Genomic DNA, 144,179 nt, shown 5'->3' on the forward strand with positions numbered 1-144,179 from the left:
ACTTGCTTGATAGCTGTTATTGTACGCAAACTCCGCCGATGGTAAGTAGTCCTCCCAACTTCCACAAAAATCGATGATACAACCTCTCAACATATCTTCCAGAACCTGAATAACCCTTTCTGACTGTCCATCTATCTGTGGGTGAAAAGCGGTGCTAAAATCCAATCGTGTTCCCAACGCTTCTTGCAACTTCCGCCAAAACCGAGACGTAAACCTAGGGTCTCGATCGAGATTATTGACACGGCACCCCATGCAACGACTACCTCCGCCACATATAGCTTAGCCAACTTTTGTAGTGAGTAGTCGGCACGAACAGTATGAAATGAGCGATTTTGTTAACCTATCCACAACTACCCACACCGAATCTTTCTTGGTGGGTGTCAAAGGTAACCCACTCACAAAGTCCATTGTTACTCTTTCCCACTTCCATAGTGGAATTTTCACTTGGTTGTAGTAATCCCGACGGTAGTTGGTGCTCACCTTAACTCGCTGGCACGCCGACATTTCCCAACAAATTCGGTCACCTCTCGTTTTAATCTGGGCCACCAAGACACCTCTCGCAAGTCTCGGTATAACTTATTCCCTCCAGGATGCATGGCAGAGTCCACCATGAGCCTCTTTTAGAATTAATCGCCTCAATTCGGGATCCTTTGGAATACAAACCCTTCCACGAAAACACGTAACTCCTTCACTGTTCAACCCAAAATCCTCGTTCTCATCACTCTTAACTTGTCGGAACCAAGAGCTAATGAATCGTCCTTAAACTATTTTTCCTTAATCTGTTTCGGTCCAAGTAGGCCTTACTTGCGATTCGCCAACAAGCTTCCATCATCGAATAGACTTAATCGTATGCGAACAAGGCTCTCAAATCCGTAACAACCCTTCGACTCAATGCATCCGCCACCACATTAGCCTTTCTCTGGGTGGTACTCTATCGATCAATCGTAGTCTTTAAGCAACTCCACCCACCTTCGTTGCCTAAGGTTCAACTCCTTCGAGTCAACAAATACTTTAAGCTCTTATGATCTGTGTATATGATGCACTTCTCCCCATATAAGTAATGTCTCCAAATTTTAACGCAAAAATCACCGCGCTAGCTCGAAATCATGCGTAGGGTAATTCACCTCATGAGCCTTAAGTCGTCGTGATGCATAGCGACCACCTTGCCCTCTTGCATCAAGACGCAACCTAACCCCACATGCGACGATCGCTATATACGGTGAAGTCCTTCCCGCACACCGTTGAATCAACACGGCGCTTGGTCAATACCTTTTCAATTGATCAAAAGCTTTTGTTGTTTCTCGTCCGCACAAATGGTACTCCTTTCCTTATGAGTTTTGTCAAGGCGCCGCCATCACCGAGAAACCCTCCACAAACCTTCAGTAGTAACACGCCAACCCTAGGAAACTCCGAATTTCGACATCGACCTAGGTGGCTTCCATTCCGTAATAGCTTCAATTTTACGAGGATCCACCTTAATCCTCGGCGAGACCACATGCCCTAGGAAGGTTACCTCTTTCAACCGTAATTCACACTTGCTAAATTTCGCGATAGAGCTCCTTCTCCTTAACACTTGCAAAGACAATACGGAGATGCTCATCATGCTTCACCTCGCTTTGAGTATACCAAGATATCGTCGATAAAGACGACTACAAACCGATCCAAGTAAGGTTGGAATACTCGATTCATCGATCCATAAAAGCTGCAGTGCGTTCGTTAGCCCAAACGGCATGACCACAAACTCATAATGTCCATATCGAGTTCAAATGTTGTCTTATGAATATCCCTTCTTTACCCTTAGTGATAGTATCCGAATGAAGATCGATTTTGGAGAATACCGAAGCTCCCTAAATTGATCGAACAGTCATCAATCCTTGGTAGTGGATACTTATTCTTAATCGTCAATTTGTTCAATCTGGCGATAATCGATGCACATGCGCATCGTTCCGTCCTTCTTCTTTACAACAGACCGGTGCTCCCAAGGAGACACACTAGGCCTAATGAAGCCTCTATCTAATAGCTCTTGAATTTGAGCCTTCGCCCACCAACTCCTTCTTGCCATCCTATAGGGTGCAATAGAGACTGGAGCTGTCCCTCGTAACAAATCGATTCCAAACTCAACTTCCCGATTGGGAGGTAATCCAGGAAGCTCTTCCAGGAAAACATCCCGGAATTCCCTAACAGTTCTGATGGTCTCCACAGTCAGATCCTCAGTTTCAGCTTGACTTACCAAAGCCAGATATGCCTCGCATCCCTTGCGCATCAGTTTCTTAGCCCTCCACGCCGATACTACATTGGATAAATAATCCCTTCGTTCTCCAATGATCATAACCTCTTCATCATTGACAGTTCTTAACACCATCCTCTTAGCTGCACAATCCAAAGTTGCCTTATGCTTGGTCAACCAATCCATCCCTAGGATCAGATCGAATTCTTCAAACGGTAACTCCATCAAATCCCCACAGAAAACCTTGCCTTGAATCTCCGAGGCACCTCCTTGAAGAGTTTCTCTACCTTAACCGAATGACCTAAAGGACTTATCACGGACACCCCACATACGGTCTCCTCAAGTGCACGCCCGATGCCCGAAATGTTATATGCCACATACGAATGGGTTGATCCCACATCAATCGAGAAAAGTATAAGGTACACCATAGATAAAAACGTATCAGTTATGACATCAAAAGCGTCACCCTCCTTGCGGCGACGAGCGAAAGATACACCAAAGTCGGCCGACGAGCATCCGCGTTACCAATACCCCGCCGGTGCCCCACGTCCATGGCCATTACCTCGCGACCTTGTCTCACGACCTCTTGGCGCGGTGGTCCATCCTCATGAGTTGAGCTGGTCGCTCGGCCCCTTGTTCGACCACTTGAGTGGAGTGGCCCTCCTAGACAATCCTTAATCCTATGCTCCTTAGACCCACAACAAAAACAAGCCCGAACGCTTCCAAAGACTCTCCTTGATGCATTCTCGCGCAATCTCCACAAGCTTGCGGTCTACTGTGTTCACCGGAATCGCTCGAACCGGTTCCCCATCCTAGCTCTCTTAACATTTCGATTCAAAGACCATTGGTCCAAAGATCCCTCTGAACCAATTTCGGTCCTTATCACGATTCTTTCGTTCGGTTTGTTGCACTTCCTCGGCTATCTTAGCCTTCTACTACAGTAAATAAATCTCGCTCCCTCTGCGGAGCTATGAGCACCCTTAACTCATCTCTAAGGCCATCCTCAAACGTCTGTTGTGCTCATATTCAAGTGGAAACGATGCTATTAGCATACCGACTCAATCGTAGAAACTCGCCTCATATTCAGAATGGTCTTATTTCCCGAGTCGATTCAGAACTCCTTTCTGCGTGCATCTACATAGCTAGCTCCAACATATTTCGCCTTAAAGGTCATTTGAACAGCTCCCATGTTACCCTCTCGGTGGGGTACCTTCTCTCACAAGAATCCACCATCGACACGCTTCATCCCGCAAAGAACGACATCGCCCTTTCAACTTCGCTCTCTGAGCGGTCCGTGTCGTCCATGATCCGCTCTGTGGCTTCCAACCAAGATTTACCACATTTGGGGCCACTCCAGACACGCCCTAAAAATCTCAAATCCGTTGGTTCAAGTCGTTCGAAATGGACCCCTATTCATGGGCCCGACGTTAGCTCGGCCACCCTTTCCAAAACCCTCAACATGGCACGAGACAAAGCGTCATCCCTGCTGCCCGGTCATACGGCCCATTTTCATTAATCGGTGGTGGACGCGTACGCCACCGGCACGTGTTGGATGATGCCGATCCAGCTTGAGTGCTACCTCGGCCTCGACCACGGCCTCTTCCTCGAGTAGCCCTTGTACTCATAACGATTTATCTGATTACGAATTTTATGACATTAGTTTACTGGTTTCACTGTTTAATACCGAATGTCTTATGAACAGATAAAGTTTTAAAGTTATTTCGCGCAATCATAATTTAGCTATGGTTCCAGTCTTGTAGTCCTAATACTACATCATCAATAGCTCTATCTCTAAGGCTCAGTACTATCTACAGTATTATTTACTGATGACAAGACAATTATATATATAGAGCGAAAGATACTTACAGACTTGGTGCCGGGGATTCAGTGTGCCACTCATTTATCAGTCTATTTAAAATTTCAAATACCATGTTTTTGTTTACCGAAAATAAAAAGATTTTATTTGAAAACACTTTTATTTTAAAACTATTGATTTAACCCCGTTTAACAAATAGAAAAAAAACTTGAACATCTTCGAAAAACTTACCATTTCTAAAAAATACCCTTCTTAGGCCCAAGTTTTTGAAAAGATTTTCGGACCCGATCCACAGCCGAGTTGTTGCAACCAGGCTCTGATACCACTAAATGTAACACCCCAAACCCGGCCTGGACGTTATGACCGGATCGATGCACCACATTGATGCGTTCAAAACACTCCGTATTACTTAGTTTGGAAAAATTGAGTTGGTGTTGTAAAGACACTTTTAAAGGTAGGTTAAAGTGAATAGAAAGCGTGCACCGGTAGGAAACCAGAAAAAGAGGAGGTGAGTCCGCTTGATTCGCTTAAGTACCAAGCTCTTCCGGATCCAATCCTAGACATGCACACCACCATTGCCACACTCTAACATCTCGTATAATTTTGAGAAAATCGTTTGATTATGTCCGTCTTAAGAAAATGTTTAAGTTGAAAATGTTTGTTTAAAATATTTATTTCCTTGGAAAAACATTTACTTTATGGAAACTTTAAGCGTCATCGTGATCTTTTAAAAATCAAGTAGTTTTATAAAACGAACCCTAGTGCTAACCAATTTAATAATCCCCAAAATAAAAATAATTAAAAAGAGCGGCCTTATTACAACTTTAAACATAATAAAAATAAAATAATCCAAATTAAATGCTAAACTTATTTAAAATTGGCAATCCATCTTCATGGCCACTCTGAATCTCGCCCAGCTCCAAGTCCACCAACTAGGGCTCACCTGCAAGGAGGGAAGAGGAAGGGGGTGAGTTTGGAAAACTCAGTGTATACAGAAACCCATCCAAAGCCCAATTCAGCTCGAGCCCATTGGGCCTAAGCCCTATTCAGATAACAGTACACAGTAGGCCGAAGCCCTTTTCAGAATACAGTAGGAAGGCCTTAGCCCCTTTTACATAACAGTGTGGCCCATAGGCCCAGTTTAGTAACATGAGTATCAATGAAATAATGAATGCAAGCCCATCTGGGAGACTACTCAACCCACCAACCGCTACACCGCCTGCATCAGCCCTACACACCATGTGGGAATATCTCAACCCACCCAAATTTACACACCACAGTTAAAGAACGCTGCTCAAATTTCAATCAGTTGAGGCAAAGCCTCCAGTACGTGGATGAACCACTTTCAGTACTTCCTCCATTAATACCCCAACTGTAATATCCTGATTTTGGGCCTAGTCGGAATAGTGGTTTCGTGACCACAAAATCCGATATAGAAATAATTATTTTATGATTATTTTAAGGTCTATGATATGATTGCATGATTGTGTGAAAATTTCGTGAAGAAATTTTATGCATAAAGTGCTTAATTTGAAATTTGGGACTAAATTGAATAAATTGCAAAACTTGTGTTCTAGAAGTATTTTGCATAAAATTGAATTAGATTATTAATTAGAGGTCCTTAAAGAGTAATTTTACCAATTTCTAAGTCTATGGACAAAAATTAGGACATGGAAGGAATTTTTGGAAAGTTTAGTAGTAAGGGCATTTTGGTCATTTAGGGGTAAAATGAATTAAAATACAAAATTAAAAGCCAATTTTGCTCATCTTCAACCCCATGGCCGAATATAGCAAGGAGAAACCATGGCTAGGGTTTTTCAAGCTTCCAAGCTCGATTGTAAGTCCGTTCTAGCCTCGTTTTTAATGATTTTTACGTTTTTGGAGTCCCGGTAGCTCGATTTAGCTTATGCTAGCAATAATTTAACCTAGGGTTTATATTTGGAAAAATACCCATAGGTGAAATTTGTGTATTTTGGTGTTTTATGATAGAATATGAGGTTTTAAATTATGTTAGACAACTTGTGCTACTCGGTTTTAAGTGAAAACGAGCAAAGGGCTTAATCGGTAAAAATACCTAATAGTCATAAGTACATGTTAGAGTGAGAATTTGATGTTGCCATAGAAGGAAAAATGATCAGCATGTCATAAAACATAAGAAAATAGGCTGAATTTTAATTTACGAGCTTTGGGGCAAAAGTGTAAATATGCAAAAGTTTAGGGGCAAAATTGTAATTTTTCCAAAATATGATTTTGGGTCAATTTGAATAATGTGAGTCCTAATTAGACTATATTTTAAATGATAGAGCAAGGAAAACTGAAATTCGGGCTAAAATGGGGAAAATACCAAGTGGTGGACGAAATGGTAAAATAGCCATTTTAGCATACGAGGTAAGTTCATATGTAAATGTTGGTAACATAGTTATTATTTTAAATGTTTTAATGTTTTTAAATGATATGATAATTATTATGAAATATTATACTTGTGATAATTGTTTGATAATATGTCAAATTATGTGATATACTTGGAAAATGTGAAATACTACCGAGTATCGATATCGGCATTCCGTAGAAGATGGTTGAGACACATGATTGGGAAAAAGGTCCCGTTGAACCTCAGGAATGGATTAGGATACAAGTGACATGTCACTAGGATGGTTGAGCATCCGAACTCGTTGAGTTGAGTCCGAGTTCACTTATGGATGCGAATGTCCGAACTCGTTGAGTTGAGTCCGAGTTCATGAGATGTAACTAGGCATCCGAACTCGTTGAGTTGAGTCCGAGTTCACTTATGGGCGGGTTACATGGTAGCTTGGCTACATATGTGGCACTTATGTGCAAACTTTCCATGTATCCGAATTATATTCCGATGTGTTCAACGGGTAAAGTTCTACTCAAATGGAGGAATACTCAAGATGAAAGGGACGATTGGTAAGTGTTGTGAAATGGATACTTTGAACAGGTATGTACTTAACCCTCGGGTTGAAAACTCGATATAACAACAATATGGTAAGATGTTAAATGAAAAGGTGATATGAATGTCTTGGTGATGATTATGCAAATGATGTTTTATGTTTGCTTATATGGTTATGTTACTTGCTATTTGCATGTGAGCTTACTAAGCATTTATGCTTACTCCTCCTTTTCATTCCTTGTAGTGTTGACAAGCCAGCTCGGAAATCGGAAGCGGTCGGAGGCACGCCACACTATCCGTATACCATCTTGGCATAATGGCTTGTATATTTTGAGTATGGCATGTATAGCATTATAATCATTTTATATGTATGGTCTTATGATATGGTTATTGAGTGGTATGGAAATAGAAATGCTTGGTAATGATTAGCCATTGGAATGGCTAATCATGATCATATTTGGTATTATGTATGTCAAATTGCTAGCTAATCCATGGAAACCATGAAATAGGTAAAATTTACCATAAAATAGATTCAGACAGCAGCAGTGACGTGAGTTTGAAAATCACTAAAAATAGTAGAAATGGAATTAAATAATGAATAAGTTATGGAATCGAAGCTTGATGAGTCTATTTTCATATGGAATAAGCGAAACAGGTATATGAGCTATATTTTATGAGATGTTTAAATTTTTGTGAAACAGGGCCAGAGCGATTTCTGGATCCCCTGTTCTGACTTTGGAAATTCACCATAAATTTTACAAAGATAATTAGAAGTCATGCTTTATATGTACAGATTCCTTATTGAGTCTAGTTTTATTAGAGACAAACGGCATAGTCATTGAAGGTCTGTATAGGGAGATATCTGATTCGTAATACACAGAGGTCAGAGTAGTTGAACCCTGAAATAGGGGAGATTTTAACTAATAAACTGTACTAATTGGCCCAACAAAAACTTCTAGAAAAAAATTAGTAGATATATATATGAGTCTAGTTTCAGGAAAAATTTACGGAATTGGATTTCGAGTTTTGTAACTCGAGATATGATTTTTAAAGTGACTGTGATGCAGTTAGCCAGCTTGTCTGGAAATTTTAAAATGAATTGTATGAGCTGTTTAATTAATGAATTAAGTCCGTTAACACCTCGTGTTCGACTCAAAACAACGGTCTTGGGTACGGGTGTTACATTTAGTGGTATCGAGCAGGTTTAGTCGGTTCTCGGACTAACCTAGCATGTGTAAAAGTTTAGCTATACATGCCACCGATGCGTGATAGTGTGATGTCTTCCGACGCGTATAAGTACCGTCTTATTTAGACAGGTACTCTCCAACCGAGCTGCGCCAACCATGTTCAATGTTAAGTAAAGGTATTTGAGTAAAATTATGATTATGATAAGTCTCGGTTCAGAAAAGTATGAATAAAGGTTTATGATACATATGTGATAATATGTGAGATGAAAGTTCATGTTGTGATAAATATTCATATTTGCTTAATGCTCATATGATGTAGTGTATGTGGCTTACTTGATAAGATGAACGGAATAAATAGAAAGTAGTAGAGGTATGAATAAAGGTCATAATATTATGATACTGAATGAAAATGTCCTTGTCTTGATTGGATGTCGAATGTTGATGAATGTTAATGGTATATAATTTTATGAGGTAAAGGATTATAATGAAATGAACTTATCTATGTTAAATTGTTGTTGAATTGTATGATTGTAATGATATGTACATGATGATGCACGAAACGAAAGTTGTGATTGTGATGCAAATATCTATGTTTGTTTGGCCTTATATAATGTCATGAGCATGAATTAATTTAAATAAATGAATGGATAAGTAAAGCTGTCTAGAAAACATAGAATGTATGCATAAGTATATTGTCTAAATGGGACAATAGGAAAATTGGTGTAAGGCAACATGAATGAATGACATGATTTTGATGATGTTACTATGATGATGGAAGTTGTGTCATATGTGTATGTATAAGAAAGTTGAGTCAGAGGTCCTACAACCCTCCCCCTTACCAAAGTGGTACTTATAATGGAATTTCATGAGATTTGTATTGAATAAGTTTTCGGTTGAGAACCCAAAGAGTTCAAATGATAGAATAATTATAAGTATGATCCGAGATTGAAAATGAGCTGATAAGTAAAGTCGAGCAGAAAGTATCGATTGATATAAAGATTATTGGAATTATGCATCGTCCAGTTAGAGAAGGAATTCTCTTTGGTAAATCAAAATTTATTCAGAATCGACATTCTTTAGTGAATGATTTAATATGAAATTTGTGACGGCAGAACTAGTTGGGGAAATGATATTTCAAATGTGAATTATCCGAGTGTGTGAGTTATGACCGGACAGATTTAGCAATCTCTTTTGAGATGTTCTATGTGTTCACCCGTTCTCGTAAATATTTCTATGGCTATTGATCTTCGAAGAAATTCTTGTTATATGGGAATGTCTTCTAATTAGGTGTTGGATGAAAGCATTGGTAGTCTGATTGGTTTATAATTTATATTGCTCTATTTCATCGGGTATTCTATTTCATTTAAATCGATAAGAATTGATGAGAGAATTCATATGATATTATGATTATGTTTCTTCTACTTGATGCTTCATCGATATATATGTATGGGAAGATATATTGATCTTGTTATATTTGATTTGATGGGATTAAATGATGTTTTCTTTTGGACTTTCTTTCTTTGAAGAATTATCGGTATTCGTATTTTCTCTATGAATTTGGTTTTCGATTCTCGGCATAGTATCGTATCTTGGGTTTCTTAATCCGGATCTCTTTATTCGGATTTCTTTATTCGGTTTTCTATCTTGGATTTCCTTATTCGGTTTTCTTGTTATCTTTGTTCCATAATTTGTCAATTATGACTCATGTTCAAGTCGTTCTTCACTCGTGATAATCATGTCAAATATGACTATACTTCTAATTTGATCTTGGTAATGTGGTGATTTTAGTATTGGGATTTTTCTAATTTATGTGTAAGGATTTGACATCGTAAAGGCATAGGTGATAAAAGCGCGAGTTTGATCGGTATGGTAAATTATTTATTTGAAAGATTTCATGTGACAATTATGTCAGGATTATTTTTCCCAAGTTTGATAATAGAATTTCATTTTGTACGGATCAAAGAGTAAATAGTTTGAACGAGAAGTGTATATTTAATAGAAAGAGTTGAATATTAGTTTAAGTCACTACGAATGATAAGGTTTCCATCTTGTAAAAGCTGAAAAGTTTATTACATGTTGACAGAGTTCGGATAGATGAGAATATTGGTAACCGAAGCGTCTGAACTAGACTAGTCTACATTGAGCAAAGACTTCCTGACTTTCAGTAATGTATTGTTGTATGAATTGTGATGTGTTTCAAGACAGTGAGGTAATGTGATAGTTTAGAGCATCCGATGTTACATAAAATCGGAGTTGTTAAAGGGGTTAAAGCCGAGCATTGGGATCTATCAAAATTATCCTTGTCAATGTTGATATTGGGATGGAAATGAGAAGGATTATTCTTGAGGCCATATCAGAATTATTTCTATGGCGGAAAGAGGAAAATGTGATGTATCCTATTGTTAAATGTTTGGCGAGATCTATAAATCACATCTGTATTGAATGAATTCCTACTCATCAGATTCATGGAATTTCAGGTCTCTTTGATTGTTGGATTTCTTGGAATTCCGGTCTCCATTAAATCAAGTTGAGATCCGGTTTTATGTCATGATATCATGGGAAATTGAGAAGGGTTGAAAATTTAAGAACAGTTGAGAGTTGAGGCGTAAGCTTTTAGATCATATGAGAAATTGAAGAGATGTATTGGAGGTATAGTCTAAGTGCAAGTTCTTGGCACCAAATATGAGATTAAAAGTGAAGACCACTTTTTCGGTAAGATTTTCGGGACGAAAATCCTCGAAGGGGAGAGTTGTAATATCGATTTTGGGCCTAGTCGGAATAGTGGTTTCGTGACCACAAAATCCGATATAGAAATAATTATTTTATGATTATTTTAAGGTCTATGATATGATTGCATGATTGTGTGAAAATTTCGTGAAGAAATTTTATGCATAAAGTGCTTAATTTGAAATTTGGGACTAAATTGAATAAATTGCAAAACTTGTGTTCTAGAAGTATTTTGCATAAAATTGAATTAGATTATTAATTAGAGGTCCTTAAAGAGTAATTTTACCAATTTCTAAGTCTATGGACAAAAATTAGGACATGGAAGGAATTTTTGGAAAGTTTAGTAGTAAGGGCATTTTGGTCATTTAGGGGTAAAATGAATTAAAATACAAAATTAAAAGCCAAATTTGCTCATCTTCAACCCCATGGCCGAATATAGCAAGGAGAAACCATGGCTAGGGTTTTCAAGCTTCCAAGCTCGATTGTAAGTCCGTTCTAGCCTCGTTTTTAATGATTTTTACGTTTTGGAGTCCCCTAGCTCGATTTAGCTTATGCTAGCAATAATTTAACCTAGGGTTTATATTTGGAAAAATACCCATAGGTGAAATTTGTGTATTTTGGTGTTTTATGATAGAATATGAGGTTTTAAATTATGTTAGACAACTTGTGCTACTCGGTTTTAAGTGAAAACGAGCAAAAGGGCTTAATCGGTAAAAATACCTAATAGTCATAAGTACATGTTAGAGTGAGAATTTGATGTTGCCATAGAAGGAAAAATGATCAGCATGTCATAAAACATAAGAAAATAGGCTGAATTTTAATTTACGAGCTTTGGGGCAAAAGTGTAAATATGCAAAAGTTTAGGGGCAAAATTGTAATTTTTCCAAAATATGATTTTGGGTCAATTTGAATAATGTGAGTCCTAATTAGACTATATTTTAAATGATAGAGCAAGGAAAACTGAAATTGGGCTAAAATGGGGAAAATACCAAGTGGTGGACGAAATGGTAAAATAGCCATTTTAGCATACGAGGTAAGTTCATATGTAAATGTTGGTAACATAGTTATTATTTTAAATGTTTTAATGTTTTTAAATGATATGATAATTATTATGAAATATTATACTTGTGATAATTGTTTGATAATATGTCAAATTATGTGATATACTTGGAAAATGTGAAATACTACCGAGTATCGGTATCGGCATTCCGTAGAAGATGGTTGAGACACATGATTGGGAAAAAGGTCCCGTTGAACCTCAGGAATGGATTAGGATACAAGTGACATGTCACTAGGATGGTTGAGCATCCGAACTCGTTGAGTTGAGTCCGAGTTCACTTATGGATGCGAATGTCCGAACTCGTTGAGTTGAGTCCGAGTTCATGAGATGTAACTAGGCATCCGAACTCGTTGAGTTGAGTCCGAGTTCACTTATGGATGCGAACCCGAGCTCGTTGAGTTGAGTCCGAGTTCACTTATGGGCGGGTTACATGGTAGCTTGGCTACATATGTGGCACTTATGTGCAAACTTTCCATGTATCCGAATTATATTCCGATGTGTTCAACGGGTAAAGTTCTACTCAAATGGAGGAATACTCAAGATGAAAGGGACGTATTGGTAAGTGTTGTGAAATGGATACTTTGAACAGGTATGTACTTAACCCTCGGGTTGAAAACTCGATATAACAACAATATGGTAAGATGTTAAATGAAAAGGTGATATGAATGTCTTGGTGATGATTATGCAAATGATGTTTTATGTTTGCTTATATGGTTATGTTACTTGCTATTTGCATGTGAGCTTACTAAGCATTTATGCTTACTCCTCCTTTTCATTCCTTGTAGTGTTGACAAGCCAGCTCGGAAATCGGAAGCGGTCGGAGGCACGCTCACACTATCCGTATACCATCTTGGCATAATGGCTTGTATATTTTGAGTATGGCATGTATAGCATTATAATCATTTTATATGTATGGTCTTATGATATGGTTATTGAGTGGTATGGAAATAGAAATGCTTGGTAATGATTAGCCATTGGAATGGCTAATCATGATCATATTTGGTATTATGTATGTCAAATTGCTAGCTAATCCATGGAAACCATGAAATAGGTAAAATTTACCATAAAATAGATTCAGACAGCAGCAGTGACGTGAGTTTGAAAAATCACTAAAAATAGTAGAAATGGAATTAAATAATGAATAAGTTATGGAATCGAAGCTTGATGAGTCTATTTTCATATGGAATAAGCGAAACAGGTATATGAGCTATATTTTATGAGATGTTTAAATTTTTGTGAAACAGGGCCAGAGCGATTTCTGGATCCCCTGTTCTGACTTTGGAAATTCACCATAAATTTTACAAAGATAATTAGAAGTCATGCTTTATATGTACAGATTCCTTATTGAGTCTAGTTTTATTAGAGACAAACGGCATAGTCATTGAAGGTCTGTATAGGGAGATATCTGATTCGTAATACACAGAGGTCAGAGTAGTTGAACCCTGAAATAGGGGAGATTTTAACTAATAAACTGTACTAATTGGCCCAACAAAAACTTCTAGAAAAAAATTAGTAGATATATATATGAGTCTAGTTTCAGGAAAAATTTACGGAATTGGATTTGAGTTTTGTAACTCGAGATATGATTTTAAAGTGACTGTGATGCAGTTAGCCAGCTTGTCGGAAATTTTAAAATGAATTGTATGAGTTGTTTAATTAATGAATTAAGTCCGTTAACACCTCGTGTTCGACTCCGGCAACGGTCTTGGGTACGGGGTGTTACACCAACCCCATGCAACAGATATTAATAAAAGCATATCATGTAAAATACAACATTGATCAATCATGCAGTTCAGCCAATTTAAAACCCTAGGGGTATATCGGTAATTTTGCTCTTTAGGGTAATTTGGTAATTTTGCTCTTTAGGGTAATTTCGGTATCTCACGCTCCTGCACAAGCTAATTCAGTAATTTTATCAGTTTTATGCAATTTGATTCCACCATCTACCTAATGAGCTAATTTGCCCATCTCTTACCCATATTGGTCCAGTAAGCCCATTGGGCCCAGTTTTGGCCCATCAAGCCCCTATTTCAAATACGCTAAAGCATCACGCTGAACGTGCTTACCACCTTGCAGTGCCAGATCTAACAATTCCTCTATGACTTGAGAGCATTCACATACTTACATGACCATGAAATGCCTAATTTGGCATTTCACTTTTCTTAATTGAACTAAGAAAGGGTGTTGAGACACACCGATTCATGACGATCGCTTCGAGATCCCTTCGATGTCCTACAATTTATTAGCACAGTTCTTATTTACAAACCATAATCACTAAACCCCAAAACTTACTTATCCATGATCGAACCATATCCCTAAAAACCTTTGAAACCTTACCTTTTGCCAAAATCGATAGTTAGCTCGAATCGATTGCTCCAATGAACCACGCCTTAGATTCAACGCTTAAGAAGACTCTAGTCACCGAAAGAAAACATCGAGTTAAAGACTCTTAGAGCCATATGCCCAAATCGACAGCCTCCCTAATTTTAGGGACTTGCTTTTCTTAACTTTGCAAAATAAGAACAGATCCGAGATGATACGTACTTACCCTTACTCCCACTTGATTTCCACGCAATCTAGTGTAGATTTATCTATCAAACGACGGTAGAACTCGATTCCCCAAAGTCTTGAAGTTTCACTATAAGCCCCCAAATCTATGGTTTTCGGCTTTGTGTGATGAAGAAGATGATAATGTGGGGCTACAACCTTGAAATAGAATTGCGGTCAAAGATCTAGGATTAAGAAAAGATAATTGCAAATTAATAAAAACAAAAGAACATAGGAGAACCTGGCTTTGAAGAAATCGGCACAAGCAATGATCACAGGATTTCGGCTTTCATGGATTCGGCAAAGTATTGATGAATAGCAGATATGATGAATAGTTTTGAAGAAGAAGAAAGAAAAATAGAAGAAGAGGAATAGGGAGGTGGTAGTTTGGCTAGAGAGGAAAAAGAGAGGAAAAACAACCCTAAGGTGTTAAAGCAGAAGAAAACGGCACCACTCAATACCCTAAGTGCGAAATACTAACAACATAGCCCCTGCCGATTTTTCCCTCTTCAATTCCCATAATTCGGCCAACTCCTAGCCTCATCCAAATCCTTAAATCTCTCCCTTATCCCTCCTTAATCCAAGCATTTAAACTGATCCAACTCTCCTTTAGCAGAATCGACCTGAACTCCAACACTTACCCCTCCTGCACTAAAAAAATAAATGCATCTATTTGCCAACACAGGGAATCGATCCCTTGCCTTCCCAAGGCTCCACACGCCACTTTTCTAGGAGCCTAGTGGCGTCACCCTTGCCACTTAACCAAGGCTCTTTTTGTGATGCAATTTACCCATCACTCCACTTAAGGCCACTTAGCCAGAACCCCTAACTCCTAAGTCTAAAATTCCAAAAATTCAACTGGGTTTTGGCCAACTCATGGGCCTTCTATAAGCCCATTTACCTACTCAAAATACTAATTCCACATCCAAATACAAAATTTTAAAAATCTTTACAAAATATTGAAAATTGCGAATAAACCCGAAAATCAGGATGTTACAACCACACTCCAAACTATTTCATCTCCAAACCAACCCTATACATGCCATACAAACCAAAATTTACATTGCACGAACTACCGAATTAAACTGGATAGTGTAGCTTAATGTGTTGATCCAATCTCCCGACTACACGTTAATTTACAAGAACATTAAAAAACACGAGTAAGCTTAATAAAGCTTAGTAAGTTCAATAGGTTAAACATTGATCTTACTAAAATTAATTAATAAATTAATTTGTAAATAAATCATACATTTTTCCCCATCAAATGCAATATAAATCAATAAACACACTTCCTTCATATCAATACCAATAATAATCTATAAATCTTTCAATTCAATTACATAAGTCTTTTACCATTTCTTACTAAATTGAAGAACAGCTTATGGATATGAGTACATTGCTTTCTTTGTGCCATAGTCCAACTATGGTCTTACATATGCATTGCCATGGCCCCGCCATGGTTTTACATTCGTAGTGCCATAACCCAGTTATGATCTTATTACCAAAATGCCATAGCCTAGCTACGGTATTACATATAAACACTGTCATGGTCCAACCATGGTCTTACATTCATAGTGCCATAACCCAGTTATGGTCTTATCCGTCAATTCATCCGTTACATTAATGTCATAGCCCAGCTATGGTCTTATATATAAATACTGCCATGGTCCAGCCGTTGTCTTATCTGTCAATTCATTCTTTGCCACGGAACGATCATACTCAATCCTGTGTTCTACTCATTTAAAACATTCAATTCAATTTTCATACTTTTACCATAATCTTAATTTTAACAACAAAATATGAATAAATACATTATACCATTCTTACATTAACAAATAATTATGAAAGTCTAACCATATGAACATACTTGGGGTAGATTTGTAGAATTTGTAGTGGTTCAGAGACTATTCTGTTAATTTCAATTCTAATTCACTTCACAATTTATAGCCCTCAATTTTTGAAATTACACAATTATCCCAACTTTTACAATTTTTACAATTTATTCCCTTACCAATTAACCCATCAAATGAGCTAATTTTTCTCAATTAACAATTTACCTAATTATTCTAAGCTATTACACAGCCTTTAATAAACAGAATTTAATACCAAACCCTAAGATTTAATATTTTTCTCAATTTGATCGTAAAATCAATTTCTATTGAAATTACTTGATAAAATCATCATATAACAAAATTAAAGCGTCAAATCCATGTTAATTCATCATAAACATTCAACACTCATCAATGGTAACTTTTAAAATTACCCATAAAATCAAAAACTAATGAAATAGACAATTGGACCTAATTGTAAAAATCTTTAAAACACAAAAATTTCAAGAAAAGAGCAAGAATTGAACTCACTTATAGCAAAATAGAAAAACTAGCTTCTTAAGGGTTCTTCAATGGTATTTCTTTGGCTTAGAATTATGAAGAGATTCTCTAGAACTCTCTTTTTATTTTAATTTGTAAGTTAAAATTTTCCATTTTCTAGTTTTGCCCTTATTTCACCTGATTCTTTGATTTTTCTCTGCCTATGCCACCCAAGCCATCATCTTTGGGCTAATTTGCCTTTTAAGTCCTCCGACATTTAACACTTGAGCTATTTAGTCATTTTAGCAAAAGTTTCACCTTTTTCAATTTAGTCCTTTTTAATTAATTAACTATCAAAACTTTAAAATTTTCTAACGAAACTTTAACACTAACTCAATGACACTCCATAAATATTTATAAAAATATTTACAGCACATTTTATGAAATCGAGGTCTCAATCCCTCGTTTTCAAAACCATTTTACCTAATAAATTCTTCTAAATCAAAAATTACTAATTCAAAAGTCTTCTAAAATGATACTTGACTCACAAATAATAATTAAATAATAAAATTTTTGAACTCACTCGTCAGATTTAGTGATCTCGAATCATTGTTTCCGACACCACTGAAAATTGGGTTGTTACAGATTTTATGTGAAATTATTGCAAATGTGGGTTGTTTTGTGTACCATGAATATTTTTCTAATGATAATTGACATTAATAATGGTTAATTTGCATATTTTAGGCTCAGGCACTTAATTGAATAAAAGTATTAATGTTAGGGGCAATTTTGTAAAAATGACTAAATTGCATAAATACATTATTTTACTGTCTAAATTAATAGATTGAATAGAATTATTAAATTAGATCAAGACCGAGTGGAAAATCGTTAAGAATGAAAAATTACCAAAATGCCCCTAAACTTTGTCATTTCTGTAATTTAGCTAGGTAAGCTCGTAACTTGGTTAGTTCAATTAATTATTATTTCGATAAATTATTGTTTATTTGTGTATATATGTGAATCAAATTTGTCAGCTTGAAGGAAATGAATAAGACCATGGTTGAAAGACACTATTGCAATACAACATAAAAATGTACAAGACCATGGTTGGTCCATGGCAATGTTTATGTAAGACCACAGCGAGGCTATGGCAATTTTTTAGACGAAGGACAATGGTTCGACCATGGTAGTGTATATATATATGTAAAACCTAGCTAGGCTATGAAATTCTAATGATAAGACCATAACCAGGTTATGGCAATGCATATGTAAGGCCATAGTTGGACTATGGCACGATATGAAATATGTACCAAGGTTTTAATCGTCTTTATAGTGTTCATCGAATATGAAAAGGGATGGCTTCTACCTTCGTTTAGCACACTTGTGTGAGCTCCGATAAGGGTTCCGATTGACTTCATTACGACAAATATAGAAAGGTATGATGTACCAATGATCAAAGTATGAATATTCATGATTATGAAATGTATGATTTAAGTGATGTTATGCTTATGTACCATATCTTAACATGTGATGATATTGTTAAGCTATGTTTAATCACTAGCTTGTGACTGTGGTAAATTTTATGTTTATGTCTTTTGTGTTATGCAAATGAAATGGCAAGTGTTCAATATGAACCAAGACATGTATGTATGAAACTTATTGAAATGGTGATACATGGAAAACATGATATGTTATGAAGGATGGTAAATCCAATTGGATCATGCTCAAGTATAATGGCTATCTATGTTAAGTTCACATGAAATATATTCAATTATGCTAACATGTGTTGTTGTTGGTTCTTAGGCTTGTGTTAAGTTTATGATTGAATTATATCATGTTTAATCTTAATGAAATACATTGAAATGGTAAGTGCTCAATTGGTAACGTGCTTATGTCCATGAAAAGGTTGAATAAATCAAAGTATGTAATTTCTTATGTAATGGTTGATTATGTAGTTGATTCCAAAAGAGCTATGTTTAAATGCACTAGCTTGTATGGTTGATGTTATGCTTATAACTTGTGTGTTATGCATATGAAATGGGTGAGGAATGTAACAGTCCAGTTTTGACCCTAGTTAGAATAGTGGTTTTGGGACCACAAATTTGAGTCTGAAAAATATTTTAATATTAATTTCTGTGTCTATGATACGTAAATTGATATGTGTGAAAGTTTTGTGTGAAAATTTAAGTGTTTATGTGCTTAATTTGCAAAAAGGACGTAATCGCATAAAATATAAAAGTTGTGTGCTAGATGTTTAAGTGCTTATTTGAGTTGGCTTTCTAGAGTAAAGGTCCTTATGTGGTTATTTGACCATTGGAAGTTTGAATGGACATAAAAGGACATGTGTTACGTGAAATTATAATGGTTTAATAAAGGTTATAATGGTCAAATGTTTAATAAAGTAATATATGTTATAACAAAACATGAAAATAGGCATTATATACCTTGTTTGTACCGAAAATCAAAGAAGAAAAAGAAAAGATCAAGAGTTCTATGGTTCGACTAGTTGAAAGCTTAAATCGGGTATGTTTTTGCTTCAGTTTTTGATAATTTCTATGTTTTTGTGATAGTTGTTAAATGTACTATAAAGCCCATGTCTCAATTTCTGATTTTTTTTTATGATTTAAAAATGTGTCATGGATGAATTCATGAGTTTTGTGTTGTTAAATGGTGAAATATGAAAGCTTGATGTTGAGTTTACATGTTTTGTCTTTGGATTTTAGTTGGATTTGAGCAAATTTGGGCTAATTTGTGAAAATTTTATTTTGAGAGACTAAAATGTGAAATAAATGAAATGTGTGGACTAGTATGAGTACTAGGAGAATTCGGCCAAGCATAAGTATATGCAAATTATATGTATTTTGTGATTTTGTAAATTAGGGACTAAAGTGTCAAAATGTGAAAATATGAAGGTTAAATTGTAAAATGCCCTAAACATGTGTTTGTAGATTGAATTGTATTAATTGATGAATAAAAGGGTTAATTTTGAAAACCTATAGATCAAGAAAGGAGGAATTCAGACTTAGATCGAGGAAAGTCGAAGGTTATCGAGTAGATAGTCCGAGTAGACAAATTTCGAGTACTAGGTAAGTTCGTACTTAAAATGTGATGTTAATTAAGTTTTGATGCCTTTTATTCTACATGAGTTATATATAATTGAATTGGAAATATGGTGATGAATCGGAAGCTTTGGAAGTAAGTGTGCCATTTAAACTAGCTCCGGCACTAAGTGTGCGGTTTATCTAGCTTTGACTACTTGAGGCACTAAGTGTGCAATACGAACTTAGTCTTGGTTATTTGAGATGGCACTAAGTGTGCGAAATATTTAGCTTCGGCTAACCTTATAGCACTAAGTGTGCTGATGTGTAAAACACGAATAACTTATAGAAAGTCTTATAACATTCATCATGAGGTAAGTACAAAAGTGAATAAGTATGGGAAGTTTCAGGTATGTATAATACCTAAGTGATAGATGATGTTATGTATATGAATCATTGAGTTGATATAGTTATATGGATTGAAATTGTGCAAATACTCATAGGTTATCATATTATGTTTATATGCTATGAATGTTTTGTGTATGAGCTTACTAAGCTTTTCAAAGCTTACTCTGTGTGATTACTATCTGTTTTACAGTTACCGTAGCTACTGAAGGCTCAGGGATAGTCGAGGATCCTCACCATACTATCGATCTCATTTTGGTACTTTTGAAAATGTAAATATTTGAAATATGGCATGTATAGGCTAGTAGTTGTGAAGTATGTTTTGTGATGTATATAGTTAGCCATGAGATTTGGCTAATTTGTGTTTGAACTCATATTTGATAATAGCTTATGATATGTGATGTTAATTTGCAACTATGGTATGTCTTAATTAGATAAAGAAGAAGGTAAGTTTGATGAGTTCTTGGTATGAGAATGAATGACGTATGTTTTAGAATAAAGAATGGTTGATTGGGTTGTACATATATGTTTGTTTCCTTGTTGTAGGTTGACCCATAATGGGTGGCAAGATGGCTTAAACCAAGCCTGCATTGTGCCACACGATCATGGGACACGGGCGTGGCTTGTGGCTGTGTAAGAAAAATAGTATTCTATTAAGAATCACACGGCCTTGACACATGGGCATGTCATATGCCCGTGGGCTAAAGTCAGTAGCTAGCTAAATATCACACGACCTTAGCACATGGGCGTGCCTATTGGTCATGGGTGAAAGTCGGTATGGTTACCCTGATTTGGCACGGCTGGTTCACATGGGTGTGTCTGATACCCGTGTAAGGCACACGGTCTAGTCACACGGGCGTGTTACCTTAACAAAATAGAAAAATTTCCTTGGTGTTGAAAGTTGTGAACATGTTCGGTTTAGTCCCGACCTCTTCCTAATGCATGTTTAAGGTCTCATTGACCTAAGAAAGGGACTTATGTTGATGTTTGACTATGATGCTATGATGTTTTTGAAATGAATGCGAAGTGTTTTGATATGTTTGGTAATGCCACTTAACCATATTCCGACGATGGATATGAGTTAGGGGTGTTTCATTTGATTGGCATCAGAGCCATGGTTTAGTCGGTTCTAGGACTATCACAGCGTATGTGAATCTAGCTATACATGCCATATATCTGAACCTGTGATACTGTGATGACTCCTGACATTAAAATGTGCTTTTATATAGCAAATGGATACGGGTTAGGGGTGTTTTGAGGAAAGGTAATGAAATGGTAAATTCATAGTTGAAATTAAATTTGAAGAAAAGAGAGTAATGAATTTGAAAGATGTATTATATGTGAGAAATTTACATATGCTATGGAAGAATATACCTATATCATGGATAAATACACTAAGTCGGGAATTGATAATGTGGTTTCGGCTTATGATAAGCATTGGGAACAGAATGAAAAGAGAGTAAATTGAAAAGTGTATAATCTTATAGAAAGGTTGTTGATTATCTATTAAGTCCCATAAAATCCTATCATGTTATGAATGATAAATATATGCGACATTAATGAACTTACTCATTTGTGAATTGTGATCATATCGACTTATGAATCGTATGACATTGGCATAGATTTATGTTTATTCTATAAAGTTTATTATTGAAATGGAATACTATGCTTAACCTTTATACGAACTTACTAATCATACATTGCTTACATAGTTATTTTCCTTTACTTTACAGATTATTGGAAGCTCGATCGGGTTGGAAGCTAGTTGGAGATCCATCACACTATCCATCGATATTATCAATAGATTTTTATGCATTGTTCGCGGTTATAATTGCATTTATAGGTGTTTTGTGCTTGATGATATGGCCACTATATTTGGCTTGTAAATATGGTTTTATGATTGATGACATTTTGGCATTTTTAGGCTTGATGGCTAATGCTGTAATGGTTTAGTAATGATATATTTGGAATTGCCAAATTGGTATCCTTGTGTGTGATATTGGCATGAAATTCTATTTTGAATTTGTGAAACTTATGTTGTTTTGATGCCTTGATTATTGGTGTTTATAAGATTAAATTGATGTACGATTTGTGGCCAATTTGATAATTTGTGGCATGGTTGCAAAATGATCATTTATGGCCTGTCTTGATATAGATTTTAAATCAAATATGTTTAGTTGAATTATGACCATTTGTATATTAATTTGGTATGACTGATATGTATCAATTGTGATATGTTTCGGCATGGAAACAAAATTCTTGAAAAATGGTAAATGTGCACATGCTGAGGTTGATTTGATGATTATGTTTGAGGTGCCTTTTGGCATATCAGTTTTATTGATAAATGACCTATTGAATTGGTCTTAATATGCATACATTGGCATGTTTGAAAGCTTGATTGTATGTGCAAATGTCTTGTAGGTGTGAGCTTGAAATGGGTGGAAGGAATGGCTTGAAATTGGCTTATTCCTTGTCCACACTGTAACACCCATCACCCGTATTCAATGTCGGAATGGGGTTATAGAGCATTACCGGACATTTAAAACAATTAAACATTCCATTCAAATACATTTCCAAATTCCATGAAATCATCATTCAAACTCAATCACATTCTCCCTAATACGAGCCTACGAGGCCCTAAACATGCTTTAGGAATGGCTCGGGACTAAATCAATAGCATAAGAAATTTTTGAAACACTTAGAAAACTTTTCGAAATACAGAGGACACACGCCCGTGTGGCTTGGCCGTGTGGACATTTGAAATGGAAGCACATAGCCGTGTCCTAGCCCGTGTCCTACCCCGTGTAACTCCTTAACTTGGGTCACACAGCCAACCACACGCCCGTGTCACCAGCCCGTGTACCCTTTCGAATTGGCTTCACACGCCCGTGTGCCAAGCTGCCTACTAGGCCGCACCAAACCTATAGGGTATACTGACATAGCCCACACGGCCAAGTCACACACCCGTGTGCTTGGCCATGTAGAGCATACTGACTTGATTTTTAAATCAACACCAGGGGACACATGGCTGTGTAATATGACCATGTGTCGCACATGGCTGAGACACACACCCGTGTGGACAAAAATAGGCTATTTACCAAGCCAATTTTCCACCCAAACTTTGCACATACTTAAACCAACCAATTGGCACAAAAACATGGTATAATTAGGCATTCAACTAACCTCAATCAAGCATAATTCCTACTATTTCATTACCAACCAATACAAATCATATCAATACCAAAATGTACCATTCAATTCATACCAAAAACTCATAATCTCAAATCAACAATACTATCACTTTCAACCTTGCATCATTTAGCCTAATCTCATAAACATACCAAATTCAATTTACAACCATTTAGTTCCCCTAATTACCAAATACCAACTAGCATCACATATCCATAATCAAGCACATAATAAGAGCCATATACACAAATATATACACAACCAAACCAACCAAGTTAAGCCAATTTTCATGGCTATATATACAAAACCAAAATCTCAATATTTACAAGCCATTTCAAATGACTAAATTCATTAGCAACATATATACTAAAATGACCAACTCCTATACATGCCATACACTCAAAATACTTAAGTTCAAAAATACCAACATGATAGTAGGATAGTGTGATGAAATCTCTGATGGTCCCCGAATCCGAGCTAGCTTGGTTTCACTATAAAACACGAAAAAATAAACAATTTAAGCTATAAAGCTTAGTAAGCTCATATGAAAATAATAAGCAAAACTCACCATTCAATTTACCATTCAAAATATGTATACAACATACCATAAAGTAATTAACCACAATGTTAATATGTATTCAATCACCTATATAACCATGAGCTCAATTCTTTCATATATTCGATGCATATACAATTTCCGTACATACCTGTACTGATATGTATCTATTCCCACCATTTCATATCTTCGATATACCCGTTGAACCTTTTGGAATAATACAAGATACTCAGGAATCTCGCACCCTAAGTACCGATATATATATAGCCAAAGTTATCTCAATATCATATCTCAATAATGCTCACTCTCGAGCTATCAACAGGTCTACTCACACAAGCTGACGGTCATGATGTATCTACATGCTGCTACTCACACAAGCTAACTAGAATTTACAACACATGTTGGATAACTCAGCCACCGGTAGGACGTACGGACCAGCACCCAGAACAATAATAACCCCTAATGACATGTCATTCATATCCTAATCTATTACTAAGGTTCAATCGTGATTTCTCATTGCCAAATTCTCGTCGAACATATCCACAAGTTCGTTTTTACAATTTATGAAACGTCAAAGCATTTAAAATGAAATTATAACAATGCTTATTACATACGAACTAACCTCAGTTGTAAAAATGGCAAGTTAAGTCAATTAATTCGTAACCTTATTCTTTCCCCGATCTAAATCTGTATTTTGCCTTTCTTGATCTAATTGAGCATAAATGGCATGGCCGAATGAAACCCTAAAAAAATAGCTTTTCTTTTCTTCAAAATTCGACAATAAAGATGATAGCACCAAAAAATTTGTTTGTTTTATTTAATTAATCTTTAATAACCAATTTACAATTTTAACTTTAATGATAAAACATTAAAATCATCTAAATAATGTCCATCTTTGTCCACTCAATTTAACAATGGGCTAATTACAACATAAGGACCTCCACTTTAGTATTCCAAAGCTATTAGACACCTTTAACTAATAGAACACAAGTTTTACATTTTACACGATTTAGTCCTTTTTATCAAATTAAACACTCAAACGATAAAATTTCTTAACGAAAATTTCACACAATCATATTATCATGCTATAAACATTAAAATAATAATAAAATAATTATTTTGACTTCAAATTTGTGGTCCTAAAACCACTATTCTGATTTGAATAAAAACAGGCTGTTACAACTCTCCCTCTTAGGAATTTTCGTCCTCAAAAATATTTCCAGAAAAGAGGTTAGGGTACTCTTTTCTCATAGCTTCCTCAGGTTCCCACGTAGCCTCTTCAACCCTGTGACGTTGCCACAACACTTGTAACACCCCAAACCCGAGACCATCGCCGGTGTCGGACACGAGGGGTTAACAAGCCAAGATCACATGTTTTGCCCACCAATTTGACATTTCCAGTCAGGCTGGAAGACTGCGTCACCTTCGCCTTAAAAATCATATCTCGAGTTTCAAAACTCGGAAACTGGTTTCGTAAATTTTCCCTGAATTTAGACTCATATATCCATCCATGGATTTATTTCTAGAATTTTTGGTTGGGCCAATTGGTACAGTTTATTAGTTAAAGTCACCCATGTTACAGGGATCGACTGCTCTGACCTTTACGCGGTATAACTTGAATATCTCTCTGTACAGGGATTTAATGCTGGTACCGTTTGCTTCTAATGAAACTAGACTCAAAATGGAATCTGTACATATAAGGTATGTCTCCTAATTCATTCTGGATAATTTATAGTAAATTTTTAAAGTTGCAACAGGGGACCCAGAAACCGTTCTGGCCCTGTTTCACAATAGCTTCAATATCTCTTAACATGTAACTCCTATGACCATTTCGTTTCTTCCATATGAAAATAGACTCATCAAGGTTCATTTACATAGCTTATTCACTATTTAATACCATTCCTACGAATTTTGGTTATTTTTCACATTCACGTCACTGCAGCTGGCAGCATCTGTTTTTAAGGTAGGTCTTACCTATTTGGTAGTCTCCATGAACCAACTAGTCTTGCCATACATAGGTTCATATATGATAATTTTAACCATGCCAATGGCTGATCATGTGACCAACATTCCCATTTCCAATCCATAGCCACATCATGACACCAAATATATACATACAAACCACAAATAGTCTAAGTTCATGCTTCCTTTTTACGAGCCATTTTCGCATGGCCGTATACATATACATCACCACATTTTTAAACTAACAGGGTAGTCCTATACATGCCATTTCAAAGTTCAAACAAAATTTATACCAAAAAGAGGAGTTGATAGTGTGGATGACTTGACTTTATTGATCCCGAATCCGATTGCTATCGGCGAAATCTATAAAACGGAGAGCCAAAGTAACGGGTAAGCATTTTTATGCTTAGTAAGTCTCAAGGAATATAATCAACTCTAATTACAGCAATACATTCACATAGCCAAATGCATCATTTCATTAATACACATTCTTACTTCACACTTCATCATTATATACTTTCACAAAGTATCAATCAAGTCAATAACTGAAATTCATTAGTCGATTGAGCGAATGTTGCTCAAATGTGTCGACTTTCCAATGCACATATAAACGTACCTTATTCTTTGGGCTTTTCGGTGTACTAATTGAATTTATTACAGCAACCAACACTCACCTCCAGCCCAAGATTCTTGAATATAACCGGATATAACCATGTGCACAAATGCCTTGGTCTTAGCCGGATAGAATGACTCGCATACGAATGCATTCGGTCTTAGCCGGATATAGCCACTTGCACAATTGCCTTTGGTCTTAACCCGGATATAATTTCCAGCATAATTGTCTTGGCTTAGCCCGGATATCATTCAATTTCTCATGTACACATACATCAATAATCATTGGACATACATATTTCATTTTCGTTACTAAGGCTCAAACGCAAATATAATCACAAGCATATTCGCCTTGGGACTTAGCCGGGTAGAATTCAAATACTCATACACACATAATCAATAATCAATACACATCCATACTTTATTTCACATAATTCAAGTAGGGTCACTTCTTGAGGACTTACCTCGGATGTTGTCGAACGGCTTTTTCGGCTATTCGATCACTTTCTCCTTCCCCTTGTCCAATTGTGGCCCTCTAAGCTCTTGAGCTAATTCAAACAAATTCAATTTATTAAAACCTCATTGTGCTAGCTTATGGCCGAATATGACAAGGAGTTTAAATGGTCATATGGCCACCCTTTAGCTTGAATACACAATGGTCATGCACATTTTATACTACATCAAGCAATTCAATACAATTTATTCGAGCATCAAGGAAATGCTAAGGCCTTTAATAGGCTACCCAAGGCGAATATTCATGTACATGTTGAGGCCAATTATGCACTTAATACCTCACAAAAACAGCATGCATTTTACTAGTTAATGCTTTGCATATTGTGGCTCAAAACTTATAATATAGCATCAAGCACTTATATGTGTGCTAGGCAATTGTGCTTGCAATTTCACAATTATTCTTCAACATCTTCTTCTTTAAACAAACTTATTCATCACTTCCTTCATAACCAAAACATCATGTGCAAACATATATATACATATATGAGCATGGCCAATTTCAAGGTGTCCATAGCCATCCAAAACACAAATTTTAACTAACATGCAAGAAGCATGAACCATGCTCATGAATGCATCATGGCGAATATGACAATCATGCTCCTTTTCAACTTCAATCATGATAAAACAAAAGAAAGCTCAAAATCTTACTCAAGAGTAGACAATCCATCATTGCATGCATCATCATCAAGCTTCACACTTAGCATGCAATGGCTTTATCACCATAACAACTTTGGCCAAATACCATTTCCATGGCTTAACAAAGATTTGAGCCATGGCTAACATGCACATCAAGTTAGCAACCAAAACATGCATGAAACTCCTAACACAACCTCATACATACCTTAATCTTGATGCAAACTTAGCCAAATCTCCTTCTAGATCTCTTCCAACCCAAGCATGAAGCAAAAATCCTCCCCTTTTCCTTAGTATTTTCGCCAAGAAGTGAAAATAGATGAACAAATTTTTTTGTTTCTCATCCTACTAACATTAATTTTTTTTCCATACTCTTATTTTATTATTTCTAACATCATCCATTAGTAAAACATGTTGGGAACATGTTTCCCTTGCCCATAATTTGTCATGGCGGCCATCCACCTTAGGAAATGGGATAATTGACATGCAACTCCATTTATTTCACTTCATGCATTATAAGGCCACTTAAAAATACACCTATCACATTTTCAAGTCCTAGCACATGGGTCCTTTCTTATAAATTTGCACCTAATTAATAAAAATCGAGACACGAAATATTTACGCATACAAATTCCACATACAATAAGCACGGAATATAACACCTAATTATTCTTGTGACTCGGTTTCGTGGTCCCGAAACCACTCTCCGACTAGGGTCACATTAGGGGTGTCACAACACTTTTACCAAAGCTATGTGTTTATCTCTCAGCTCTTCAACCTCTCACGCTAAAATTATGATCGGTTCTTCGTTATACATCATATCAGGTTGAATTTCTATCTCAGTTAGACAAATTACATGTGATGGATCTAATCTACATTAGCGCAACATTAGCACATAAAACATGTTGTAAATCTCTTCTAATTCTGACGGCAACGCTAGCTGATATGCTACTGGCCCTATTCTTTTAATGATCTCATACGACCCGATAAACCACAGGCTCAATTTGCCTCTGTGACTAAATCGAAGAATTTTCTTCCACGGAGATACTTTTAGAAATACTTTGTCACCAATCTAAAATTCAATGTCTTTTCGTTTCAAATCCACGTACGATTTCTGTCGATCTGAAGCTGCTTTCAAACTATCGCGAATAACTTTTACTTTCTCTTCAGTCTCTCTGATAAAATCAACCCCGTGAATCCTTTTTTCACTAAGCTCGGTCCAGTACAATGGATTTATGTATTTACGACCCTACAAAGCTTCGTACGGTGCCATCTTTATGCTCGATTAAAAGTTGTTATTATATGCGAATTTAACCAATGACAAATATTTCTCTCAGTTACCTTCAAACTCTAATATACAACAATGAAGCATATCTTTGGGAATCTGAATTACTTTCTCAGACTGAACATTAGTTTGCGGATGGAATGCAGTACTAAAATTAACCTTGTACCCAGAACTTCTTGCAATTTCTTCCAAAATCACGACGTAAACCTCGGATCTCTATCTGAAATAATCAAAATTGACACCCCATGCAATCTAACGATCTTAGAGATGTATAATTCAACCAATCTATCAAGTGAATAATCTGTACGTATCGGAATGAAATGTGTCAATTTTGATAGTCGATCAACGACAACCCAAATAGCATCTTTCTTCTTCGGAGACAAGGGTAACCCCGATACAAAATCCATCGTAACTCTATCCCATTTCCAGTCTGGTATCATCACCGGCTGTAGTAATCTCGAAGACACTTGATGTTCAGCTTTAACTTGCTGACAAACCAAACATCTCGACACAAACTCTAAAATTTCTTGTTTTATGCCCGACCACCAATATAACTGTTTTAAATCATTTTACATTTTAGTACTCCCTAGGTGAACAGATAAACAACCATTGTGTGCTTCATGCAGAATTTTTTGAATGAGCTTGAAATTATTTGGTACGCAAATCCTATCTCAGAAGATTAAACAATCGTAAGATCCAATCTGATAGTCTGAATCACTAGTCGACTCACATTGCACCCTTTTGGCTTGCAATTCATTATCATACTTCTGAGCTTCACAAATTTACAAAAGAAATATTGGTTTAGCTTTCAACTCTGCTAGAATTGAACCATCATCAGATAAGGTTAGTTGAGTATTCATTGCCAGCAAAGTAAATAATGACTTTCTACTCAAGGCATCTGCAACTACATTTGTTTTCCCTGAATGATAATCGATCACTAACTCGTAGTCTTTCAGCAACTCGGGCCATCTTCGTTGTCACAAATTCAAATCTTTTTGAGTCATTATTTCAAACTCTTATGATCGATAAAGATATGGCACTTTTCACCATACAAATGATGTTGCCAATGGGAAAACAATAGGGCTAACTCTAAATTGTGCGTCGGATAATTCTTTTCATGTGGCTTCAACTATCTAGAAGCATAAGATATCACTTTACCCTCTTGCATCAAAACACAACCCAAACAGTTCAATGATGCGTCACTAAAAATCACGAATTCTTTACCTGACTTAGGTTGAACCAATATTGGTGCCTCAGTTAACAATGCTTTCAACTGTTCAAAACTCTATTGACACTTCTCGGACCACTCAAATTTTACATCTTTTTGTAGCAACCTAGTCATCGGTGTAGCATTCATCGAGAATCCTTTTACAAAAACGGATAATAACCAGCTAACCCTAGAAAGCTTATGACTTCGAATACATTTCTTGGTGGTTTCCAGTCAACAACGGCTGATATCTTGCTCAAATCAACCTGTATGCCTTCCGCTGAAATAATATGTGCCAAAAATCCAACCTCTTAGAGCCAAAACTCGCATTTGCTGAATTTAGCGAATAGTTGCTTATCTCTCAAGATTTGAAACACAATTCACATACTACTGGTACTGATTCAGTCTTTGATTCAAACAGTTTTCTATCTAGTACATAAGCAAGGTAAGCTTTGCAACCTTTTCTCACACATCTTTGAGATGACATAGACAAAATCACAATAGGTAATTCATCAACTCATCTGATTCAATTCGAATGATTTCACTATTTTGACATTTCAATTCAATAATCTTTTGTCAAGAATTTACAATAGCATCATGCAGTGTCAACCAATCCATACCCAGAATTACATCGAATTCATCAAATGGTAGTAGCATCAAATTAGTTAGAAAATAATAACCCTGAATCATCAAAGGATAGTTCATGCAAACTTTATCAACTAGAACATATTTGCCTAAAGGGTCTGACACTTTGACCACAAACTTAATAAACTCAACTGACAAAGTCTTACTAGACACTAAATTCATACAGGTATATGAATGAGTCGATCCAGGATAAATCAAAGCAATTACACTCGTGTGATAAAAAGAAAATGTACCAGTGATAACATCTGGTGATGACACCTCTTCGCGAGCGCGAATAGCGTAGGGTTTTGTTGGTGCTATAACACCCCTAACCCGTATCCGTCACTAAAACAGGGTTTCTGAGCATTACTAAAACTTTCAGAATATTTTACAAATAATTTATGTAAATTACTAATCATTTACCGAGATTATTCAAAACGTCCCTTAATTGGGCCCTCGAGGTCCAATACGAGCATTAGAATCGAGTTGGGACATAATCAGAACCTCTAAGAATTTTTCACGAAATTTTAAAAATTTTCCACAGTGCAGGGCTCACACGCCCGTGTGGTCTAAGGGACACGCCCGTGTGACCCTAGGACACGTCCGTACTACAAGCCATGTTCGACCCCGTGTAACTCTCTAACTTGTGCATACGACCATGCCACGCCCGTGTGCTAGGCCGTGTGGTCAATTAATTCATTTTAGAATTAGGTGCAGGTTTCACATGGCCAAGACACACGCTCCTGCTCTAGGCTGTGTAGCACACACGGCTGAGACACACGCTCATGTTTCTGCCCGTGTGCTCAATTTTGACCATTATGTTTTTCAAAATTAAGGTGCAAGGGACACACGGCCTAACTACACGCCCATGTACCCAGTCGTATGCCATACACGGTCTAGTCACACGCCCGTGTGTCTACCCATGTGGACGAAATAAAGCTGTTTCTAGCTTCATTTCTCACCCAAAATCACACCCATAACTTGCACTTGAAATACACATCCAATACCAACCATACCAAGCATTCAAATTAAACAAACTTTATTATTCAACAAGGCATATCATTATATGCATATGTGTTTATAAACTTACTTTGGATTAACTTAGGCATTAACATCATTTAAACACATATACTTAACATAACACTTATGAATATATCATAATAACCTACTTAATCATATCAAAATAAGCCATTACTAGCCATTCCAATAGCTAGGTTACAAAACATCATTTTCAAGCCACTATTGGTCAAATTGTCCTATACATGCCATTATACCAAAATGATTTTACTAAGTATACCCAAAATAAGCTAGTTGATAGTGTGACGGTGCTCCAGTGATCTCCAAACTTTGTGACCTTCCGAGCACTATAAAACAAAGGAAATATAAAACGGAGTAAGCAGTACATGATTAGTAAGTTCGTATAATAGAAACTAAACTTACCAATCTCGTTTATTAAATCAAAGCTTACAATAACAAGTTTTCCAGCCATTTGGCAAAATTGCCTAAACACATGCATCCAATCAAACATGTTCGTCACAAAATTTACATATACATCAAGTAAGGATAGATAAGCTCATCATGCATTACTCTTTCAAGACATTATCATTTTATCTCATAATTCTAATGCCATGTTAAGAGTTTTATGTTTGTTGAATCATTGAAATTTGGATGAATACTCAGGTGGTACACTCGTGGTGTACGATTAAAAAATTCGTCAATTCTTATTCGAGGGTACCCCTTAGGGCACTTAACCGAGGAACATGCTCTCGTGTCATATATCATATAACAGGATTACCAGTCCAGGCTAAATCATTTATATAACGTATGCTCAAAAGAGCTCAATTAGGATTACCAGTCTAGGCTAAACCCTAGTCGTAACATATACTCAAGAGGTCTTATATCAGGATTACCCGTCCGGGCTAAATCCTTTCTTTGACAGGGTCAATAGTATTACTCGTTCGAGCTAAATCTCATCCGCAATAAATGCAAGACCTTAATCATTTTGGGAAAGTGTATATATTCATCGGAATTCAATATTCAATTGAGACTTAACCCTTTTTCACCATCTCAAGTATGTATTAAATTTTTCATTATAACATTCAAATAATGTACATCAATGTAAGTCACATTCCATGCAAACACAACATTCAATTAAACATATTTACATCCTTAATGAGGTGACACGAACTTACCTCGACACTTGTTCGCGTAAATAATAAACTAATCCGAAACCTTTTCTTTTCCTCGATCTAGCCTCGAATTTGAGTTATCTGAATCTATATAAATGAATTTAACAATCAATTTATCTCATTTCATATTTATTACGTCCTAGGAAAAATTACCATTTTACCCCTAACTTTTCCATAAATTCTAATTTCGTCCCTAGGCCTAGAAAATGAAACTTGTGCAATTTACTCCCTATTTCAAGCCTAACCAAAATCCCATTACAAAATTCATAGCACATGTATTCATACAAATTCATAATTTTTCATCAAACTTCACAACTTTACATTTATTCATTAAATCATGTTTTCATCAAAAATCACTTTGTAAAAGTTGTTTATATCAACAACTTTCATTTTCTACCATAAATTTCAAATTTTCAGCATATACATCTATGACTCATTTTTCATACTTTGATAACTTTTCAAATTAATCCCCCAAATAGATAGATTAGACTATCCAGGTTTTAAAAATACCAAAATTACTAAAAACGGGACAAGAAAACTTACCCAATTAAGCCTTGAAAGTTTCTTCTCTCTCTCTCTCCTAGGGTTTTCATATAATTTTGGGGTTGAAGATGACAAAATAAGATGATATTTCTTTTATTATCTTTTTAATTAATTAATTATTTCAATTTCCAATTTAGTCCCTACTCTTTTTAAATTTTTTCATGGATGAGTCACCAAAAATCTACATACTTTTCCTTAATGGTCTAATTATCATATAATGACATCTAGTTCTGAATTTCATAGCTATTTAATTCTTATAACTACTAGAATTCAACTTTTGCATTTTATGCGATTTTCACATGACATGTCTATCATAATACGGACCATATAGTAAAACAAAAATATTTTTTTTGGGTCAGATTTGTGGTCCCGAAATCACTGTTCTAATTTCAATAAAAAATGGATTGTTACAGGTGCTCCAGCCTCAGATCTCACAATCAAATCTTTTGTCGTTCCTTTACTACTAATCACATTTCCAGCACTTCAAGGTGGTCTACCCAGGCAACTGTATTACTCGGCCTTGAAATCTGAAGATTCTCTTTTCCGGATAACTAAGGACAATCAAGAATAAAATGTTCTTGCGAACCACATCTAAAACAGGCTTTATTATTATTATTCATCCAACAATCTCCAAAATGTATCTATCCACATTTTTGACACTCGGGTTTGTTGTTTCTCACACTGTCAACACTCGATACTGATGTACCTTGAGTTTTAGGACTTGAGTATTTCTTTCCACGATCTCTATTTGGATACTCGATGGAAGCATTCGAAAGAGTATACGAATCTCATGATTTCTTTGACGAGGATTGATATGGTTTGCTCATCGATCTCTTTCTCGAATCTCTAGCCTCAAAATTAGCTTTTCTCTTTTCTTTGCCCAATTCTTCAGCTTTGCAAGCTCGATCAACTAAAACAACAAATTCTTTCAATTATAGAATCCCGACGAATAGTCTAATGTCTTCGTTCAATCCATCTTCAAACCTTTTACACATAATTGCTTCAATTGAAACATATTCCTGAGCATATTTATTGAGTCTCACAAACTCTCACTCATACTCTGACATAGACATACGATCCTATTTCAACTCTAGAAACTCTTTGCATTTTTTATCAATGAACCTTTGACTAATGTATTTCTTTCGAAACTCAATTTGAATGAATTCCCAAGTAACTCTTTCTCTTGGTACCATGGACACCAAAGTACTCCACCATTGATATCCAGTGTCCCTTAGAAGTGATACGACACATTTTAAACAATCTTCTGGTGTGCAAAAAGTTCATCAAACACTCTGATAGTGTTTTCAAGCCAAAACTCAACTCTCTTGGGACTGTCGTCAATATTAGCTCTAAACTCTTCAGGTCTATGTTTTTGAATCTTATCAACTGGCGGCTTATTTAGTCAAAGAAGTTTCACACATTGAGGAGCTACGAGAATCAGTTAGGGATTAGGTAGGGGTGGAGGTTGTTGAGCAGCCAGATTTTTTTAAACAAAGTTTGTAACCACTCATTCATTATTTGGAAGAAGACTTCTTTAGCCTCTCCTCCCTGTCTACCCGATACGAGTCTCGACTCAGATTGCACTACTTTGTGAACAGAGGCTGGCGCTGTAACACCCCAAACCAGGCCCAAACGCCATGGCTGAATCTGACGTGTTACATTGAAATGTTTTAGCGAAAACCATGTTTTCATTTAAAACCTTTCTTAAGCAAAAGAAACCTTAATAAACACACCTTTCAGTTGCGAAAGTCTTGTTTTAAGCATTTGATTTAAGAAAACTTATCATTTAGAAATTAAGTTGCAGAAACGTAGAAAACATACTATAATTTAGGAAACCCATGTTCAACTTCTCGTAATTACAATGGAAATAATAATACTTCCAGTAATAATAGCATAATGAAAACCTTATTACAATCTGGTCTGAAACATACTTAATAAAATAAAACTTATAAGCTTAAAAAAAAAGTCCAAATTTGTCTTGCTAGCTGGCCACCCAGAGTCCCTCCAAACATCGAACCGTCTACTGAGCATCACCTAAAAATAAAATAAAAGAGGGTGTGAGTTTTCACAAACTCAGTGTGTACAACCCTTGACGGAAAACAAGCATTCAAAAATCATCATACATCAAACATGCAATGTAATCCCATTCAAATTATCCATCTGATACACACCAGCTCCGTCCCCCATCAAACCATGTGGGGATATAAATATCGACCCACCTAGTCCACACACCAATGGTAGCCCGGTTGCGGAACTACTTTCATTTACATATTGGGCTTTAAAAGCCGTCGGTAGATCCACGATTGTCAGACAACTATGCGATCCTCATATACTTTCTCCGTACCATAATTCCCACTCCATATGCAACCTAAGCAGAACATCATATGTATGCATGTCACATCCACAAAACTTACATTCAACACTTAGGGGTATTTTGGTCATTTTCGCCCTTAGGGTTATTTCAGTAATTTTCCCTTAATTACAGTTTTCACTTACCTTGGCCCATGAACAAGCCCCACGAGCTAAGGTGAATTAATACTATGTACCAGGTAGGATTCCAGAGAAGATGAGGTGGGTCGTTAAGACTGCTTAAGTACCAAGCTCTCCTTAGATCCAATCCTAGACATGCATATACCCGTTGCCACACCTTAACCCTATGACTTGTCCACGGTCTCAATTAATTAATTAACTCTTATATAGTCATCATATACTAGGCCCAATACCCCTACATACATGCATATGGCCCACTAGGCCCAATCTTATTCAAATGGCCCATCTAGCCCAGTTCATATTCTTATGGCCCACTAGGCCCAATTCTTATTCATATTGCCCATTAGGCTCAAATCACATTATATTCATGCTCACATACAAATTTTCTAACACATAGCATCATTTATCAATCTTTGCCTATTATAGGCCCAATAGCCAATGAGGCCCATTTAGCCCATTCTAGCCCATTTGGCCAATTCTCAACCTAAGTCCATGGAATCACCCGTGGGCCTCAGGCAACCTATTGGTTTCCTCTCCACGATTGTTTGTGCACTCGTGTGACTATCGTAGCCCAACTTTCGGCTTTTCGACATTTTAGCTTTTCGGCTTTTTGGCATTTTGACTTTTACCGATTCATTGTATGTGTGTGCAGTGTATGTACACACTTGGTAAGCAAGCGTGATGCGATCTCCTTAGCCTAAACCTACAATCGATATCATTCAAAGATTAATCTTACATACTTATCGAATACTTTACCAAAAGCTGAAATCACCTTAACCTTACCTTGCACGATAAGTATAACAGCCCCTTCACTAACCACGATTAACTCCTAGATCTACACCAATCGTAACTATTAAAATCAGAATAATAGGTGACTCGTATCCAACACAAGTTCCCTTACCTTCTATGGCTATTCGGCCAACCTTAGCCAATGGATGAGGAATACTTACCAATACCGCAACACCTAAGGGGTAATTCAGCAATGAGCTAAGATCTAAGATCCGATACTAATCCCTACCACAATTGATTAGAAAGAGTGAGGGACAATATTCGATACTTAGCAAAGAAACCGATTGGGAGAACAACACTTACACTAGATTTGACCGAAGTAGAAGGAGTAGTGATTGCACTAAGGGTATTTGGCTAAAGAGGTTCGACCCTTTATGATTTTTTAGGGAAAAAGAGGGTTTTTTGGCTCTAAGGAAATCAGAAATAAGGTAGAGGAAGAATAGAATTCATCACAAGGAATGAGAAAAAGAAAAGAAAGGCAAAGGGTTTTCGGCTTTTAAAGAAAAGAGTTTCTGGTAACAAGGTGAAGAAAATTCGGTCATTAGCTTCATACCCTAGCATTCGGCACCTATTATAAGCCTTATAGCCGAATTTTCCCATGCCCAATTCCACATTTGATTCCATCACTTCTCCCTTCTCATCTCCTTGTTTTTCTCCGTGATAACCCCTCGATCATTTCCTTAATTTTCTCTCTTGAACACTTCCCTTGGAGTCCATTTTCACGCCACTTCCATCCTTCTAGAAGGTCAAAATTAAACTTCTAAAAACACTAAGCTAGGATTCGAACCTTGGATCTCCTTGCTAGCCACTAACGCCACCTCCCTACACCCTAGTGGCGTAACTTAGCCACTTTACCATAAGACTTTTTTATGCCATTTTCCCTATTTTGATTTAAAAGCCCAACTACTTCCCAACAAGGTCCTTTTAATAATTAAACTATAATTTCATTTTCCCCTAGGTTCGAACTCAAACCTTAATTAAGACCTACTATAATTATCACATGGCTAGGAACAAAAACACAATTGTTATCAACATCATCAGCTACAGCTCGATTGAGATCCATTTACTATAAAAAATACAATTTAAACTGTCAGGAGATATCACACTATCACAGGTTATATATGGCATGCAAAGCTAAACTCTCACATACGCTATGTTAGTCTGAAAATCGAATAAACCGTAGCTCTGATACCAATAAATGTAACACCCTCACCCGTATTCAATGTCGGAATAAGGTTATTGTAGTAGCCCAAATTTGACCGGGCTTAAACAGAGGAAAATAAATGGGCAAATAAATATTAATTTATTAAGAGTGCATTTACGAAATACAACAGAGCCCAAACATTTAATCCGGTCGCTACCCGTGTACCCATTCACATCTAAAGCCCAATATCTAAACACTACTGGCCCAAATACTTAAAACCCAGCAGGCCCACTGTTACTACCCAAAACCCCAAAGCAGTCCCGTAGCCCAAATACACAGATTCATTAGCCAAACTTAACCCAATACCTAACCCAACCTAACAAATCTAAACCATCCCTATCTGTTACAGACCCAAACTCTCAGAGGCCCAAAATTTAGAAGCATTCGACCCTCTCCTCGCGCTGCAAGCACCAAACGAAGGTCCCCCTCATCTCCGCCGGAGATCTTGTGATTACCTGCAAAAAAAGAAAGAGAAAGTAGTAAAGGAAAGAAGCAAAACACGGCAAGAAATAGGAAAGATTTTTATAGCAAATTTGTATCGGTTAACAGTGGCTATAAAGCCCAGATCCAAATATTGTAAAAGGGGAGGAGTTTTTTTTTGGTTTTAAACACACATGTACAAACAGTATAGAAGAAATAAAAACTCACGGCAGATTCAAAGGTTTTGTTTTTCTCTATTATTTCCTTCTGTTTTTTATTTTATTTTTATATATACATGTATTTTTAATACAACAGATGATCCAAAAACAGATTTGAAAATAAAAGGGAAAATAGTTCATTTTTTTTAAGTTGTAATACACAAAAATACTTTTTAAAATAAAGAGGAGAAGTACTACCTGTGTTTCGACTGCAAGAGGAAGGATTTTTGGCCTTCCGACCGCCGTGCACAGCGGCGCATGGGCGCGTGGAGCAGTGGTCATTGGCCGTTGTTAGAACTCAGGCCAGAGGATTGGAAAGAGGGTTTTAGAGTCTTTTTTGGTTTTTTTTTAATGGGGTGTTAGAAATGAAATTTAAAATTAAAATTTAACTTATATAAGGCCTAGGATTCGACCCGATCTGACCCGGAGGGTCCGCGTGTTTTAAGAAAATGGGATATTTATCCCTTTAGTCCTTCCGTCTTTTTCATCTTTTAAATTAAGTTTATTGCAATTTTTAATTTTTGCCCATTATTTTTATTTTGGTTTCAATTTGATCCCCAACCCTTTTAAACACAGAATTAAAACGCTGCCGTTTTGGGAATAGGGCATTTTGCCCAATGAGTCCCTTTTGTTTTACGCCTGTTTTAATTAGGACCTTAATTTAGCTTTATTTTTTTTTAAATTCGCCATGTAATTTTATTGAACTTCAAATCTAACCCTATATATTTAGTTTTATTATTATATATATATTTTATATTGTTATTTTTTTATTTTTAACCTTATTTTCATATTATATATTATATAAGTATTTTATTATATATTATTTATATTACTATTGTTTATTATATATTATTTTTGCAAATTGTTATTATTTATATATATTATATATTATTTTTTCTTACGTATATACTTTTATATTATATATTATAATTATTGTATTAAATCTTTTATATATTATTATATCATTTATACATTAAATGCTAGTCTCATAATATTATTAGGTGTTGTTTGTTTGATATATGTTACTACATTATTTTTTTATATATTATCACATTTGTTTTTTATATTTATCGTCAAATTGTATATCATGCATCATTTTTATTATTAATATGTTTAAATATATGTTGAATTACATGTTTATGTGTTTTTACCTATTCTTCTTAAATATATCTTGTGTTTTATGTATATTTTACTCATTTAAAATTTGCCATGTTTTATTTCTTATATATATGTTAGTTAATGTATGATATTTATGCTATTGTGCTTTTGTTTACCTATTATTATAACATGTTATCTCGTATGTTATGTTAATATGCTCCTTCATGCATCGATTTTAAAAACGAGACTTTAAAGTTTTTAAAAATAAAATCAATACTTGGTGCTTGGAAATTTTGAGAAAAGTAGTGCCCTAACTTATTGGGTTGCAACTTTTCTCATTGAGTTCGAATAGTCAAGCACCATTCTAAGTTTTTAAGGTTTTCTAAGTGCAAGCAACTGTCTCGAAATTTCAAGGCATTGTGTCCTAACTTACTGGATATGGCGTTTCGTTGTTTCGAGATAGGGATTTCCAGCAAGGCTAACTTAGTGCCAGATATCTTAAAAATATTGTGTCCTAACTTATTGGATGTAATATTTTGATTTATTTGATACAAGTGAACCCTAATTTTCAAAATCAAAAATATTAAAAGAGAATTGCATCTTAAAATTTTTAAATTTTCGACATTAAAGACACTTGATAATCAATTAGGTACCAATTTTTGGGTGTTACGAGGGTGCTAACCCTTCCTCGTACGTAACCAACTCCCGAATCCATTTTCTCGACTTTCTTAGACCAAAATTAATCTTTTAAAACAAAATATTTTATAAGGTGATCCAATCACACCTAAAAAGATTGGTGGCGACTCCCGTTTTCGTTTTTCTTAAAGTCGATTCCCATTTTCCAAAACTCAATTTAAAAATGGTCTCAACAGCTTGGTGACTCCACTAGGGACTTAGTAAGAGAGTCAAGCCGTATAATTGATTACCTTTTGTCTTAATGTCGAAAATTTGAAAATTTTTAAAATTCAATCCTCTTTGCATTACATGTGTTTGTATTATTGCATATATATTCTGATACGCATTGCATTTGCATGACCGTTGTGGTCACACCCTTAAGTGGGAGTGAGAAACCACGCCTTCGTGAGGTTTTCGACTCCGTGTAGGATAGTGGATCACTTTCGAGATACATCTGTACCTATGGTTTCATGAGATTTTCATCTCCGTGTAGCCATATAGAAATGTATTCCCCTGAACTAAACTCATTTCAAATGAGCCTATAATGGGTGAGAATCGAGGAATCTGCTGGTTCGGGTACCTCAAACTTTAGAACCAACCTCATATAGAAAAACTGTAAGAGCCCAACTTAGTTAGAGTTAAACTTTAGATATTACCCTTATAAATTATCGTTGAGATTTATTGATATCATGTGATACTGACTATTTCTTTTCTTTTGTTTGCATGTCGTTTTGCATTTACAAAGGTATCGATTCACGGTCAGTTTCTAAGTTAGGAAGTTTTATTATGGAGAACGGACTTCTTGATAGAGTAGAGGGCAACGCCGATGTCATAGATGGTCAAAGCAAACTCAACTAGAAAAGGGAGACAGTATAACTATGGGATATGTGTCGGAGCTGTCAGATTATACTCGTATTAGTGTCACACAGAATAATCTCCAAGAGCATAAGGAAATTTGGGATCAGTGGGGCAATGAGACCAAGCAGTTATTCTACGATAATTACGCGGATTTACCTTACTTGCTCGATATTCAGGTAGATGAGCACTTTTTCCGAGCCCTTGCTCAGTTTTGGAACCCGGCGTACTGTTGTTTCACTTTTCGGGAAGTAGATTTGGTACCTACCGTAGAGGAGTACACTGCCTTACTTCGTTGTCCCATGTTTCAGAGTGATAGGATCTATTCTAGAGCTGCTTGTGTCCCTACCTTTTGGAAGAAATTAATGACCATTACGGGAATGAGCGAGCAGTGGATCACGGCTAGAATTAAAGAAAAGGGTGAGTGCAAGTGCATTTCGTGGGACGCTTTGAAAGATCTGATTTTGACACACCTCGATAAGACGAAGAAGGTAGACATTTTTGCCTTACGTTTGTATGGACTGATGGTTTTCCCTAGGGCTTTGGGATATGTAGACGAGGCAACCACGGATCTTTTTCATCGACTCAGTAAAAGGGTCACTTCTGTCCCTGTGATTTTGGCGGAGACATTCAGGTCCTTAGGTGCATGTAGAAGGGCTGGTGCAGACAGGTTTATAGGGTGTGCTCAGTTACTTTTGGCTTGGTTCTACAGTCACTTCTGATTAATTGATAGGATTGTTTCTCGGGTTTTCTTTGATAACTACTCCTCGTTGAAAGATATAGTAGCCTCATCTAGAAAAGTGGATGTGCCAGAAAAGAATTGGATAGCATTACTTCAGAATCTTCAGTCGGAGGATGTTGAGTGGAGAGCTCCATGGATGGTTCCTGGTGAGATACTTTATCGATGCGGCAGCTTTGATTGGGTTCCCCTGTTGGGAATTTGGGGTGCCATTGGTTATGCCCCTTTGCTCATGCTAAGGTAGCATGGATTGAGACAGTTCGTACCAGCGACTCATGGGTTGGCTCAAAGTGAGTTTGTATATAGATGAGCCGATTACAAAAGAAAGGTTAGCGAGGTTTCTAGTGCTTCGAATAAGACTTGTCGGTTGAAGGGAGTGGCCATTAATCCTGCTACGACACCGGAATATGTCGAGTGGAGGAGTAGAAGGATTAACGATAATGTCCCTATGACAAAAATGGAGAAAGTTCGACCAATGGAGGAATATCTACAAGTGATACCCTTGGAGCTTGATATCATGAAGCAAGAATTTAAGAGAAAGAATTTGGAACTTGAAAAGAAGTTAGAAAAGCTTGAGGAGGAGAAGATGTACCTGAGTCTAGATGTTGACCTGCAAAAGAAGGAGGTTGAAAAAGTTAGGAAGGAAAAAAGGAAGATTGAGGAAGACCGAGATGATTTGAAAGAGGAGTATAAGAAGGCACAAGTATCTTTAAAGCGAGTGGGGTTAGGAAGGTCTTCGGAACAGTGGCAGAAAGAAGTTCAAGTGGAAAAAGCTAAAGCCGAGTATTGGGAGAGGAAGTTCCAAGAGATGCGGTCGTAGAATTTGGCATTAGAGGAAAAGAATAAAGGGTTGAAGACCAAGGTAACTAAGCTTGGAAGATCCCTTCATTGGCATCGAAACCATGATCCTACGATCAAGTTAAAGGAGCTAAAAAGTAAGGTTGAAGATTTGGAAGTGGCATTGCATGATGGTGAACTTTAGATTAAGCAGCTCGAGGCATAAGAAGATTGTATAAAAGGAGAGCTCCATCAAATTAAAGGTCAAGTCAGAGACAGGGATTACATTATTGGGGAGGCTATAGCCTAGATCCGAGAGATTGCTGAATATGTTCGAGACTTAGCAGTACGAGCTGATGCGTTGAGTATGATGTATGAGTCAGTGTTTGATAAAGGTCGAGAGTTAGCCCTTTTATTAGATAAAGTTAGAACTTTGGGCATTAGGGCAAAGGCGTAAATGTAATCCATTTGTATGTAAAGATATTCTTTTTCTAAATAAAGTTTTCTAAATGAGATTGAATCGAGATCAATGCCTTTTTGCATTCATGCATTTGCATTACATCACATCATATGCATTCAAAGTTATAGAAAAACCCTAATTAGTTAAAGTTTACTTCCAGAGAGGTAGAAAAGAAAATCTGGAAATCACACATCCTTACGGCACTCGCACTAAAACTAAGAGTATGGATCAAAGGTTCGAACAATTGCAAAAGGTTATGCAAGACCAATTGCAAGAGCAGTTGGCCAAAATGCAGAATGACATGAGGGAGGAAATGCTAGAGGCTCAGAGGAATATGATGGCTGAATTAGCTCAGCTGCTAAGGGCTACTGATAAAGGGAAAGCCCCCGTGGCTATCACTGGTGAGGAAGGTGAGGATCATCCTCCGAGTTTTACTCCGCCTCATGTGCCACTACAAACCGAGGCATCTCCTAGAAGGCCATCTGTCACTGTAAGGCCTCAACATGGGCCAGTTGATGCTGGAATCCCCGTGAATTTCTCATCTGGGTCGGGAAATAATTTGGGCGATAGCCCAATCAACCCTATCACTCCTAATCTGGATATGATGGAGAGGGAAAGAATGGCAACTGAATCCTCAAAATAGTTGGAGGATCATTGCAAGTGGTTGGAGGAGAAGTTTACGGTTTTGGAAGGTGCTGGCAATCATCATATTGATGCCAAAGACTTAAGTTTGGTCCCATACTTGGTGCTTCCTCACAAATTTAAGATGCTGGAGTTTAAAAAGTACAACTGGACTACTTGCCCAGAGGCACACATAACAATATTTTGTAGGAGAATGACTGGGTATGTGAACAATGATCAACTATTGATCCATTGTTTTCAAGACAGCTTAGTAGGAGCAGCGACTAGATGGTACAATCAATTGAGCCATGCAAGAATCGGTTCATGGAGAGATCTTGCACAAGCTTTCATGCAATAGTACAGCCATGTGACTGATATGACACCAGATAGGATCACGCTTCAAAACATGGAGAAAAAGCTTAATGAAAGTTTTAGGCAATACGCACAACGATGGAGAGAAGTGGCAATGCAAGTACAACCACCACTGTTAGAAAAAGAGACCACCATGTTGTTTATCCACACTTTGAAAGCGTCGTTCATCACTCACATGATTGGAAGCACCACGAAAATTTTCGTGGATATAGTTATGGCAGGAGAGATGATTGAGAACGCCATAAGGGGTGGTAAAATTGAAGGGGAAACGGCTAAAAGATTGGCCCCAAGGAGAAAGGACAACGAGGTGAATAACATGAATAGTTTCAACTCGAGGGCAATCACGGTTGGTCAACCCAAAGCAGCTGTGGTCGAGCAACAAAATACTCAAAGATAGGAATCAGACACAAGACAGAATTCAGAAAGGATGCAATTCACGCCTATCCTTGTGACGTATCGTGAGCTTTATCAAAGCTTATACGATGCACTTGCTATTGCTTCATTTCACTTGAAACCACTACAGCCACCGTACCCCAAATGGTATGATGCAAATGCTAAATACGAATATCATGCGGGAATACCGGGGCATTCAATTGAAAACTGCACTAGATTCAAGAAGGCCGTGGAGAGGCTTATAAAGATGGGGGTTGTGAAATTCGACAGTACCCCTTATGCTGAAAATCCATTACCAGATCATGGCAATCAAGGAGTGATTGTCATTGATGAAACTAGGGAAGGAAAAATCAAGGAAGATGTTGCTAAGGTGAAACACCCATGAAAGTAATATGGGAGGAGATGGTGAAGAGAGGTGTGTTGACCTCTGGAAAAGGTAGAGAAAGAATGGGGAACTATTGTGAATTCCATGGAGAGGTGGGTCATATGATCCAAAATTGTGAAGAGTTCAAGGCCATAATGCAAGGCTTTATGTTTAACAAAGAGTTACAGATTTTTTAGGGTAGTTCTTGCAAAAGACAAATATGTGTGCTGGAAAATGAACGACAAGGAACCAGCCGACCAAGAATTATTATTTTCTTGCCGGGGAATAATGAAGTAGGGGCGCAAACTAAGCCTGAGGTCGTCATCCATAAAACCCACTCCTTTCCCTTACACGAAGTGGGAAGCGTTATGATGAGGGGGGCATCAGAATGAAGCCCACGAAACCAAAGGATGTTGACATTGAGAAGAGGAAAGAGGTTGAATTGCCTGTCAAGGAGCCGGTAAAGGAGGAAGAGGCTAAGGAGTTTCTAAAGTTCCTTAAGCATAGCGAGTATAGTGTGGTCGGCGATTCGTGAGGCGACCAGCTTATATCAAGATAGCCCTACTTCTGAGTTCTGAGGTGCATTGGGATGCATTGTTTAAGGTACTTAACGAAACATATGTCACCCACGACATATCCGTTAACAAGTTGGACCGGTTGGTGAATAAAATCAGTGCTGACAATTTCATCTACTTCAATGATGATGAAATTCCACCTGGGGGCATAGGGTCAACCAAGGCCTTGCACATCACTACTCGGTGCAAGGGATACACGCTTCCAAGTGTACTCATCTATAATTGTTTATTGGGGAGACCATGGATACACTCGGCAGGAGCAGTGCCCTCCTCATTGCACCGAAAATTGAAGTTAGTAATAGATGGACGGTTAATAACCATTAATGCGGAGGAGGACATCATAGCATAGTCACTAGCAAGGCCCCTTATGTCAAGGCGAATGAAGAGGCTATTGAGTGTTCTTTCTGCTCTTTAGAAACCTTCATTCTGGAAGGAAGTGAGGTGCTGGTACCCAAAATGTCTAGAGCCACAAGGATGGCTCTGCAAATAATGATGGGGAAGAGAGCATTGCCAGGAAAGGGACTAGGAAGACAGTTGCAAGAGGGGTTCAAATCCCAAAATTGATTGAGTAGAAAGATCGCTTTGGTTTGAGATTCAAGCCAGATCATAAACACCGGAGGCAAGAGATTGAGAAGCGCCAAGCGAGAAGAAATGCGCGTTTGAATGGAGGAAAAGTGGAGTGGGAACCGATGACATTCCCATCTATATCCAAATCCTTTAAGTCAGGAGGGTTACTGGTAGAAGAAAGTCATCAGATTAATATTGTACACAATGAGGGATTGGACCAAGGAAGCCTCGAGGGCATTCGCCCTTACGAACCGGTGAGCTCTCTAAACAATTGGACTGCGGAGGACCTTCCTGTAGTCTTTAGGAATATTTCAGAGTAATTCTCGAAACATGCTTGTTACTCTAGGGCCTAGGAGTAGTAAGATTACATTTGTGAAAAAGGCTTATAATCATCTATTATTATTTTAATAAAACAAAACTTTATTATCAATTTGGACGAATATGGTTTCCTTTTATCAATCAATATTTCGTTAAACTTTTGCAATTCTTATTCTTTCATTCATAGCACATAAACAATCATTCTTAGATTCATTCATTCTTTGTATATTCTTTCATACCCCCACAGGTCTCTAGATATCAATCATATGAGCACTGATACCACAACTCCTGATTTCTCTTGCGAGCAAGACATGTGTTTAGAGGAATCTCAGGATTTTGAAGATGTTCAACATTGTGATGTGTCTCCTGATCTGTTAAGAATGGTAAAACAGGAGGAAAAACAAATTATGCCGCATGAGAAAGAGGCAATAGAAAATGTAGCCCTAGAGGAAGGGAAGGAGTTGAAAATTGGGACACTGATTACCGAGGACACAAGGCATAGTCTGGTTGAATTGCTTCAGGAGTTCAAGGATATCTTCGGATGGTCATATCAAGATATGCCCGCGTTGAGTACCTACATTGTAGTACATTGTCTTCCGATAAGACAGGATTGCAAACCAGTCCAATAGAAGTTGCGGAGAATGCGGCCAAACATTATTCTAAAAATAAAAGATGAGGTTAAGAAGCAGTTCGATGCGGGATTCTTACAAGAGGTCAAGTACTCCGAATGGGTAGCTAATATTGTACCGGTCCCTAAGAAGGACGGGAAGGTACAAATGTGTGTTGATTACAGAGATCTGAATAAAGCTAGCCTAAAAGACAACTTTCCTTTGCTGCACATCGACACTTTGGTAGACAACACGGCGGGACATTCGTTGTTTTCCTTTATGGATGGTTTCTCGGGGTACAATCAGATAAAGATGCATCCAGAGGATATGGATAAAACCACCTTCATAACCTTGTGGGGCACTTTTTGCTACAAAGTAATGTAGTTTGGACTGAAGAACGCAGGGGCAACCTACCAGCGGGCCATGGTCAACTTGTTTCACGACATGATACATAGGGACATTGAAGTATATGTTGATGACATGATTGCTAATTCCCGAATAGAGAAAGAGCATATTGAAGTTTTGAGAAGACTATTCTTGAGGTTGAAAAAGTTTCGGTTGAGGCTCAATCCGACAAAGTGTACCTTCGGAGCTAGATCGGGAAAGCTATTGGGTTTTGCAGTCAGTGAAAAGGGAATAAAAGTTTATTCAGAAAAAGTTAGAGCAATACGAGAATTGCCTCCACCACAAACTCAAAAAGAAGTTCGAGGATTCTTAGGAAGGTTGAATTACATCGCTCGATTCATTTCACAAGTAACTGAGAAATGTGATCCTATCTTTCGCCTCCTCAGAAAGCACAATCAAGATACCTGGGATGAGGAGTGCCAGAATGCTTTTGAAAAGGTCAAGCAGTATTTGTTGAATGTCCGTATATATCGCACCTAGCCGGATAAACCGTTATCTGCATGCTTGTCAATGTTCGATAATTCTATGGGATGTGTGCTTGGTCAGCATGACGAGTCAGGGAAAAAGGAGAAGGCAATTTATTATCTCAGTAAAAAATTCACTAACTGTGAAATGAGATATCCACCAATTGAAAAGTTGTACTGTGCGCTGATTTGGACAACTTGGAGATTAAGACAGTACATGCTATACCGTACCACTTGGCTCATCTCAAAGCTTGATCCATTGAAATACATGATGGAGTCAACAGCTCTAAATGGGAGAATGGCGAGATGGCAAATTTTGCTTTCAGAGTTTGATATAGTCTACATAAGTCAGAAGGCTATAAAAGGAAGTGCAGTAGCAAACTTCTTGGCCAGTAGGGCTCTAGAGGATTATGAGCCATTGAACTTTGATTTTCCAAATGAGGAGTTAATGTGTATAGCAACGACCGATGATTCTCCTTGGAAGATAAATTTTGATGGGGCTTCTAATGTAGTCGGAAGTGGAATTGGGACAGTCTTGGTATCCCCGAATGGCGATCATTACCCGTTTACGTGCAAGTTGGACTTTGATTGCACGAATAATATGGCTGAGTATGAAGCATGTATCATGGGACTTCAAGCAACTATAAAGCAAGGTATAAAAACCCTAGAAGCATATAGAGATTCTACGCTGGTAATTTATCAGCTTAGAGGTGAATGGGAGACAAGGGACCCTAAATTGATCAATTATCGAAAGATAGTTCTGGGGTTACTTGAGGAGTTCGATGACATCACCTTCAATTATCTCCTACGAGACGAAAATCAGATGGCAGATGCTTTAGCAACCTTGGCCTCAATGATTAAGGTGAATAAACAGGAAGAGATGAGACCAATTCAAATGAGTGTCTACGAGGCTCCAGCTCATTCTTGTAACATTGAGAAGGAAGAAAAGGACGATAACCCTTGGTATCAGGATATATTACGAAATGTGAGAGAGCATAAATACCCTGAACAGGCCAATGAAAATGGCAAATGAACTTTGAGAAGGTTAGCTTGCGACTATGTCTTGGACGGGGATATCCTATACAAGAGAAGGAAAGACCAAGTACTTTTGAGTTGTGTCGATGCTGTGAAAGCTAAGCTAATTTTAGAAGAAGTTCATGAAGGTGTATGTGGGACGCATGCATGTAGTGGCCTAAATTCAAGGTTATCGGAACAATGGTTTCGTAACCATAGATCCGATTTAAAGAGAAATTTATTTCAATATTTTTGCTTGAAAATTTATATGATAGGAAAATCGTATGAAAATATTGATAGGAAAATTTTATCGATTTAGTGATTAGTTAGAAAAAGAAATTATTGAAGAAATTGGGTAAAATAAGGTATCGAGACCTCTATCTCGTAAAACTGAGTCGAAAATAATTTTATAAATATTTATGAAATGTTATTAATGTGGTATTAAAATTTCGTTAGGAAATTTTAATGTTTGGGTAGTCAATTAAATGAAAAGGACTAAATTGTAATAGGTGTAAAAGTTGCTAGAGTGATTAAGTAGCTTAAGAGTCTAATGAGAAAGGATTTAAAAGGCAATTAGACCCAAAAGTTATTTGGGCTGGACGGCAAGGGTATGAAATCAGCAGAAAAATTGATAAATTAAGGGTAAAATTGGAATATTGCAAAATTAACTAAATAAAACTAGGACTAAATAGGAAATATCTAGATTTCTCTTCAATTCAGCAGACTAAAACGCCACAGGAGGGTTCTCTAAGTGGTATTTCATAATTTTGCACCAAATCCGGAAGATTCAAATCTGAAGCTAGATCGGGAAAGGAAAAAGTTCAGATTAGTAGATTTTCTTGTTTACAAACAAGTATCAAGGTAAGTTCGTGTAACTTGAATTATATTCTTAAATGCTTGAAATGCATGTTTTGATATGAATATGATTTGAATGTTCATTATAAGGAAATTTATGAAACATTGATATATTTGATAAAATGGGAAGAAATCCGTTTGAATGAAAGGAAAATTCGATGGATTTACGAAAAGGAATTGACGGTAAAAGGATCTAGCTGGACGGGTGATCCTATCTGATATAGCCCTCCAGAAGAATATGTGTAAAATGGATTTAGCCAGACGGGTAATTGAATTAGGGTGCAATTTAGCTTTGGGTGGTAATCAGATCCAAGCTCATTAGAGTAATTGTCGTTCTGAGGATTTAGCTCGGGTGGCAATCCCGACAATACTCTATGAGTTTATGTTGCGAGGATTTAGCCTGACCGGTAATCCGGCTACAAGGTTGAGGTTTGCGGAGTGTGCTCTCTGAAATGGAAATGTGCGCACATGAATATGAATTGACAGACAGAATTGTACACTAAAAGTGTACCTTTGAAAATCCATCAAAATTCCAAGAAATTCAACGGATAAATATGAAAAATAACAAGGAAATGGAAATCATGGTATTGACGAGCTCATCAATCATAGTATATATTATTGGTACATGGAAATTATTGTACTAACTTGAATGTTGAGTTTGTGCATATTAGGGTAATAATGCATTGAATGGATATATGGATGTTTATTGTATTGTATTGAAAATATTAGGTAAGTATAATTCTTGTTACATGAGCTTACTAAGCACAAAGTGCTTACCCCGTTTCCTTTTTCCCTATTTTATAGTGTTAAGAGCTCAGAGGTCGAATTTGCTCGGAGACACATCACACTGTCAACCTCAGGATTTCGGTATATAAAGAAACTTTATTTTGGAAATCAATGGCATGTATAAGCTAACAAAGTAAATGTTAACGTGAAATGATTGTAAAGTTAGCCATTAGTATGGTTAACAAACCTGGTTATAGATATGTGATGACGTTATCTTATATAAATGCATGAATCTATCATGAAAATATGTTGAATTGATTTGCTTGATGTGGATTGGTCTCGATTTAATATTACAGGGAAGGTTAGATATTTATAAAAGAGCTATATTGAATATAAAAAAAAAATTAATTTGTAAACTCCGGTAATGCCTCGTACCCTATTCCGGCAATGAATACGGCTAGGGGTATTACAATGCAAATGGGTTCACGATGGCAAGGTAAATCATGAGGTTTGGCTATTATTGGGCCACTATGGAAGGGGACTGTATCAACTATACCAAGAAATGCCATAAGTGTCAGATTTATGGGAATAAAATTCATATACCACCTTCGCCTTTGCATGTTATGACTTCTCCATGGCCCTTCTCCATGTGGGGCATGGATGTCATTGGACCAATATCACCGAAAGCTTCGAATGGACATTGGTTTATCTTTGTGGTAATTGACTACTTTACAAAATAGGTAGAGGCTGCTTCTTATGCGAATGTTACTAAGTCAGCAGTGAGTCGATTCTTGAAGAAGGAGATCATTTGTCAGTATAGAATGCCTGAAAAGATCATATCCGACAATGCATTGAACTTAAACAATAAAACGATAGTAAAGGTTTTCGACCAGTTCAAGATCAAGCATCACAATTCTTCTCCCTATCGTCCAAAAATGAATGGGGCAGTGGAGGTCGCCAACAAGAACACTAAGAAAATAGTGGGGAAGATGACTGAGACCTATAGAGATTGGCATGAGAAGTTACCATTTGCACTCCTGGCCTATCGAACATCTGTCAGAACCTCTACTGGGGAAACCTCATTCTCGTTAGTTTATGGGATGGAAGCAATGTTACCTATTGAAGTAGAAATACCTTCTCTTTGAATTTTGACGGAGATAAGGTTAGATGAAGCTGAATAGGTTCAATCCCGATATAACCAGTTGAACTTGATTGAGGAAAAGAGGCTAAGAGCCATTCGACATGGGCATATGTATCATAAGCGAATGATACAAGCTTATGATAAGAAAGTTTGACCAAAAGAATTTCACGAGGGAGACCTTGTACTGAAAAAGATCCTTCCTATTCAAAAAGACTTTAGGGGAAATGGATGTCGAATTGGGAGGGGCCGTATGTCGTGAAGAAAGCTTTCTCTGACGGTGCATTGATCTTAACGGAAATAGATGGGAAATTTTACCCAACCCAGTAAACTCAGACTCAGTTAAAAAATACTTTGTCTAAAGGAGAAGAGAATCCAAGGTGAAAACCCACAAAGGGCGTTTTGAGGTTTCGAAAATTAAAAAAAAAGGAGAAAAAAGAGAAAAATGGAGAGGCTAAGGTGAAAACCCACAAAGGGCGCCTTGTGACCAAAAGGGTTTTGAGTTGAAAACCCGAAAGGGCGACTCAAATTTTGAAACATCCGGTAATCTTGCTCAACAAAGAACGAAGAACGTTGCATACTGGGGCATCGACAGAGTACTTTGAATCTTCTAAACATATGCCTTCATGAAGTTGATGTATAAGCGCTCAAGCGGCGATACTTGGGGCATCTAGTTTTTGGCCTGTTTGCTATCTTTAGATTTTTTTCCTTCTCAAAGATAGGCTTTCAGATTAATTTCTTTTGTATTTTTTTGATAATTCATTCAAATCCAATTATTCTTAGAGATTTATTTATCTTCCATTATTCTTTAAGTATGTTGCATTGAAATAATGATAGATGAACTAAATATGTTCAGAAACGAAGTTTTGTGCATTACTCTGGAACTTCTAGATAATACAAGAAATTAAAATAGGACAATTGTTCGAGAAATTCACATAAGTAAGGGATGAAGGAACTCGAGGAATTTCTTTCTTCCAGTCCAAAAGGAAAATGGACAAAACCAACGATTCAATTCTAAGGAAAGATTATCTTACAAACATCCTCAGTGGATCGTAGCATTTGAGGAAGGGTACAGGCCTACAAGCTAAGCAAGAATAATACTTTGAGAAAAGAAAAGACAAATGAAGGAATGAGTGGTGACGTCTAGGATAGGGGTCATGTTCACAACATTTTGCATCATAACATGTTTAATTAGGAACATTCGACTCACTTCGATCATAGCATCCTAATTATCAGGCATAATCATTCTACAGGTTATCAAAGACGACGCGCCTTAATCCCTTAAGCAGTAGGGTAATAAGCCGCAGCATAGCAGATCTGGCTGAAGCAAGATCTAAGATGGTTTGGCATCCTTGTGCTTACAAGGAACAAATCGAAGACATAGCTGATTTGGCTTTCACGTGCTTATGATGAAGCAAATCTAAGATGAATTGGCATCTCTGTATTGTCAGAGAACAAATCGAAGTTTGGCGTCTTCATATTCGACGGAGAGCAGACACATAGCAGATCTGGCCTTCATATGTTTATATTGAAGCAGATCCAAGATGATTTGGAATCCTTGTGTATACAAGGAACAAATCAAAATCATAGCTGTGACAGCCCTAAAGTGACCCTAGTCGGAAAGCGGTTTCGGGACCGCTAAACCGAGTCACCAAATTATTTGAATATGATAATTATTGTCTAAAATATGTGAATATGAATGTGTGAAAGTTTTAAGCTCTGATTTAGTTAATTGCATGTGAATTTAGTTAATAGGACTTATGTGTGACACTTTTGAAATGTGATAGGTTAATCTATAAGGATCTATTAGTGCATGTAATCAAAGGGGTGGACTTGCATGTCAATTTCCCCCATTTAATTAGTAGTGGCCGGCCATGACAAAGGGTGATGGGTAAAACATGTCATAAACATGTTGTGTTAATGGTTTATGTTAGAAATGATAAAATAATAATGGTTAGTAGGATGATGAAAAAAAAAAAGAAAAGGTTCTCATTTGTTTCTTCTTGACCGAAAAATCAAAGGAAGGAGGGAAGAAAAGGTTGAGGAGGTTCTACCATACTTGTATCTAGATTAAGGTATGTTTGATGATGTTCCATGAGATGCATGCATGTTTTAGTTGTTAGCTTGAGTTCTACCTAGCCCATGGTTTAAATCTTTGCTATGTGATGGGGATGATATTCGGCCATGGGTGTTGTCTTCTTGAGTGGTGTTTGATGTTGGTGATGATGCATGAAGATGAGCTAAGTTTCGGCTAAGGTAGATTTGTGTTGATGTCATTTGCATGCTAAATGTGAAGCTTTATAATGATACATGTGATGGTGGATTGATGCCTCTTGGATTTTCTTTTTAGCATTTTTTTTGAGATAGACATTAGGTTCTTTGTTTAACCCATGACCAAAATTGAAATGGTATGGTGTCTTGATGCATTCGGCCATAGTAGGAAATATGGTTGTTGTTCATGTTATTTGCATGAGAAATGGTAGTAAGGTGAAGTGCAAATATTAGTATTTGATTACTAGTGTACATATGTGTATTAGCTGAGTTTTGAACTTGAAACAAAATGGTATGTAGTTAATACAAGTAACCATATTTGTAGGAATTATTAAGCATATAATTGGCCTCAACATAGACATGCATATTCGGCCACATGAGATAGATTGGTGTTGCATGTATTCGGTTAGGGGCAAGCATATTGATGCTTTTATCTTGACTTAGATAATTGGCTCAAGGAGAATTTGTTAAAGTGCTTAGTTAATTGATATTAGGTTAATGATGTGTGTATTCGGTCATGAAGGTGCACATGAGGAAATGTTAGATTAATTGTATTAAATTGCTCAATGTGATTAAAAATACGTGTGACCGCTTTGTATTTGAGCTAAAGGTGGCCATATGACCTATCAACTCCTTGTCATATTCGGCCATAAGCTAGCATAATGAGACCTTAATAAGTTAAATTTGCTTGAATTAGCTCAGAAGCTTAGAGGACCAAAGTTGGACAAGGGAAAGGAAAAAGTGATCGAATAGCCGCCGAAATCGTTCGACAACATCCGAGGTAAGTTTTCGAGTAATGAAACTTAGTTTACGATTTGATTAAGTCATGACGTATAGTCATGACAAAAATACGGTGATATAATGATTCTACTTGAATTATATGTTGAATTAATTAGTCTATACGTATGATGGGTAGCCGTATGTGCATAGAGATTATGTCATAAAGCAAATCAAAATCGTGCTCTTTGTATGTGGCTATTGAGCCGAAATTAGTAAGTGTGATAAGTGTCTTGTGTTTGAGCTTTGGTAATGAAAATGAAATATGGATGTGTCATGATTATTGATATATGTGCATGGTTATTCGAATGATATTCGGCTAAGTCCCAAGGCTTTTATGCTAGTGACTATATCCGGACTAAGATCCGAAGGCATTTGTACGAAGTTGCTATATCCGGCTAAGACCAAGGCATTTGTGCTAGCGATTATATCCGGCTAAGTCCCGAAGGCATTTATGCTAGTGACCATATCCGGCTAAGACCAAGGCCTTGTGCGAGTGGTTATATCCGCTAAATCTCAAGATACTTGGGTTTGGGAATGAGCAATCTTGCTGTAATAATTTCAACTAATACGCCGTAAAATCCCAACGATGAGGTATGTTTCAGATATGCATTGAGATAATTGATTCCTTCTAAATAGTATTTGCTCAATCGACTAACAAGCTTCCACTTTTGGACAAGTTGATTCCTTACGTATAAATATAAAGGTTGGAAATGTGAAGTAGGTATGATTGTGAGAATATGTGTATATGAAATTATTCGTTTAGTCGTATGAATGCTATACTTGATTGTGCATGATTTCATTGCTCGAACTTACTAAGCATTAAATGCTTACTCCGTTCTTTGAATCTCTGTTTTATAGATTTTGGTTCGTCACCATCGGACTCGGGATCGTCAAGTAGAAGTCGTCCACACTATCAAAGCCCTTTTGGTACACTTTTGGTTGAACTCGAAAATGGCATGTATAGGACTACCCTTTTGTTGTTGGTCATGTACCCTTTGGTTTTGTATAAATTTGGATAGCCATGCGAAAATGGCTTATATACACTTTGAGCATAGCATTATAATCGTTTTGTATGTTTTTCATTGAGAGGTATGGAAATGTTTGGTAACGATTAGCCATTGGAATGGTTAATCATGATCATTTTAGTGCTTTGTATGGCAAATTCTAGTTGATTCATGGAAAACCATGAAATAGGTAAAGTTTACCTTAAAAACAGATGCTGACAGCAGCAGTGGTGCGGATTTGAAAAATCATTAAAAATAGTAGAAATGGAATTAAATAGTGAAAAAATTATGTAATTGAACCTTGATGAATCTACTTTCATATGGAAGAAACGAAAAGAACATATGAGTCGTATTTTAGGAGATATTTAAGTTTTCGTGGAACAGGGCCAGAGCGATTTCTGGATCCCCTGATCTGACTTTGGAAATTCACTATAAATTGACCAGAGATAATTAGAGGTCATTCCATATATGTATAGATTCCTTTTTGAGTCTAGTTTCGTTAGAAACAAACGGTATAAGTAATGAAGCCCTGTACTGGAAGATATATAAGTCGTAATGCATGAAGGTCAGAGCAGTCGAACCCTGAAAAAGGGGAGACTTTAACTAATAAACTGTACTAATTGGCTCGACCAAAAATTCTAGAAAAACTTTTTAGATAGATATATGAGTCTAGTTTCAGGTAAAATTTACGAAACTGGTTTCCGAGTTCTGGAACTCAAGATATGATTTTTAAGGTAACAGTGACGCAGTTAGCCAGCTTGTCTGGAATTTTTTAAAATGGACTGTGAAAATCAACGAAATAAGTCCGTAAATACCTCGTGTTCGACTCCGGCAACGGTCTCGGGTACGGGGTGTTATAATAGCTGATTTGGCTTTCACATGCTTACGATGAAGCAAATCTAAGATGATTTGGCATCTCTGTATTGTCAGAGAACAAATCGAAGTTTGGCGTCTCCATATTCGACGGAGGGCAGACACATAGCAGATCTAACCTTCAGATGATTAGACTGAAGAAGATCCAAGATGGTTTGGTATCCTTGTGCATACAAGGAGCAAATCGAAGACATAGCTAATTTGGTTTTCGCGTGCTTACACTGAAGCAAATCTAAGATGATTTGGCATCTATGTATTATCAGAGAACAAATCGAAGAAGTAGATTTGGCGTCTCTGTGTTCATCAGAGAGCATATGGAAGATATCAACATGATAGTCATAAGTTTACAAGAAGCAGATTGAAGACCATGATTTGATAAGACCGGTCAAATTTGGTCTTTCTAAATCTTTGCTCGATTCCCATCACACAGCAATGAGCAAACAGGGGTAGCTGTAGTAGCCCAAATTTGACCGGGCTTAAACAGAAGAAAATAAATGGGCAAATAAATATTAATTTATAAAGAGTCCATTTACAAAATAAAACAGAGCCCAAACATTTAATCCGATCGCTACCCGTGTACCCATTCACATCCGAAGCCCAATATCTAAACACTACTGGCCCAAATACTTAAAACCAAGCAGGCCCACTGTTACTACCCAAAACCCCAAAGCAGTCCCGTAGCCCAAATACACAGATTCATCAGCCAAACTTAACCCAATACCTAACCTGACCTAAAAAATCTAAACCATCCCTATCTGTTACAGACCCAAACTCTCAGAGGCCCAAAATTTAGAAGCATTCGGCTATGGTGAGAAACCCTAGCCCTCTCCTCGCGCCGCAAGCACCAAACGAAGGTCCCCCTCATCTCCGCCAGAGATCTTGTGATTACCTACAAAAAAAGAAAGAGAAAACAGCAAAGGAAAGAAGCAAAACACGGCAAGAAATAGGAAAGATTTTTATACCAAATTTGTATCGGTTAACAGTGGCTATAAGGGCCGGGTCTAAATATTATAAAAGGGGAGGAGTTTTTTTTGGTTTTAAACACACATGTACAAACAATATAGAAGAAATAAAAACTCACAGCAGATTCAAAGGTTTTGTTTTTCTCTATTATTTCCTTCTATTTTTTATTTTATTTTTATATATACATGTATTTTTAATACAACAGACGATCAAAAAACAGATTTGAAAATAAAAGGGAAAACAGTTCACTTTTTTTAAATTGTAATACACAAAAATACTTTTTAAAATAAAGAGGAGAAGTACTACTTGTGTTTCGACTAAAAAAGGAAGGATTTTGGTTTTTTCATGGTGCATGGCATGCAAGGGCAGCGTGGGCGGTGGTCATCGGTCGTTGTTAGAACTCAGGCCAGAGGATTGGAGAGAGGGTTTCAGAGTCTTTTTTGGTTTTTTTTAACGGGGTGTTAGAAATGAAATTTAAATTTAAAATTTAACTTATATAGGGCCCGGGATCCGACCCGATCCGACCCGAAGGGTCCTCGTGTTTTAAGAAAATGGGATATTTATCCCTTTAGTCCTTCCGTCTTTTTCATCTTTTAAATTAAGTTTATTGTAATTTTTAATTTTTGCCCATTATTTTTATTTTGGTTTCAATTTGATCCTCGACCCTTTTAAACACAGAATTAAAACGCTGCCGTTTTGGGAATAGGGCATTTTGCCCAATGAGTCCCTTTCGTTTTACGCGTGTTTTAATTAGGACCTTAATTAAGCTTTATTTTTTTAAAATTCGCCCTGTAATTTTATTGAACTTCAAATCTAGCCCTATATATTTATTATTATTATTATATATATTATATTGTTATTTGTTTTATTTTTAACCTTATTTTCATATTATATATTATATAAGTATTTTATTATATATTATTTATATTATTATTCTTTATTATATATTATTTTTCGCAAATTGTTATTATTTATATATATATTTTTTTCTTACATATATACTTTTATATTATATATTATAATTATAATTATTGTATTAAATCTTTTATATATTATTATATCATTTATACATTAAATGCTAGTCTCATAATATTATTAGGTGTTGTTTGTTTGATATATGTTACTACATTATTTTTTTATACATTATCACATTTGTTTTATATATTTATACGTCAAATTGTATATCATGCATCATTTTTATTATTAATATGTTTAAATATATGCTGAATTACATGTTTATGTGTTTTACCTATTCTTCTTAAATATATATTGTGTTTTATGTATATTTTACTCATTTAAAATTTGCCATGTTTTATTTCTTATATATATGTTAGTTAATGTATGATATTTATGCTATTGTGCTTTTGTTTACCTGTTATTATAACATGTTTTCTCGTATGTTATGTTAATATGCTCCTTCATGCATCGATTTTAAAAACGAGACTTTAAAGTTTTCAAAAATAAAGGCAATACTTGGTGTTTGGAAATTTCGAGAAAAGTAGTGCCCTAACTTATTGGGTTGCAACTTTTCTCGTTGAGTTCGAATAGTCAAGCACCCTTCTAAGTTTTTAAGTTTTTCTAAGTGCAAGCAACTGTCTCGAAATTTCAAGGCATTGTGTCCTAACTTACTGGATATGGCGTTTCGTTGTTTCGAGATAGGGATTTCCAACAAGGCTAACTTAGTGTCAGATATCTTAAAAATATTGTGTCCTAACTTATTGGATGTAACATTTTGATTTATTTGATACAAGTGAACCCTAATTTTCAAAATCAAAAATATTAAAAGAGGATTGCATCTTAAAATTTTTAAATTTCTGACGTTAAAGACACTTGATAATCAATTAGGTACCAATTTTTGGGCGTTACAAGGGTGCTAACCCTTCCTCGTATGTAACTAACTCCCGAATCCGTTTTCTCGACTTTCGTAGACCAAAATTAATGTTTTAAAACAAAACATTTTATAAGGTGATCCAATCACACCTAAAAAGATTGGTGGCAACTCCCGTTTTCGTTTTTCTTAAAGTCGATTCCCATTTTCCAAAACTCGATTTAAAAATGGTTTCGACAGTTATAATAGCCCATTTTTGGTCAAATTGGAACAGTGATTTTGGGACCACAAATCTAAAGTTGAAATAATTATTTTATTATTATTTTAATGTTTACAGCATGACTGAATGATTGTGTGAAATGTGAAAACTTTGTGGTTAAAGTGTGAAATAAATGAAAAATATGGGCTGCTAGGGAATTAATTGAAATGCGGCTAGCATGGGTTGTGGTTCAATTGCATTAATTTGTGTTTTTATGAAATAAGGACTAAATTGTAAAAATGTGAAACATTATGGGCAAATGTGTAAGTGTTTTAAAGTGTGACATGCACTAAATTGAATAGAGAGATTATTAAATAATCTAAATTTGGTATTATATAGATCAAGAAAAGTGAAACTCGGATCTAGATCGAGCGAAAGACAAAGTTCTCGACTAATCGATCAATTTAACCGTTTTTACGTCCGAGGTAAGTTCGTATGTAATAAGTTTCAATGTAAATATATTTTAAATGCTTTGATATTGTATAAATTGTTAATACGAGACTACGAACATGTTCAAAAATGATTCAACGATGATTTGATCTTAGAAATCCCGAATGAACATTAGGAATAGATTTGGATACTAGTGACATGTCATGTAATATCCTGATTTTGGGCCTAGTCGGAATAGTGGTTTCGTGACCACAAAATCCGAGATAGAAATAATTATTTTATGATTATTTTAAGGTCTATGATATGATTTCATGATTGTGTGAAAATTCCGTGAAGAAATTTTATGCATAAAGTGCTTAAATTGAAATTAGGGACTAAATCGAATAATTTGCAAAACTTGCATTCTAGAAGTTTCTAGTATGAAATTGTTTTGAAATATTAATTAGGAGGTCTTAAAGAGAAATTTTACGAATTTATAAGTCTATGGACAAAAATTGGACATGGATGGAATTTTTGGAAAGTTTAGTAGTAAGGGCATTTTGGTCATTTAGGGGTAAAATGAATTAAAATACAAAATTAAAAGCATATTTTGCTCATCTTCAACCCCATGGCCGAATATAACAAGGAGAAACCATGGCTAGGGTTTTTCAAGCTTCCAAGCTCGATTGTAAGTCTGTTCTAGCCTCGTTTTTAATGATTTTTACATTTTTGGAGTCCCGGTAACTTGATTTAGCTTATTCTAGCAATAATTTAACCTAGGTTTTATATTTGGAAAAATACTCATAGGTGAAATTTGTGTATTTTGGTGTTTTATGATAGAATATGAGGTTTTAAATTATGTTAGACAACTTGTGCAACTCGATTTTAAGTGAAAACGAGCGAAAGGGCTTAATCGATAAAAATACCTAATAGTCATAAGTACATGTTAGAGTGAGAATTTGATGTTTCCATAGAAGGGAAAAATGATCAGCATGTCATAAAACATAAGAAAATAGGCTGAAGTTTAATTTACGAGCTTTGGGGCAAAAGTGTAAATATGCAAAAGTTTAGGGGCAAAACTGTAATTTTTCCAAAATATGATTTTGGGTCAATTTGAATAATGTGAGTCCTAATTAGACTATATTTTAAATGATAGAGCAAGGAAAACTGAAATTCGGGCTAAAATGGAAAAATACCAAGTTGTGGACGAAATGGTAAAAGTAGCCATTTTCGCATACGAGGTAAGTTCATATGTAAATGTTGGTAACATAGTTATTATTTTAAATGTTTTTATGTTATTTAAATGATATGATAATTATTATGAAATATTATACTCGTGATAATTGTTTGATAATATGTCAAATTGTGTGATATACTTGGAAAATGTGAAATACTACCGAGTATCGGTATCGGCATTCCGTAGAAGATGGTTGAGACACATGATTGGGAAAAAGGTCCCGTTGAACCTTAGGAATGGATTAGGATACAAGTGACATGTCACTAGGATATTTGGGCATCCGAACTCGTTGAGTTGAGTCCGAGTTCACTTATGGATGTGAATGTCCGAAGCCATTGAGTTGAGTCCGAGTTCGAGAGATGTAACTAGGCATCCGAGCTCGTTGAGTTGAGTCCGAGTTCACTTATGGATGCGAATGTCCGAACTTGTTGAGTTGAGTCCGAGTTCGAGTGATGTAACTAGGCATCCGAGCTAGTTGAGTTAAGTCCGAGTTCACTTGTGGATGCGAACGCCCGAGCTCGTTGAGTTGAGTCTGAGTTCGCTTATGGGTGGGTTACATGGTAGCTTGGCTACATATGTGGCACTTATGTGCAAACTTTCCATGTATCCGAATTATATTCCGATACGTTCAACGGGTAAAGTTCTACTCAAATGGAGGAATACAAGAGATAAAAGGGACGTATTGGTGAGTGTCATGAAATGGATACTTTGAACAGGTATGTACTTAACCCTCGGGTTGAAAAATCGATATAACAATAATATGGTAAGATGATAAATGAAAATATGATATGAATGTCTTGGTGATGATTATGCAAATGATGTTTTATGTTTGCTTATATTGTTATGTTACTTGCTATTTGCATGTGAACTTACTAAGCATTTATGCTTACTCCATCCTTTTCATTCCTTGTAGTTTTGACAAGCCAGCTCGGAAATCTAGAACGGTCGGAGGTTCGCTCACACTATCTGTATACCATCTTGGCATAATGGCTTGTATATTTTGAGTATGGCATGTATAGCATTATAACCATTTTGTATATATGGTCTTATGATATGGTTATTGAGTGTTATGGAAATTCTTGGTAATGATTAGCCATTGGAATGGCTAATCATGATCATATCTGGTGTTATGTATGTCAAATTGCTAGCTAATCCATGGAAACCATGAAATAGGTAAAATTTACCATAAAATAGATTCTAACAAAGAAGATGATGTAAATTTGAAAAATCACTAAAAATAGTAGAAATAGAATTAAATGATGAGTATGTTATGAAATTGAAGCTTAATGAGTCTATTTTCATATGGATTGAACAAAACAGTATATGAATTATATTTTATGAGATATTTGAATTTTTTGAAACAGGGCGAGTGATTTCGGATCCCCTGCTCGACTTTAAAATTTATCCTAATATAATTAGAAGTCATTCTTTATATGTACAGATTCCTTATTGAGTCTAGTTGTAAGAGAAACAAACTTCATAGTCATTGAAATTCATGCAGAGAGATATCGATTCGTAATACAGAGGTCGAAGCAATGAACCTCAAAGCAGGGAGACTTTAACTAATAAAGCTGTATTAACTGGCTCGACCAAAAATTCTATAAAAAAATTAGTAAATAGAAAAATGAGTCTGTTTTCAGGGAAAATTGACAGAATTGGATTTCGAGTTTCGTAACTCGAGATATGAATTTGTATGTGGCTTACTTGATAAGATGAACGGAATAAATAGAAAGTAGTAGAGGTATGAATAAAGGTCATAATATCATGATACGAATGAAAATGTCCTTGTCTTGATTGGACGTTGAATGCTGATGAATGTTAATGATATACAATTTTTATGAGATAAAGGATTATAATGAAATGAACTTATCTATGTTAAATTGTTGGACTGAATTATATGATTGTAATGATATGTACATGATGATGCACGAAATGAAAGTTGTGATTGTGATGCAAATATCTATGTTTGTTTGGCCTTATATGATGTCATGAGCATGAATTAATTTAATTAAATGAATGGATAAGTAAAGCTATATAGAAAACATAGAATGTATGCATAAGTATATTGTCTAAATTTGACAATAGGAAAATTGGTGTAAGCCAACATGAATGTTGCATTGCCTGAATGAATGACATGATTTTGATGATGTTGCTATGATGATGGAAGTTGTGTCATATGTGTATGTATAAGAAAGTCGAGTCAGAGGTCCTACAACCCCTTCCCCTTACCGAAGTGGTACTTATAATAGAATTTCATGAGATTTGTATTGAATAAGTTTCGGTTGAGAACCCAAAGAGTTCAAATGATAGAATAATTATAAGTATGATCAGAGATTGAAAATGAGTGATAAGTAAAGTCGAGCCGATAAAGTATCGGATTGATATAAAGATTATTGGAATTATGCATTGTCCAGTTAGAGAAGGAATTCTCTTTGGTAAATCGAATTACTCAGTGCAAGGTCGAGAAAAGTGTAAATCGAAATTTATTCGAATCGGCCTTCTTTAGTGAATGGTTTAATATGAAATTTGTGATGGCGAGAACTAGTTGGGGAAATGATATTTGAAATGTGAACTATCCGAGTGTGATAGTTATGGTGGATGATTTAGCAGTCTCTTTTGAGATGTTCTATGTGTTTACCCGTTCTCGTAAATATTTCGTGGCTATTGATCTTGAAGAAATTCTTGTTATATGGGAATGTCTTCTAATTCTGGTGTTGGATGAAAGCATTGGTAGTCTAACTGATTTATAATTTATATTGCTGTATTTCATCGGGTATTCTATTTCATTTCATCTGATAAGAATTGATGAGAGAATCCGTAAGATATTATGTTTCTGTTTCTTCTACTTGATGCTTCATCTGATATATATGTATGGAAAGATATATTGTTCTTGTTATATTTGATTCCATTGGGATTAAATGATGTTTTCTTTTGGACTTTCTTTCTTTGAAGAATTATCGGGGTATTCTGTATTTTCTCTATGAGTTTAGTTTTCGATTCTCCGGCATAGCATCATATCTTGGGTTTCTTTATCCTGGATCTCTTTATTCTGGATTTCTTTATTCTGGGTTTCTCTATCTTGGATTTCTTTATTCGATTTTCTTGTTATCTTTGTTCCATAATTTGTCAATTAAGACTCATGTTCGAAGTGCGTTCTTCAACTCGTGATAATCATGTCAAATATGACTATACTTCTAATTTGATCTTGGTAATGTGGTGATTTTAGTATTGGGATTTTTCTAATTTCTGTGTAAGGATTTGACATCAGTAAAGGCATAAGTGATAAAAACGCGAGTTTCAGTCGGTATGGTGAATTATTTATTTGAAAGATTTCATGTGACAATTATGTTAGGATTATTTTTCTCAAGACTGATAATAGAATTTCATTTTGTACAGATAAAAGAGTAAATAGTCTAAACGAGAAGTGTATATTTATTAGAGAGAGTTGGATATTAGTTAAAGTCACTACGAATGATAAGGTTTTTGTCTTGTGAAAGCTGAAAAGTTTATTACATGTTGATAGAGTTCGGATAGATGAGAATATCGGTAACCGAATAGTCTGAACTAGACTAGTCTACATTAAGCAAAGACTTCCTGACTTTCAGTAATGTACTGTTGTATGAATTGTGATGTGTTTCAAGACAGTGAGGTAATGTGATAGTTTAGATCATTCGATGTTACATAAAATCTTAGTTGTTAAAGAGGTTAAAGCCGAGCATTGGGATCTATCAAAATTATCCTTACCAGTGTTGATATTGGGATGGAAATGAGAAGGATTATTCTTGAGGCCATATCAGAATTATTTCCATGGCGGAAAGAGGAAAATGTGATGTATCCTATTGTTAAATGTTTGGCGAGATCTATAAATCATATCGGTATTGAATGAATTCCTACTCATCAGATTCATGGAATTTCAGGTCTTTTTTATTGTTGAATTTCTTGGAATTCTAGTCTTCATTAACCAATTTGAGATCTGGTTTTATGTCAAGATGACAAGGGAAACAGAGAAGGGTTGAAAATTTAAGAACAATTAAGAGATGAGTTCGTAAACTTTCGAATATATGAGAAATTAATGAGATATATTGGAGGCACTTTGAGTGAAAGTTCTTCAAAGACCGAATATGAAATTGAGGAATCTAAGTGAAGACCACTTTTCTGGTAAGATTTTCGGGGACGAAAATCCCTAAAGGGGGGAGAGTTGTAATATCCTGATTTTGGGCCTAATCGGAATAGTGGTTTCGTGGCCACAAAATCTGAGATAGAAATAATTATTTTATGATTATTTTAAGGTCTATGATATGATTTCATGATTGTGTTAAAATTTCGTGAAGAAATTTTATGCATAAAGTTCTTAAATTGAAATTAGGGACTAAATCGAATAATTTGCAAAACTTGCATTCTAGAAGTTTCTAGTATGAAATTGTTTTGAAATATTAATTAGGAGGTCTTAAAGAGCAATTTTACCAATTTATAAGTCTATGGACAAAAATTGGACATGGATGGAATTTTTGGAAAGTTTAGTAGTAAGGGCATTTTGGTCATTTAGGGGTAAAATGAATTAAAATACAAAATTAAAAGCATATTTTGCTCATCTTCAACCCCATGGCCGAATATAACAAGGAGAAACCATGGCTAGGGTTTTTCAAGCTTCCAAGCTCGATTGTAAGTCCGTTCTAGCCTCGTTTTTAATGATTTTTACATTTTTGGAGTCCCGGTAACTTGATTTAGCTTATTCTAGCAATAATTTAACCTAGGTTTTATATTTGGAAAAATACCCATAGGTGAAATTTGTGTATTTTGGTGTTTTATGATAGAATATGAGGTTTTAAATTATGTTAGACAACTTGTGTAACTCGATTTTAAGTGAAAACGAGCAAAATGGCTTAATCGGTAAAAATACCTAATAGTCATAAGTACATGTTAGAGTGAGAATTTGATGTTTCCATAGAAGGGGAAAATGATCAGCATGTCATAAAACATAAGAAAATAGGCTGAAGTTTAATTTACGAGCTTTGGGGCAAAAGTGTAAATATGCAAAAGTTTAGGGGCAAAACTGTAATTTTGCCAAAATATGATTTTGGGTCAATTTGAATAATGTGAGTCCTAATTAGACTATATTTTAAATGATAGAGCAAGGAAAACTAAAATTCGGGCTAAAATGGAAAAATACCAAGTTGTGGACGAAATGGTAAAAGTAGCCATTTTCGCATACGAGGTAAGTTCATATGTAAATATTGGTAACATAGCTATTATTTTAAATGTTTTTATGTTATTTAAATGATACAATAATTATTATGAAATATTATACTCGTGATAATTGTTTGATAATATGTCAAATTGTGTGATATACTTGGAAAATGTGAAATACTACCGAGTATCGGTATCAACATTCCATAGAAGATGGTTGAGACACATGATTGGGAAAAAGGTCCCGTTGAACCTTAGGAATGGATTAGGATAAAAGTGACATGTCACTAGGATATTTGGGCATCCGAACTCGTTGAGTTGAGTCCGAGCTCACTTATGGATGCGAATGTCCGAAGTCGTTGAGTTGAGTCCGAGTTCGAGAGATGTAACTAGGCATCCGAGCTCATTGAGTTGAGTCCGAGTTCACTTATGAATGCGAATGTCCGAACTCGTTGAGTTGAGTCTGAGTTCGAGAGATGTAACTAGGCATCCGAGCTCATTGAGTTGAGTCCGAGTTCACTTGTCGATGCGAACGCCCGAGCTCGTTGAGTTGAGTCCGAGTTCGCTTATGGGCGGGTTACATGGTAGCTTGGCTACATATGTGGCACTTATGTGCAAACTTTCCATGTATCCAAATTATATTTCGATGTGTTCAACGGGTAAAGTTCTACTCAAATGGAGGAATACTAGAGATAAAAGGGACGTATTGGTGAGTGTTGTGAAATGGATACTTTGAACAGGTATGTACTTAACCCTCGGGTTGAAAAATCGATATAACAATAATATGGTAAGATGATAAATGAAAATATGATATGAATGTCTTGGTGATGATTATGCAAATGATGTTTTATGTTTGCTTATATTGTTATGTTACTTGCTATTTGCATGTGAACTTACTAAGCATTTATGCTTACTCCATCCTTTTCATTCCTTGTAGTTTTGACAAGCCATTTCGAAATCTAGAACGGATTGGAGGTTCGCTCACACTATCTGTATACCATCTTGGCATAATGGCTTGTATATTTTGAGTATGGCATGTATAGCATTATAACCATTTTGTATATATGGTCTTATGATATGGTTATTGAGTGTTATGGAAATGCTTGCTAATGATTAGCCATTGGAATGGCTAATCATGATCACATCTGGTGTTATGTATGTCAAATTGCTAGCTAATCCATGGAAACCATGAAATAGGTAAAATTTACCATAAAATAGATTCTAACAAGAAACAATGATGTAAATTTGAAAAATCACTAAAAATAGTAGAAATAGAATTAAATGATGAGTATGTTATGAAATTGAAGCTTAATGAGTCTATTTTCATATGGATTGAACAAAACAGTATATGAATTATATTTTATGAGATATTTGAATTTTTGTGAAATAGGGCGAGTGATTTCTGGATCCCTGTTCGACTTTTAAAATTTATCATAAATTGTTCAAATATAATTAGAAGTCATTATTTATATGTACAGGTTACTTATTGAGTCTAGTTTTAAGAGAAACAAACTTCATAGTCATTGAAATTCTGTACAGAGAGATATCTGATTTGTAATACACAGAGGTCAGAGCAGTCAAACCCTGAAACAGGGTAGACTTTAACTAATTAACTGTACTAATTGGCTCAACCAAAAATCCTATAAAAAAATTATAAATAGATAAATGATTCTATTTTCAAGGAAAATTGACAGAATTGGATTTCGAGTTTCGTAACTCGAGATTTGAATTTTTAAGCGACTGTGATGCAGATTGCTAGTTTAACTGGAAATTTTAAAAATAAATCGTTTGAGCTGTTTAAGTAATGAATTAAGTCTGTTAACACCTCGTGTTCGACTCCCGCGATGGTCTCGGGTACGGGGCGTTACATGTCATTAGGGGATTATTGTGATTATGTGATCCGAGTGCTGGTCCTGTATGTCCTACCGATGGCTGAGTATATCGGCATGTGTTGCGGATACTTGACAGCTTGTGTGAGCAGCACCGTGTAGCTACATCTTGACTGACAGCTTGTGTAAGTAGGCCCGTTGATTGCTCTAGTGTAAGCAATATATATATGAGATTGAGATAGCTTTGGCTATATATGTGGCACTTCGGGTGCGAGTTTCCTATGTATCCAATAGTATTCCGAATGGTTCAACGAGTAAATGAAATATGTGGTTGCGTATGAGATTGATATGAGATGGTACAGGTATGTACATGGACCGTATAAGCTTAAATCAAAGAAGTTGTGAAGTTCATATATAAGATTATGATTGAAAATGTGAAAGGTTTGTTAGTTAAATGAACTACATGTTGATATGTTCAAATTTAAGATTTGTATATTCATGTTAAGATTGAGTTTATTTCATACAAGCTTACTAAGCTATACAGCTTACTTTGTTTATTTTCCTTATTTTTTAGTGATTTCAAAGCTAGTCGGATTCAGGGATCATCAGAGATTTCGTCACACTATCCAATTAACAATTTGGTACTTTTTGAGCTTATGTTTTGGTTATATGGAATGTTTAGGATTATGGTCATTTTGGTTATGAGTTGATAATGATTTTGGCCATTTGAATTGGCTTGTAATTGTTTATATTTTGGTTTGTGTCTATAGGCATGAGATTTGGCTTAATTTGGTTGGTTTGATTATGTATATAAATGTAAGAATATGGCTTATGTTATAAATTTGAGGTTGTTTTGTGATTCTTATTGATAGTAGATATTGTGGTTGTCAAATGATAGAAATTAGAGAGGATATATGCTTGTGAAATTGAGCATAATGATGCATGATTAGAAATATTTACATAGTTGAATTGTATAAGTGAGGTTTGGCATGAATTGGATGATACATTGTGGTATTGATATGTTTTTATAATGGTTGGTGTTGGAAATGGTATGAAATGTGCTTAAGAGAGGTTGATTGATTGTCTATTTATGTATTGTTTTGGTGCCTTTAAATTTGGTGTAAGTGTACACAAGTTTGGGTGGCAAATTGGCTTGGTAAATAGCCTATCTTTGTCCACTTGGGCAGAGACACAGACGTGTGTCTCTATCGTGTATGACACACAGTTATGTAACAGGGCCGTGTGTCCCCTGGTGTTGAAATAGAAACCAAGTCAATATGCTCCACACGGCCTCACACACGGGCGTGTGACTTGGCCGTGTGGCATAAGTCAGTATAACCTACAGGTTTGGCACGACCTAGCATACGGCCTGGCATACAGGCCTGTGTGGCCATTTTTAGGGTAGATGGGCTAGCCACACGGGCGTGTGTGTTGGCTGTGTGACCTAAGTCAGAGAGTTGCACGGGGTCAGACACGGGCTGGGACATGGCCATGTGCTTCCATTTCAAATGTCCACATGACATGCGACACAGGCGTGTCTTTGGCTATATGAGAGACACGGTCGGGCCACATGGGCGTGTGTCCCCTGTTTTTGAGAGAAAAATTTCTAAGTGTTCAAAAAGTTTCCAAAGTTATCGATTTAGTCCTGAACCACTCCCAATGCATCTTTAGGGCCTTGTAGGTTTGTATCAGGGACAAAAATAATTGGTTTTGAATGAAATGTATATGATTTGATTAATTGTATGTGAAATGTATATTTTAAAATGTGTTATAAGTTTGGTAATGCTTCGTAACCCTATTTCAAAGTTGAATACGGGTGAGGGGTGTTACACTTATTGGTATTAGAGCTACAGTTTAGTCGATTCTTGGACAACATAGCATGTGTGAAAGTCTAGCTATGCATGCCATATATAACCTATGATAGTGTGATGACTCCTGACATTTTAAAATGTATTTTCGTATAGTAAATGGGTCCTAATCGAGCTTTAGATGACGATGTTGATAGTAATACGCCAGCTCCCGCTTAAGGGGCAACGCCGTCTGAATCTAGAAATGTATCGAGTAGTCACGGAGGAGAGGCTGAAGAAGCCTTTTTCCAAATGATAAACGAATGGTTCACGCAATGTTTCTAGACAAATCTAGTTGCTCAACAACCTCTACCCCCACCTAATCCCCAACCAGTTCCCGTAGCTCCTGAAGGTGTAGAACTTCTAAGATTGAATAAGCCACCAGTAAATGAAATCTGAAAGTACAGAGCTGAAGAGTTCAGAGCTACCGTTGATGATGATCCTGAGAGAGCTAAACTTTGGATTGAAAACACTATTCTGGTATTCGATAAGCTTTCATGCACGCCAGTTAAGTGTTTAAAATGTGTCATTTTATTATTAAAGGACACAACGTATCAATGGTGGAATACTTTGGTATCAGTGGTACCTAGGGAAAGAGTGACATAGGAATTCTTTTAGACTGAGTTCCAGAAGAAATATATAAGTCAGCAATTTCTTGATCAAAAGCATAAAGAATTTTTATAATTGAAACAGGGTTGAATGATGGTGACTGAGTACGAAAGAGAATTCGTAAGATTGAGTAAGTATGCTCGGGAGTACGTTTCTACTAAAGAAATCATGTGCAAACGGTTTGTTGATAGGTTGAACGAGGATATTAAACTTCTGGTTGGAATTCTAGAATTGAAAGAATTTGTTGTCTTGGTTGATAGAGCTTGCAAAGCAGAGGTGTAACAACCTAGTTTAGACCCTAGTCAGAACAGTGGTTTCCGAACCAAAAAAAAAAGTAATTGAATGTTATATTCTATGTTTGTTATATGTGAAATATTATATGTGAAAATATCGTGTTTTGATTTCTGGTATTTGGATGTGGAATTAGTTAAAAAGGACTTATTTAAGAAACCTTAGAAATGGGATAGGCAAATGTGTAGTGGCCAAATATTTTATGTTTAGGAGTTTGGGGGACTTGCATGTCAAATAGACCATTTTTGAATGTAAATGGCCGGCCAACACACGCATGTAATAATGTGTTCTCTTGTCTTCATTTTTAATTGGTGGGAATTATGTATAATAAAGATATAAATAAACATTTTATTATAAAATGAATTTTATATATTGAAATAATAAATTTATATTAGTAAGTGGTGATAAAAACAAAGTTCCATCATCTTTTTTTTCATCTTGCCGAAACCATAAGGAAAAGAAAAGAAAAATGGAAGCTAGGACATTCGGCTATGTGAATTTATAGATTAAGGTATGATATCATGTGATTCTTTTGGAATTTTTTTGTGAAGTTGAGTTTGTTTTGATGCTCATAACATGACCCATGTATTAATTTTTGAGTTTGTGTTGCAAGAAACATTTGGTTATGTTCTTATATGTCAAATTGATGATGTTTTGTAGTATGTGATTTGAAATGGTTATAGATGAATTTGAACTAAGTAAAAATTCTATAAATGGTTAAAATGGACAAAAATCCTAATTTGGCTATTATGGAGTAAGGTTAAGTTATGTTAAATTTTTCTTTTAAATTAATTGCTAGAGAGTGCTTTATGGATGCCGAATGTAGACTTGAAATGGGAGGTTAATAATTTGTTGTCATTGAGTTAGATATATATATATATGTACATTCGGTCATGGAAGACTTGAAATGAACTTAATTATTGTTTTAGCTAGATAATAAGATAGACTTGGATAAACTCAATTAAGTAAATTTTAAGCTCTTGGATGTAGTTGGGAAAATTTGAAATATTTTAGGGAGTATTCGGTTAAGGTATGGGAAGTGGAATGGGGAGATAAGTCGGTTTGTGCCATTGCCGGATGTACTAAATATTAAAATGTTGTTTAGTTAAATGTAAATTGACATGAAAGGAATTGAGTTGCCATGTATGTGATAGTAGTAAGAGAAAGTAAATTTTGCTTGACTAAAATTAGATGAATGTTCAATTGTTAATATGAAAATGTTGTAACAAGCTAGTCGAATGTAAGAACTAGGAGCAGTCAGCCATGTTACGCGTATAATTCATCAATGATGAAAGTGTCGTATGTTATATGTGTTTAAAATAAATAGAAATTGAGTTATGATGAATTTATAAGATAATTGAAATTGTTTAATTGTTTAAATTAAGCTCAAAATCAAAGAGAATCAAGTTCGGATAAGAAGAAAGCGAAGGTCGTTGAGTAGCCAGTCGGAGCTGTTTGTTCGACAATAAGGTAAGTTCTAGGTAATTAACGCTTAGATTACTATGTATGTCTAGATTACACATAACTTCTGAATTGTGAATTTTTATATGTGAAATAATGTTGAATTGATAATGTATTATTGAGCTGATGGTATTGAATAAATATACTATGGGTATGTATATGCACGAATGAAAAGGGCAGCATGGTGTGTATGAATGAATATATCACTATGTGTGCGACATTATTAACCGAGCACTATGTGTGCAAGATCGGGTGTAAGGCAATCGTGTGTACGAAATGATTTAAAGAATATGATCAAGCGAGGACTGAAATAGATTTCTAGTTTCTATCATAAGTAATTTAAGAAGACGAAATGTGTATGGAAATATATCCGGCTAAAGACCCATGAGCTTTGTGTTGAAATATATCCAGCCAAATACCCGCAGCTTCGTCTTTGAAATGTATCCAAAGCTAAAGACCCGCAGAGCTTTGTGCTGAAATGTATCCGGCTAAAGTCCCGAGCTTTGTGTTGAAATATATCCGCCAAAGACCCGCAGGCTTCGTGCTGGAAATGTATCTGGGCTAAAGACTCGCAGGCTTTGTGCTGGAAATGTATCCAGGCTAAAGTCCCGCAGGCTTTGTGCTGGAAATAAAATTTCAGGTTTTATACCTAGCCGTCCAAGTGCCGAAGAATTTGATAAAAGTATACAATTACAAGATCCTACACTAAGTTGACAAATTGAAAGTGCATTACATATTAAGTTGGCGTGCACGTATCATGTACTCGTATGCGATTCGATTTGAATTAAATTATAAATATATAAAGTGATGCATCGTGAATAAGTGTTCGATTGTAAATGTGATCGTGATATATTCGGTAAATGTGTGAAGTTATGTGAAGTGATTCTATGTTTATATTCAAATATCAACACTTGGCCCTTGTGGAAAGGTTTGTGGAAGTATATGATTTATTTTTAGGTGATTACGATCATGGAAAATTAAATGTGAATATGATATTGAATTTTATTCGTTTCAATTGAACTAAAGCTGTTAGTGAATCATTTTAATTCCTATGTTATATGAGTTCGATCTTGAATGACATGATATACATGTTTAGATAATTTGAATGCAAGGAATGTGTGAAAGAGCAAATTTGTAATAAATCTGCTTGGGACAGAAGCAGTAGCGTGATTTTGGAAAATCACCATAAATTGTGGAAATTGAATTAGAAGTTGAATAAATTATGTAATTAAAGCTTAATGAGTCTAGTTTCTTATAAAAGAAACTGTATAAGCAAAAGAATTATAGATAATGAGATATTTGAAGTGGCGTGAGATACAGTCAAAATGACTTTGAAATCCCCTGTTCTATTTTTAGAAAATCCTTGTAAATTGTACCATGATGATTATAAGATAAAATTTATATATTTAGACTCCTTAATGAGTCTAGTTTCAAATGAAATAAACGATAACATATTTCGAATTCTGCATAATGAGAAAATTGATTCGTAGTGAAGAGTGGTCAGAATAGTCAAACAGTGAAACAGGGGAACTTCAATAAAAATCTGGTATTGATTGGTCAAACAAAAAATTCTGAAAATTTTATGGATGGAAGATATATGAGTCTATTTTTAGGTAAAATTAACGGTACTTGAATTGGAGTTCCTTAGCTCTAGTTATAAATAATTTAGTGACTGTTGCTCAGGAAGATAGCTTGTAGTGAATTTGTGATTTTGTTGCAAACATGGTTAAAACTAGTTAATGAGATGCTTTTCGAGTTCTTGTGATCATATTTGTGATTTCAATATTTGGTTTTAATTGAGTTCAGATTCAAGTGAGGTGAATTTTCTAAATATGCATTATGTTCATGGATACTTGGCCAAGATGGCAATTATCTAGGAATGATTTCTTGATAATTTGAAATAATTGATCTATAAGTAAATTAATTGTTTGCATTGCTTAAAACTTACTAAGCGTTGAAGCTTACTCCGTGTTCTCTTTTCTATTTCTTATAGGTTTATACTTTAGTTCGAGTTGGAAGAGCCGGAGATATCATCACACTATCGAGTCATTATGTGAGTTGAGAAGATTGTATATCATCATGGTTTAAGGCATGTATAGGATAGACTATAGGTAGAATGATATTTCGACTTTGTATACATTATAGCCATGCGAAGATGGTGTAACACCCCTTACCCGTTACCGTCGCCGGAACAGGATATAAGGTATTACCAGAACATAACACATACCATTAAACATAATCGAGATGTAAATATGTCATCCAATTTGATAGTGCATCGTATAACATATGTCTTGAACAATATTAGCCAACTTTAATGACTTGTACAAAGTAGCTGGTCGAATAATTGTAACTAATATTTTAAACCTAGACAAATATGACACGTAACAAAATAATTAAGCCTACTATACATGCCATAATTCAAAACGTTTAGTTCAAATACCCTAAAGTATGATAGTGCGGGTAGATCTTCACGATCCTTAACTCCTGAACAAGCCGAAGGACACTATAAGACAAAAGAGAGAAACAAAGTAAGCTTATAGCTTAGTAAGTAAGTATGTAAATACTAATTAAAGAATCTAACATGTTTACACAACAATTCAAGTATATCTACTTTAACTTCACTATTCATTCCACTTTGATTAAGCTGTCTCTGCTGCGTCATATTCACTAAATAAATTATAACTCGAGTTACAAAACTCGAAATTCAAATCCGTAAAATTTCCCTGAATCTAGACTCATAAAGCTTTTTGCTAATTTTTTTATATAATTTTTGGTTCAGCCGATTAGTACAGTTTATTAGTTAAAGTTTCCCCTGTTACACAGCTCGACTGATCTGACCTCTGTTCACTACGAATTGAATATCTCTCAGTACACAATTCAAACAACCCTGAGATCTGTTTCATTTAAAACTAGTCTCAATAAGGAATTTAGGCATGTAAACTATATTTCTTAATTTTCCTTGTACAATTTTTAATGATTTTTCAAAGTTGAAACAGGGGATCACGTATTCATCCTGAGCAAGTCACATACAATTGTAAATATCTCAAAATATAGAACTCCTTTGCTTGCTCTGTTTCTTTTATATGAAAGTAGACTCATTAAACTTTAATTTCACATCTCATTCAACCTCTAATTATATTCCTCCTATTTTTGGTGATTTTTCAAAATCACGTCACTGCTACCATCTAAAAACAGTTTTAATGCTAATTTCACTCTTTCACAAATTCTTTATGCTAACCTCATTTTATCTTATATTTGTATATACCACAAATCATTTTCACCACATTTCATTCACCATAAGTGTAGGTCCAAACCACAATATCACCACAAAACCATCCGTTGAACAATTCGGATGAATCCTCGATATTTAATGGTTTCAGCACACAGCCCCACCATCATACTTCGTTTAGTTCGGCTCTCTTGTACACATGGTGAACACTTAGTACCACTCATGCGACCTAGCCGATTTGTCTCGTAGCTCTCTTGTCTACATGGTGTCCTTCACTTGGAATCACGCATGCGACCTAGCTACATTTATCTTTCACGTAGCTCTCTTGTCTACATGGTGTCCTTCACTTGGAATCACGCATGCGACCTAGCTACATTTATCTTTCACGTAGCTCTCTTGTCTACATGGGATACATCTCGTATCACACATGTGACCTAGCTACTACAGGGTGTCTCGTAGCTTTCTTGTACACATGATGTGCACTCAGCATCATACATGTGACCTAGCTACGCTCTCTATTTCATTCGATCTCTCCGATTGTTCAACCGGATCTCTCTCTATATTTATTTCCATTCTTCCAATAGTCGATTTACATTTTAACTTCAGCTAGTATGTTTATATAATAGGCTGAAATATAAGAATGTACATGAAATTATTGTAATATTTACATACAAACTTACCTTGGTGCAAAATGTGGAAATTTTGCAATTTAGTCCAAAACTTTTTCCTTCCCCGCTCGAGATCAATTCGCGTCTTTCTTGATCTATAATAACACATTTAGCTCATTTAATACTCATACTATTTATTTCAATCCAAAAATCACATTATGGAAAAATTACATTTTGCCCCTAACTTTACAAAATTACATTTTGCCCCTAGGCTCGGAATTTAATTTCAGCCCTTATTCTTATGTTTCATGATATGCTGAACATTTTTTCTTCTACAACAACATCAAATTCTCACTCCATCATATAGTTATGAACAATAGGTATTTTTACCGATTATCTTGCTTTTACTCGTTTTCACTTAAAACCGAGTAGCACAAGTTATTTAACATAATTTAAAACCTCATATTCTATCATAAAACATCAAAATACACAAATTTCACCTATGGGTATTTTTCCAAATGTGAACCCTAGGTTAAATTATTACTAGCATAAGCTTAATCGAGCTTCCGGATTCCAAAACGTAAAGAACATTAAAACGGGGCTTGGAATCACTTACTATGGAGCTTGAAAGTTGAAGAAACCCTAGCTATGGAGAGAGGAGAATTCGGCAGCAACTAAGGAGGATGATGACCAATTTTGTGTTATTTTTCCCATTTTATTTCATTTAATATCCAAATGACCAAAATGCCCTCCTTACTAAACTTTCAAAATTCCTTCCATGTCCTAATTTTGTCCATGAACTTAAAATTGGTCAAATTGCTATTTAAGACCTCCTAATTAATATTCCAAAACAATTTCATACTAAAACTTCGGGATGCAAATTTTGCAACTTATTCGATTTAGTCCCTACTTTCAATTTAAGCACTTTAGGCATAGAATTTCATCACGAAATTTTCACACAATCATGCAATCATATCATAAACCCCAAAATAATTATAAAACAATTATTTCTATCTCGGATTTGTGGTCACGAAACCACTATTCCGATTAGGCCCTAATTCGGGTTGTCACAATTCTCCCCTTTTGAGATTTTCGTCCCAGAAAATCTTACCCGTAAAGAGGTTTGGGTCTGTTTCCTCATAGCTTCCTCGGGTTCCCACGTAGCCTCTTCTATCCCATGTCCGTGCCACAATACTTTCACTAAAGCTATACTTTTATTTCTTAACTGTTTAACCTCTCGAGCCAAAATCTTTATTGGTTCCTCCTCATAGGTCATATCCGATCGAATCTCAATTTCGTTGGAGAAATCACATGTGAATGATCGAACGATAACGTCGCAACATTGATACATGAAACACGTTATGAATTCTTTCTAACTCTGCGGTAAGGCCAACCGATATGCCATTGGTCCAATTCTCTCAAGAATCTCAGACGCCCAATAAAACGCGGACTCAACTTGCCTTTCCGACTAAATCTCGAATCTTTTCCATGGTGACACCTTCAAGAACACTTTATCACCCACGAAATTCAATCTCTTTTCTTTTAAATCAGCATATGACTTTTGTCGATCTGAAGCGACTTTTAAGCAATCCCGAATTACTTTTATTTTCTCTTGGTTTCTTTAACTAGATCAACTCCATGAATCTGTTTCTCACTAAGCTCGGTCCAATATAAAGGAGTCCGACACTTACGACCATACAAGGCTTCAGACGGTGCCATTTGTATACTTGATTGATAAGCTGTTATTGTAGGCAAACTCAATCAAAGATAGATATTTCTCCCAACTACCTCCAAATTCTAAAACACAAGATCTAAGCATATCTTGAGTACCGGATTACTCTTTCGCTTGACCATCTGTTTGTGGATGAAATGCGGTACTAAAGTTCAATTTTGTACCCAAAGCTTCTTGTAACTTTTTCCAAAATCTCGAGGTAAATCTTGGATCTCTATCTGATATTATAGACATAGGTACTCCGTGCAACTTCACAATTTCAGCAACATATAATTTGGCTAATTTATCAAGTGAGTAATCGGTACGTACTGGTATAAAATGGGCTGACTTTGTTAATCTATCAACCACTACCCAAACAGCATCCTTCTTTTTAGGAGTTAAAGGCAAACCGGTTACAAAATCCATGGTAATCTTGTCCCATTTCCACTCAGGCACCATTACCGGTTGAAGTAATCCATGAAGGCACTTGATGTTCAGCTTTTACTTGTTGATGATCAAACACTTGGTTACAATTCGAAATGTCCTTTTCATACCGCCACCAATCTGACTTCTTTAAATCATTATACATTTTGTGCTACCGGATGAACCGATAAACAGCCATTGTGCGCCTCATGTAATATTTTCGAATCAATTTATCGTTTTTCGGCACACATATCACGTCTCGAAACATCAAACAATCATCCGGTCCAACTCGAAAATCGAGTCGTAACTCGATTCGCATTGAGTTCTCTTGATCCGCAACTCACTATCATTCTTTTGAGCATCACAAATCAATCGGAGAAATAACGGTTTAGCTCTCATTTCGCTAAGATTGACCCATCATCGACAATGCTAACCCCGTGTTCATGGCTCTCAAAGTAAAAAGAAATTTTTCGCTCAAGGCGTCAAGAACTACATTTGCTTTTCCGGATGATAATCAATCACTAGATCATAATCCTTTAATAATTCAAGCCATCTTGCCGTCGCAGATTCAGATCCTTTGATTCATCAAGTACTTCAAACTTTTGTGATCGGTAAAATTCGCATTTTCACCGTACAAATAATGTCGCCAAATCTTCAAGGCAAAACAACAATGCCGTTCCAAATCATGTGTAGGATAGTTCTTCTCATGCGGTTTTAACTGTCTCGAAGCATAAGCTACCACTTTACCCTCTTGCATCAACACACATCCAAGGCCTGTCAATGATGCATCACTATAAATTACGAACTCCTTTCCTGACTCGGGCTGTACTAAAATTGGTGCTTCATCAATCGTGCTTTCAATTTTTCAAAACTTTGTTGACATTTATCAGTCCATTCAAACTTAACATTCTTTTGCAACAACTTAGTCATAGGAGAGGCAATCATCGAAAATCCTTCGACAAAACGTCTATAATACCCGGCTAAGCCTAAAAAGCTTCTAACCTCGGATACATTCTTGGGCGGTTTCCAATCAACGATCGCAGAAATCTTGCTTGGATCCACCCGAATACCATCACCTGAGACTATATGCCCCAAAAATCCGACTTCACGAAGTCAGAACTCACTTTTACTAAATTTGGCAAACAGTTTCTTTTCTCTCAAGATTTGCAATATAGTTCTCAAGTGTTCGGCATGTTCAGACTCATCTCGAGAATAAATTAAAATGTCATCTATAAGCACTACTACAAACTTATCCAAATATGGCCGGAAGATCCGATTCATTAAGTCCATAAATATAGCTGGAGCATTTGTTGTCGAAAGGCATCACAAGAAACTCATAATGTCCATACCTTGTCCTAAAGGCGTTTTCGCACATCGACTCCTTAACTCTCAATTGGTAGTAACCGGACCTCAAATCAATCTTTGAAAACACTTGTGGCCCCCTTTAACCGATCGAATAAATCATCAATCCTCGCAACGGGTACTTGTTCTTTATAGTCACCTTATTAAGTCGACGATAATCAATGCAAAGTCTCATTGAACCATCCTTCTTCTTACGAATAATACAGAGCACCCAGGAGAGAAACTCGGTCTCACAAATCCCTTGTCTGTTAACTCCTGCAATCGAGCCTTCAATTCTTTTAATTCAATGAGCCATTCTATATGGAGCAATCGAGATCGGCAAAGGTGCGGCAACAAATCAATAGCAAAATCTATCTCTATTCGGAGGCAACCTGTGCAATTCCTCCGAAATACATCCGAAACTCACAGACTATCTAAGATCGATTCAAATTTCAGTTGGGGCAACTCAATATTCATTACATAAGCCAGATAAGCTTCACACCCTTTTCTCATGTATTTCTGCGCAGACATGTGCGAAATCACCATAGGCAATTTATTTGATTCATCTGTTTCAACCCACAGAATTTCTCCATTTTCACATTTCAACTCTAGTGTCTTTTGTTTACAATCTACCTTAGCATCATACAATGTTAACCGGTCCATTCCCAAGATAACGTCAAACTCACCAAATGGTAACAAACATCAAGTTGGCGGAAAAGCAGTGACCTTGAATCATTAATGGGCAATTCTTGCAAACCTTGTCAACTAGCACATATTGGCCTAAGGGGTTCGACACTTTAATCGTAAACTCAGTAAATTCAACAGGCAACATTTTATTGGATACTAAATTCATGCAAATATAGGAATGAGTGGACCCGAGATCAATCAATGCAATAACAATAGTATTATAGAGAGAAAATGTACCATAATAACATCGGGAGATGATGCATCTTCTCGGCACGTATAGCATAAGCTCTAGCAGGTGCTCTAGCTTCGATCTTGCCGTTAAATCTTTCATCACAGCTTTTACTACTAGTCCCACCTCCGTATTTCTCGGTGGTCTACCTCTACTAGCGGTGGTATTCATCTAGCGCTCAAATCTTTCTTCTTTAACTTTCTCCGGACAATCTCTAATAAAATGCTCATGAGAACCTTTGAAACAAGCTCGCTCGGTCCCCAACACTCACCATAATGTTGCTCGCCACATTGTCGACACTCGGGCTTTCTAGGTCGCACATTACCCACACTTGCCATCAAGTAGCTTGAGCTTTAGACCCGAATATGCTCTACCACGATCTCGTGTGAATCCCCAATTGAAACTGTCATTCGAGGGTTTATCTCTTTGGACCTCTTTGGTTGAGATTGAAATGGCTTGCTTATCTATCTTTTTCTGACGTCTCGGGCCTCAATAGCAGCTTTTCTTCTTTCTTTATTCAATTCTTGGCTTTAAGAGCTCGATCAACCAATACTACAAATTCTTTCAACTCCAAAATTCCTACAAGCACTTTAATGTCCTCATTCAGCCCATCTTCAAATCTTCTACACATAATGGCCTCGGTGGACACACATTCTCGGGCATACTTGTGAGTCTTACAAATTCGCGTTCATACTGCTGAGACATTTTCCTTGCTTCAATTCAAAGAACTCCTTCCGTTTTTGATCAATAAATCGTGACTTATGTATTTCTTTCTAAATTCTTCCTGGAAGAAATCCCAAGTAACTTTTCTTTTGGCACCACTGCAACCAAAGTCTTCCACCGGTGGTAAGTCAATCTCTCAAAAGTGATACAAAGACACTTTAAGCATTCCTCGGGTGTACATGAGAGCTCATCAAATACAGGCAGAATTTTCAAGCCGAATTCCGCTTTCTCGGGATCATCATCGACCTTTGCTCTAAACTCTTCGCCCCTTGTTTTCGAATCTTGTCAACCGGAGGCTTGTTCATTCTTACCAAATCTATACCTTGAGCAGCTCTGAGAATCGTTTGAGGTATAAGAGGGGTGGAGGAGGTTGAGCATTTGGATTTTCTCGAATAAATTCAATATACCAATTGTTCATCATTTGGAGAAAGGCATCTCGAGCCTCATCTCCTTGTCTCAATGTCTCGGTCTACTTTCCACAGTGCGGTCCCTTGTGCGGAGCGGCGCATTACTAGCAAACATCATCACCGCAGTTCCTTCAGGATCCATTACTATATTAAAACAAGACACGCTTTAGAAAAATCAGAGTCACCACACTATCACAATATTTTTATGGCATGTATAGCTAGACCTTTACACACACTTTATTAGTCCGAGAACCGACTAAACCATAGCTCTGATACCACTAAATGTAACACCCCTTACCCGTTACTGTCATTTGGAACAGGATATAAGGTATTACCGAACATAACACATACCATTAAACATAATCGAGATGTAAATATGTCATCCAATTTGATAGTGCATCATTATAACATATGTCTTGAACAATATTAGCCAACTTTAATGACTTGTACAAAGTAGCTGGTCGAGTCTTGTAACTAATATTTTAAACCTAGACAAATATGACACGTAACAAAATAATTAAGCCTACTATACATGCCATAATTCAAAACGTTTAGTTCAAATACCCTAAAGTATGATAGTGCGGGTAGATCTTCACGATCCTTAACTCCTGAACAAGCCGAAGGACACTATAAGACAAAAGAGAGAAACAAAGTAAGCTTATAGCTTAGTAAGTAAGTATGTAAATACTAATTAAAGAATCTAACATGTTTACACAACAATTCAAGTATATCTACTTTAACTTCACTATTCATTCCACTTTGATTAAGCTGTCTCTGCTGCGTCATATTCACTAAATAAATCATAACTCGAGTTACAAAACTCGAAATTCAAATCCGTAAAATTTCTCTGAATCTAGACTCATAAAGCTTTTTGCTAATTTTTTTATATAATTTTTGGTTCAGCCGATTAGTACAGTTTATTAGTTAAAGTTTCCCTGTTACACAGCTCGACTGATCTGACCTCTGTTCACTACGAATTGAATATCTCTCAGTACACAATTCAAACAACCCTGAGGTCTGTTTCATTTAAAACTAGTCTCAATAAGGAATTTAGGCATGTAAACTATATTTCTTAATTTTCCTTGTACAATTTTTAATGATTTTTCAAAGTTGAAACAGGGGATCACGTATTCATCCTGAGCAAGTCACATACAATTGTAAATATCTCAAAATATAGAACTCCTTTGCTTGCTCTGTTTCTTTTATATGAAAGTAGACTCATTAAACTTTAATTTCACATCTCATTCAACCTCTAATTATATTCCTCCTATTTTTGGTGATTTTTCAAAATCACGTCACTGCTACCATCTAAAACAGTTTTAATGCTAATTTCACTCTTTCACAAATTCTTTATGCTAACCTCATTTTATCTTATATTTGTATATACCACAAATCATTTTCACCACATTTCATTCACCATAAGTGTAGGTCCAAACCACAATATCACCACAAAACCATCCCGTTGAACAATTCGGATGAATCCTCGATATTTAATGGTTTCAGCACACAGCCCCACCATCATACTTCGTTTAGTTCGGCTCTCTTGTACACATGGTGAACACTTAGTGCCACTCATGCGACCTAGCCGATTTGTCTCGTAGCTCTCTTGTCTACATGGTGTCCTTCACTTGGAATCACGCATGCGACCTAGCTACATTTATCTTTCACGTAGCTCTCTTGTCTACATGGTGTCCTTCACTTGGAATCACGCATGCGACCTAGCTACATTTATCTTTCACGTAGCTCTCTTGTCTACACGGGATACATCTCGTATCACACATGTGACCTAGCTACTACAGGGTGTCTCGTAGCTTTCTTGTACACATGATGTGCACTCAGCATCATACATGTGACCTAGCTACGCTCCTCTATTTCATTCGATCTCTCCGATTGTTCAACCGGATCTCTCTCTATATTTATTTCCATTCTTCCAATAGTCGATTTACATTTTAACTTCAGCTAGTATGTTTATATAATAGGCTGAAATATAAGAATGTACATGAAATTATTGTAATATTTACATACAAACTTACCTTGGTGCAAAATGTGGAAATTTTGCAATTTAGTCCAAAACTTTTTCCTTCCCTGCTCAAGATCAATTCGCGTCTTTCTTGATCTATAATAACACATTTAGCTCACTTAATACTCATACTATTTATTTCAATCCAAAAATCACATTATGGAAAAATTACATTTTTGGCCCCTAACTTTTACAAAATTACATTTTTGCCCCTAGGCTCGGGAATTTAATTTCAGCCCTTATTCTTATGTTTCATGATATGCTGAACATTTTTTCTTCTACAACAACATCAAATTCTCACTCCATCATATAGTTATGAACAATAGGTATTTTTACCGATTATCTTGCTTTTACTCGTTTTCACTTAAAACCGAGTAGCACAAGTTATTTAACATAATTTAAAACCTCATATTCTATCATAAAACATCAAAATACACAAATTTCACCTATGGGTATTTTTCCAAATGTGAACCCTAGGTTAAATTATTACTAGCATAAGCTTAATCGAGCTTCCGGATTCCAAAAACGTAAAGAACATTAAAAGCGGGCTTGGAATCACTTACTATGGAGCTTGAAAGTTGAAGAAACCCTAGCTATGGAGAGAGGGAGAATTCGGCAGCAACTAAGGAGGATGATGACCAATTTTGTGTTATTTTTCCCATTTTATTTCATTTAATATCCAAATGACCAAAATGCCCTCCTTACTAAACTTTCAAAAATTCCTTCCATGTCCTAATTTTGTCCATGAACTTAAAATTGGTCAAATTGCTATTTAAGACCTCCTAATTAATATTCCAAAACAATTTCATACTAAAACTTCGGGATGCAAATTTTGCAACTTATTCGATTTAGTCCCTACTTTCAATTTAAGCACTTTAGGCATAGAATTTCATCACGAAATTTTCACACAATCATGCAATCATATCATAAACCCCAAAATAATTATAAAACAATTATTTCTATCTCGGATTTGTGGTCACGAAACCACTATTCCGATTAGGCCCTAATTCGGGTTGTCACAGATGGCTTGCTCATTTGGTTTAGTGAAACCTTATAATTGAACTAATGTGTTGAAATGTTTTAGTTATAACTTGATAGTAGTTAGTTTGTTATTAAATATTCGGCTATGTTTTGATAGTGAGTCATTTTAGAAATTTTATAAGAGCTCTTATGGAAAATCAATGAGACAGGTTTGCATTGTTGATAATTTTTGTCTGGTAAGTATCTTTGACCTTATAGAAGTTTTGTTAAGTCAAGTAATACCTCATAACCTTATTCCGGCAAAGGATACGGGTTAAGAGTGTTACAAGAGGAGCTTAGCAAAGAAAAGAGAAAAGTAGCTTTAGAGGCTAGAGACTCGAGAAAAAGACCGATGAGTAAGTCATATCAATCTTTGTCAAAGAAATCCAAAGATTCATTCACTCATCCAAATGCTTCAATCGGGTATTCGAATAAAGCTCGTGGAAAACAATACTCAAGTACTAAAGCTCAAGCTACATCGGTATAGAGTGTTGGCAGTGTAAGAAATTATAGACGTGAATGTTAATGATGCAGAAGACGACATCCTGGTGAATGTAGAATGAATAATCGGGCTTATTTCAAATGTTGTTTGCAAGATCGTTTCATACGGGATTGACCTGAATTAGATGAAAAATATAAGTTTCAGAATACAAAACCGAGTAACACAGCCACTAGAGGGAGGCCACTAAAAAATACGGGAAATGTGACCAGTAGTAGAGGCACGACAAAAGATTCGGCGATGGGATCTAAGGCCAGAGCACCTGCTAGAGCTTAAGCTATTCACGCTTGAGAAGATGCTTCATTACCAGATATTATTACCGGTACATATTCTCTTTACGACACTAATGTGATTGTATTGATTGATCCTGAATTAACTCATTCCTATATCTGTATGAATTTAGTGTTTGCTAAGAATTTTCTTGTTGAGTCTATTGTATTTGTGATTAAAGTATTGAACCATTTAGGCAAGTTTGATAAAGTTTACAAGAACTGTCTTTTAATGACTAAGGGTTACTGTTTTCTGGCTGATTTGATGCTACTACCTTTTGATGAATTTGATGTAATTCTGGGTATGGATTGGTTAACACTACATGATGCCATTGTGAATTGTTGAAAAAAGACTATTGAATTGAAGTGTTAGAATAGTGAAATCCTTCAAATTGAATCTGATGAGTTGAATGGGTTGCCAATTGTGATTTCATCAATGTCAACTCATAAATGTGTGAGGAAAGGTTGTGAAGCTTACCTTGCATATGTGCCAGATACAAAAGTGTCTAAATTGAAAATTGAAATAGTATCGATCGTATGAGAGTTTTCAGATGTGTTTCTAGAAGAATTACCTGGATTATCACTAATTAGAGATGTTGAATTTGCTATTGAGTTAGTATCGAGAACTTCACCAATACCTATAGCTCCATAAAGAATGGCTCCGACAGAATTGAAAGAGTTGAAATTTCAGTTGCAAGAGTTAAGAGATAGAGGTTTTGCACGACCTAGTTTTTCACCCTGGGGTGTACCAGTATTGTTCGTAAAGAAGAAAGACGATCAATGAGAATGTGTATTGACTATCGACAACTCAACAAAGTTACGGTAAAGAACAAGTATCCTTTGCTGAGAATAGATGACTTGTTTGATTAGTTAAAAGGGGCAATAGTGTTTTCGAAGATTGATTTGAGATCAAACTATTATCAATTGTGAGTAAATGATTCGGATATGCTAAAAACTGCGTTCAGAACGAGGTATGGACATTATAAATATCTCATTATGCCTTTCGAATTGACTAATTCTCCCGTAGTCTTTATGGATTTGATGAATCAGATTTTTAGACCGTATTTAGATGGATTCGTTGTTGTATTAATTGACGACATTTTAATCTATTCTCGAGATGAGTCTAAGCACACTAAGCATTTGAGAATTGTGATACTAACTTTAAGAGATAAGTAATTGTTCACTAAATTCAACAAGTGTGAATTTTGGCTTCGAGAAGTCAAATTTTTGAAACATATTGTTTCAGCTGAAGTAATACGAGTTGAACTGAGTAAGATTTCTGCAGTTGTTGACTGGAAACCACCGAGAAATGTATCCAAATTAAGAAGTTTTCTAGGGTTAGCTCGTTATTATTGACATTTTGTTAAAGGGTTCTCGATGATTGCTACACCTATGACCCGATTGCTACAAAAAGATGTGAAGTTCGAGTGGTCAGAAAAATGTCACAAAGTTTTGATCAGTTGAAAGCATTGTTAATTGAGGCACCAGTGTTGGATTAACCTGAGTGGGGTAAAGAATTCGTGATTTATAGTGATGTATAGTTGAATAGTTTGAGTTGCATTTTGATGTAAGAAGGAAACGTTATAGCTTATGCCTCCAGACAGTTGAAGCCGCATGAAAAGAATTATCCAAAACATGATTTAGAGTTTGCTACTGTTGTGTTCAAATTGAAAATTTGGCGACATCATTTTGTACGGTGAAAAGTGTCATATCTTTACCGATCACAAAAGTTTAAAGTATATTATGACTCAAAAAGATCTGAATTTATGACAATGGAGATGGTTCGAGCTATTAAAAGATTACAAGTTAGTAATTGATTATCATCCGGGGAAAACAAATGTAGCTGCAGATTCTTTGAGTAGAAAATCTATGTTTACTTTGAGAGCAATAAATATGAGACTGAATTTGTCGGGTGATGGTTCGATATTAGCCAAAATAAAGCTAAAGTAGTTTTTCTTCAACAAATTTGTGAATCTCAAAAGTGAGAAACTGAATTACAAGCTAAAAGAATGCAATGTGAGTCAACTAGTGATTTTGACTATCAGATCAGATCCGATGATTGTTTAATGTTCCGAGATAGAATTTGCGTACCAAAGAATCCTGAGCTCATTCAGAAAATTTTACACGAAGCTCATAGTAGTTGTTTATCTGTTCACCCGGTAAGTACCAAAATGTACAATGATTTGAAGCAGTTGTATTGGTGGTCGGGTATGAAGCGAGACATTTTAGAGTTTGTATCAAGATGTTTAGTGTGTCAGCAAGTTAAAGCTGATCATCAAGTGCCTTCGAGATTATTACAGCCTATGATGATACTAGAGTGGAAGTGGAATAGAGTTACGATGGATTTTGTATCGGGTTTACCTCTATCTCTGAAAACGAAAGATGTTATCTGGGTTGTTGTTAATCGACTGACGAACTCTGCACATTTCATTCTAGTACATACAGACTATTCACTTGATAAATTGTCTGAATTGTACATATTTGAGATTGTTAGAGTGCATGGGGTGCTAGTTTTGATTATTTTGGATAGAGATCTGAGGTTTACATCGCAATTTTAGAAGAAATTGCAAGAAGTTCTGGGTACGAGGTTGAATTTTAGTACAGCATTTCATCAGTAAATCGACGGTCAGTTTGAGAGAGTAATTCAAATTCTCAAAGGTATGCTTCGTTGTTGTGTTTGGAGTTCGAACGTAATTGGGAGAAATATTTGTCGTTGGTTGAATTTGCATATAATAATAGTTTTCAAACGAGCATAAAGATGGCACCGTACGAAGCTTTGTATGGTCGTAAATGTCGAACATCATTGTATTAGACTGAGCTGAGTGAGAAAAAGATTCACGAGGTTGATTTAATCTAAGAGACTGAAGATAAAGTGAAAGTAATTCGTGACAGTCTGAAAACAGCTTCAGAGCGACAGAAATCATGCGTAGATTTAAAATGAAAAGAAATTGAATTTTAGATCGGTGACAAAGTATTTCTGAAAGTATCTCCGTGGAAGAAAATAATTCAATTTGGTCACAAAGGAAAATTGAGTCAGTGTTTCATTGGCCAGTATGAAATCATCAAAAGAAAAGAGCCAGTGGCATATCGGCTTGCTTTACCGACTGAGTTAGAGAAAATCCATAATGTGTTTCATTTGTCAATGTTGTGTCGATACAGATCGGATCCTTTAGACGTAATTTCTTCGGGAGAGATTGAAATTCAACCTGACATGACTTACAATAAAGAACTGATCCAAATTTTAGCTCGAGAGGTTAAAGAATTGAGAAATAAACACATAGCTTTAGTGAAAGTCTTGTGGCAACATCACGGGGTCAAAAAGGCTAAATGGGAGCCCGAGGAAGCTAACTTCTTTTTTAGTAAGATTTTCGGGGACGAAAATCCCTAAGGGGGAGAATTGTAACAGCCCGTTTTTGGTCAAATCAGAATAGTGGTTTCAAGACCAAAAATCTAAAGTCAAAATAATTATTTTATTATTATTTTAATGTTTACAGCATGATTGAATGATTGTGTGAAATGTGAAAACTTTGTGTTAAAATGTGAAATAAATGAAAAATATGGGCTGATAGGGACTTAATTGAAATTCGGCTAGCATGGGTTGTCGTTAAATTGCATTAATTTGTGTTTTTATGAAATAAGGACTAAATTGTAAAAATGTGAAACATTAGGGGCAAATATGTAAAAGTGATTTAAAGTGTGATATGGACTAAATTGAATAGAGAGATTATTAAATAAGCTAAATTTGGTATTATATAGATCAAGAAAATTGAATCTCGGATCTAGATCGAGCGAAAGACAAAGTTCTCGACTAATCGATCAATTTATTCGTTTTTACGTCCGAGGTAAGTTCGTATGTAATAAGTTTCATTGTAAATATATTTCAAATGCTTTGATATTGCATAAACTATTAATACAAGACTACAAACATGTTTAACAACAATTCAACGATAATTCTATGTTAGAAATCCCTGTTGAACCTTAGGAATAGATTTGGATACTAATGACATGTTATTAGGGTATTATTGTGATTATGTGATCTGGGTGCAGGTCCTGTACGTCCTACCGGAGGCTGAGTATACTGGCATGTGTTGTGGATACTTGAAAGCTTGTGTGAGCAGCACCATGTAGCTACATCTTGGCTGACAGCTTGTGTGAGCAGGCCCGTTGATGGCTCTAGTGTGAGCAGTATATATGGTATGAGATTGAGATAGCTTTGGCTATATGTAACACCCCAAACCCGGCCTAGACGTTATGACCGGATCTGGTGCGCCACATCGGAGCGTTCAAAACATTCCGTATTACTTAGTTGGAAAATCTTAGTTGGTGATTGTAAAAGACACTTTTAAAAGTAAGCTAAAGTGAACGGAAGCCGTGCACCAGGTAGGAAACCAGGAAGGAGAGGAGGTGAGTCCGTCGGACTGCTTAAGTACCAAGCTCGCTTCGGATCCAATCCTAGACATGCACACCGCCATTGCCACACTCTAACATCTCGTATAATTTTTGCGAAAACCGTGTGATTATGCCCATCTTAAGAAAATGATTAAGGTTGAAAACGTTTGCTTAAAATATTTATTCTCTTGGAAAACATTTACTTTATGGAAACTTTGTGCGTCATCGTGATCTTTAAAAACAAGTAGTTTTATAAAATGAACCCTAGTGCTAACCAGTTTAATAATCCCCAAAATAAAATTAAAAAAAAGAGCGGCCTTATTGCAACTTCAAGCACAATAAAAATAATCCAAATTAAATGCTAAACTTATTTAAAATCAGCAATCAATCTTCGTGGCCACTCTGAATCCCGCCCAGCTCCAAGTCCACCAACTAGGGCTCACCTGCAAGGATGGAAGGGGAAGGGGTGAGTTTGGGAAAAACTCAGTGTATACAGAAGCCCATCCAAAGCCCAAATCAGCTCGAGCCCATTGGGCCTAAGCCTATCTGAGATAACGATACACATGAGAACAAAGCCTTTTTCGAATACTGATAGCAAGGCCTTAGCCCTTTTTAACATAACAAGATGGCCCATAGGCCCGATTCAAGAACATAGGTAACAATAGTAATAATGCATGCAAGCCCAACTGGGGAGACTACTCAACCCACCAACCGCTACACAGTCCCCGTACCAGCCCTACACTCCATGTGGGGAATATCTCAACCCACCCAGTCCTACACTCCACAGTGGCGAAAGAATTACGCTCAAATATCAGAAAGTTGAGGCAAAGCCTCCAGTACGTGGATGAACCACATTCAGTACTTCCTCCATCAATACCCCAATCCCATGCAACAGATATTAATAAAAGCATAATATGCAAAATACAGTATCAATTATTCATGCATTTCAGTCATTTTAAACCCTAAGGGTATTTCGGTAATTATGCTCTTCAGGGGTAATTTCGTAACTTACGCAACTACACAAGCTACTTCAGTAATTTTTAGCAGTTTTATGCAATTTGGTTCCACCATCTAACTAACATGCTACTTTGCCCATATTTTACCCATATTGGTCCGTAAGTCCATTGGGCCCAGTTTTGGCCCATCGAGGCCTCTTTTTCCGAAATACGCTAAAATGTCACACGAACTTACTTACCACTTTGCGGTGCTAGATCTAACAATTACTCTATGTCTTAAGAGCATTCGCATACTCACAAGCCTATGAAATGCCGGAATTTCGGCATTTCGGCTTTTGCCGAATTGAACTAAGGAAGGGGGGTTCAGTACACACCTGATTCGCGACGACTGCTACTGAGATCACTTTCGATGTCCTACAATTGATTAGCACAGTGCTTATTTACAAACTATAATCACTAAATTCCAAAACTTACTCACCCATGATCGAACCATGTCCCTAAAAGCCTTTGAAACCTTACTTTTTGCCAAAATCGATAGCTAGCTCCGAATCCGATTGTTCCAATGATTCACACTTTCAATCCAACACTTAAGAAGGCACTAATCATTGACAGAAAACATCAGTTAAAAACCCTTAGAGCCACATGCCCAAATCGACAGCCTCCCTAATTTTAGAGACTTCGGCTTTTCTTAACTTTGCAAAATAAGAACAGATCTGAGATGATAAGTACTTACCCCTTACTCCTACTTGATTTCCACACAATCTAGTGCATATTTATCCTTAGAACAATGGAAAAACCCGAATCCAAGAGTTTGAAGAAGTTTCGGCTATAAGCCCCTAAACCAGTGGTACTTTCGGCTTTTGGGTGGTGAAGAAGATGATAATGTGGAACTATAACCTTGAAGTAGAATTGCTGTCAGGTATCTAGGATTAGGAAAAGATAATCGTAGATTAATAAAAATAAAGAACATAGAAAAACCTGGCTTTGAAGAAATCGGCACAAGCAGTGATCACAGGATTTCGGGTTTTATAGATTCGGCAAAAGTATTGATGAATAGCAGGTATGATGAATAGTTTTGAAGTAAAAAAATAGAAGAAGAAGAATAGGGGAGGTGGTAGTTTCGGCTAGAGAGGAAAAAGAGAGGAAAAACAACCCTAGGGTGTTAAAGCAGAAGAAAAACGGCACCACTCAATACCCTAAGTGCCGAAATACCAACCTAATACCCCCTGCCGATTTTCCTCTTCAATTCCCATAATTCGCCAACTCCTAGCCTCATCCAAATCCTTAAATCTCTCCCTTATCTCTCATTAATCCAAGCATTTAAACTGATCCAACTCTCTTCTAGCAGAATCCACCTGAACTCCAACACTTACCCCTCCTGCACTTAAAAATTAAATGCATCTATTTGTCAACACAGGGAATCGATCCCATGCCTTCCCCACTACTCCACACGCCAATTTTCTAGGAGCCTAGTGGCATCACCCTTGCCACTTTACCAAGGCTCTTTTTGTGATGCAATTTACCCACAACTCTACTTAAGGGCCACTTAGCCAGAACCCCTAACTCCTAAGTCTAAAATTCCAAAAATTCAACCGGGTTTTGGCCAACTCATGGGCCTTCCATAAACCCATTTACTTAGTCAAAATATTAATTCCACATCCAAATACAAAATTTTAAAATCTTTACAAAATATTGAAAACCGCGAATAAATCCGAAAATCAGGATGTTTCAACTCTACCCTCCTTAAAGAAATTTCGGCCTCAAAATTTTACCTTATCAGAACAGTTGAGGGTACTGTTGACGCATAGCCTCCTCAGTCTCCCATGTAGCTTCTTCTTTGCCATGGTTTCTCCAAAGTACTTTCACTAGTGGAACTGATTTCCTTCTCAACATCTTGACGTCACGATCAAGTATTTGCACAGTTCCTCTTGAAAGTTAAATCGATTGTACCTCGATTTACGAATCGGTATGATATGAGTTGGGTCGATCGATACCGCCTCAAAGATGGATACATGAAAACGTCGTGGATACGATGCTGTTCTGATGGTAACTCTAGCTGATATGCCACTGGTCCAACCCGCTTAACAATTCGGTAAGGCTCAATAAACCGTGGGCTCAACTTACCCTTCTTACCAAATCTCAAAATTTTCTTCCAAGGGGAAACCTTCAAGAAAACCATATCCCCAACAGCGAACTCCATCCCTTTGCGCTTCAGATCCGTATACGACTTCTGTCTATCGGATGCCTCCTTTAACCGATCCCTTATCAGCCTAACCTTGCTCTCAGTGTCTACCACCAACTCCGGTCCAAGCACTCGTCGTTCGCCCAACTCTGTCCAACACGTCGGCGTACGACATCTTCGCCCATAGAGTGATTCATATGGAGCCATCTGAATACTTGCTTGATAGCTGTTATTGTAGGCAAACTCCGCCAATGGCAGGTAGTCCTCCCAACTGCCACGAAAATCAATAATACAACCTCTCAACATATCCTCCAGAACCTGAATAACCCTTTCGATTGTCCATCATGCGTGGGTGAAAAGATGCTAAAATCCAATCGTGTACCCAACGCTTCCTGCAACTTCCGCCAAAACCGAGATGTAAACCTAGGGTCTCGATCAGTAATTATCGACACTGGCACCCCATGCAGTCGCACTACCTCCGCCACATATAACTTGGCCAACTTTTGCAGTGAGTAGTAGGTACGAACAGGTATGAAATGAGCAGATTTTGTTAACCTATCCACCACTACCCACATCGAATCTTTCTTGGTGGGTGTCAAAGGTAACCCGCTCACAAATTCCATTGTTACTCTCTCCCACTTCCATAGTGGAATTTTCACAGGTTGCAGTAATCCCGACGGCAATTGGTGCTCAGTCTTAACCTGCTGGCACGTCAGACATTTCCAAACAAATTCAGTCACCTCACGTTTTAATCCGGGCCACCAGTATATCTCTCGCAAGTCTCGATATAACTTATTCCCTCCAGGATACATGGCACAGAGTCCACCATGAGCCTCTTTCAGAATTAACTGCCTCAATTCAGGGTCCTTTGGAATACAAACCCTTCCACGAAAGCACAGAACTCCTTCAGTGTTCAACCCAAAATCCTCGTCCTCACCATTCTTAACTTGCTGGAACCGATGAGCTAATGAATCGTCCTTCAACTGTTTTTCCTTAACCTGCTCAGTCCAAGTAGGCCTTACTTGTAGTTCTGCCAACAAGCTTCCATCGTCGTACAGACTTAATCGTGCGAACAAGGCTCTCAAATCAGTAACAACCCTTCGACTCAACGCATCTGCCACCACATTAGCCTTTCCTGGGTGGTACTCTATCGAACAGTCGTAGTCTTTAAGCAACTCCACCTATCTTCGTTGCCTAAGATTCAACTCCTTCTAAGTCAACAAATACTTTAAGCTCTTATGATCTGTGTATATGATGCACTTTTCCCCATATAAGTAATGTCTCCAAATTTTTAATGCAAAAATCACATTGCTAGCTCCAAATCATGCGTAGGGTAATTCACCTCATGAGCCTTAAGTCGTCGCGATGCATAGCGACCACCTTGCCCTCTTGCATCGAAGACGCAACCTAACCCCACATGCGACGCATCGTCAGATACAAGAAAGTCCTTCCTGACACCGGTTGAATCAACACTAGCGCTTCGGTCAATACCTTTTTCAACCGATCAAAAGCTTTTTGCTGTTTCTCGGTCCAGAAAAATGGTACTCCTTTCCTTATGAGTTTTGTCAAAGGTGCCGCCATTACCGAGAAACCCTCCACAAACCTTTCGTAGTAACCCGCCAACCCTAGAAACTCCAATTTCCGACATCGACCTAGGTGGCTTCCATTCCAGAATCGCTTCAATTTTACGAGGATCCACCTTAATCCCCTCGGCAGAGACCACATGCCCTAAGAAAGTTACCTCCCTCAACCAGAATTCGCACTTGCTGAATTTCGCATAGAGCTCATTTTCCCTTAACACTTGCAGCACAATACGGAGATGCTCATCATGCTTCGCCTTCGTTTCAGAGTATACCAGGATATCGTCGATAAAAACGACTACGAACCGATCCAAGTAAGGTTGGAATACTCGGTTCATCAGATCCATAAAAGCTGCAGGTGCGTTCGTCAACCCAAACGGCATGACCACAAACTCATAATGTCCATATCGAGTTCGAAATGCTGTTTTGTGAATATCCCCTTCTTTTACCCTTAGTTGATGGTATCCAGAACGAAGATCAATTTTGGAGAATACCGAAGCTCCCCTAAGCTGATCAAACAGATCGTCAATTCTTGGTAATGGATACTTATTCTTAATCATCAGTTTGTTCAACTGGCGATAATCGATGCACATGCGCATCGTTCCATCCTTTTTCTTCACAAATAGGACCGGTGCTCCCCAAGGAGACACACTAGGCCTAATGAAGCCTCTATCTAACAACTCTTGAATTTGAGCCTTCAGCTCCACTAACTCCTTCGGTGCCATCCTATAGGGTGCAATAGATACTGGAGCTGTTCCAGGCAACAAATCGATTCCAAACTCAACTTCTCGATTCAGAGGTAATCCAGGAAGCTCTTCCGGAAAAACATCCCAGAATTCCCTAACAGTTCTGATGGTCTCCACAGTCAGATCCTCAGTTTCAGCTTGGCTTACCAAAACCAGATATGCCTCGCACCCCTTGCGCATCAGTTTCTCAGCCCTCAACGCCGATACTACATTGGATAAATAATCCCTTCGTTCTCCAATAATCATTACCTCTTCCTCATTGACAGTCCTTAACACCATCCTCTTAGCTGCACAATCCAATGTTGCCTTATGCTTGGTCAACCAATCCATCCCTAGTATCAAATCGAATTCTTCAAGCAGTAACTTCATCAAGTCCCCACAGAAAACCCTACCTCGAATCTCCAGAGGCACCTCCTTGAAGAGTTTCTCTACCTTAACCGAATGACCTAAAGGACTTATCACAGACACCCCACACACAGTCTCCTCGAAGTGCACACCCAGTGCCCCAGAAATGTTATATGCCACATATGAATGGGTTGATCCCACATCAATCAGAGCAGTATAAGGTACACCATAGATAAAAAACGTACCAGTTATGACATCAGGTGCGTCACCCTCCTCGCGGCGACGAGCAGCATACACCAAAGCTGGCTGACGAGCATCCGCGTTACCAATACCCCTGCCAGGTGCCCCACGTCCAAGGCCATTACCAGCGCGACCTTGTCCACGACCTCTTGGCAGTGGTGGTCCATCCCTCACAGGTTGAGCCGGTCGCACAGCCCCTTGCTCGGCCCCTTGAGCCTGAGTGGCCCTCCTAGGACAATCCTTAATCCTATGCTCCTTAGACCCACAACGAAGACAAGCCCCAGAACGCTTCCAGCACTCTCCTTGATGCATTCTGCTGCAATCCCCACATGCTTGCGGTCTACCTGTGTTCACCAAGACCGCCGAACCGGTTCCTCCATCCTAGCTCTCTTAACATTTCGATTTGCAGCACCATTGGTCCAAAGATCCTCTTGAACCGATTCCGATCCCTATCATGATTCTTCCGTTCGGTTTGTTTCACCTCCTCAGCTATCTTAGCCTTCTCTACCAGTGCAGTGAAATCTCGCTCTCTCTGCGGAGCTATGAGCACCCTTAACTCATCTCTGAAACCATCCTCAAAACAAACGATGCGCTCGTATTCAGTGGAAACATGCCATTAGCATACCGACTCAATCGTAGAAACTCCGCCTCATATTCAGCAATGGTCTTATTTCCTTGAGTCAGATTCAAGAACTCCTTTCTGCGTGCATCCACATAGCTAGCTCCAACATATTTTGCCTTAAAGGTCTGTTTGAACAGCTCTCATGTTACCCTCTCAGCTGGGGTACCCTCTCTAACAGTAATCCACCACTGATACGCTTCATCCCGCAGCAACGTCACCGCCCCTTTCAACTTCTATTCTACTGAGCAGTCCAGGTCATCCATGATCCGCTCTATGGCTTCCAACCAGTACTCCGCCACATTTGGGGCCACTCCAAATACGCCCCTAAAAATCTCAGCTCCGTTGGCCCGAAGTCTTTCAGAAATGGACCCCCTATTCATGGGCCCGACGTTAGCTCCGGCCACCCTTTCCAAAACCCTCAACATGGCCTGAGACAGAGCGTCATCCCCTGTGGCCCGATCATACGGCCCATTTTCATTAACCGGTGGTGGACGTACCTCGCCAGCTGGCATGTGTTCAGATGACGCAGATCCAGCTTGAGTGCTACCTCGGCCTCGACCACGGCCTCTTCCTCGAGTAGCCCTTGTACTCATAACGATTTATCTGATTACGAATTTTATGACATTAGTTTCTTGGTTTCACTATTTATTACGAATGTCTTATGAGCAGATAGAGTTTTGAGTTATTTTTGCAATCACAATTTAGCTACGGTCTCAGTTTTGTAGCCCTAATACTACCTTATCAATAGCACTATCTCTAAGGCTCAGTACTATCTATAGTATTATTTCTAGTCCAGTTCCATATAAATATGTAAAGCAGAAAAAGAACACTTACAGACTTGGTGCCGGGGATTCAGTGTGCCACTTCTTTATCAGTCCATAAAAAACCCATGTTTTTGTTTACCGAAAATAAAAAGATTTCATTTGAGAACACTTTCATTTCAAAACTATTGATTTAACCTCGTTCAATAGAAAAACTTTGAACATCTTTGAAAAACTTAAATTTTTTTTTAAAAGATTTTTTGACCCGATCCACAGCCGAGTTGTTGCAACCAGGCTCTGATACCACTAAATGTAACACCCCAAACCCGGCCTAGACGTTATGACCGGATCTGGTGCGCCACATCGAAGCGTTCAAAACATTCCGTATTACTTAGTTGGAAAATCTTAGTTGGTGATTGTAAAAGACACTTTTAAAAGTAAGCTAAAGTGAGCGGAAGCCGTGCACGTGTAGGAAACCGGGAAGGAGAGGAGGTGAGTCTGCCGGATTGCTTAAGTACCAAGCTCCTTCGGATCCAATCCTAGACATGCACACCGCCATTGCCACACTCTAACATCTCGTATAATTTTATGAAAACCGTGTGATTATGCCCATCTTAAGAAAATGATTAAGGTTGAAAACGTTTGCTTAAAATATTTATTCTCTTGGAAAACATTTACTTATGGAAACTTTATGCGTCATCGTGATCTTTTAAAAACAAGTAGTTTTTATAAAAGCGAACCCTAGTGCTAACCAGTTTAATAATCCCCAAAATAAAATTAATAAAAGAGCGGCCTTATTACAACTTCAAGCACAATAAAATAATCCAAATTAAATGCTAAACTTATTTAAAATCGGCAATCAATCTTCGTGGCCACTCTGAATCCCTTGACTCCAAGTCCACCAACTAGGGCTCACCGCAAGGATGGAAGGGAAGGGGTGAGTTTGGGAAACACTCGGTGTATCTGAAACCCATCCAAAGCCCAAATCAGCTCGAGCCCATTGGGCCTAAGCCCTATCTGAGATACAAGACACAGAGAACAAAGCCTTTTTCGAATACATGTAGCAAGGCCTTAGCCCTTTTAACATAACAGATGGCCCATAGGCCCGATTCAAGAACATAGGTAACAATAGTAATAATGCATGCAAGCCCAACTGGGAGACTACTCAACCCACCAACCACTACACAGGTCCCTGCACCACCCTACACTCCATGTGGGAATATCTCAACCCACCCACCCTACACTCCACAAAGTGTAAAGAACGCCGCCTCAATATCGAAAGTTGAGGCAAAGCCTCCAGTACGTGGATGAACCACATTCAGTACTTCCTCCATCAATACCCCAATCCAATGCAACAGATATTAATAAAAGCATAATATGCAAAATACAGTATCAATTATTCATGCATTTCAGTCATTTTAAACCCTAAGGGTATTTCGGTAATTATGCTCTTCAGGGGTAATTTCGTAACTTACGCAACTACACAAGCTACTTCAGTAATTTTTACCAGTTTTATGCAATTTGGTTCCACCATCTAACTAACATGCTACTTTGCCCATATTTTACCCATATTGGTCCGTAAGTCTATTGGGCCCAATTTTGGCCCATCGAGGCCTCTTTTTCTGAAATACGCTAAAATGTCACACGAACTTACTTACCACTTTGCGGTGCTAGATCTAACAATTACTCTATGTCTTAAGAGCATTCGCATACTCACAAGCCTATGAAATGCCGGAATTTCGGCATTTCGGCTTTTGCCGAATTGAACTAAGGAAGGGGGGTTCGGTACACACCTGATTCGCGACGACTGCTACTGAGATCACTTTTGATGTCCTACAATTGATTAGCACAGTGCTTATTTACAAACTATAATCACTAAATTCCAAAACTTACTCACCCATGATCGAACCATGTCCCTAAAAGCCTTTGAAACCTTACCTTTTGCCAAAATCGATAGCTAGCTCCGAATCTGATTGTTCCAATGATTCACACTTTCAATCCAACACTTAAGAAGGCACTAATCATTGTGTAAAACGTCGATTAAAACCCTTAGAGCCACATGCCCAAATCGATGACCTCCCTAATTTTAGGGACTTGACTTTTCTTAACTTTGCAAAATAAGAACAGATCCGAGATGATAAGTACTTACCCCTTACTCCTACTTGATTTCCACACAATCTAGTGCATATTTATCCTTAGAACAATGGAAAAACCCGAATCCAAGAGTTTGAAGAAGTTTCGGCTATAAGCCCCTAAACCAGTGGTACTTTCGGCTTTTGGGTGGTGAAGAAGATGATAATGTGGAACTATAACCTTGAAGTAGAATTGCTGTCAGGTATCTAGGATTAAGAAAAGATAATCGTAGATTAATAAAAACAAAGAACATAGAAAAACCTGGCTTTGAAGAAATCGGCACAAGCAGTGATCACAGGATTTCGGCTTTTATAGATTCGGCAAAAGTATTGATGAATAGCAGGTATGATGAATAGTTTTGAAGTAAAAAATAGAAGAAGAAGAATAGGGAGGTGGTAGTTTTGCTAGAGAGGAAAAGAGAGGAAAAACAACCCTAAGGTGTTAAAGCGAAGAAAAACGGCACCACTCAATACCCTAAGTGCCGAAATACCAACCTAATACCCCCGCCGATTTTCCTCTTCAATTCCCATAATTGCCAACTCCTAGCCTCATCCAAATCCTTAAATCTCTCCCTTATCCCTCCTTAATCCAAGCATTTAAACTGATCCAACTCTCTTCTAGCGAATCCACGAACTCCAACACTTATCCGTCCCGCACTTAAAAATAAATGCATCTATTTGTCAACACAGGAATCGATCCCATGCCTTCCCATCGCTCCACACTCCACTTTTCTAGGAGCCTAGTGGCGTCACCCTTGCCACTTTACCAAGGCTCTTTTTGTGATGCAATTTACCCACAACTCTACTTAAGGGCCACTTAGCCAGAACCCCTAACTCCTAAGTCTAAAATCCCAAAAATTCAACCGGGTTTTGGCCAACTCATGGGCCTTCCATAAACCCATTTACTTAGTCAAAATATTAATTCCACATCCAAATACAAAATTTTAAAATCTTTACAAAATATTGAAAACCGCGAATAAATCCGAAAATCAGGATGTTACACTATATATATGTGGCACTTCAGGTGCGAGTTTCCCATGTATCCGATAGTATTCCAAATGGTTCAATGGGTAAATGAAAGACGTGGTTGTGTATGAGATTAGTACGAGATGGTACAGGTATGTACATGACCCGTATAAGCTTAAATCAAAGAAGTTGTGTACCAAATTGTTAATTAGATAGTGTGACAAAATCTCTGACGATCCTTGAATCCGAGCTAGCTTTGAAATCACTAAAAAACACAGAAAATAAACAAAGTAAGCTTTATAGCTTAGTAAGCTCATATGAAATAAACACAATCTTAACATGAATATACAAATCATCAATTTGAACATATCAACATGTAGTTCATTTAACTAATAAACCTTTCACATCTTCAATCATAATCTTATGGTAAATCCATGAACTCAATTCGTTTATTCTTTTCTATTTTTACTAGTCGTCTGAACCATGAATTGTCTTATGGCTCATCAATCAGATAGATGAATTTTTTGAACGAACTCTTCAATTCAAGAAAGAAGCGGTCCCTTCTCTCGCTATTGGTTGATGCCCAGATCTACCCCTCCCCCTCCATCAACTAATCTTATTCTTGGATCTTGTTCGTGAAAATGATAAAAATCAATATTTTTATGTATTTTTCTAATTTCTATGTGTATTAAATTACTATAGTCTAATATATTTCCTTCATTTTATTTCTTTTATTTATTGTTATTGTTTTCTTTCTCATATTTCCTTTAGATGAATATAAAACAAAAAAACTCCAGAGGCTATTTTTTCATTTCACGAGTCAAGAAATCCACTTCAAATCTTTTTCTGATATACATAAAGTGTAACAGCCCGATTTAGGGCCAAAATGGAATTGTGGTTTCGAAACCACGAATCCGAGGTTGAAAGAAATTATTTTGATTAAGTTTTAGTGTTTATATTATGATTTCATAATTGTGTGAAAATTTCGTTGTGAAATTTTATCGATTGGGTGTTTAATTTGATATTTAGGACTAAATTGAAATAAGTAAAAAAAAATGTGTGTTCTAGTTCATAAATTACTTGATTGAAATGGGGGTTTTAAGTAGAGGTCCTTAAATGGAATTAGACCATTATACTTTATATGGACAAAAATTAGGACATGGATGGAATTTTAAGAAAGTTTAGTAGTAAGGGCATTTTGGTCATTTGTATATTAAATGAAATAAAATGGGAAAAATAACACAAAAATGTGTTCATCTTCATTCAAGCTTGGTTGAAACTTACATGTTCTCCATAGCTAGGGTTTTTCCCAAGCTTTCAAGCTCAATAGTAAGTGCATTCAAGCCCCGTTTTTAATGTTCTTTACATTTTTGAAATCCTCGGTCTACCTATTTCTACCATTATTTCGAGCTAGGGTTTATGTTTAAAATTTTACCCATGAATGGTATGCATGTATATTGATGTTTAATGGTAGAATATGAATGTTTGAAGTTAGGAGAACGATCTTTTCTAAGCAATTTTTAGCGAAAACGAGCAAAACGGCATAATCGGTAAAAATACCTATTGTTCATAACTATGTGTTAGAGTGAGAATTTGATGTCTTCATAGAAGGGAAAAATGATCAGCATGTCATAAAACATAATAATAAGGGCTGAAATTAAATTCTCGAGCCTAGGGGCAAAATCATAATTTTGTAAAAGTTAGGGGCAAAAATATAATTTTTCCATAATGTGATTTTTGGATTGAAATAAATAGTATGAGTGTTAAATGAGCTAAATGTGTTGTTATATATCAAGACAGGCGTGGAATCGATCTTGAACGGGGGAAGGAAAAGGTTTTGGACTAAATTGCAAAATTTCTATATTTTGCACCGAGGTAAGTTTGTATGTAAATAATACATTAACTTCATTTACATTTTTATATTTCAGCCTATTATATGTATTTTAGCTAATTTTGAAACATAAATCGACTATTGGAGGAATGGAAATAAGTAATAGAGAGAGAAATCCCGGTTGAACATTCAGAAAGATTGAATAATATTGATGGAGCGTAGCTAGGTCACATGTATGGTGCTGAGTGCACCCCACGTGTACAAGAGAGCTACGAGATACTATGTAGTAGCTATGTCACATGTGTGATACGGGACGTATCCCATGTAGACAAGAGAGCTACGGGAGAGATAAATGTAGCTAAGTCCCATGTGTGATTCCAAGTGAAGGACACCATGTAGACAAGAAAGCTACGAGATAAATTGGCTAGGTCACATGGGTGGTACTAAGTGTTCACCATGTGTACAAGAGATCCGAATTATATGAAATATGATAGTGGGGCAGTGTGCTGAAACCATCAAGTATCGAGGATTGATCCGAATTGTTCAACGGGATAATTTTACGGTGGCATTGTAATCATGGACTTATACTTGTGATGTATGAAATGTGGTGAAAACGAATTGTGATATGTATGCTAAGTGAGGTTAATACAAAGAAAGTGTGAAAGAGTGAATTTGCAATAATAATGTTTTGGACAGTAGCAGTGACGTGACTTTGAAAAATCACCAGAAATAGTATAAATTTAATTAGAGGTTGAATAAGATATGAAATTAAAGCTCAATGAGTCTATTTTCATATAAAAGAAACATAGAAAGAAAAGGAACTCTATATTTTGAGATATTTATATTTGTGTGTGACTTGTTCAGATTGACTATGTGATCCCCTGTTCTGACTTTGATAAATCATTAAAATTGTACAAAAATAATTAAGAAATATAGTTTATATTTCTAGATTCATTATTGAGTCTAGTTTTAAATGAAATATGTTTTATGGCTATTTGAATTGTGTACTGGGAGAAATTCAACTCGTAGTGAACAGATGTCAAATCAGTCGAGCTATATAATAGGGGAAACTTTAACTAATAAACTTTACTAATTGGCTGGACGCAAAATTCTAGAAAAAAATTAGTAAGAAGTTATATGAGTCTAGTTTCAGAAAAATTTTACGGATTTGAATTTTTAGTTTTGTAACTCGAGTTATGATTTATTTAGTGAACATAACGCAAGAGAGACAGCTCAATCAAAGTGGAGTAAATATTGAAATTAAAAGTAGATACACTTGAGTTAATGTGTAAACATATTAGATTCTTTAATTATTATTTATATACTTACTTACTAAGCTATATAGATTCTTTAATTATTATTTATATACTTACTTACTAAGCTATATAAGCTTACTTTCTGTTCTCTCTTTTGTCTTATAGTGTCGTCCGGCATTGCTCGGGAGTTAAGGATCGTTGAAGATCTACCACACTATCAATACTTTTGGGTATTTGAACTAAACGTTTCTTTTGAATTATGGCATGTATAGTAGGCTTCCTTATTTTGTTACGTGTCATAATTGCCTAGGTTTAAAATATTGGTTACATTATTTAACAAAATTATTTTGTATAAGCCATTGAAGTTGGCTAATATTGTTCAAGACATATGTTATAATGATACATTATCTATTTGGATGACATATTTCTATTTTGGTTTCATTTAATGATATATATTATGAGCTGGTAATACCTCGTACCCTGTTTCGATGTGGAAAACGGGTAAGGGGCGTTACATAAAGTAAATAGAAAAAGATTCGAAGTTCTTATTTTTCAATCTAATACAATATTTAATAATATTAAATTAAATAATAGGAGACTCAAAATGAAAGTTTCTTTTTCGCACTCACTCTCCATCACATTGGCAGAACAAAGGTCTCATATGTATCGATATGGAAATATTTGATATGTGATGACATGATTTGATTTAGGTTTCTATCTATTATAGAATAGATAGAATATATAGATAGAAATGGATCTTGTTGTGTTCTAGAATCAAAGAAAGATAAGATGTTGAAAAAGGCTCTAAGGTTGTAACTTGAAATAAATGTTTCTCTTTATCTCGAAAGGATTAGAATATTAATTTATTCCTAGGAACAAGAAGATTGAATCAGAAATATCTACAGATTCTTGTGGAGTCCAAATAAATATGAAATAAAAAGAAATCGACTGTTCCAATTTCATCTCTATCGAATTTTAATATCAGAATAGTAGATATAGTCACGATTCAATGGGTTAGATACACTTACTATTTCTTTTGTTGATTTCTAATCTTTACAATTCTTTACAATGGATTTGTCTATAGGCATGAGATTTGGCTTAATTTGGTTGGTTTGATTATGTATATAAATGTAAGAATATGGCTTATGTTATAAATATGAGGTTGTTTTGTGATGCTTGTTGATAGTAGATATTGTGGTTGTCAAATGATTGAAATTAGAGAGGATATATGCTTGTGAACTTGAGCATAATGATGCATGTTTAGAAATATTTACATAGTTGAATTGTATAAGTGAGGTTTGGCATGAATTGGATGGTATATTGTGGTATTGATATGTTTTTGTAATGGTTGGTGTAATATCCTGATTTTGGGCCTAGTCAGAATAGTGGTTTCGTGACCACAAAATCCGAGATAGAAATAATTATTTTGAGGTCTATGATATGATTGCATGATTGTGTGAAAATTTCGTGAAGAAATTTTATGCATAAAGTGCTTAAATTGAAATTAGGGACTTAATCGAATAATTTGCAAAACTTGCATTCTAGAAGTTTCTAGTATGAAATTGTTTTGAAATATTAATTAGGAGGTCTTAAATAGAATTTTACCAATTTCTAAGTCTATGGAAAAAAATTGGACATGGATGGAATTTTTGGAAAGTTTAGTAGAAAGGGCATTTTGGTCATTTAGGGGTAAAATGAATTAAAATACAAAATTAAAAGCCAATTTTGCTCATCTTCAACCCCATGGCCGAATATAGCAAGGAGAAACCATGGCTATGGTTTTTCAAGCTTCCAAGCTCGATTGTAAGTCCGTTCTAGCCTCGTTTTTAATGATTTTTACGTTTTTGGAGTCCCGGTAGCTCGATTTAGCTTATGCTAGCAATAATTTAACCTAGGGTTTATATTTGGAAAAATACCCATAGGTGAAATTTGTGTATTTTGGTGTTTTATGATAGAATATGAGGTTTTAAATTATGTTAGACAACTTGTGCTACTCGGTTTTAAGTGAAAACGAGCAAAAGGGCTTAATCGGTAAAAATACCTAATAGTCATAAGTACATGTTAGAGTGAGAATTTGATGTTGCCATAGAAGGGAAAAATTATCAGCATGTCATAAAACATAAGAAAATAGGCTGAAGTTTAATTTACGAGCTTTGGGGCAAAAGTGTAAATATGCAAAAGTTTAGGGGCAAAATTGTAATTTTTCCAAAATATGATTTTGGGTCAATTTGAATAATGTGAGTCCTAATTAGACTATATTTTAAATGATAGAGCAAGGAAAACTGAAATTCGGGCTAAAATGGGGAAAATACCAAGTTGTGGACGAAATGGTAAAAGTAGCCATTTTCGCATACGAGGTAAGTTCATGTGTAAATGTAGTAACATAATTGTTATTTTAAGCAATTTAATGTTGTTTATATGATATGATGCCGATTATTATCATGAAATATTATGCTTTGTGGTTATTGTTGAATAATATGTAATTATGTGAATTACTTGATGAGTCTGAACTATCACCGAAGTATCGATTTCGATATTCCGTGGAAGACGGCAAAGATGTGAGATCGAGGAAAAAAGCCCGTTTGAACCTTAGGAATAGATTAGGATACAAGTGACATGTCACTAGGATATTTGGGCATCCGAACTCGTTGAGTTGAGTCCGAGTTCACTTATGGATGCAAATGTCCGAACTCGTTGAGTTGAGTCCGAGTTCACTCATGGATGCGAACGCCCGAGCTCGTTGAGTTGAGTCCAAGTTCACTTATGGGCGGGTTACATGGTAGCTTGGCTACATATGTGGCACTTATGTGCAAACTTTCCATGTATCCGAATTATATTCCGATGTGTTCAACGGGTAAAGTTCTACTGAAATGGAGGAATACTCAAGATGAAAGGGACGTATTGGTAAGTGTTGTGAAATGGTTACTTTGAACAGGTATGTACTTAACCCTCGGGTTGAAAAATCGATATAACAACAATATGGTAAGATGATAAATGAAAATGTGATATGAATGTCTTGGTGATGATTATGCAAATGATGTTTTATGTTTGCTTATATGATTATGTTACTTGCTATTTGCATGTGAACTTATTAAGCATTTATGCTTACTCCTCCTTTTCATTCCTTGTAGTTTTGACAAGCCAGCTCGAAATCGGGAGCGATCGGAGGCTCACTCACACTATCCGTATACCATCTTGGTATAATGGCTTGTATATTTTGAGTATGGCATGTATAGCATTATAATCATTTTGTATATATGGTCTTATGATATGGTTATTGAGTGGCATGGAAATGCTTGGTAATGATTAGCCATTGGAATGACTAATCATGATCATATTTGGTGTTATGTATGTCAAATTGCTAGCTAATCCATGGAAACCATGAAATAGGTAAAATTTACCATAAAATAGATTCAGACAGCAGTAGTGACGTGAATTTGAAAAATCACTAAAAATAGTAGAAATGAAATTAAATAATGAATAAGTTATGGAATCGAAGCTTGATGAGTCTATTTTCATATGGAAGAAGCAAAACAGGTATATGAGCTATATTTTATGAGATGTTTAAATTTTTGTGAAATAGGGCCAGAGCGATTTCTAGATCCCCTGTTCTGACTTTGGAAATTCACCATAAATTTTACAAAGATAATTAGAAGTCATGCTTTATATGTACAGATTCCTTATTGAGTCTAGTTTTATTAGAGACAAACATAATAGTCATTGAAGATCTGTACAGGGAGATATCTGATTCGTAATACACAGAGGTCAGAGTAGTTGAACCCTGAAACAGGGGAGACTTTAACTAATAAACTGTACTAATTGGCCCGACCAAAAATTCTAGAAAAAAATTAGTAGATAGATATATGAGTCTAGTTTCAGGAAATATTTACGAAATTGGATTTCGAGTTTCGTAACTTGAGATATGATTTTTAAAGCGACTATGATGCAATTAGCCAGCTTGTCTGGAAATTTTAAAATGAATTGTATGAGCTGTTTAATTAATGAATTAAATCCGTTAACACCTCGTGTTCGACTCCGGAAACGGTCTCGGGTACGGGGCGTTACAGTTGGTGTTGAAAATGGTATGAAATGTGCTTAAAAGAGGTTGACTGAATGTCTGTTTATGCCTTGTTTTGGTGGCTTTAAATTTGGTGTAAGTGTGCACAAGTTTGGGTGGCAAATTGGCTTGGTAAATAACCCATTTTTGTCCACATGGGCAGAGACACGGGCGTGTGTCTCAGTCGTGTGTAACACACGGTTATGTTACACGACCGTGTGTCCCCTGATGTTGAAATACAAACCAAGTCAATATGCTCCACACGGCCTCACACACGAGAGTATGACTTGGGCATGTGGCATAAGTCAGTATACCCTACAGGTTTGGCATGGCCTGGCACAAGGTTGTGGTGGACATTTTTAGCGCAGAGGGGCGTGTGTATTGGTCGTGTGACCCAAGTCAGAGACTTATACAGGGTTGGACACTGGATGGGACAAGACCATGTGCTCCGATTTCGAATATCCACACGGCCTACGACACGAGCGTGTCTTTGGCTGTGTTAGAGACACGACCGGGCCACACGAACGTGTATCTCCTATTTTTGAGAAAAAAATTCTAAGTGTTCAAAAAGTTTCCAAAGTTATCGGTTTAGTCCCGAACCACTACCAATGCATATTTAGGGCCTCATAGGCTCGTATTAGGAACAAAATGATTGGTTGTGAATGAAATGTATATGATTTGATTAATTGTATGGGAAATGTATATTTTAAAATTTGTTATAAGTTCAGTAATGCTCCATAACCCTATTCCGGTGTTGAATACGGGTGAGGGGTGTTACAGATCATTACCAAACATATAAAACAATTAAACATTCAATTCACATACATTTTCAAATATCATGCAACCATCATTCAAACTCAATCACATTGTCCCTAATACGAGCCTACAGGGCCTTAAACATCTTTAGGAATGGTTCAGGACTAAACTGATAGCTCAAGAAATTTTTGAAACACTTAGAAAATTTTCCAAAATACGAAGGACACATGCCCGTGTGGCCCGGCTGTATGTCTCACACAGCCAAAGACACTATCGTGTCACAGGCCATGTAGACAATTGAAGTGGAAGCACATGGCCATGTCCCAGCCCATGTGCCCTTTCGAAATGGCCTTACATGCCTGTGTACCAAGTCGTGTGCTAGGTCGTGCCAAACCTGTAAGGTATACTGGCTTAGGCAACACGGCCAAGTCACACGCTCGTGTGCTGGGCCGTGTGAAGCATACTGACTTGATTTTTAAATCAACACCAGGGGATGCACGGCTGTGTAATATCACCGTCTATTACACACGGCTGAGACACACGCCTGTGTCTCTGCCTGTGTGGACAAAAATAGGCTATTTACGAAGCCAATTTGCCACCCAAAATTTGCTCATACTTAAAACAACCCAATTGGCACAAAAACATGGTATAATTAGGCATTCAACTAACCTCACTCAAGCATAATTCCTACCATTTCAGTACCAACCAATACCAATCATATCAATACCAAAATGCGCCACTCAATTCATACCAAAAACTCATCGTCTCAAATCAACAATACAATCACTTTCAACCTTGCATCATTTAGCCTAATCTTATAAACATACCAAATTCAATTCACAACCATTTAGTACCCCTAATTACCAAATATCAACTAGCATCACATATCCATAATCAAGCACATAATAAGAGCCATATGCATAAATATATACACAACCAAACCAACCAAGTTAAGCCAACTTTCATAGCTATATATACATAACCAAACACTCAATATTTACAAGCCATTTCAAATGACTAAATTTATTAACAACACATATACTAAAAAGAACAACTCCTATACATGCAATATACTCAAAATACTTAAGCACAAAAATACCAAAGTGATAGCAGGATAATGTGATGAAATCTCTGACGATCCCTAAATCTGAGCTAGCTTCATTTCACTATAAAACACAGAAAAATAAATGATGTAAGCTATAAAGCTTAGTAAAGTCATATGAAAATAATAAGCAAAATTCACCATTTAATTTACCATTCAAAATATGTATACAACATACCACAAAATAATTAACCACAATGTTAATATGTATTCAATCATCTATATAACCATAAGCCCAATTCTTTCATATATTCAATGCATATGCAGTTTCTGCACATACCTATACTGGTATGTATCTATTCTCACCATCTCATATCTTCGACATACCTATTGAACCATTTTGAATAATACAGGATACTCGAGAATCTCTCACCCTAAGTGCCAATATATATATAGTCGAAGCTATCTCAATGTCATATCTCAATAATGCTCACTTTTGAGCTATCAACGGGTCAGCTCACACAAGCTGGCGGTCATGACGTAGCTACACAGTGCTACTCACACATGCTGACAAGAATCCACAACACATGCTAGATAACTCAGCCACCAGTGGAACGTACGGACTAGCACCCAAAACCCCTAATGACATGTCATTCCTATCCTAATCTATTCTTAAAGTTCAATAGGGATTTCTCATTGCCAAATTATCGTTGAACATATCCACAAGGTCATATTTACAATTTATGAAATATCAAAGCATTTGATACAATTATAACAATGCTTATTACATAAGAACTTACCTCATATGTAAAAATGGCGAGTTAAGTCAATTAATTCAAAACCTTATTCTTTCCCCGATCTAAATCCGTATTTCACCTTTCTTGATCTCATTAGGCAAGATAGCATGGCTGGAAGAAACCCTAAAAAAATAGCTTCTCTTCTCTTTAAAATTCGGCAATGAAGAAGATGATAGCACCAAATTTATTTTATTTAATTAATCTTTCATAACCAATTTACAATTTTAAGCTTAATGATAATACATTAAAATCATCTAAATAATGTCCATTTTTGTCCACTCAATTTAACAATGGGCTAATTACAACATAAGGACCTCTACTTTAATATTCCAAAGCTATTAGACACCTTTAACTAATAGAACACAAGTTTTACATTTTACGCGATTTAGACCTTTTTATCAAATTAAACACTCAAACGATAAAATTTCTTAACGAAATTTTCACACAATCGTATTATCATGATATAAAAATTTTCACACAATCGTATTATCATGATATAAAAATTAAAATAATAATAAAATAATTCTTTTGACTTCAGATTCGTGGTCCCAAAACCACTGTTTCAATTTGACTAAAAACGGGCTATTACACACATAGCCTAAGACATGGGCGTGTGTGACACACGGCCATGCAACACGACTGTGTGTCCCCTATCATTTTTAAAAGGTTGCATTTCAAGAGTTACACAGCCTGGCACATGGGCGTGTGGTTTGGTCGTGTGAACTAAGTCAGAGAGTTACATGGGAACAAACACCGGTTGGGACACGGCCCTGTGTCCCTACTTTGAATGCCCACATAGCCTGAGACACGGGCGTGTGTCTCAGTCGTGTGAGTCACACGGCCTGGCCACATGGCCATGTAACCCCTGTAGTATGAATTTTTTTATCTTTTTCGATGAAGTTCTAAATGTTTTCGATTTAGTCCTAAATCATTTCTAAAGTGTTTCTAAGGCCTCGAGGGCTAAAAAAAAGGACGTTATGCATTTGTTTGATTGGAATTTTCAATGATTATGAAATATTAGAAATGAATGATTTGAAGTTACATTTTTATTGTAATGCTCAAGAACCCTATTTCGGCGACGGATATGGGTTAGGGGGTTACAAGTTTCGAAGAGCATCTTTGTTTTCTAAAATTGACCTTTATTCTGGTTACCATCAACTCAAGGTTAATGAGATCAATGTGTACAAAACTACCTTCAAGACTCGTTATGGACATTACGAGTTCTTGGTTATGTCGTTCGGTTTGATGAATACCTCGACTGTATTTATGGATTTAATGAATTGAGTATTTTAGTGGTATTTGGATCAGTTTGTAGTAGTTTTCATTGATGACATACAAATTTATTCAATGATTGAGACTGAGCACAATGACCATCTTCGTCTTATTCTACAAATATTCCGTGAAAAACTATTGTATGCTAAGTTTAGCATGTTTGAGTCTTGGTTGCAGGAGGTTTCCATTCTGGGGCATGTTGTTGGGTCACCGGAATGCCCCATGGCACAGTGGAAAAAATATTTCGGCAATCCAAACTAGGAATCCATGCATGAGGAACGAATCAGGAAAGAAAGGTTTGAAAATATACCTTTCAAAATAAAAAAAATATGAAGGAACAACTACTATTTTAATCCCATTCACACGCTACCGATCCAAAGCAGTAAAAAAGTCATCCCGGTCTATGCATAGTCCACCCAGTTACGAATGAATAAACAAAAACTCTCTCTAAACATCTTAGAGAGTTTTCTGAAAAAGATGCAGCTGTTAGACCTCTGTTTCTTTTCTTTTTCGTGGTTAATATATTGGTAACACACTTTCACCTTAGGGTTTTATAATTCCCTTTTATTTAATATTCATATTAAAACCAAAATCACCTCTTTTTGGTGCTAGAAAATAGATATATGAAAATATCATAATATAATATTCTTTCTAAAAGATATTAATTTCCATATATTTTATTTTTGACCGAATTAATATAACACTTTATTTAATAATTTAGGTAAATAATACATAATTAATATTTTATATGAATCAAATTCATACATTTATTTTAACTATGTTTTCTATTTTTATACAACAAAATTGTACATTTATTGTGTTTATTATTTAACATCAAATTAAATTAATTCAATAATTAATATAATTCTCGTGACAGTTAAATTTATACCAATTATGTTTTGATTTTGTTCATTTCAACCATAAGGAGCGACCCTGTGGGCTCCTGTAACATTGGTAGTAATACTAGAACACTTCTAATGTAACACCCCGAATTTGGGCTTAGAAGTATTGGGCCTTGAGTGTGGGTTCGTAAGGAGGTTTTATATAGGTATTTAATTGTGCAATGAAATGACACAATTAAATGTTTGCTTTAGTGGTTAATGGCTTTGTGAAGTGTTAAAGAAATCTTGGGTTCAAACTTGGGCTTTAGCAAAAAAATTTTGGTATTAAGTGAAAAAAAAAACCTTGATGCTTGGATGAGGATTTTTAAATTATTGTGTTAAATAAATGACACAAGGAAGCTTGTAGTCTAGTGGTTGTGGCGTCATTAAGGTTGTATGGGAGCCTGGGTTCAAGCCTTGGCTCTTGCAATTTATTTTGGGTTTTTTAAAGGGAACCTGGACTTTGGCCTTTAGACCTTATAATTAATTGGGATAAAATATGACACAAAAAGCCTTGTGGCTTAGTGGCAAGTAGCATGTGGACCATTTAAGGGGAGGCATAGGTTCGAATCCCATGGCAAGCAAAGAGCATTTATTTTGCTAACAGGGGGCGGCAAGAATTGGTGTTGAATTTAAACTCTAATGTTGGAGGGATCCCACATCAGGAAGCTAATATAAGAGTGGTTGTGAAGCTGGCTTTAAATAGAGAGAACCATGAGGAGAGTAGAGGTACCTTTCTTGGCTGATCCCTTTCGCTGTATGGCGTGCTCGTTTGGGTTGGGCGTCAACTAAGAGTGCTCGGAGCGTGGATTAACTCCAGTCTCCTATCAGGTGTGTATTTCTTACTACTCTAGCTGTAGGATGGCTACTTCGGGCCGTGATGGGCCGAAAGGGGTCATGTGGGCCTACGGGCCCAATTGGATAAGTTATTTGATTGTGTAGTAAATATTGGGCTAGGCTAGGTGAATCTCATATTTGTGGCTAGATTTGGGCTAAAAGGGCCACACGAGCATGTGGGCCCATTTGGGCCGAGAATAGGCTTTAGGCCCATTCGTTTTGTTTTCCATGTTTAGAATACTTTAGTTTACCAATTACTGAAATGCCCTCGATTTGTAAAATTACCGTTTTACCCTCGATTTATAGAATTACCGTTTTACCCTTAGTTTACAGAATTACTATTTTACCCCCGATTTACAGAATTACCATTTTATCCTCGATTTATATAATTACCGTTTTACCCCTGATTTACATAATTATCGTTTTACCCTCGACTTACAGAATTACCGTTTTACCCCTAATTTACATAATTACCGTTTTACCCCTGATTTACATAATTATCGTTTTACCCTCGACTTACAGAATTACCGTTTTACCCCTAATTTACATAATTATCGTTTTACCCCTGATTTACATAATTATCGTTTTACCTTGATTTACAGAATTACTGTTTTACCCTCGATTTACAAAATTACTAAAATACCCTTAGTTTGTAAAATTACCAAAATACCCCTAGTTTGTAAAATTACCAAAATACCCTTGGTTTGTGAAATTCTTGAAATACCCTCAATTTGTAAAATTACCAAAATACCTCGATTTACAAAGTTACGAAATACCCTTGACTTTCTAAAATTATAGAAATACCATTGGTTTACAAAATTACTTGAAATACCCTTAGTTTGTAGATTTACCAAAACACCCTTGTAGGATGAAATGACTAAAATACCCTATTAGGTAAAGTGACCGTAAAGCCCCTGTAGGGTAAAGTGACCGTGATACCCCTGTATGGTAAAATGACGAATATGCCCTTATGTTCCGTATGAGTGATGTGCTTAGGATTTACATATATTAATATTGGATTAGTTAAGTTTGAGTGACCGGTGGTGGTTATCGTAGGCGATTGACTTTGGAAGCGTTTCAACTTCAACCCGTAATGTGTGTACTAACGTCGTAATAGCTTAGATTAATATTTCTTTGAAAAAGCTGAAAGCTTCATACTTTAGTGATTCGGGAATTAATATTTAGATCTATTTTCTACGCATGTTTAAGTTGGATTCACAACAGATATGGGGTAGGAAGGTATTTGGAACGTTCTTCAACGAGTAGATCTCTTGGTAAGTATTCGAACCTTCTTTCCATTTGTATCTTATGGTTTAAGAAAAGTGAAAACCCTCGTCGACTAAGGCTAAAAGGGTTTTGGTGTTATTTGGTTTGTTGGTGCTAGTGAGGATTAAAGGCTACCGATCGAGGAGTGTGTGAAAAGCTTGGATCATCGGAGTGACTAAATCTAGTCATCAACTTGACAAAGGTATGAACCCAAGGGCCATTGTGGATGGTGGCGAATGTGTAAGTGATGATAATAGGTAGTTTTCGATTTGGTTTAATATTAACATGGTCTAATCTATAAGTGGTTGATTATAGGAGAAATCGCATAGGAGATCTCGTCAAGGAATATCGCAAATCGGTGTGTAACGAACCTTTTTCATAGCTTAAAGCGATAAAATGTGCGAAAAGCAAATCTCAAATTCGGCATTTCGAGGACTTGTGAGCAAGCGAACGCTCACTAGTTAGTTAGAATCAATGAGACGATGATCGAGAATGATAGAAACGGTAAGAATGTGATTTTTGGCGTTCTTGGTAAGTTGGGCCTCGAGGGGCCGAAGTGGGGCCCATTGGGCTTTCAGGCCCATTTGGGAAAAAAATTGGTAGAAAACAGAAATATGTTATATGGCATGATAAGACTGTTAAAACCGTTATGGAATATAGGCTAAATGGGCCTAGATGACGAAATTGGCTAAGTAGGGCCCATTAGGGGTTTTAGGCCCAATAACTCGATTTCGCTAAAAATGGGCCAGAATCACTGTTTGCACCCATGGATTGTTAGTAATCATTAATGAACATGGAAACCCTAATTTTTGGTAAAATTATGAGATTACCCTTATACCATGAAAATGACCGTTTTGCCCCTAGGTAAAAATGACCATTATACCCCTAGGGTTTATGTATGATTTTAATACATGGGATTTTGATAAATATGGTATGTATGAGATGCACATGACATGTATGATATGCACATGATATGTATGATATGCACATGATGTAATCATAACTGCATTGGGTTGGGTTTTTATATGGATGGAGGAAGTACAAAAGGGCTTATGCCCCAGTTATTAAAGGGCTTATGCCCCAGTTATTAAAGGGCTTATGCCCCAGTTATCAAAAGGGCTTATGCCCCGATTATTAAAGGGCTTATGCCCGATGATCAAAAGGGCTTACGCCCGATTATTAAAGGGCTTTTGCCCTGTTATTAAAAGAGGCAAGGCCTCCGGTTATATGATAAAGCACTATCTTTGCCGGTGGAGAGTTATGGCGGGGTGGGTCGAGTTAATCCCCACATGGTGTCTTTGGTTGGTACAGGTGGAGAGTAGCGGATGGTGGGTTGAGTAGTCTCCCAAATGGGTTTGCATACATTCATTGGTATTTCATGTGATATTGAAATAGGCTTACATTCTTTCATTGACATTATATGTGATATTGAAATGGGCCTATGGGCCATACCGTTTACAGTAAAGGCTTCGGCCTAGTAATATGAAATATGAAAAGGCTTCGGCCCAGTGTTATGGAATATGAAACATGCAAAGGGCTATGGCCCAGTATATGTTGAGATTGTATTTGGGCTTAGACCCAACAGGCTGTTATTGTTTTTGGGCTCTGAAAGGGGCTTGTTGCACACTGAGTTTCCAAACTCACCCCCCTTTCCTTAACCTTGCAGGTGAGCCTTGATGTGGGGACTTGGGCCGGAGAGGATTCAGAGTGGCCACGGTGATCATCTTTGGGCTTTTAAATAAGTGTTGGTTTTCATTTAATTTCCTTTAATTATTATTTATTTTTGGGTTGTAATAAGGCCAATTTTAACTTTCCTTTTATTTCTTTTGAATTATTTTAATTTTAATAACTTTAAAATTGGTTAATAGTTATTCAAATGGGCTAGACTTAGGACGTGTTTTCAAAATGATACTTGTTTTCAAAATATCTCAACACCACGATTAATCGATTTATCAAAGACGTCCACTTAAACAAATTTAAACTCGATATAACAAAGTGTGGCTATGGTTGTGGGCATGTCTAGGATTGGATCCAATTAAAGAGCTTGGTACTTAAGCAGCCTTCATGGCTCACCTCCTCTGTCTCGGATACCTACCTGGTGCCCAGCTTCCATACACTTTGTTAACTCAATAAAATGTATGGTTTTAAAACACTAAAACGGAACGTAGGTTTTCAACTCCAATGTGGCACGTCAGATTCGGCCATAACGTCTGGGCCGGGTTTGGGGTGTTACATCTAACGTTACAAGTAATGAGTGGCATCTAGCAATGCACCATCACTACCCAACTTATAAGAATTCGTGGTCCGACATAACCTTTCTATGATAAATTTTTCATGTATTATATCCTTTTGTCCTTTATATCTTGATTGGACACAAGTTATGGAATAGTCACACTTGCAGAGTCCAATCTCATGTTTCTTGATACCTGAAGTAGACTACAATAAGCAAATAAGTGTAATATCTCATATTAACTTATTTGAGCATGACCATGCATTTCTAGTCTCACTCCATCAAGTGGCCTAAGATAATGCTCCTATTATGTAGGAGGAACAAATCATATATTGATGAATCATATCCCGCTATATAGATTGTGGCACACCCAACATCAGTCTTTATAGTAGAACCTGTTATAGTAGACGTTTGACTGTATCAAAATATATGACTCACTATGTTGGGACAATATTGATCTCAAGTATAAGGATCGTATACATAGTTATCACTATGAGTAATGTTGTGACTATTATATAATTACCCAAGAAACATACTCATAGCAGGTCAATCCAATACGTCATTCTCTAACATATACTCATGTATTGATTTTGACATGCCTATTTCAATGACAACACTTTTGTCATCAATCAACTACATATTAGTCTTAATGCATTATTGTTGTCCAAGCCAAAAATAATACTTGACTAAGGACCTTTTAAAAATAATCATATTATTCTCAGGACATTATTATAAATCAGTTTATTTTACACATACAAAAAGTGAAACTGAAATAACAATGGCAATGTCTTTTTATTAATAAACAAGGTAGAATGAATATGTGATTACAATCATCTCATAATTGGTCTTTAGGTATACTCTAACAATTGTGACTACTGAAGGTATCTGAATCGACCCTAAGAAGATTAAGGTTGTAGTTAACAACCGAAGAATGTGCCTGAGCTTCAGAGTTTCCTAGGATTACCAGGTTACTATTAGAGGTTTGTCAAGGGATTTCAACTGATTGTGTCCCCCCTGACTAAACTATTGTGTAAAAATACCCTTTTTGTTTGGTATGGCGAGTAACAGTCAAGCTTCAAAAAGCTTAAGTCTATTTTGACACAAGCCCCTGTATTGGTTCAGCCTGAGTCGTGTAGGGAGTTTGTCGTGTAAAGGGATGCATTGTACATTGGTCTGGCATGTGTCCTGATGCAGGATGGTAAAATTGTAGCATATGCATCTTGACAGTTGAAGTCGCACGAAGTTAGCTATCTTACACATGATCTAGAATTGGCTGTAGTTGATTGTCGTTTCTACTTTGAATATTTGGAGACGCTACCTATATGGGGAGAGGTGTATTATATACACTGACCACAACAGCCTCAAATATTAGTTAACTCAGAATAAGTTAAATCTTAGGTAGTGTAGATGGGTTGAGTTGCTTAAGGATTTTGATTACACGATAGAGTACCATCTAGGTAAGGCTAATATAGTGGTCGATTTTCTTAGCCATAAAGCGATGACTAATTTGAGAGTGGTGTTTTCTCGTCTGAGTTTGTTCAAGGATGGGAGCCTACTATCTGAGTTAGAGGTTAAACCAACTTGGGTTGATCAAATTCGAGCTAAAAATATCAGTAATGAGTCACTAGTTCAAGTTTGCATAAGATTGATAATTTAGAGCTTGCAGCTATTCTATTTGCTTTAAAGATCTGGCGACACCATTTGTACAAAGAAAAAAGTCATATCTTCACGGATCATAAAAGCTTGAAATATTTAATGACATAGAAAGAACTAAATTTGATACAATATAGATGGTTGGAACAGCTAAAAGATTATGATTTGATCATTGATTACCATCCGAAAAAGCTAATGTTGTTGTTGATGCTTTAAGTAGAAAATCTTTATTTGTTTTATGAGCTTTGAATACTCAATTGACATTGATTGATGATGGTTCCATTGTAGAAAAATTAAAAGCTAGACCGATGTTTCTGCAACAGATATGCGAAACTCAGAAAAATGATTCTGCATTGATTGCCAAGCAGAAACAGATTGATTTAACACCTGATTCAGAATTTCATGTTACTTTTGACAGTAGTCTATATTTTCAAAACATAATATGTGTTTCGAGTAATTCTGGTATTATTCAGAAGATTTTACAGGAAACTCACAGCAGTAATTTATCGAAACACATGGTCGTAACAAAATGTTTGATCTGTCAGCAAGTCAAAGCTAAGCATCAGGCACCTTCTAGACTATTACAACATGTAATGATTCTAAAGTATAAATGGGAACGAGTTACAACGGATTTTGTATTGGGATTGCCTTTTTCTAAGCGGAAGAAAGATGTTATTTGGGTTATTCTGGATCATTTGAATAAATTTGCACATTCCATTCCAGTACATACGGATTCTTCACTTGAAAAGTTGGTAGAATTATACGTTTCTGAGATTGTTAGACTGCATGGTATGCTGGTGTCTATTATCTCTAATAGGGATCCACGGTTTACTTCTCGACTTTAGAGTAAGTTACACGAAGCTCTGGGCACTCAACTACATTTCATTATAGTGTTTCATCCACAGACCGATGGTCAGCCTGAATGAGTAATTTAGGTACTCTATGATATGCTCCGATATTGTATTTTAGAGTTCGAAGGTAGCTGGGAGAAATTTCCTTTGTTAGTTGAGTTTGCTTATAATAATAGTTATCAAGGGAGCATTAAAATAGCGTCGTACGAAGCTTTGTATGGTCAAAAATGTCAAACTTCATTATACTAGACTAAGTTGAGTGAGAAAAAGCCATTCGGTGTTGATTTGATTTGAGAACTAAAGAAAAGGTCAAAGTAATATGTGATAGTTTAAAAGCTGCTTCTGATCGTCAAAAATCTTATGCGGATTTGAAAAAAAAAAGATATAGAATTTCAAGTCAGCGACAAAGTATTATTAAAAGTATCACCTTGGAGAAAATTTCGTCGTTTTGGCTGAAAAGGTAAGCATAGACCACGATTCATCGGTTTGTATGAGATCATCAAAAGAATTGGACTAGTGGCTTATCATTTGGCTTTACCATCAGTTTTAGAGAAAAGACATAACCTATTTCATGTATCAATTGTAACAGTTTGATTTTGGGCCTAGTCGAAACAGTGGTTTCAGAACCACTATTCAGGGGCCGAAGAAACTATTTTTAATGATATTTTATATGTTATAGCATGATCATATGAGTGCATGAAAAGTTTGGTGAAATAATTTTAGCGATTTCATGCTTAATTGCGAAAAAAGACTAAATCGCGTTAAGGGAAAAAGTTTTGTTTTGCTAGCTAAAGGTGTCAAATAGCTATAAAACATTAAATTAGGGTCTTTATTGAGTAAATAGACCATAAATATGTTAGTGGCTGATCAAGGAGACAAAAAAAGGTTGAAAAGTCAAAGTTGATGTGCATTAAGTGACTTTTTGGTAATAAAATAAAACAAAAAGAAAAAAATGGTTGTCATCTTTTAATCTTTCTTCTTCCCCACTGAAAATACCAGCAAAGAGGGGGTTTTGAAAGCTCAAAAATTTAAGCAACTTATATCCCTTACAAGTAAGTGATTTAGATGCCTATTTTTTGATAATTTTGTACTTTTGGAACCCTTGTAGCATGAAATAGCTAATGGAGGGACTATTTTGTGAAATGGTTGATAGTATAGGGATTTTCCATGAAAGGATTTATGTTTTTTCTGAATTTTTATGGAAGAAAACAAGTCTTGGTTGTGTAATAATCAACTTTTGTGAAAGGATTTTCATGGAAAACATCTAAAAGGGCCATTTTGTAAAAGTTATAAAATAGGTTGTAATTGTGCGAAATAGTGGAAATTTTGGGTTGTCATAAGAGTAATAATTGGTCGGTTAGGCTTGGCTAATAAGGAAATTCGATAAAAATTGATTTTTGGGCCTAAGGGTAAAATGGTCATTTTGTGAAAGTCTAGGGGCAAAATCATCATTTTGCCAAAAATGTGAATTTTGATTGTCCAAATTTATTTAGTGATTAAATGAGTGAATTTCATCATGTTAGATCAAGAAAATCGAGATTTGGGCTTAAATCGAGAAAGTGTGTGGTTAAAGACAAAAAGGAGAATAATTAGCCGAAATTGCATTTGAGGTAAGTCCGTGTGATTAAATGAGCATGATATTTATGCCATTGTTATTATACTTGAAAATTCATCTTTCTATGATTGTATTAAAGTTTAGGTTGATGATATTGTATATGAGAAAGTGATGTCAAATGTAAATAACATTTATGTGTTGACTGAATTGCTTGGTTGTGGAAATGATTATGTTTGATGAATATTGAGATAGTAGAATTCCCGTTTCAACCTTAAGAAACAATTTGAATATTCATGCCATGACATTCGGGTTATTTGTGTTCCTGAATAAGACATGTGTGGGACATGCATTGGCCTCGAGATGTAATCCAGTGTAAGACATGTCTGGGACATGCATCAGCTACGAGATGTGTCAGTGTAAGACCATGCCTGGACATGGCATCTACACGGATATGTGAGAACTAGTGTAAGACCATGTCTGGTACATGATGTCAGCCTTGAATTCGATAGTCAATGTAAGACCATGTCTGGTACATGGCATCGACATTGTACCCTATGTTTAAGGCTTAGTGAATATCTAATAGCTTTTCGAATGGTTCAACAGTGAGAGTTACGGTTTAAGCTAAATGAGAAAAGTTATGACCATATTGTGAGTGGTACAAGTATTTACATGAAATTGATGAGATATGAATTCAATTCCTGTTATATGATTAGTAAGGAATGAATATGAGCATGTTGAGTAACACAGGTATGTATGCCAAGCTAATGAGAAATGATTTCAGTTTATGACGCACATTTAGTGAAGATGTAAATAGGTAATTCATGCTTATGAGAATGATTTTGTGATGACCTTGTGATTATAGGTCTATACTTATGATGTATGAATATGTAACCTTACCAATGTGGTGAAAATGAATTAATATGGTGTGATAAACTTAGTATCGTTAATTTACACTAAAATAGTTTTGGACAGCAGCCATAGTCTGACTTTGAAAATCCACCAAATATTGTGGATATTTATTTATAGGCTGAATAAAATATGAAATTAAAGCCTAATGAGTCTAGTTTCACATAATAGAAACTGTGTAAGTAAAAGAGTTTCATATTATGAAATATTTAAATTGTTGTGAGATAGAGTCAGAATCACTTCAAAATCCCCTGTTTTGATTTGAGAAAATCATTGAAAATTTTACAAAAATATTTATGAGTTATAATTTATATTATTAGAATTTCTAATGATTCTATTTTCAAGAGAAATAAACAAAAACATCATCTGAGTCCCGTATTATGAGATAATTATTTTTTAGTGAAGAGGGATCAGAACTATCAGACAGTGAAAAAGGGTAACTTTAAGAATAAACTGTACTAATTGGCTGAACCAAAAATTTTGAAAATTTTATGGTAAGAAGATATGTGAGTCTAGTTTTAGAGAAAATTATCAGAACTTAATTTGTAGTTCTGTAGATCCAGATATAAATAATTTAGTGACTATGACTCGAGAAAACAGCTTGACTGGAACATGAGTAAAAATGCAAATAGGGTTGTATTACCATGAGAAGCAAGTTGATAAATTGCTCATTATTTTCATACGGTCTTACTAAGCTATAAAGCTTTCTCCCTTCCTTTCCTTTCCTTTAGTATTTTTAGGTTAGCTCGGGGTTGGAGATCGTCGGAGGCAGTATCACACTATCAAGTCGCTACCTTTGGAATAATTAAGCATATATTAGAAATTTCAAGTGAGTGGTATGTATAGGGATCTAGTTGATTGACATGTATTATATTTCTTTGGCCAAATGTGTTGGCTTATATTGAGTTATATGTATATGGCCATGAGATGTGGCTCATATTGATTATGGCTTGTAAGTCTAGCTATTCATGTCATGTCTAATATTTGTAATGTGATTATGTTTGTTTGCCATGCATGGTTAGTAATATGACATGTGTGTTGGATGTATGCTCTATGAACAATTGATTGAACACGAGTGCTTGATGGATAAGTTAGTAACCATAGTATAATGGTAAAAGTGGTCATCAAAATGACAAGTCTTATGAATGTGAAATAAGGAATCTAGACTTGGTATTGCATGAGTAGATGCATTACTTGTATGAGGACATGTTAATGTTAAGGATATGTCTTAATAAAGAGTATTTAATCACTAAAATGATGCCATGATTTGCGATTTTGATGTGCATAAGGTTGTAAGAGATTATGGGTAACATGGAGGCTTGGAAAATAGCCTAAGTCTTAGCCACACGGGCTGAGACACGGCCGTATGTCTCAACCGTGTGAAGGACACAGCCTGGAGACACGGGTGTATGGCCCGGCCGTGTGGTTCGATATGCATGCTGATGTCATAAATAGAGAGTTACACGACCTGAGGACACAGGCGTGCCAAAGGCACATAGGCGTATCCATATGTCCACACGGGCATGTGACCCTGTTTCATGGGAAAATTTTCTAAGTTTTCCTGAAACTTTTCAAAGTTCTTGGTTTAGTCCCGAATCAATTTCGATGAGTGTTTTGGGTGTCGTAGACCCAAATAAGAGACAATTTGCAAATGTTTGAAAGGTTTTAAATTAAAGGAGATTTTATGGCCTGGTTTTTGCATGAATGTGTAAGTTTAAGCCCGGTAATGCCTTGTACCCTAATTCAGCGTCGAACATGGGCAAGGGGTGTTACATCAATGTTACGAGGGTATCAATTAGACCCTTCACATGTGATTTCACCTATAGATGTTGATATTCAGCCGGATATGTCATACAGTGAATAATCGATCAGAATCTTAGCCCAGGAAGTTAAAGAGTTAAGAAATAAACGTATACCTTTAGTTAAAGCTCTCTGACAACTAAGAAGTTGAAGAAGCAACCTAGGAACCAAAAGAAGCTATGAAAGTGTAATACCTGAACCTATTTTCTGGTAAGATGTTCGGAGACGAAAACTCCTTTAGGGGGAGAGTTGTAATAGCCCATTTTTAGTAGTGTCAAAAATAGTGGTTTTAGGACCACAATTTCGATTAGTGAATTATTATTTTATTATTTATTCAATGTTTATCGGATTATATTAAGGTCGTATTAAAATTTCGTTAAGAAATTTTAAAGTTTAAATAGTTAATTAGGTGAAAATGACTAAATCGTAAAAGGTGTAAAAGTTGAGTTCTATTAGTTAAAGGGATCAAATAGCTATGAAACTTTAAACTAATGGACTTGAATGGTAAATATACCATTTAAAGAGTTAGTGGATGTGCATAGACAAGGTTTTATTGAAATTTTTTATTAGTAGTAAGGGTAAATTGGTAAATTGGTAAATAAACTCAAAATGAAAAAGGCTAAAATCATCATCTTTCTCATATTTTTTTCTTCAAATCGATTCATCCATTTTTTATTCTCCCTTGCATGGTATGTATTCAAGCCTCGTTTTTAATGATTTTTATGTTTTTGAATTTGTTTTAGCTTAATCTAGCTAGCCTAGGGGTTAATTTGCAAAATTGTTAAAGGTTGAGGGACTTGCCATGGATGTTTTTGAGTGTGTTTTGATGATAGTTTATTGATTATTAATCCTTGTTGTAAAATAAACATGTTTTGTTAAGTGATTTTTGATGAATTTGGAAATAGGGATTAAATTGTTAAAAGTATAAATTCATGGGTTTTGTTGTGAATTGGTAATTATGGATTGTTTCAAGGTCCCTTGTAACTTTCTTTAATATGGATTTAGGTTAAAATGGTCAGATTTTATGTTATGAGCTTAAGGACTAAATTGTGAAGAGTCAAAGTATTAGGAGTAATTTTCTAATTTCGCATAAATATGAACTATAGATTAAATTGAATAAATAAGTACTTAATTGAATGAAATTATTTATTTAGATTAAGATAAACCACAATCAGACTTAAATCAAGGAAAAGCTAAAGCTTTGGATTAGTTTGACTCTACTACTACGACCCTAGTTATCGAGATCAAGATAAACCACAATCAAACTTAAATCGAGGAAAGGCTAAAGTTTTGTTTTAGTTTGAATCTACCACTACAACTCTAGTTATCGAGGTAAGTTCGTACAGACTATGATTGTTTTAATGTTAGCTAAATTAACTATTTACTATGTTGTTTTAATATAAGTGAATTTGAATATAAATGTATCAATGCTATGATGAATTCACGAATAACGAATCCCAGTTGAACCTTAAAAATTCTTAGGATACAAATGACATGTCATTAGGAATTTCATGTTTCGGGTGTTGGTCTTAAATGTCCTGCCGATGGTTGACGTCCTGCATTTGTTGTGAATTCTCCACATTTCGTATAAGTAGCATCATGTAGCTAACATTCTGACCCCAGCTCGTGTGGCCAAGCCCATTTCACAACTCGTGTGAGCATTGATGCAAATGAAATGTTACGGTTATATGTAAAGCCACATTATGTGTGAGGTTTCCTGAGTATCCGATGTAATTCTAGATGGTTCAACAAGTAAGAAAAGGGAATGAAATGGTAAGTATGCAAATGGAATGCAACATGTTCTTATGAAAATATTTATGAGCTAAATGATGTATTTACATATGAAAATCAACTTATTTTATGGTTGAATTCATTTGTATCATGAACAAGTGTACTAACTTGTGAGTTTGATGATGTTGTATAGGCTTATACTAAGCTTATGGCATTGGTAATGATTTATTCTTAATCTATTAATTATATAAATGAAATGGTAAGTTATGTTCAAGTTTATACAAGCTTACTAAGCACTAGTTGCTAATGTAGTTACTTTCCTTTGTTTTATAGATTACCACAAGCTCGACCGGTTGGAAGCTCATCGGAGACCTATCACACTATCTAGCAACCATTTTGGTAAATTTTATGTATTTTGGCCAATGTTAATAATAGCATGTATAGGATCTTTGTAATGTATGTTTTGCTATACTTAAGCTTTTGAGATTATGTTGGTTGGTGCACTTTAAAGCCGTATTAAGTTATGTCACATTGGTCACATTTAATTCTTGTAAATAAGGTTCTTATGGTATGTTTGTGATGGCTTGAAATTGGTCAAATATGGAAGAATGTATGGTAGTTAAGTGAACTAGGTTGTCTGTTTGAAATATGGTCAAATTGCTTTGGTATCATTCTTAATGTTTGATACAATTGTGGTGCCTTTGAATGACATATTGGTTAGGTGATATAGGATGTTTGAAATGGCATGTTTATGTAACAGCCCGATTTTGGGCCTAGTCAAAATAGTGGTTTCGAGACCACAAATTTGACGAGGAAAATTTTATTTTTTTATATTTTTATGGTCTACGATTTCAAGGAATGATTTCATGAAAATTTCGTTCGAAAATTTCGACCTTTGGACACTCAATTCAGTCAAAAGGACTAAATCGTAAAAAGTGCAAAACTTGATTTCTAGAAGCTAGAGGTGTCTAATTGCTATGAAATTTTAAATTGGAGGTCCTTAAATGGTAATTAGATCATTGGTTAATTTTTTGGACCAAAATGGACATGAAATAGGTGAAATAGAATATTTTTAAGTTAGGGGAATTTTGGTCATTTAGTAATTAAATGAATTAAAAACAAAATTAAAAGCCAATTTTTGTCCATCTTCAACCCCATGGCCGAATTTCACAAGGGGAAACCATGACTAGGGTTTTTCAAGCTTCCAAGCTCAATTGTAAGTCCGTTCTAGCCTCATTTTAATGATTTTCATGTTTTTGAAATCCTCGTAAAAAGATCTATCTATTTCTACCACTAATTTGAGATATAGTTAAAGTCTAGGGTTTTGACCCATGATGAATATGTGTGTATTTTTGTGTTTAATGGTAGAAAATGCATGTTTATGGTAAGAGAAACAACTTTTACTAAGTGATTTTTGGTGAAAATGCCTAAAAGGACTAATTTGTAAAAGTTATAAAATATGTCATAAAAGTGTAATTTAATTAAAAATTTGGACTGCTATAAGTATAAAAGGTGTTCGGCTAGGCTTGAGAACCAAAGAAATTAAATAAATTTCATTTTTCGAGTTTAGGGGTAAAAATGTAAATATGTCAAACTTTAAAGGCAAAAACAAGATTCAGGCCTAGAATAAGGGAAAAACAAGTATTTGACGGTTAGGTCCTTTTCAGCATTTTTGGTATCGAGGTAAGTTTGTATGTGAATAATGCAATGCTATATTTATTTTTTAAATTGCTTTAATATTATATGATTTATATGATCGATATTATGAGCAAGTTCAATAATGCCAAGATAACGAAGAAGTCCCGGTTGAACCTTAGAAATAGATAGGATAAAACTGTCATGACATTAAGGTTATAAGTGATTTCGTGTAAGACCATATCTGGGATATGACATCAATATGCGATTTCATGTAAGACCATGTCTGGGACATGGCATCGATATGAGACATCGTGTAAGACCATAGCTGGCCTATCGGCATCGATATATGATCCCATGTAAGACCATATCTGGGATATGGCATTGGCATCTTACTATGTGTATGAGGTTTCCTAGGCATCCTTTAGTATTCCAAGTGGTTCAATGGGTAATTCAAAGATTATGTCAAAGATGTGAAAAGATATGACTGTTTTACGAGTTCGTACAAGTATGTACGTAAAGTTTATAAGCATTGACTTCATGATATTATGAGTTCATGATCACTATGAAAGTGACCTTAAGTTAAACTTGTGAATAAGTATTTATGTTGATGATGTGTAAATTCATGGTAAATTCAGTTGAGAATCATGTGTTAGGCTTTTGAGCCATATCAAATTGAGAGATAATATGTTTAGTTCACTTGATTTGTGATTCATTGGATATGTGTAAAAAATGAAAGATTTGCATAATTGCCTATTAAAATGGTTATGAAAATATGTGAAGTTAAAAGTTTAAATCATTGAAAGATGTTAAGCTTTGAGCTTGAAAATATGAATACGCATAATTAATGTGCATGTTACTATAAGGCTTGAAGTGATTTGTTAATGATTATTATGGTATGTTATATTGGAGAGGTTAGGATCGTTTGGAGAATGTTAAGATATATTAAATTATGCTTATAAATTGAAGGGGGTAAGCATTGTGATTGAGTAAGTTATGCCTATGAAGATTTAATGACGTTTATGTTGTGTTATGTTATGTTTGTTATATGAAAAATGTATGACTATTGTTGCTTATTATTTGCGCACGAACTTACTAAGCTTTGTAGCTTACTCCCCTTCCTTTCCCATATCTTATAGGGTTGAATGCTAGCTCGAGTTGGAGGTCGTCGGAGATGCTATCACACTATCAAGCTATCATGTTGGGTAAATGAACGCAAACCCTTAAGTCTATGGCATGTATAGGGACTTAGTCATTTTGTGTATGTGTCATTATGATATGGCCAAATGTATTGGCTTGTAATGATTAAGGATTTGATTTGGTATGTAGCCACATAAATTGGCTTATATTGGCTAATGAGTTCCAAGCATATTAATTACTCATATGCCTATGCCAATGTCATTGTGTGATGTGGTCTATAATGGTATGTTAATGAAATTAAACTAGATGATACATGTGGGAAGTTGTTATGTTGAAGGTGATTGGGTATGTGTGGACTTGATAAAGTATGATGTTATGAGCATGTATATGAAGGTAAGGAAATTATATGTTTAAGTCTTTATTGTTGATGTATAGGTTAAATTGGCCAATGAATGGCATGTAAATATTCGATAATGACTAGCTATTGGAATGGCTAGTTATGGATATGCTTTGGTGTTTTGTTGTCTAAATGAAAGTCAATACAAAGAAATCATGAAAGAGTAAAATTAGCATTAAAACAGTTTTGGACAGCAGTAGTAGTATAACTTTCAAAAATCACAAAAATTCTGGAAATCAAATTAGAGGTTGAATAAAATATGAAATTAAATCCTATTGAGTCTAGTTTATATAGAAGAAACGGTGTAAGCAAAAGAATTTCATTTTATGAGATATTTGAATTTTTGTGAGATAATGTCAAAATGATTTCGGGTTCCCCTATTCTAAATTTGGAAAATCATTAAAAATTGTATAAAAATACTTAGGGGTTAAAATTTATACGTTTAAATTCCTAATGAGTCTATGTTCAAGAGAAACAAATGGGAACATCATCTGAATCTCATACTAAGAGATAATTAATTTTTAGTGAAAGAAGGTTGAAATTGTCAAACAACAGAATAGGAATTTGAAGAATTAACTGTACTTATTGGCTAAACAATAAATTCTAAAAATTTTACGGAAGGAAGATATTTGAGTTTAGTTTCGAAAAAATCAAGCGCACCTTAATTTAGAATTCTGTAGCTCAAGATATAAATAATTTAGTGACTATGACTCAAGTGGATAGTTTTGTTATGAAAAGTAAATAATTGTTTTGATATGTTTAAGCCTTGATTATGGTTGTGTTGGTAGCTTAATTGTGTCATGTTAAGTTCCATTGAAAGTTTGTATGTGAGTGTGCAAATGAAAGTGGCAAATGGCTTGGTAAATAGCCATTTTCTTGGCCACACGAACAGAGACACGGCCGTGTGTCTCAGCCGTGTGAAGGACACGGGTGTGTGACTTGGCCGTGTGACCCCAAATTGTGTATGACTTCATAAACAGAGAGCTACACAGGCTGAGGATGCGAGCATGTGTGACCACACGGCCTACCACCACGAGCGTGTCCCAAGCCACACGGGCGTGTAACCCTTACTTTGATGAAAAAATTTTTGAGTTTTGCAAAGTTTTCGGTTTAGTCTCGAACCACTTCTAATGCATGTTTTGGGCCTCGTGGGCCCGTATAAGGGACGATATGCATGTGTATGAATGGTTTTAAATTGAATGAAATTTTATGGCCCAGTTTTGTATAATTGGTTATGTTTAAGTCAGGTAATGCCTCGTACCCTATCCCGGTGTCGGATATAGGTAAGGGGTGTTACAGTTTATGTATGTTTGAATGATGTTTGAACCCCTTGAATGTGTGCCCAAATGGTTTGAATGGTTAGGTATGATTTGGACTTGAAATGGCTTGATTTTTAGGTAAATTTTGGGTTCACATGGCCTGGGACACAGGCTGTCACACAGCCGTGTGACACACACGATCTGGCAACACAATCGTGTGTCATTTGTAAAATTCTAATGTTTAAAGTCTATGAGTTACATGGCCTGGCACACAGGCGTATGTTGTAACTGAGAGAGTCACACGGCCTGGCACATTGTTTGTGACATGGCCGTGTGACCCTACTCAGTGAGTTACATGGGTAAGCACACGCGTTGGGACACGGCCATGTGTCCCTTTGTTCAAAAGTTACACGGCCTGACCACACGGTCATGTGACCCCTGTTTTCCAATTTTTGCATCTATGTTTTGTTTTAATTTAGTCCTATATTGCTTATAAGCTATTTTTAGGGCCTCGAAGGCTCGATTTGGGGACAAAATGCATATGAATGAATGGTTTACAATAAATTTGATTTATTTTGTATTATAATGTTAATTTTTTTCTATTTGAACGATAATGCTCTGTAACCCTAATCCAGCGACGAAGACGAGTTAGGGGTGTTACAATTCATGCTTTCATACGTAAACATATATATACACAATTGAATCATTATACATAAATTTAGCTCACAAAGTTAATTTTACATTTTGACGTAAAGTTTCATGGCCCGTTAAACTATAGCAAATTGACTTGGATACTCGGGTTTCCTCCAAAACACACCAGAGAGCATCGAAATGCTAATAGAGGCATTGTAGTGCAAATACAAAGGCACCGAAGTATAAACACAGGCGCTTACTAACCCTGTTGGTATACCAATCCTATCCTAGTTGTTTACTAAGTTCATCTGGGCATTATAATTAAATTCACAATATTGTTAAATCAATCATTTAGAGGCACTTAATATTTTCATGCACATACCATAAGTCCTTTATATTCATTTCAATTTTGTACAACCACAAAATTCATCACTTCCAAATATTCATTTACCATTTGTACTCAATCACAACATTTAATAGTTTATAGAAAACAATGAAATTTCTCATTAAATACAATTATCCAACAGAAATTAATACAAATATAAAGAAATATTCATATACATTTACTTACACTATGGACTTACCTAACAAATACCAACGATAGACTTGTAAGGATTATTCCGTAATTTTTTCTTTTCCTTGGTTATCCTCCGTACAATTCAAATTTTGATCTATCCTAATTAAATTCAATCTTATCAAATTCAAATACACATGCCAACTCACTTTTATGCATATGAACCTTAAGTTTTCATTATTTACACATTTTTGTTAAACTTTTACATTTCTCACAATTTAGTTCCTAAACCCAAGACTCCAAATTTAACAAAATTCCTCAAATACCCATGCTAGCTGAATTTATTCTGATACTAAGACAGTCATTATTTATTCAAAATTCATAAAAAATTCATATCAATTTTAACATTTTATCAAATTAGACTAAAAACTAACTAAAATCACCTTACAAAATAGTCTTAAACAACAATGAAGACTACAAATTCATCATTTAACATAAAGAATAACCGAGATTCATTAATGGCAAAATCCAAAATCTCTAACAGTTTAGTTGGACCTAGTTGTAACGATCTCAAAAACATAAAAATGATAAGAAACAAACTCAAAATGGACATATATGCAAGATACAACAATGGTCGAACCTCCAAGCTTCAACAATGGAGTTTCCTTGTTTCAAATTAAATGGAAGAAATGGTTTGGGAAGATGACATTTTAAATTTTTTTATGTTTTGTTTACTTTATTATTAATTTAACATTAAAATTTAATATATAAATGTATAAATTTTACTTACCTACCATCCTATTATTTAAAAATGGTGTATTTACCATCTAAATCCTTCCTCTTGTGTTAATTAAGCCATTTCATCATTATAATTCAATAGTGATTAATTTTTACGTCTTTTACAAATTAGTCCTTTTTCTTTAACTAACTAATTAAACAATAAAATTTTCAGACCAAACCTTTACATACCTAAATAATCTCCGTAAATATTTAAATTCACAGCTCGATATTCAGAAATGAGGTCTCGATACCTCATTTTTCAAAACCACTTGACTTTTGGAACAAACCACTTATACCTAACTATTTATTCAATTAGCTAAATTTATTCAAATTAAAAATTCAATATTAAATTACAATTAACTCATATAATTTAAATACTAATTATTACGAATTTACTCATCAGATTTATGGTTCTGAAACCACTGTTTTCGACACCATTGAAAATGGGCTGTTACAGTCTCAGTATTCTGAAATTGAGTTTCGGACACCGAAATAAATTTAGTTAACATCTCCTCAAGATTCGATTTTTTTTCTTACTGAAATCCAGAGAAATTTGGATGATTCCTCCATCCTGGATTATAGTTATTGCTATAGGGGTTATTTTGAGGTCTAAAATTGTTACACATAAAGTTTACTTGCTCATGCTCCATGTTAGAAGTGAAGGGTAAACATTTTGGATTGATTATCACCGTTGAATTCACATCACATTGCATTACTGGATTCACCTGCTTAAATATTCAAACCATCAATTTTCTTACCATGAGCTTCAACCTAATTTGCTAACATAGAAACTACATCAATATTAAAATATTGGCGGCTTTAATTGGTTTCATTCTCATGACTTGCCATTGATAGTTATTCAGTGCCATCTCCTCAATAAATTCTTGAACTACCTCAGGTGTCTTATTATTCAATGTTCCACCAATTTTTGTATCAATTAGTTGCCTAGTTGAGGGATTTAAACCGTTGTAAAAGTTTTGAACTTGTAACCACAAAGGTAACCCATGATGAGGGCACCTTCTCAAAAGATCTTTAAATTTCTCCCATACATCATATAATGTCTCCAACTCAATTTGAGAAAAAGAAGAGATGTCTTTCCTCAACTTAGTTGTTTTAGCCGGTGAAAAATACTTAACAGAAAGTTCTTAATCATTTGATCACAAATCGTGATAGAACCTTGTGGAAGTGAATCCAACCACTGTTTTACCTTGCTCCAAAAAAGAGAATGGGAACAACCATAAGCATATGGCATCATTAGAAACACCATTAATCTTGAATGTACCAAAAATCTCTTGAAAGTTTGCCAAATGAGCATTTAGATCTTCATCTTGTAACCCATCAAACTGGACATATTTTTGTACCATCTAAATTATGTTCGGCTTCAGCTTAAAATTGTTGTAGCAATATTTAGTCCGACGATACTCTATTCAACCCCAATCAAAGTAGGCTTAGCATAATCATACATAGTTCGAGGAGCAGGATGTGCAAGAGACTGGTGATTATTTTGATTATCATCCATCTCCATAGTAATGTCTTTTTTTCTCTTGATCATCTATTAAAATCTACTGATATTGTCTTGCTTCTCTAACTTCTCTCTAATTTTTGCGAGTAGTTCTTTCAATCTCACTGTAAAAAATTAATAGTTCCAACAGGTTGCCTCTAGTCATAAACCAAAAAGAACCTGTTAGAATCAAACAAACAAAAAAATTTTACAATGTAAAAATTAAATTGAAAACAAAAATATTAAAATAAAAATAAAAATGGCTAAATTAATAGAAATAAAGTTTTCCTAATATTTTAGTATCTGGCAATGGCGCCAAAAACTTAATGTTGTCGTAAACCAACTAAATATCTGATTAAGGCAAGTTCACCTATCAATTAATAGTATAACTATAGTGAGAAAAGATATCGTTCCCATGAAGACTAAAAGTACTAGTAATTATTGTCTTTCTATTATTTAACTGAAAAATTCAAGTGATGGACATTAACTAAATTAATTAGCTACGAATGCAACAAAGAACAAATCAGGAAATATTCGAGTAAACAACCAAGAAGCGAAACAATACCCAAGAAAGAATTCACCTAGATTTCATCTTTCATTATCAATCTAAATTACACAATTTCTTAACAGTCCAGTTTTGACCCTAGTCGGAATAGTGGTTTCGGGACCACATGTCCGAGTTGGAAAAATATTTTAATATTGTTTTTCATTCCTATTATAAGTGAATTGACATGTGTGAAAATCTCGTGTGAAAATCTAGTGTGAAAATTTAACTGTTTGTGTGCTTAATTTGCAAAAAGGACCTAATCATGTAAAAGGTAAAAGCTATGTGCTAGATGTTAAAAGTGCTTATTTGACTTGGATTTATAATTGAAAGGTCCTTATGTGGTTATTATGCCATTTACTTAGCTAATGGACATATATGGCCTTATTTCAAATGATTTTTATATGTTTAAATAAAGGGTAAAATGGGTATTTGTTTAATAAGTATTAGTTAAATAAAACAATGCATAAAATAAAGCCATTATTCATGTTTCATAGCCGAAAATAGCAAAGAAAATAAAAGAAGAAGAACACCTAGGGTTCGGCCATTGTATTCCTTGATTGAGGTATGAGTTTTGTTCAGTTTTTGATAATTTCTACGTTTTTGTGATTGTTGTTTAGTATACTACAAAGCCCATGCTTCAATTTCTGATTTTAGTGATGATTTTGAAATATGCCATGGATGAATTCATGAGTTTTGTGTTGTTAAATGGTGAATTAGGGAAGGTATCTTTGAATTTTTGATGAAATTGAGTAAATTGGGCTAATTTGTAAAAATGTTATTTTGAGGGGCTAAAATGTGAAATAAATGAAATGTGTGAACTAGTATGAGTACTAGGAGAATTGGGCTAAGCTTGTGTATATGCAAATTATGTATATTTTGTGATTTTGTGAAATAGGAACTAAAGTGTCGAAATGTGAAAATATGAGGGCTAGTTTGCAAATTGCCCTAAACATGTGTTTATGGATTGAATTGAATTATTTGGTGAATAAAAGGATTAATTTTGAATACCTATAGATCAAGAAAAGAGGAGTTCAAATTTAAATCGAGGAAAATCGAAGATTATAGAATAAACGTTTGAGTCGACACCTTCAAGTACGAGGTAAGTTCGTACTTAAAATATAATGTTAAGTAAGCTTTGATGCCTTTATTATACATGAGTTGTATATAATTGAATTGGATAATATGATGATGAATCGAAAGTTCCGCACTAGGTGTGCGATTTAAACTAGCTTTGGCACTAAGTGTGCGATTTAAACTAGCTTCGGCTACTTGAGGCACTAAGTGTGCTATTCTGACTTAGTCTCAGTTATATGAGATAGCACTAAGTGTGCGGAAATATTTAGCTTCGGCTAACATTATAGCACTAAGTGTGCGGATGTTTAAATTACGAACAACTTATGGAAAGTCTTAGAACATTCAACAAGAGGTAATTACGAAGGTGAATAAGTACAGAAAGATTCAGGTATGTATAATACCTAAGTGGTAAATGATATTATGTATGTGAATTTCATTGAGTTGATATGGTTTTATGGATGGAAATTGTGCAAATACTCATATGTTGTTATTCTATGTTCATGTACTATTGATGATTTGAGTACGAGCTTACTAAGCTTTTGAAAGCTTACTTTGTATGTGTGTTTGAATTGTTTTGTAGATATCGAAGCTATCAAGCTTGGGGATTCATCAAGGATTGTTGCCACACTATCGAACCTCATTTTGGTAATTTTGAAAATGTATATATATAGTTAAAGCATGGCATGTATAGGCTAGTAGTTATGGAGTATGTTTTGTAATGTATATATTTAGCCATGTGATTTGGCTAATTTGTGTTTGAACTTATGGTTGAGAAAGGCTTATGATATGTGATGTTAATTTGAAATTGTAGTATGTTTAGTTGGATAAAGAAAATGGTAAGTGTGGTGAATTTTTGGAATGAGATTGTATGATGATTTGATATAATCTTACATTATGTTCATTATAAATAGAAAAGGTTTATAAGTATGTAAATTGTAACACCCCGTACCTGAGTCCGCTGCCGGAGTCGGACACGAGGGGTTAACGGCTTAAACCATTCACTTTTGCAGTCCATTTTAAAAAATTTTCAGGCAGTTGGCTAACTGCATCACTGTCACTTTAAAAATCATATCTTGAGTTCCAAAACTCGAAAACCAGTTTCGTAATTTTTCCCTGAAACTAGACTCATATATGCATCTACAAATTTTTTTCTAGAATTTTTGATCAGGCCAATTAATACAGTTTATTAGTTAAAGTCTCCACTTTTACAGGGTGCGACTACACTAACCTTCATGAATTACGACCTGGATATCTCCCTGTACAGGGATTCAATACTGATGCCGTTTGTTTCTATAGAAACTAGACCCAAAGAGGAATCTATACATATATGGAATGACTCCTAATTATCTCTGGTTAATTTAAAATGAATTTCCAAAGTCAGAATAGGGAATCCAGAAACCGTTCTGGCCCTGTTTCATGAAAACCTAAATATCTCTTAACATACAACTCATATGACCGTTTCGTTTCTTCCATATGAAAGTAGATTCATCAAGGTTCATTTACATAATTTATTCACTATTTAATTCCATTCCTACTATTTTTAGTGATTTTTCACATCCACATCACTGCAGCTGTCAACCTCTGTCCTTAAGGTAGATTTTACCTACTTCATAATTTCCTTGATTCAACTAGCCCTTTTAGCATACATGGCACAAAAGATGATCACGATTAACCATTCCAAGGGCTAATCTATTCCAAACATTACCACATCTCTTAATGAACAACATACAAAATGATTATGATACCATGCCAAAGTGTATACAAGCCATTTTCGCATGGCTAAAAGTTTACATACCAAATTTTCAACAAAACATATTAGCCTATACATGCCAAAATGTTCTCCTAGACCCACTAAGAAGAAAGTACCAAAAGTTGCTAGCCGGTGTAGTACCAAAAGTTGCTAGCCGGTGTGATGACTTTGACGACGGTCCCGAGCACACCAAAATGGATCAAGAACCTAGATAAGCAACAAACAAGCACACCAAATGAGTACATAACTCAGTAAGTCATAAGCACTACTCTACCGTCCAACAATAATAATCATAAGTGAAAAACAAATAACACAAAATCATTTTTTCCAAATCATAACAACTATGCTACAATTTCTTAAATTCTTGGTTCGATCTCATGCCAAGTCCTTCAATTAAATCAATGCCAAGTCAGCCCAATCAATGTAGACCCATTTCCTCAAGTTTGGAACAACGATGCACTAGATAAATTTATGCATACACCGCACAACCTCAAATTAGATATTTAGTTAATAGCTCAATCACTTACCTCATTCATCACAATTTATACCAACAACCAAACGTTGCACACATAGTGCTTATTATGTTCGCACACATAGTGCCATAGTAAATCGCACACATAGTGCTATAGTAAATCGCACACATAGTGCCATAGTAAATCGCACACATAGTGCATTTGAGATTCCCTCATGCTTCAACCTCCCAATCGGCACACATAGTGCCACATAATTTTTGCACACATTGTGCCCTATGTCGATTCATCATGGTAAAGCAATTTACTAAATTCAAATTGTACATATGGTCATATTAATAAGTAGGAGAATCACTCCGAAAAATATCTATCCAAGGAGTTCTCACAACAAGTGCTTAAGGACTTACCTTGCGTTGAGTATAACGGTTCCGACCCGGCTACTCGATGTCCTTGGCTTTGCCCTTGCTTGTTTCCCCTTCTTTAACTTCTCGAGCTTAATAAATAAATAAACTAGTTTAATCATCGTGCTATACATTTATAATTCAATTACACATGCATATGTATATTTGTATATTCGGCAACCCCTCTTACTAATTACCCATTTAGTCGATTATATACATGATTAAAGGTAACATCACGAATGGGCATACTTATATATATATATACATACCGAATGTGCACCAAAATTTGACTCAACATCACCTACATACTCACTTTGATGGCGAATATATATATACATGTATAGTGTCATCTATAACATCATCTAAACACCTAAATTCTTCTCATGCACACTTGATCAACTTTTTCCCAATCTAGCATAGCTTCACCTCCATTTGTGATATCATATAAATTTGCATGTTGCTACATTTCTTAAGTTCAACATCTTTATGCCCATTATAGCCACTCCCATAATCAAATTCTAAAAATCGGCAACATCCCTTTCAACTATGTTAGCCGAATACTCATCCCCTTCTTAGTCCCAACTTCGGCACCTCCAACAAAATGACTTAACATCTTCACTTTCATGCTAACATAACAAGCAACTTAGTTCATCCATACAACTAACATGTTAATAGCATCAAGGTATCAACTAAAATTTTTAAGCTTCTTGTCAAATTCCAACTCTCCAACAACCCCAAATCCAACCATGGGATAGATAGAATTCAAACTAACAACCAAAAATATACATGAATTTAAAGGAATAACTTCAACATACCTCAACTTAGATACTAGTATGGCCGACTTCTCCAAAGCTTTTCTCTTTTTCTTTCACTTGGTTTTTCGGCTAAAGGGTAGCAAGGATGAACACCCTTTTTTTTTGTTTATTTTCTTATCATTAATCTTTATTTTTCCTCTATTTTAATTGCTTACCAACATTAAATAATAATAACAACATAATCTTGGAAGAATGAAGCCATGCTTGGCCGGCCACTCAACATAGTTTGGGGCATTTTGACATGCAAACCCAACTTTTCATATTTCAATACTATTTGGTCCTCACTTATTTACCTATCAAATTTTCTAAGTCTCTCAACTAAATCCTTTCGAGCAAGATTCACATTCCTAAGATAAAAATTAAAACATCAAATTTTTATACAAGTACTACCACACATATAAGGTATGCAAATAAAATTTTAACTAAATTTTATGACTCGGTTTTGTGGTCCCGAAACCACATTCCGACTAGGGTCAAATTAGGGCTGTTACATAAATGGTTGATAATATTATAGTATAAATGATATGTGTTTTAGCATGAGAAAATGGTTAATTGAGTTGTACATATATGCTTTATTCTTTGTTTGTAGGTTGACCCATAATGGGGTGGCAAGTTGGCTTAAACCAAGCCTGGATTGTGCCACACGGCCATAGCACACCGTGGGCTTAAGTCAGTAGCTAGCTAAGAACCACACGGGCATGTCTGTTGGCCATGGGGAAAAGTCAGTATGTAAACTCTGTTTTGGCATGGCCTGGTTACACGGGCGTGTGACCTCAATAGAATGGAAAAAAAATTTTCTAAGTGATGAAACCTATGAATGTATTCAGTTTAGTCCCGACCTCTTACCAATGCATGTTTATGGTCTCATTGACCTAAGAAAGGGACTTTATGTTGATGTTTGACTATGATGCTATTATGTTTGTGAAATGAATGCAAAGTGTTTCGATATGTTTGGTAATGCCGCTTAACCCTAGTCCAGCGATGGATACGGGTTAGAGGTGTTACACTTAATCTGTAAAAATCACTAAATTATGTTAATTTCTCTCTTCAAGAATAAGAAAAATTGACTAGCAGTTGATTAATTGAAATTTCTTTCTAATTAAAACCTCTATTATCGCATTCACTCTATTTATGGATTCCCCTATTAGATTTAACTCTAATTCAGTAAATTTATGTAGTCCTATTTTTAGGATTGCATGCAACTTCACTCAATTATGCTAGATCTACTCTTAAACAGGTTCTATTCCTTCTCTAGTTTAAGCACGTCAAACATGGATCAATAGTCTAGAAATAGTAAACCAAGAATTAAGCACACATAATTGAGAACAAGATTTAAGTCTTTATTGCGTAAAATAAAAATCAAACAGCAGTATCCATCATAGGGTTCATCTCCCTATATATTTAGAAAATTAGTTCATGCTAGCAAATAAAAACATTCAAAATACAGTATAACCACAAGAAAGAAAGAAAGTCATAATAATCTACAAAGAAATCAAAAGGGAATCTTCAATCCTGATGGAAATCTACTTCAGAATCGGCTTCAGTGGTGTTTTTTGAGTTGTTTTCTTGAGTATTTTATGATGATTCACTCCTATCGTCTTATTTTGTCATATATAGGTCTCAGAATGTCCGAAAATCCCTAAAAATCGTGTTTTTCCATTGTCCAAAGTGCAATTCACGAAATCAACATAGCCTACCACATGATCGCGTGGCAGCCCATGTGGCTCATGTACCTTACTCCAATTTTTCTATTTTAGCTCGTTTTTCACTCCTTTTGCTCCCAATTGCTCTCCTAAGTATAAATATATGAATTTAAAGGATTAGGAGTATAAAATTCATCATTAACATTGAATAATCGCCTAAAAAATGCATTAAAAATGAGATTAAAACATGCTACTTTCAACACTTATCAAGGGTTTGGACAAAACACAAGGCCCAAAAAATAGGCTTGGGTAAAATATAATGCCCGTTTTTTATAAGGGCTGAATCTTGGGCAAGATTTTTTTGCCCGAGCCCGACCCAGCCTGAATATGTTATGTTATAAAAATATTATATTAATTATATATGTTAAATAATTGTTATATATATTTATATTAAATCGCAAACCCAATAAGAATTAAACCCGTTACCCAAAACCTAAAAAAAAAAACTTATTCAACTAAATAACCCAACCCAAAATATAAAATTATAAAATTATATTTAATACAATAAAATATTTATTATATTTATTTGTGTTTTTAATATAATAGAACATTTATTATATGTTAATTGAGTTTTAGCTTGATTGGTATAGACATTGTTGTCAATGTAGGAGGATGTGGATTGAGCGTTGAAATACATTATCCTCTTATTTATGGGTTAGGAGGGATTATGGGTAGTTATACATATTTATGGTAGTGTTCTTCAATATAAATACTTTTTAATGTGTTACAAAAGTTTTATTTTAATTTTTAGTGCATTTAGTGTATTATATTTTTAAAATTTTATTTTAAATAAAAACTAATTTAAAATAATTAAATATGAACAAAGCGAATCGAATTCAAATTTATCTTTCTTAAATTAGACGAGACTTAAATAAAAAATGATAAATCTACTTTTCAAATTGAACCAAATTTAAATTTAAAAAGTTAATCTAAATATGTTGAATAACCTCCGCGGAGCAAATCAACATCTCCGCATCTTATAAGAAGATCAATTAATTGTAAAGTGAAAGATGGCAAAAGGCAACGAGTGTGGCTGCACATAGAATGGTTTCGTAATGAGTGGGGAGATTTCTATTTGCGAGGTTTTTTTCTTTTTTTCTTTAAGAATGTTTAAATCGTACGGAGAAGTAGGAAGCTAGTTGATTGCAGAAAAATATCCAATAATTAGGATAACAATTTCATCCACTACACCATATTCCACATTCATAAAAAAAAAGGTATGAACTTTTATTTTTATCTGTTTCTCTTTTGAACTCGTGATAGATAACATGTTTTTTAATTTCTAATGGAATTCTTAATCGGATGGCCATTTTCCATTATAAATTTCAATATAGGCGTACAAATGATAAATAAATTTGACGGTGGCAGAATCAACATTTCTCATTCATTTGTCAATTGTTTTATATATTTTCTATTGGCTGCATTCCAATTAAAATGCTCTTAAAAACAAACAAATCTTTCCAGTCAATTAGTATGCTCTGGAAATAAATTGGATAACTACTCTGCTTATCATTATCATTTTAATCATCTAAAAATAATTTTTGTAATTTTGTCGCCTAATTTTTAGGATATTTTATTTTATTCATTTACGTATTAAATCATTAATAGTAGTTGATTGTACACATCAAATTATGTCCACATCATATTTTTATTTTTATTTTAATCACTCAATTTTAAGGTCGTTTTTATTTTAATCAACAAAAAAGCATTCCTTAAGTCTTGATCTAGGTAAAAAGAATTAAGAATTAAAATGAAAAACGATGAAACTAAATTAATGTATAAAAATTTGTCAAAATTTCCTTGTTTATCCTATTGTCAAAATTTTATTTTTTTCAATCTTGAAATTTTAAATTTCAAAACATCAAAATCAAGAAAATAAATTATTGAAACTTTTTTATCCCTTGATAATATCAACCAATTTGTTTCTATAATATCAAAATTAATTAATTTAATCTTCTTCTAAATTTCAATAATTTTATTTCATGTTTCTAAATCATCCTTAATAAAATAAATGGTAAACTACTAAAATAGTCACTTTTATTTACCTCAAGTTACATATTAATAACTTATATTTGAAATATTACGTTTTAGTCACTTACGTTATCACATTGTAATATTTTAGTCACTCAACTGACGTGGCACGTTAAGCCATCATTTCAAATGGAAACTTTAGGTTAAATTTTACAATTGATCCCTATATTGTTTCATTTTAAGCAATTTATTTTTTTTATGTTCTTTTAACTTTACTTTGTTTTTCTTTATATTTCATTTTCTTCTGATTCTCCCTCTATTTTCTCCTCTTATTCAATTCTTTTAATGTAGTGTTTCTATGTTCTATATTTGTTAAAACTAGTCCATAAGTTCACCTCACTCAAAAAAAATTAAACTGTTTAAAAAATAAAAGTATAGAGACTAGTTTTAACAAATGGAAAACATAAAAAAACTACGTTAAAAAAAATGGAGAATAGAGGAAAACTGTGGGAGAAGCAGGAGAGAATGAAAAATAAAAAATAAAAAATTAAAAGAAAAAAGAAAATTAAAAGAACATAAAATATAAAAATTAAATTGCTCAAAACGAAAAAATATGTGGACTGATTGTATAAATTAACCTAAAAATTTTATTTAAAATGATGATTTAACGTGTTACGTCTACTTACTGTTACACCGTTAATGACAATTAATGGCTCAATGACTAAAATGTTATACCACGATAACGTAAATGACTAAAATATAACATTTCAAACATAAGTGACTAAAACATAACCTAAGCTAAACAAAAATAACTATTTTGATAATTTACCTCAAAATAAACTCAAATAACTAATATTTAACAATTTTCTAAAAAAATTAAAAAATTTTAATTATATAATTCCAAATCTATTTAGGAACGGACACATGTCAACTAAATAGAGACTACTTGAATTTGATTGAAGAAGGCTGGGTTATACAGGTTAGGCACATCTTTCGTGAGGAAAATAAATGTGCTGATTTGCTTGCTAAATTGGTGCACGAAATGGATTATGGCTATGCTCAATTGATTTGCTACAAGCTAATGCTGGTGGCTTTGGGGAAGTTATATTTTAGGGGTTTTTTTTAATTTCATTTTGAACCAAATATATATAATGTTGAGTTTTCTTTATTAAGCTAAAACTAAACAAGAATTCGTGCAATTAAAGTAAAGAAGTGATGAAAAATATAAATTTTGTTTGGTATGAGAGAAAAATTAATTAATTGTAAATATTTTTATTTATTTTAATTATTATATAATAAAAAAATTTAAATTTAAGTAAATAATTATTAAATATGAGTTATTTGAGTTGATTTTATTTTAGAAACATAAAATAAAATTTAAATTTTAGAAAGAGATTAATTTAATTAATTGCAATATTACATTAACAATCACCGACACTATTAAGAGGTAATAATTTTTTAACAATCTATTTAATTAATTTTAATGTTTGGGAAGTTAAAATTTTAATATTGGAAGAAAAATAAGTTTAGAAATTTTGGCAATGGGGTAAACAAGTAGAGTTTCACTAATTTTTAATGCATTATTTTAGTTTCTACTACTTTTTTATTTTAATTTTTAATGGGTTTTACTCTAGTCAATATTTAAAAATATATCTTTTGAATGATCAAAATGAAAACAACTTAGAAGTTGGATGACCAAAATAAAAATATAAACACAATGCGATATGTATAATCAACTATTACTAGAAATTTAATGTTTGAGTGATTGAAAGAAAATCTCAAAAAATTGAATCTCTAAGTAGTTTGGTTTTTCCAATTTAATGAAAAATATAGCTTGTATGGGTCAAATCATTACATTTCACCTTATTCTGCCCTTATCAGCCGAAATAATGTGTCTCGAGTCAGGAGTTCTTAGGCAATATGAGAACCTGCCAATAACGGGGAGGATAGTCACAGGGACTACAAGAAAGAAGAACTTGTTTAATTTCAGACCTCTCCTCATGGGTCATATAGACAGACACTGCCTTTTAGCTTCAAACCCTTAATTCAGGAGACATATGATGTCTTCAGCGATATTACTATCACTGATCAGAATTTCAATATTTCTGGTGTGCAAAATCGATTGTATGGTAAGCACAGAGCATACTCTATTGTAACTCTTTGTGAACTCATCTAAAATTTTCTGAAAAGAAGAAGACTTAGAGAAAAATGAGAGTTTAGAAAGCCATAGATACTAAAACACACTGATATTTTATTGATAGAAGGCTCGATGATCTTACACACTGATTTC

At 35.6% G+C, this 144,179-nt stretch overlaps 1 long non-coding RNA gene and 1 other non-coding gene across 2 annotated transcripts; one reads left to right on the top strand and one right to left on the bottom strand.

The window, feature by feature from the left end:
* Positions 1-4,815: 4,815 nt before the first annotated feature.
* On the bottom strand, positions 4,816-96,189 carry LOC128283517 (uncharacterized). The gene is made up of 2 exons (XR_008273877.1): positions 96,103-96,189; positions 4,816-4,986 (listed from the first exon to the last, which is right to left on the bottom strand). It is a non-coding gene; the product is annotated as an uncharacterized LOC128283517 (long non-coding RNA).
* A 36,467-nt stretch (positions 96,190-132,656) lies between these two features.
* LOC128284849 (small nucleolar RNA R71) lies at positions 132,657-132,763 on the top strand. Its single transcript, XR_008275269.1, has one exon. It is a non-coding gene; the product is annotated as a small nucleolar RNA R71 (small nucleolar RNA).
* The last annotated feature ends 11,416 nt before the right edge of the window (positions 132,764-144,179 follow it).

This window comes from Gossypium arboreum, chromosome 11 (genome assembly GCF_025698485.1).
Source record: "Gossypium arboreum isolate Shixiya-1 chromosome 11, ASM2569848v2, whole genome shotgun sequence".
NCBI lineage: Eukaryota > Viridiplantae > Streptophyta > Magnoliopsida > Malvales > Malvaceae > Gossypium > Gossypium arboreum.